This window comes from Macaca mulatta, chromosome 10 (genome assembly GCF_049350105.2).
Source record: "Macaca mulatta isolate MMU2019108-1 chromosome 10, T2T-MMU8v2.0, whole genome shotgun sequence".
In the NCBI taxonomy this organism is placed as follows: Eukaryota; Metazoa; Chordata; class Mammalia; order Primates; family Cercopithecidae; genus Macaca; species Macaca mulatta.
Genome location: NC_133415.1, coordinates 31352741 through 31491295, shown reverse-complemented (window position 1 = coordinate 31491295; position 138555 = coordinate 31352741). Strand labels below are relative to the sequence as shown.

Genomic DNA, 138555 nt, shown 5'->3' with positions numbered 1-138555 from the left:
AGCTCCTGCCTCAAGCCATTCTGCAGCCTCAGCCTCCCAAAGTGCTGGGATTACAGGTGTGAGTCACTGCATCCGGGCTGTTGCAGTATTTGATGTTACCATGTATTACAGTAGTGACCCCTTATTCAGTTTCACTTTCCTCAGCTTGTTATCCTTGGTCAACTGCGGGTAGAAAATAGGTGAGTATTAAATATGTTAAAGGAAAGAGCATATCCGGCCAGGCACGGTGGCTCACACCTGTTACCCCCCAGCACTTTGGGAGGCCGAGGCGGGCGGATCACCTGAGGTCGGGAGTTCAAGACCAGCCTGACCAACTAAAAATACAAAATTGGCCAGGCGTGGTGGCACATACCTATAATCCCAGCTACTAGGGAGGCTGAGGCAAGAGAATCGCTTGAACCTGGGAAGCAGAGGTTGCAGTGAGCCGAGATCGTGCCATTGCACTCCAGCCTGGGCAACAACAGTGAAACTCCGTCTCAAAAAAAAAAAAAGGGAAAGAGCATATCCACATAACTTTTATAACATATTGTTATAACTGTCCTATTTTATCATTTCCTCACTATGCTTAATTCATGAATTAAATTTTAGTACAGACACGTATGTATAGAAAAAACATCACATATAGGGTTCAGCACTACCTATGGTTCCAGGCCTCCGATGGAGGTTTTGGAACATACCCCCACAGGTAAAGAGAGACTACTTTACACATCACTGTTCTACTTACTGTATTAGAAAAGCAAATTTTTTTTAAAAAGGCTGAGCACAGTGGCTCACGCTTGTAATCCCAGTACTTTGGGAGGCCAAGGTGGGTGGATACCTGAGGTCAGGAGTTCAAGACCAGCCTGGCCAACATGGTGAAACCCCATCTCTACTAAAAATACAAAAAATTAGCCAGGCATGGTGACGGGTGCCTGTAATCTCAGCAACTTGGGAGGCTGAAGCAGGAGAAAGGCTTTACCCCAGGGGAGGGTCGGGGGATGGAGGCTGCAGTGAGCCGAGATCGTGCCATTGCACTCCAGCCTGGGCAACAACAGCGAAACTGTCTTTAAAAAAAAAAAAAAAAAAAGGGCCGGACACAGTGGCTCACGCCTGTAATCCTAGCACTTTGGGAGGCCAAGGTGGGTGGATCACCGAGATCAGCCTGGCCAACAAGGTGAAATACAAAAATTAGCCAAATGTGTTGGTGCGCACCTCTAATCCCAGCTATTGGTGAGGCTGAGGCAGCAGAATCACTTGATCCTAGGGAAGCGGAGATTGCAGTGAGCTGAGATCATGCCATTGCACTCCAGCCTGGGCAACAAGAGCAAAACTTCCTCTCAAAACAAAAAAAAAAAAAAAAAAAAAAATAGACCGAGCACTGTGGCTCACGCTTGTAATTCCAGCACTTTGGGAGGCTGAGGCGGGCGGATCACGAGGTCAGGAGATCAAGACCATCCTGGCTAACACAGATGTCTCTACTAAAAATACAAAAAATTAGCCAGGTGTGGTGGCGGGCCTGTAGTCCCCGCCCTTGTAGTCCTGTAGTCCTAACTCAGGAGGCTGAGGCAGGAGAACGGCGTGAACCTGGGAGGCGGAGCTTGCAGTGAACCGAGATCATGCCACTGCACTCCAGCCTGGGCGAGAGAGAGAGACAGACTCCATCTCAAAAAATATATAAATAAATAAATTAAAATTTTAAAAAATACAAAAATTAGCTGGGCGTGGTAACAGGTGCCTGTAATCCCAGCTACTCAGGAGGCTGAGGCAGGAGAATCCCTTGAACCCAGGAGGCAGAGGTTGCAGTGAGGTGAGATCGCACCACTGCACTCCAGCCTAGGTGATAGAGTGAGACTATCTCAACAACAACAACAAAAAAAAAAAAAAAAAAAAAAAAAGGGCCGCATGGTGGTTCACACTTGCAATCTCAGCACTCTGGGAGGCCAAGGCGGGCAGATCACGAGGTCAAGAATCCACACCGGCCGGGCATGGTGGCTCAAGCCTGTAATCCCAGCACTTTGGAAGGCCGAGACGGGTGGATCACGAGGTCAGGAGATCGAGACCATCCTGGCTAACACCGTCAAACCCGGTCTCTACTAAAAAAAAAAATACAAAAAACTAGCTGGGCGAGGTGGCGGGCGCCTGTAGTCCCAGCTACTCGGGAGGCTGAGGCAGGAGAATGGCATGAATCTGGGAGGCGGAGCTTGCAGTGAGCTGAGATCCGGCCACTGCACTCCAGCCTGGGCGACAGAGCCAGACTCCATCTCAAAAAAAAAAAAAAAAAAGAATCCACCTGGCCAACAGGTGAAACCCCATCTCTACTAAAAAAATATATATATACGGCCGGGCGCGGTGGCTCAAGCCTGTAATCCCAGCACTTTGGGAGGCCGAGGCGGGCAGATCACAAGGTCAGGAGATCGAGACCACAGTGAAACCCCGTCTCTACTAAAAATACAAAAAATTAGCCGGGCGCGGTGGCGGGCGCCTGTAGTCCCAGCTACTCAGGAGGCTGAGGCAGGAGAATGGCGGGAACCCGGGAGGCGGAGCTTGCAGTGAGCCGAGATCGCGCCATTGCACTCCAGCCTGGGCAACAGCGTGAGACTCCGTCTCAAAAAAAAAAAAAAAAAATATATATATATATATATATATATACACACATATACAAAAACTAGCTGGGTGTGGTGGCGCACACCTGTAGCTACTCGGGAGGCTGAGGCAGGGGAATCACTTGAACCCAGGTGATTCAAGTGATTGGAGGTGGGGATTGCAGTGAGCAGAGATAATGCCACTGCACTATAGCTTGGCGACACAGCAAGACTCCATCTCAAAAAAACAAAAAAAAAAAGGAGAGCGTTGCTTCACACTTTTATAAATCTCTTTAATGTCTGGTCTAACAGAAGTAGCTGGATTCTATCTCCTGCATTCAGTCTGTTAGGATATGTGGTTTTGATTAAAGTCTTTAAAGAAATTTGGCCGGGCGCAGTGGCTCAAGCCTGTAATCCCAGCACTTTGGGAGGCCGAGACGGGCGGATCACGAGGTCAGGAGATCGAGACCATCCTGGCTAACGCAGTGAAACCCCGTCTCTACTAAAAACTACAAAAAATAGCCGGGCGAGGTGGCGGGCGCCTGTAGTCCCAGCTACTCGGGAGGCTGAGGCAGGAGAATGGCGTGAACCCGGGAGGCGGAGCTTGCAGTGAGCTGAGATCCGGCCATTGCACTCCAGCCCGGGCGACAGCGCGAGACTCCCTCTCAAAAAAAAAAAAAAAAAAAAAGAAATTTGGCCTTACACAGAAAAAAGGAAGGAGTATTTTAATAACTTTTTCAGAAAACCATGTGTCTATTCTTCATTGATATTACACTAAAGCTTGACAAACGAGTTTCTTAAAAGTTGCTATTGGCCAGGCGCAGTGGCTCCCACCTGTAATCCCACACTTTTGGGGGCCGAGGCAGGCGGATCACCTGAGGTCAGGAGTTTGAGACCAGCCTGGCTAATGTGGTGAAACCATGTCTCTACTAAAAATACAACAATTAGCCAGGTGTGGTGGCAGATGCCTGTAATCCCAGCTACTCGGGAGGCTGAGGCAGAACTGCGCCACTGTACTCCAGCCTGGGCAACAGAGCGAGACTCCGTTTCAAGGAAAAAACAAAAGTTGCTATGTAGGCCAGGTGCGGTGGCTCACGTCTGTAATCCCAGCACTTTGGGAGGCCAAGGCAGGCGATTACAAGGTCAGGAGCTCGAGACCAGCCTGCCCAATATGGAGAAGCCCAGTCTCTACTAAAAATACAAAAATTAGCCAGGCATGGTGGCACGAACCTATAATCTCAGCTACTTCGGAGGGTGAGGCAGTAGAATTGCTTGAACCCAGGAAGCAGAGGTTGTAGTGAGCCAACATTGTGCCACTGCACTCCAGCCTGGGCAAGAGAGACTCCATCTCAAAAAAAACAAAGTTGCTATGTAGGCTGGACACAGTGGCTCAACACCTGTAATCCCAACACTTTAGGAGGTCATGGTAGGAGGATTGGCTGAGCCTAGGAGTTCAAGATCAGGGAGACCCCACCTCTAAAAAAAAAAAAAATTAGCTGGGTGTGGGCATGACTGTGGTCCTAACTACTCGGGAGGCTTATGCAGGAGGATCATTTGAGCCCAGAAGGTGAGGCTGCACTAAGCCGTGATTACATCATCACTGCACTCCAGCCTAGGCAACCTAACACCAAAAAAACCAGAAAAAACAAAAAAAAATTTTTAAAGCCTCATGCCGGGCATGGTGGCTAATGCCTGTAATCCCAGCACTTTGGGAGGCCAGGGAAGGCGGATCACCTGAGATCAGAAGTTCAAGACCAGTCTGGCCAAGAAGGCGAAACCCAGACTCTATTAAAAATAGAAAAAATTAACCAGGCATGGTGGTGGGTGCCTGTAATCCCGGCTACTCGGGAGGCTGAGGCACGAGCATGACTTGAACGCGGGAGGTGGAGGTTGCAGCGAACTGAGATCATACCACTGCACTCCAGCCTAGGCAACAGCGAGACTCCATCTCAAAAAATGCCTCATGTATCCTTCCTATTTCATCACATAGAAAAGTAAAAAGATGTGTAATTAAAGGTCTAGATTTAATACTCAGTCATCTGTACTGCCTCCCCTGGACATGTGTAGAACTGGTGGGTCTCAGCCCCCAGTGCTGGCTGACAGTGGGGAACACAACTCTGGCAGTGCAAGTGTCCACCCAGGGCAGGGGCCAGGGACTTTTTTTTTTTTTTTTGAGATGGGAGTCTCGCTCTGTCACCCAGGCTGGAGTGCAGTGGCAAAATCTTGGCTCACTGCAATCTCTGCCTCCCAGGTTCAAGTCATTCTCCTGCCTCAGCCTCCTGTGTAGCTGGGACTACAGGCATGTGCCACCACACATGGCTAATTTTTGTTTTTAGGAGAGGAAGGGTTTCACCATATTGGCCAGGCAGGTCTGGAACTCCCGTCCTCAGATGATCCACCTGCCTTGGCCTTCCAAAGTGCTGGGACTACAGGCGTGAGCACCCCATCCGACCTCGTAACTTTTAAATATACTGAAAAAGGTATTGGGGATCCCCAGGGTCTGCAAACAACTTTGAGTCTAACAACTCATTTATAGGCAAGGAGAATGAGGCCTGGAGAGGTTAAGAGACTGGCCCACAGAGGAAGCAGGAGTCATCTTTCCACAAAACTGAAGTTCCCCAAAAGCTGAAATCTTGGACAAGGGGCCTACTGCCAAACCTGAGAGTAACAAATTTCAGCAAATAAAAGGAAGTGACATTTCCAATGGCATCCTCAAATACTCCAAGAGGCAGTGCTGGCAGAATCCATCAATAGGCCTCCAGAGGCCTGCTACTAAGCCAGCAACGCTGCTGAGCGCGGCACTGCCCCTGCAAGCAGAGGGGGTCGGTGGGGGAGGGGTGCTACCAGGAAGCAAGATGTGCATGCTGCCTGCTGGGGGCATGAAGTCAAAGTCCCCTCCTGCCCAAAGCAGCTAAGCCAGCCCTGCTGCCTTATCAGCATCAACACATGCCTGGAATGTGAGACTTTGGCAACAACCCTCTCCCTTCCGCCAGCACGGGGCTGACGCCTGGTCCCTGGGATCTGGTTCACAGTCAGAGGACAACCACCTTGAAGCACCAGAACCCGCACCCCCAGTCCATCTACCAGAAGACAACCTACCAAGAGTCGCCCAGAGGAGCTACCCTGCCTGCGTCCCCACACCACCAAGGGCACCTCGTTTGTCCACACTCAAAGAATCTCAAGAGCTCAGCTCTGGTCCCTGCAACGTCCAGACCATCCCCCACATGGCTCTCCTGGAGGTGTTCGGCAAAGGCACAGGATGCCGTGGGGCAGAAGATTCCCACATACCAGACAGTAAGGAGCTGCGTGTGACTGGAAAGATGAGGACGACCCAGAGAATGCTCTCTGGCCCCTGGTCCTTGGGGAGGAGCAGGGGACCTGCAGGGGACCACCTTCCCACTCTGGGAGCCAGACTCCCTGGCTTTGTCAAGAGCAGCCATCCCACTACCCCATTCAAAATGAAAATCTCAGCTGCCCTCCAGCCCAAGCACTGCGCAGAGTAAGGAGTCCTCACTCACAAATGTGTCCGAGGCTTTCACACACTTCACCTGGAGCTCCTCCACTCACTCTCTAGACATATGACTCTCTTTAACTTCTCTGAGCCACTTGTACAACGAGGACTGACAAAATGATGAGGACCACACTGGTGTGTTCTGATAACTGAATCGGGTGTAAAATGCCCACTGCCAGGCTGAGCCCAGGAACGAGCCCAGGATGAGTGCTTACCTCTTCACCACTACCTTCCTGGCCTTGTGTCAGAACTCCGTGGGGACCATCCTCCTCCCATCTTCCAAGCCAAGTTTCCTGGTACCAGCCAGACAGAAACTATAACAGTAGCTGCTTCCACAAAGGGGAAGGGCCATGGGGTTCCGGAGAGGGCTGCAGTGAAGGGGCACAAGACCTAGGGCAGGAATCCATCCCCAGATCACTCACTCAGAACAGGACTACCTAGGCCCAGCTACCAAGATGTGCACCACCCCTTCCTTCTCAGCTCCTTTTCCTATCTCCTCTACTGCCCCTGGCCAGGTTGCTGTCCCTTCTCTAAAGGGCAAGACTTCCTACCCAGGATGCTGATCAGAACCACACCCAGGGGCCTTACCTGTCCCCTCACATGATAGGCTGCTCCTAGCTGGCAGGAGCTGTCTTATAGCCTCTCTCCCTCAAATACAAACAAAACCCCAGAACAATCCATTGTTCTGTTCCAACAAAGGGGGCCAGGCCCAGCCAGGCCCTACCTAAAGCTCTGCCTCCTGTCCTGTCCCCTCCACCTTCAGTCCCATCCCACTCTTCCCTCACTGCCCCTATTAGTGGCCTCATATACCTTCCTCATATAACACAGCCCAGGAAACCAACCTCAGGGACAAATCTCTTCTCTTCCAGGGAGAACGAGGCAGAGGTCCCAGGAGTCCCAGGGGCTCCCATTATTGGCCACATCTGCTCAACCCAAACTGCACTATGTGAGGCCCCACCAAACTACATACAGGCCAACAAGAGCCCAAGAATGCAGCCAGGAAAGCAGGCCAGGCAGACTCCAAAAGCCCATGCTACAGGGTTAGTAGGACCCACCTCCAGAGGACCTCCCAGGAGAAGCCCCCATTGCACAAGGTCTAGGTTCTTCCTGCTGTTCACCCTTTGTGCCCAGTAACTACCCAAGAATCGGCATGACTGATTCTACCAATTCATTCACTGGATAACTGCTGACCCCGCCAGGTCCTCAGAGTAAAGCAGTTAGTGAGCACCGCAGGTAAAAGCGCCGGCTGCTCGGGCTACTCATCCTTCCGCCTGTGGATTCTATTATCAACAAAGATGCATCACCTGCTAGAGAAGCAGTTCTCAAACTCTGCTGCACACCAGGTTCACTTCAAAAGCTTCAGGAAAAGCTAGTGCCTTGGGCCCACCCCAGAGACAGGTATAGCCCAAGGTGAGAACCAGGGCACCAGCAGGCAGGCCTCTGCCAGGCAGCATGAGCAACAGCAAGTGCTGGGTGAATGTGCAGCCTGCACTCATCACCCAGAAAAGCCCCACTGTGTCCACACAAGGACAAGTCACCAAAGTCCCAGGCCCCACACTCCCTTCTCCCTTACTTTGTGAATGAGAGGTCACCAACAGCTTACCATCTCCCGAGTGCTGCGGCCTCACCTCCCGCACTGCAGCAGGGGTGAGGGCTGCAAAGGCCATGCAACAGATCCTCCCCCTCAAAGGGGCTCAGGCCTCAGTGTGGTAATGGGAGCGGCCCCTTCCCACACTTGCCAGAGAGAACCCACCCACCCAGAGGAATGAAGCCGAAGCCCAAGCCGCAGGGCAACAGCCCAGGACGGCAGGGGACAAGTCTGTACAGCAGCCACACCCCTGCCAGAGCCAGGAGCTCTTCCATTTCCACAGCAGGCCAGCTCTCATCTGGAAGCACCCACCTAACCAAACCCAATCCCTGCCTTCTTTTAGTCACACTGGGAACTGCCACGGGAAGGCTGGGGACTCCACACACTCCCTCCTCACCACACCCCGTGTATGATCACCCCTAAACAGAGAACATGCACCTAAGATCCTACGATGCGCCGCCCACCTCACAAAAAACAGCTGCCTCTAGGTTAGAGGGACCTGGCTGACCCATCCCTGTTCCCTCTCACCATCAGAAGAACCCCCAAGTCCCCCTGTTCTAACACCGAGGCTGCACTCCCACTCTCCACCCACTAACATTACCACAAAAAGAAGAAAAGGAAAGGAAAGGAAAGGAAAGGAAAGGAAAGGAAAGGAAAGGAAAGGAAAGGAAAGGAAAGGAAAGGAAAAGAAAAAGGAAAATAGAATAGTCAGAAGGAGGGCCTCCCCAAAGCCTGGCCACCTTCCCGAGGGTCCCAAGCAGTTTCTTACGGTCCCTCTCCCCACTCAGTGCTGCCACACCCCTCTCAGGCAGTCTGGCCCTTCCCTCCTGAACTGTGGCGGGCTGCAACCAGCTCCCAGCCTTCCCTCCCTTATCAAGCTCACTGGGGGCCCACACACAGCTCCTACCCCCACCAGCTTTTCTTGCTTTGCCACTCCCAGCTAAAACTGGGCTCAAGGCAAGCAAGCCTGCAGTCCCTCAGTCCCTCGGGGCCCAGTCCCTCCTCAGAGCCCTCCCCCAGCCCAGGTCCCTAACCCTTAGGGCAAGGCCCCTCCCAGCAGGAAGGGAACCCTGGCGGTGCCAGGCAGAGTCAAACTGGAAGGGCTGGTTCAGAAGCCCCTAAATGGGAGCCAGGACCTCTCTTAGGGAGGGGGCTTTCAGCCCCACTCCTCCCTAGTGGGATCTCAAATCTCTCCAGACACCACACTATATGGGCCTCCACAGGCGGTGGAATCAACGGCACTTACCCTCCAGCCCCCAAGCAAGCTACTGAACTTCCAAAAGCAGCTCCTTCACTCCTCTAGAGGAGACCAGACCGCGTGCTGAACTGCAAGCGCCTCTATCACCCCACCCAGGCAAGTCTGTGAGCGCCAGAAAGCAGGGGCCAACACGATTTGGTCTAAACCAAGGGGTCCAGGCACTGAGTTTGTGCTCAGAAAATGTGGCGGAATGAATAAAAAGCTCGAAAAAGAGCCGCATACATGCCTGGCTGGCAGTGGGGTCTCCCAAGCGGGCTTCCCAACTCACACAGTATCTGTGAGTCCACGTCCTCAGTGCTCTCCAGCTGTCTCCCCTGCCACCCTCTACCCTACCACTGCCTTTTAAAACCCAGCAGCAGTCACTTCCTGGTTAAAACCCCTCCCCTCCAGGCCAACCCAACCCACATGGCATCCAGGGCTCTCAGCCAGCCCACAGCGGGCTCCTCCCACACCACCGCTATGCCCTCTGCGCTCCGCTAGATGCCAGCCCTTATCACCCCATCTTATAATCATTTGTTGAGTGTCTAACTTCCCTAGGCTGAGCTCCAGAAAACAGTGATACATGAATGTAAACTCAAGTTCTGTTCCCATTGTAGAAATGAGGCAGGAGAGTCAATCACTGCCCAAGGTCACAACGGAAGTAAATGGCAGAGCCAGCAATGCACTACAGACTTTGCGACCAAGTCCAGTTCCCCTCTCACTGCCCCACAGGAGTCCCTCCTCGGCCAGGCTCAGAGGAGACAAGAGGGGAGGAACTTAATTTGTTCTTTCTTCCCGTGGTGAAAGCTGCCTCCCAGGCCAGCAAGAGCAGCCCAGGAAGAAGCACCCCACTCTCCCAGGGATCAGGTACTGGGGGCAGCAGGCAAGACAAGGTATGGGGTGGGGCTGACTGCTCAAGGCCAACAGACCAAGCAATAAGGTTGGAACCACAAGTCCCCTGGGTAAACTGAACTTTATTCCTTCCTCACGGCTCTCTCTCTCCAGAACTGCCCCGCCAGCTCTTCTCCAGGGGCTAGCTGCTGATTAAATGGCACTTCCCCCACCCCTCAGATCTGACCCCACAAACAATAAGGACTCGAGGAAGGCAGCAGGCTATCAGCTCAATAATGCAAAATCCTGTTGCTCCTCGTCCACAACAGCTGACTTCAAGTGGACGGGAGGCTGCGCTTATTAACAAAATGAGAAATCTGATCTACGGAAAGAAAACACTACGTGAGGATTAATCCAGGACTGCAGCTTGTGAAGAAGGCTGGGCTGCTGGCCAAGACCGAGGATCGAGGATGGGATCGTGCCTACCTGTCCCCAGAGCAGGTATCATGCAGCACAACAGGACTCATCAGGACTCATCACCCCTGCCCCACCTGCGCCTTCTCTTCTCCTTCCAGCAACTTCACAATCATTTCGGTTTTGCTTTAATTAAAGGCCTGACTCCCTCGGGCTTCTTCTTCCTCTACACAGAGCCAGCAACCAGAGGGAGATTTTTCTTTTCAGGAATCGGTCGTAAAACCTCAGTGACTAATCTACAAGTTCCAACAACTGGCAGAAAAACACCGCAGGGAGAGGTTGCTGGGCACACAGCAGCACTCAGAGCCAACTGGCCAGAAAAGCTGGGCTACAGGCACTCTACAACCTCCCTCCCCCAACCCGACACTGGCCTGCCGACCCACCTGAGAGCTCTGACCTCCGAAGGGAGGCAGCTGGGGAGCCTCTTCCCAGCCTTCCAAGTCTATTGCTTGTCCTGTGGGACCTAGAGATCTTCACAATCTCAATGGCACAAGACGGAACGTTCACTTCCAGGCAACAATTCTGGGCCACAGGACTCAGTTCAGCCCCCAAGCATCAGACTCCCAGCCCTGTTCTTGGTGTTCAGAACTCACTAAACCAGCAGTCTCGCCACACAGTTTTGTCTCCAGAGGCCAGCTCATCTGTTTTTCAGACTACTACAGCAACCCTGCTCCACCAAGCATGCACACTCTCCTTGCCACAGGGCTCCAGACCAACCACATGGCCTGTGCTCCTGAAAATGTCTGCTTGAAGGCCCAGGGAGTCCAGACACTGGCAGATGAGAATGGAGGGAAAGAAGCAAAGCCAGAAACCAGGAAGCAATAAATGCTAGACCCAGAAAGGCCTTAGGTTTGAGTGACCCAGCTCCATCCCTCCATCCTGGATCCTTAGAGGACAGCCTTGAGTTCACCCTAGGAGCTCCCAAGGCCCCTCCACTACCTGCCAGCTCTCCGACAGCACAAGAGACACAGCAATCCCCACATCAGTCAACAACCCACCGCCACAGGATTCCTATGGGCAAGGCTCTGCCCCTCCCCCCAGCACATATGTCAGAGGGGTGGCTTCCCTGGGTTACACCCCTCCTGCTGCTGGGGGAGTGGGGGGTCGGGAACATAGCTTTCCAGATGTGCTTGGCAACTCCTACTAGAAAAGACTAGGGGTGCAGGGGATAGAAGACATGGATAAATAACTTTAACACCGCTCCAACCCATCCGGCTCAGCATTGGGCTCCCTTACACAGGCAGTCCCAGGCAGTTCTGGGTGGGGCCGTTGGGAGCATTATCTGGCCTCATTCCCTCCTCTCCGCAAGTCACTGCCCCCCAGGGAGAGGCATTTCCCCCCCACCACGCACACACCCAGGCCTGTGTGAATATGAACCATCTTGGAAGATAAACAGAGAGTGACAAGCTGGGGCCCCTCAGCCCCCTCCCTCAGCCAGCCGGTCCCTTCCCCCTGCCAGCCGACCCCCTCCCCCAAGCCCATCTCTCTTCCTGCCAAGCGGCTGCCTACAGGAGAGATCTGGGGGCAGGGCAGCGAGCCCACCAGGCGCAGAGCCTGGCCCTCTGGGAGCGGCCCCTCCAGGCCCGCCCCTGCCCCTGCCCCTGCCGTGGCCAGTCTTCCCGCGGGGAGGAGGCAAGAAGAGAGGAGACCGCAGACAGTGCAAGACCGCAGTTCTGGAAATCGCAAAATCCTCCAGCGAGGGGGCGGCCGCGGGCGCAGGGCCGTTTGCATAATGGGAGCCCTCCCGCCTGTCAGGCAGCGCAGCTCGCCCGACGCTGTTCGGATTAGATTGCTAATGAAAAGGCACAAAGAGCCGGCGCCCGCTCGCCCGCCGACCCCCGCTCCGCAGACCCGCGCCTCCTGGGCCTGGCGCGGCCCCGTGGGCTTTGTGCCCCGGGTGCCCCACCGCCCGCGCCCCTCTGGGCATCTGGCCCACAAAGCCCGGGCCTGCCAGGGGTCCCGCGTGCGCCCCCGCCCAGGCCCGCCAGACGCGAGCGCGTCCCCCACGCGCGCAGTCCCACGTCGCCCGGGCGCGCGCGCCCACGCCCCTCTCTCCGGGGACGCGCCCGGCCCGCGGCCCCCGCCCGCGCCCCGCGCCCCCCGCCCCCCAAGGCCGCCCCTCACCTCGTGTGCGTCGGCGGCGGCGCTCCGCCCGCCGGCCGGCCGGCCCTACCAGCGGCCCTTGTCCTCAGCGCCCGGCTCGCGCCGCACGCGTCCGCCCCGTCCGTCTGCCGCCGGCTCGGCTCGGCTCCCCGCCCAGCGCGCCCCGAGCGCCGCTCACAGCCGCCCGCCCAGCGCCATCTTGGAAGCTTGTGACGTCGGCGCCGCCCGCTCACCCCTGACCCACATCTGAATGGGCGAGCAGCGGGGCGGGGCCAGGGGGCGCTAGGGGGCGGGGCCTGCGAACCGGGGCGGGGCCTCCGGGGGCGGGGCCGGCGCCGGCGCCGGCAAGCGGTCCGAGTACTAGGCGGGGCGGGCTGCGGGGGTCCGGCGCCGTGGGGGAGGGGAGCGCGAGAGGAGCCGGGGACCCAGACCCCGGACATCTAACTGGATCCCGACCTCAAGCGCCAGGACAGGACCGCGACCTCACCCCCGAAGTACCCGGACCGCATACCCGCCCCCGGGACAGGGACGCTGGCCCCCCCCTCCACAGGCTGACGCCCACCCCCTCAAACTCAGATGGACTTACTCCCTTTTAGCCCTACCCTGACCCCTAGGAGCCCCGAATTAGGGACCTCTGTCGGCCTACGCGTCTCCTCCCCGACTCCCTTGCGACCCCTACTCGACGCTCCCTGCGGTTGCGCGAGGCTCAAAGGCGTAGCCAGCAGTGACTGCAAGCTCGGGGGTCTGGGCTCCTGGGGAGGCCCGGGCTGGTTGGGTGCAAAAGAGAAGGGGCGCCCCTTCCCTGACCCCAGCGCCCCTCCGGCCCGCGCGCGCGCACCCCCGCGTGCCTTACCTGCTCCGAAGGCGCGGAGGACCCAGCGAGCTGCGCTCAGCCAGCCCCTTCCGGTGGCCGCAGCCCCTCGCAGGCCCCAGGGGTCAAGCGCCTGCCCGAGCCGGCCCACCAGGACCCGGGCTCCCGGCCGCCATGCAGATGGCCTTCCCAGGGGCTGGGCTGGCCTGAGCCGCCACTGCTTCTCTAGGGAGCTACTTAATGGACCTCTCTCTACTTTGAACACCAAACAAAGGAACACACCACTATCGAGGTCGCCCAAGTCCAAGAGGAGCACAGGTCTGCCTTACAGGCAAGTTGTGCTCCAGCTCCAGTCAAGATTAAAAGCCAGTTCCAATAACCCTTTGCCAAGCTGATTATGCAACCTTTCTTTCCTAATCGACGTATAGGTTTAGTGTCATGCTAACAACATTTCTTAGACTTCACAAAATTCTTAGTTCACCTGGAAAACTAAATAGTCGAAAACAGCTATCGTTTTCCCCCCTTGGAAACAAAAGCAGGCATGAAGGTAGACTTGCCCTAACAGATGTCAAAAAGAAATTGTAAAGCTACCGCAAGCATTTCAGTGTGGTACAGAACAAGAAATAGAATAGAAAGCCTAGAAACATCCTAGAAATGGTAAGAACACAATAGATGAAAAAGGAAATATCAAACATCTGTGAAGAAAAAAGAGATATCAAACATCCTTGAAGAAGAAAAGGAATATTCCACAAATAGAGCCCAGCAGAGGACTCACTATTTGAAGGAACGACTGAAAAAAAAATAGTCAACCATTCTGCTAACCCAAGACATATAAATTAAAACTATAAGAAGCTGGGTTTTCTACTAAACAAATTAAAAATCAGTTTCAAATGATAACCTTCAAACACAGGGTCTGGTAGGTAATCACTCTTATCAGTCTTATACTGTTGGAAGCACATAAATCGCCTCAAAATTCCTGGACATGAGTTTGGCGGTGTAAGCCAAAAGTTTTTTTGTTTGTTTGTTTTGTTTTGTTTCTTGACGCTCGGAGTCTCACTCCGTTGCCCAGGCTGGAGTGTAGCCGCAAACTCCTGGGATCAGGTGATCCTCCTGCCTCTCAAAATGCTGGAATTACAGGCTAAGCCAACTCACCTGGCCCCAAAAATATTTTAAAATAATTATACCCTCTCAGACCAGTATTCCAGGATTCTGTTCTGGGGAAATTAACCACATTTACAGACCACGTACTTATTATCTGTCTCTCTACCCATAAGTAAGTTTGTACCTGTAAGTTTGGAACCCGTGCCTAGGAGCACACCTGAGACAACAGGCATTCAACGGTCCCTTGTTTCGTCTGCATTTGAAAACTAATGTGGCCGCCTCATGCCTGTAATTCTAGCATTTTCGGAGGCCAAGGCCAGACTTTGAGACCACCCTGGGCAACATGGTGAAACCCCGTCTCTACTAAAAATACAAAAATTAGCCGGATGTCATGGTGCATGCGCGTAGTCCCAACTACTACATGAGACACGAGAATCACTTGAATCTGGGAGGCTGAGGTTGCAGTGAGCTGAGATCATGCCATGACACTCCAGCCTGGGCAACAGAGGGAGACTCGGTCTCAAAAAACAGTGCAAAAGATAACTAATATACAATAATTTTTTTTTTTTTTTTTGAGACGGAGTCTCGCTCTGTCACCCAGGCTGGAGTGCAGTGGCCGGATTTCAGCTCACTGCAAGCTCCGCCTCCCGGGTTCACGCCATTCTCCTGCCTCAGCCTCCGGAGTAGCTGGGACTACAGGCGCCCGCCACCTTGCCCGGCTAGTTTTTTGTATTTTTTAGTAGAGACGGGGTTTCACCGGGTTAGCCAGGATGGTCTCGATCTCCTGACCTTGTGATCCGCCCGTCTCGGCCTCCCAAAGTGCTGGGATTACAGGCTTGAGCCACCGCGCCCGGCCACAATAATATTTTTTAAGTGTCATGTATAATAATGAAAGAAAGCATAAACAAATTTCTCATAATGGGGTTAAATAATCCACATAATGGAATGTGGATTAGGCCAGGAGTAATGGCTCATGCCTATAATCCCAGCATTTTGGGAGGCTGAGGCGGGCGGATTACCCGAGGCTGGGAGTTCAAGACCAGCCTGACCAATATGGAGAAACCCCATCCCTACTAAAAATACAAAAAGTTAGCTGGGCATGATTGAGCATGCCTGTAATCCCAGCTACTCAGGAGACTGAGGCAGGAGAATCGCTTGAACCCGGGAGGCGGAGGTTGCGGTAAGCCAAGATCGCACCATTGCACTCCAGCCTGGGCAACAAAAGCAAAACTCTGTCGCAAAAAAAAAAAAAAAAGAATTAGCCGGGCATGGTGTCACATGCCTGTAGTCCCAGCCACTCAGCAGGCTAAGGCACAGCACGAGAAGTGCTTGAACACGGGAGGCAGAGGTTGCAGTGAGCCGAGGTGGCGCTGCTGCACTCCAGCCTGGGCGACAGAGTGGGACTCCATTAAAAGTAAATAAATAAGGCCGGGAGCAGTGACTCACGCCTGTAATCCCAGCACTTTGGGAGGCCCAGGTGGGTGGATCACGAGGTCAGGAGTTCAACACCAGCCTGGCCAAGATGGTGAAACCCCATTTCTACTAAAAAAACAAAATTTAGCCAGGCATGGTGACGGGCACCTGTAATCCCAGCTACTCGGGAGGCTGAGGCAGACGATTGCTTGAACCCAGGAGGTGGAGGTTGCAGTGAGCCCAGATCACACCACTACACTCCAACGTGGGCGACAAAGACTCAGTTTCAGAAATTAATTAATTAATTTATTAAATTTAATAAATAGGACAGGCACGATGGCTCACTCCTGTAATTCTAGCACTTTGGGAGGCTGAGGCGGGTGGATCACCCAAGGTCAGGAGTTTGAGACCAGCCTGGCCAACATGGTAAAACCCTGTCTGTACTAAAAATACAAAATTAGCCTGGCACAGTGGCGCAGGCCTGTAATCCCAGCTACTTGGGAGGCTGAGGCAGGAGAATTGCTTGAACTCCAGAGGCAGACGTTGCAGTGAGCTGAGATCCTGCCATTGCACTTCAGCCTGGGTGACAAGAGTAAAACTCTGTCTCCAAAAATAATAATGATAATAATAAATAAATCCGTACTTTTTTTTTTTTTTTTTTTTTTTTTTGAGACAGAGTCTCGCTTAGTCGCCCAGGCTGGAGTGCAGTGGCGCGATCTCGGCTCACTGCAAGCTCCGCCTCCCGGGTTCACGCCATTCTCCTGCCTCAGCCTCCCGAGTAGCTGGGACTACAGGCGCCCACCACCACGCCCGGCTAATTTTTTGCATTTTTAGTAGAGACGGGGTTTCACAGTGTTAGCCAGGATGGTCTCGATCTCCTGACCTTGTGATCCGCCCGCCTCGGCCTCCCAAAGTGCTGGGATTACAAGCGTGAGCCACCGCGCCCGGCAAATCCGTACATTTTTTAATTAAAAAATAAAATCTTTTTTTTTTTTTTTTTGAGACAGAGTCTTACTCTGCCGTCCAGGCTGGAGTGCAGTGGCATCATCTCGGCTCACTGAAACCTCTGCCTCTTGGGTTCAAGCAATTCTCTGCCTCAGTCTCCTGAGTAGCTGGGATTACAGGCACCCACCACCACGCCCGGCTAATTTTTGTATTTTTAGTGGAGATGGGGTTTCACCATCTTGGCAAGGCTGGTCTGGAACTCCTGACCTCATGATCCACCAGCCTTGACCTCCCAAAGTGCTGGGATTACAGGTGTGAGCCACCGTGACCAGCCAAAAGTAATTAAAAAAAAAAAAAAAAGAGGCCAGGTGCAGTGACTCACACCTATAATCCCGACACTTTGGAAGACTGAGGCAGGAGGATCACTTGAGGTCAGGAGTTCGATACCAGCCCGGCCAACATGGTGAAACCCCATGTCTACTAAAAATACACATAAAAATATTAGCCAGTCATGGTGGTGCGCCCCTGTAGTCCCAGCTACTCGGGGGACTGACGCAGCAGGATCACTTGAACCCAGGAGGTGGAAGTTTCAGTGAGCCAAAATCGCGCCACTGCACACTGCAGCCTGGGCAACAGAGCTAGACCCTGTCTTAAAAAAAATTGTATTTTTTATACAAAATTTAGCCAGGCGTGGTGGTGGGCGCCTGTAGTCCCAGCTACTCGGGAGGCTGAGGCAGGAGAAGGGTGTGAACCTGGGAGGCAGAGCTTGCAGTGAGCTGAGATCCTGCCACTGCATTCCAGCCTGGGCGACAGAGTGAGACTCTGTCTCAAAAAAAAAATTGTAGTTTTTAAATGCATGCAAAAATATTGATATATGGAAAAGTAACTGAAGAAAATAAATCAAAAATATTTACAGACGTTCTCCCTGGAAGTTGGGAATTTTTTTTCTATACATGTATACTTTAGTGTGTTATTTTTATTTTATGAAAGTAACATTTCTTTTCTTTTCTTTTTTTTTTTTTGAGACCAAAACCTCAAGTTTTGAGACCAAAACCTCGAACTCCTGACCTCAAGTGATCCACCCGCCTCGGCCTCCCTAAATGCTGGGATTACAGGTGTGAGCCACTGCACCCAGCCTACAGTGTGGTGCTATTAAAAAATATTTTTGGCCAGGCACAGTGGCTCACGCCTGTAATCCCAGCACTTTGGGAGGCTGAGGCAGACAGATCATGAGGTCAGGAGATCAAAACTATCCTGGCTAACATGGTGAAATCCCGTCTCTACTAAAAAAATACAAAAAATTAGCCGGGCGTGGTGGTGGGCGCCTGTAGTCCCAGCTACTCGGGAGGCTGAGGCAGGAGAACGGCGTGAACCCGGGAGGCAGAGCTTGCAGTGAGCCGAGATCGCACCACTGCACTCCAGCCTGGGCGACAAAGTGAGACTCTGTCTCAAAAAATATATATATATATATTTATATTTTATATATATTATATTTATATATATATATTATATTTTATATATATGTGTGTGTGTGTTTAGGCTGGGCACAGTGGCTCACACCTCTAATCCCAGCACTTTGGGAGGCCGAGGCAAGTGGATCACTTGAGGCCAGCAGTTTGAGACCAGCCTGGTTATCATGAAGAAACCCCATCTCTACTAAAATATTAGCCAGGCACGGTGTCACATACCTATAATCCCAGCTACTAGGGAGTCTGCGGTGGGAGAATCACTTGAACTAGGGAGGCAGAGGTTGCGGTGAGTTGAGATCGTGCCACTGCACCCCAGGCTGGGCAACACAGCAACACCTCGTCTTAAAGAAATAGAAAGAAAGAACGAACGAATGAAAGAAAGAAAGAAAAAATAAATAGCAGATTTCAAAAAGTTGTTCTCCCTGGCAGCAACCCGGTAAAGCTACATCTGGGCGGAAGGTAATATGGAAATATAAAAACTACAGATTAACAGGGATGGGAGGACCTGCCAGAAATGGGTTCATTTTGTGTCCTGACTCCCTCTGGATTCTCTGTGTGTCTAGTCCAGGATCTAACCACTATGATCTGCTTTCCTCATCCATTTGGGAATCAGGGCACCACTGCCTTGGGAGGCTTGAATGACATGAGGTTAAGCAGGCAGAGCACGGAACTCAGTCTGGTGAGCCCTGGTGTGGTGACTATGATTCTTCTGTCATATAGGAAGGATCAATTAGAGCTGATTTGTTATTTTATCATTTTTTTTTTTTTTTTTTTTTTTTTTTGAGACGGAGTCTCGCTCTGTCACCCAGGCTGGAGTGCAGTGGCCGGATCTCAGCTCACTGCAAGCTCCGCCTCCCGGGTTCACGCCATTCTCCTGCCTCAGCCTCCCGAGTAGCGGGGACTACAGGCGCCTGCCACCTCGCCCGGCTAAGTTTTTGTATTTTTAGTAGAGACGGGGTTTCACTGTGTTAGCCAGGATGGTCTCGATCTCCTGACCTCGTGATCCGCCCGTCTCGGCCTCCCAAAGTGCTGGGATTACAGGCTTGAGCCACCGCGCCCGGCGTTATTTTATCATTATCTGTTTTCAATAAAAACAGAAAGAAAACAATTATAAAAAATATCCCCAAACAGTAAATTTCAGCTTTTTATCATGACAGCTAGGTTTAGCACTTAACAGTATTCCCAAATTTGAATTTCAGAAAAACAACCAGTAAATCTTTTTTTTTTTTTTTTTTTTTTTTTTTTGAGACGGAGTCTCGCTCTGTCACCCGGGCTGGAGTGCAGTGGCCGGATCTCAGCTCACTGCAAGCTCCGCCTCCCGGGTTCACGCCATTCTCCTGCCTCAGCCTCCCGAGTAGCTGGGACTACAGGCGCCCGCCACCTCGCCCGGCTAGCTTTTTGTATTTTTTAGTAGAGACGGGGTTTCACCGTGTTAGCCAGGATGGTCTCGATCTCCTGACCTTGTGATCCGCCCGTCTCAGCCTCCCAAAGTGCTGGGATTACAGGCTTGAGCCACCGCGCCCAGCTCAGTAATTCTTTAGTATAAGTATGTCCCATACAATATGACTTCTCATCTTCCCATATCCCAAACTCAAGACACCTTATATACACCATGATTTCTCCTGCCGTCTCTGGGCATTCACACCAGGGCTCCTCCTGTCCAGGTCACCCTTCTCCCTTCTCCCACCTGTGCCTGGTGAACGACTCAGTTCAGACATCTCTTATAGGAAGTCTCCTGTGATCCCAGGCACTGTATCACCCTGATACAGTGCTGAAATACTGCTAAGCAGTTGGCATGAGGGCAGGAAGACTTGGTCTTGTTCACTCTTGTACCCAGCTTATACATGGCACCAAGTAGGTTCTCAATTAAAAGTCAAATGAGGGGCCAGGCTCGGTGGCTCACTCCTGTAATCCTACCACTTTGGGAGGCCGAGGCGGGTAGATCACCTGAGGTTGGGAGTTCGAGACCAGCCTGGCCAGCATGGTGAAGCCCCATCTCTACTAAAAGTGCAAAAATTAGCCAGTCGTGGTGGCAGGTGCCTGTAATTCCAGCTACTGGGGAAGCTGAGGCAGGAGAATCACTTGAACCCGGGAGGGAGAGGTTGTAGTGAGCCAAGATTCTGTCACTGCACTCCAGCCTAGGCAACAGAGCGAGACTCCATCTCAAAAAAAAAAAAAAAAAAAAAAGTCAAATGAGATCGAGCACAGTGGTTCATGCCTGTAATCCCAGCACTTTGGGAGACTGAGGCAGGAGGATCACCTGATGTCAGGAGTTCAAGACCAGTCTGGCCAACATGTGAAATCTGGTTTCTACTAAAAATACAAAATATTAGCCGGGTATGGTGACGCATGCCTGTAATCCCAGCTATTTGGGAAGCCAAGGCAGGAGAATCACTTGAACCCGGGAGGCGGAGGTAGCAGTGAGGTGAGATCACGCCACTGCACTCCAGCCTGGGCTACAGAGCAAGACTCTGTCTCAAAAAAAAAAGAAAAAAGTCAAATGAGGTCACTCATGGTAGCTGGCGCCTATAATCCCAGCACTCTGGGAAGTCAAGGCAGGAGGATTGCTTGAGTCCAGGAGTTTGATACCAGCCTGGGCAACATAGTGACATCTCATCTCTACAAAAAATTTTTAAAATTAGCCGGGCGTGGTGGCACTCATCTATAGTCCTAACTACTTGGGAGGCTGAGGTAAGAGGATTGCTTGAGCCCAAGAATTCGAGGTTGCAGTGAGCTATACTTGAGCCATTGTACCATAACTGGGCAACAGCCAGACGCTGTTTCAAAAAAAAAAAAAAATTGGCCAGGCGAGATGGCTCAAGCCTGTAATCCCAGCACTTTGGGAGGCCGAGACGGGCGGATCATGAGGTCAGGAGATCGAGACCATCCTGGCTAATACAGTGAAACCCCGTCTCTACTAAAAAACACAAAAAAACTAGCCAGGTGAGGTGGCGGGTGCCTGTAGTCCCAGCTACTCGGGAGGCTGTGGCAGGAGAATGGCGTGAACCTGGGAGGCGGAGCTTGCAGTGAGCTGAGATCCGGCCACTGCACTCCAGCCTGGGCGACAGAGCGAGACTCCGTCTCAAAAAAAAAAAAAATTAGCCAGGCATGTGGCATACACCTATAGTTCCAGCTACTCAGGAGGCTGAGGCAGGAGGACCATTTGAGCCCAGGAAATTGATGCTGCACTAAGCCAAGGTCACACCACTGCACTCCAGCCTGGGAGACTGCGTGAGACCTTGACTCTAAAAAAAATAATAATAATAATGAAAATGAAAGTCAAATGAATGAGGCCAGGGGTGGTGGCTCATGCCTGTAATCCTAGCACTTTGGAAGGCTGAGGTGGTTGAGTCAGCTGAGCCCTGGAGTTACGGACCAGCCTGGGCAACATGGCGAAACCCTGTCTCTAAAAATACAAAAAAGAAAAAAACCAGGCGTTGTGGTGCGTGCTTGAAGTCCCAGCTACTCAGGAGGCTGAGGTGGGAGAATAGCTTGAGCCCAGGAGGTCAAGGCTTTAGTGAGCTGAGATTGCATCACTGCGGCCTAGCCATGATGACAGGGCAAGACCCAGTCTTTAAAAAAAAGGAAAAAAAAAAGTCTAGTGAATGAATTTCCTCCCAATTCCCCCTTCCTTCCTGTCACAATGCATCCTGCTGGTGCTTCAGAGCCATATAAACTCATTCGTTCATTTTTAGATTCATTCGTGTCACAGGGAATGCCATGCAGGCAGCATACACAGGTCCCGTAACCAGGAGGTAGAATCTCTCTTATATAAGAGCAACAGTCCCACTCAAATTCTGGTTGCTGATTTTGGCTCCCAACACTGAGTTTTCACTCTGTGTGGACAAAGCACTTTCCTCACTTGCACTAGCTGTTTCTCAACACCACCTAGGAGGGGGTGTTCGTACTACCCCACTTTACAGATGAGAAACCAAGGTTAGAGAGGTAAAGTCACCTGCCCAAGGTCCCTAGCTAAGCTCAGACTCCAGCCTCTCAGACTGACATGAGCTCAGTTCACCCTCTTAGGAACACTATGTGACGAATGCATCCCCAGCAAGCATATTCCCTATAGCAAAGGCCAGGCCTGTGATGGGTGCCCCCCTCCTCACCACACTCCTTCCTGTCAAGCCACCACTCCTCCACCCCTAGCAGAGTCATTCACCTTGAGCCCAAGGGAGGCCCCTCATGGGACTGTCATTCAACCAACAGATGCTGACAGCATTGATGAGGTGGACACTGGGCTAGTGAACAGCACAGATGTGTTCCCTGGCCTCAGAAGCCCAGAGACTCAGGAGAAGATGATGGAATACTCACAAGGTTGCTGGGGCTGGGCAAAAAGGTGCAGGCTGCTTTGCCAGGTCATAAAAGGGGAACTGACTTCCCTGGTCTGAGGAACCAAGCAAGGGTCCGTGCCCTTGCCATGCCCTCTGCCTGCCATGCCGTGCTGTTCTTCAGTGCCTGCTCTAAGGTCACTCCTGGTGTGGTTTTCTCTGGCTGCCTTTTTTTTTTTTTTTTTTTGGGGGGGGAGACAGAAACTCTGTCACCTAGGCTGGAGTGCAGTGACACCATCTCGGCTCACAGCCACCTCCACCTCCTGGGTTCAAGCGATTCTCCTGCCTCAGCCTCCGAGTAGCTGGGACTACAGGTATGCACTACTACGCCCAGCTAATTTTTGCATTTTTAGTAGAGATGGGGTTTCACCATGTTGGTTGGCCATGATGGCCTCCATCTCTTGACCTCAGGATCCACCCCCCTCAGCCTCCCAAAGTACTGGGATTACAGGCATGAGCCACTGCACCCGGCCCTTTTTTAATTTCTTAATTTTTATTTATTTATTTTTTTTGAGACAGAGTCTCGCTCTGTCACCCAGGCTGGAGTGCAGTGGCGCGATCTCTGCTTACTGCAAGCTCCGCCTCCCGGGTTCGGCCATTCTCCTGCCTCGGCCTCCGGAGTAGCTGGGACTACAGGCGCCCGCCACGACCCGGGCTAATTTTTTAGTATTTTTAGTAGAGACGGGGTTTCACTGTGGTCTCTATCTCCTGACCTCGTGATCTGCCCGCCTCGGCCTCCCAAAGTGCTGGGATTACAGGCGTGAGCCACCGCGCCTGACTTTTTTATTTTTTATTTTTATTTTTTATGGAGACAGAGTCTCGTTCTGTTTCCCAGGCTGGAGTGCAGTGGCACTACCTCGGCTCACTGCCAGCTCCGCCTCCCAGGTTCATGCCATTCTTCTGCCTCAGCCTCCCGAGTAGCTGGGACTACAGGCACCCGCCACCACGCCTGGCTGATTTCTTGTATTTTTCCTAGAGATGGAGTTTCACCCTGTTAGCCAGGATGATCTCGATCTCCTGGTCTCGTGATCCGCCCGCCTTGGCCTCCCAAAGTGCTGGGATTAAAGGCTTGAGCCACCGCGCCCGGCCTCTTTCTTTCTTTTTTTTTTTTTTTTGAGACAGAGTCTCACTCTGTCGCCCCCAGGCTGGAGTGCAGTGGCGCAATCTCGGCTCACTGCAGACTCCGCCTCCTGGGTTCAAGCCATTCTCTGCCTCAGCCTCCCGAGTAGCTGGGATTACAGGCGCCCACCACAATGCCTGGCTCATTTTTGTATTTTTAGTAGAGGCAGGGTTTCACCATCTTGGCCAGGCTGGTCTTGAACTCTTGACCTCATGATCCACTGGCCTCAGCCTCCCAAAGTGTTGGGATTACAGGCGTGAGCCACTGTGCCTGGCCTGGCTCCACTTTCTTAGGGAGCTTTGCTTGCCCTCTGCTTGAGGTAGTTTGTGAATTAATTGCTCTGTCTCCCCCAGGTCCTGGGTCTCCTGCTCGTGATCAATCTGTCACGTGCCGTTTGATCTCGGAGTTGTCTCCACCATTAGACTGGCAGGGTCTGTTTTCTGGGGTCTGTGTGTAGGATACAATGGCCCCAGGATGGGTAAAGGAGGGGACCCAGTTGTTCTTCCGTGATGGGTGGAGAAAAGGGCCAGCAGGCCTGTTTCTCGGTGAAGCCCATGGGGAGACAGTCAAACCAGGAACCAAATCCAGCCAGGCGTGGTGGCTCAAGACTGTAATCCCAACACTTTGGGAGGCCGAGGTGGGCAGATCACCTGAGTTCGGGAGTTGGAGACCAGCCTGACCAATATGATGAAACCCTGTTTCTACTAACAAAAAAAAAAAAAAAATTAACCTGGCGTGGTGGCACATGCCTGTAATCCCAGCTACTCGGGAGGCTGAGGCAGGAGAATTGTTTGAAACCGGGAGGTGGAGGTTACAGTGAACCGAGATTGCTCCATTGCACTCCAGCCTGGGTGACAGAGCAAGACTCAGTCTCAAAATAAAAAAGAAAAGCTGAGCGTGGTGGCTCACGCCTGTAATCCTACCACTTTGGGAGGCCAAGGTGGGCAGATCACGAGATCAAGAGGTGGAGACCATCCTGGACAACATGGTGAAACACTGTCTCTACTAAAAAATTAGCTAGGCATGGTGGTGCACACCTGTAGTCCCAGCTACTCGGGAGGCTGAGGCAGAAGAATCACTGGAACCCGGGAGGCAGAGGTTGCAGTGAGCCGAGACTGTGCCACTACACTCCAGTGTGGCAACAGAGTGAGACTTGGTCTCAAAAAAAATAAACAAATAATAATAAAAAATAAAAATAAAAAAAAATCCTGGCTGTGCCACTAACCGGCCAGATGCCCTAGAACTGACTGCTATGGACCTCAGTTTCATACCTGTGGAATGGAACTCAGAGCCATATCTGCTTCACTGGGTTGTGCAAATGTGAGGTAGTTATAGGATGGAGCAGACAGAAGGTCGGCACAGCCTCAGTGGTTGGAGGAGTGGGGGTCAAGTGGACAGAGAGGGTACCCGAGGGCCAGACGTAGAGGCAAGGTGAAGCAATGCTTCATTTCCCTGCTGAGGTTCCTCTCTAGCAGTTTGGAGGTGGGGCAGGAGTGGAGAAAACACATCCCCTCCTCAATGTGGGCTGAGAAACAGGGTTCTTGAGGCACCAAGAACCTCTTTGGGGCTCTGGCTTGTCTCCTGTAGTCAAAGGGATGGGCTGTGTGCAATGACTCACACCTGTAATCCCAACACTTTGGGAGACAGAGTCAGGAGGCCAGACCAGCCTAGGCAACACAGCAAGACCCTGTCTCTACAAAAAACTTCTAAAAAAATTAGCCAGGCGCAGTGGTGGCACCTGTAGTCCCAGCTACTTGGGAGGCTGAGGTGGGATGATTGCTTGAGCCTGGAGAGGTTGAGGCTGAAGTGAGCTATGATGGCACCACTGCACTCCAGTGTGGGCAACAGAGTGAGACTCTGTGTCTAAAATAAAAAGAGGGCCTGGTGTGGTGGCTCACGCCTGTAATCCCAGCACTTTAGGAGGCCGAGACAGGCAGATCACTCAAGGTCGAGAGTTCAAGACCAGCCTGGCCAATATGGTGAAACCCTGTCTCTACAAAAGTGCAAAAATTAGTCGGGGCGTGGTGTTGGGCGCCTGTAATCCCAGCTACTCGGGAGGCTGAGGTGGTAGAATTGCTTGAACGCAGGAGGTGGAGGTTGCAGCGAGCTGAGATCACACCATTGCACTCCAGCCTGGGCAATAAGAGCGAAACTCCGTCTCAAGATAAATAAATAAATAAATAAATAAAATAAAAAGAGAATGGGAGTGGACCAAGGCCTAATGGCATGGAATTTCCAAATTCTAGCTCCCTAGTTTTCTTTGGGGAGCCTTCCTCCATCACCAGGGCCCAACAGGGCCTCAGATGGCAGGGGGTAGGGGGGCAACACATATCCCTCATGGCCAAGATGCTAGGAAGCCCCTGAGTTGGGGCAACAGCCTCTGGTCACAGTCACGAGGGAGGTTGGGTGCAGCAGCGCTTATCTCGCCTGACCTTGTGGAGACTGACCACTCCCTCCTTCCGGAAAATGTTGCCCCCTGCCCTCTCCACGGCCTCCTCCTTCTTACATCCCCTGGTCCTGGTTGGGGCCTCAGCACCCAATTCTACTCCTTGACCCACCACCCTGGGGTACTTTTGCCAGGCCCCAGCCCACAGCCATCTGCCAAACGCCTCACCCTGGAGTCCCTGCGGCATCTCTGACTCAGCAGGTCTGTGCCTGCCCCTGCTGTTCCCCCCACCCAGTGGCTCTGCAGAGCACCCTGTTGCCCAAGCCCTGAGTGCTGGCCACTCCCAGGGCCTCGCCCTCCCCCACCACCAGCACCACCAATTTGAATTCCTATCTCTCTCTGGCCTCCTCCCTAGACCCAGGCCCTGCCCCAGGGTGGGGGAAGGAATCCTACAGATAAGGGCATTGGTCAAAGGGACACACCTGGGTTCAGGCCCTCAGCTCTGCCCCCAACCTGCTAAATGATCATGACAAATGACCACACCTCTCTCCAAATCTGAGTTATTCCCTATGTAAAAGGGACGAATAATGAAACCATCTGGGTACATTGTGCTGAGCAATATGTGAGCTCAGGAAAGGTCAGTTTTCTAGGGGAAGTATGGCCGCTGAGAGCCCCAGTCCAATGCTTCTCATTCACACGCTGGTTGGTGCCTTTCCTAAGTTGGAAATGGGTTGGTCCACAAATCCCGATGCCTGGTCCACACCAGGTCCACGTGCCTGCATTCAGGGTGCAGGGTGGAGTAAGACAGTCTGAAGGGAAAGGTAGCAGGATGAATGAGTAATTCCTGGGTGCGTTTTGGGATTATGCCTAAGGGCTGTCCAACCATGTGGGAGGGGAAGCTAAATCCTGTAAGGGAGGGGAGAATGGGGGAACACTGCCTGCAAGAAGTGGTGGAGGGTGCTTTGGAAGGACACCTGGGGGAGTGAGTTGGCTGTAGGCACAGGGCAGCTGGAAGGCCAATTTTAGGGAAGAGGAAATTGAGGCTGAAAGTCAAAAAACAAAGGAACTGCCTGAGGTCTCTCAACTGAGAAGTGACTGGGCCAGGGTTCAGATTCAGCCCCCACTCCATTCTCAGGCTGGGCAGGAAGGTACCTCGCCCTCAGGAGGGCGCCTTCGACCCAAAGCACCCTGACCAAGAGGCTGTGCACTGTGGTGACCCTAAGACTGAGGCCCAGGTCCTGGAGTTCCACCAAGGTAGGTACAGCCAGCCAGGTAGTGACAGGAGGATTTACTGGGGCTTCTGGGGACCCTGTGAGAGGGCAAAAAGAGGGCACATAAGCCTGTAGATATCAGATATAGATAGTGAGGGCTAGCGCTTTATGGGGAGGGTGGATGGGCCCTGTGGGCCAGGGATGTTTAGGAGATCTTCCAAACAGAGCATTCCAGCCTGGGGGAACAGACCCATTATAGACCCCACCCACCACCTAAAACAGGGACAGGTGGGCTGAGCCTGGAGGCTGGCAGGACCTGTGGGGCCGGCTGGGGTGTCAGCAGTGCCACCGTGTGTGGAACCCTCTGTGCCTAGGTTCCTGGAGCCGGCTCCACCTGGCAATGTGCACGGTTTCACAAGACGAGAGTTGGCCCATCGTGTTCCACCTCAGATGGAACACCTGACCTCCTGCACACCCCACCCAGCCTCCAAATTCAACCACCCCAGGAGTGAGACAGGGAGAGGAGGGTGTGACCAGAAGGTGGAATGAGCTTAAAATAGGCTGCAGAGATAGCTCTGAGCTTTAAAAAAAAAATCATATCTTTCATATCACGTTCTTGTGAAATCTTCTCCAGATTTTTTACGATGACTCTGAAACTGATCAGTTAGCCTCATGCTTTCAAAATCCATAGCAGCAGCAAGCGAGAGGGGGCAGGTCAGCGAGAGGTGGAGGGGGCAGATGGGCCCGAGGTGCCTGGGCAGGGGTAGATGGGGCCAGGACAGGCTTAGTGACCCTTGCACCAGAACGCTCCGGACGCCGCCCCTTCGCCCACTCGTTAGGCTCCTCTGCCTTCAGGCTGGCTGGGCTGCCCATCCCCCCTCGGTCCCCTCCTGGGCAGGTCTGGACTGGACAGGTTTTGGGCCTCCAGGTCCTGCAGTCAGTCAGGAAAGGGGCCTGGTGCAGGCCACAGCCAGGCATCCACCTCCTTCCCAGCCCACCCCTATCCCCCAGCAGCCTGCCAACCTTGCTAGACCTGTGTGGCCTTCCCTTCTGATGAAAGTCTCCAGATTCTCAGGGCTCTGTAGGGGGAGCCAAGCCAGGGCTTAGAACCATGCTCCCTTGCCCCCACCCGCGACCTGTGCCCTCATCTGCTTTCTTTTTTTTTCTTTTTTTCTTTTTTTGAGACAGAGTATCGCTCTGTCACCCAGGCTGGAGTGCAGTGGTGCGATCTTGGCTCACTGCAACCTCCGCCTCCAGGGTTCAAGCAATTCTCCTGCTTCAGCCTCCTGAGTAGCTGGGACTATAGGCGAGTGCCACCACGCCCAGCTAATTTTTTGTATTTTTAGTAGAGACAGGGTTTCACCATATTGGCCAGGATGGTCTCAATCTCCTGACCTTGTGATCCACCCACCTCGGCCTCCCCAAATGCTAAGATTACAGGTGTGAGCCACTGCGCCCGGCCTCTTTTAAATTTTTTTTGTAGAGACAGAGTCTTGCTATGTTGCCGAGGCTTGTCTCGAACTCCTGGTCTCAAGTAATCCTCCTCCCTCTGCCTCCCCCATAGCTGGGATTGCAGGCACAAGCCATGCCGCCCAGCTTCTCATCAGCTGTCTGGGTCTTTCTCTGGGTTCTGACACCAGGCCAAGTGTTCTGCACACCTGACCTGCTCAAAACAAAACCAGTTCTGCCACAGTCTGGGAAAATGAGGCTCAGAGAGGCCTTGCAGCTGTCCGTGAGCAGGCTGGCATTTGGATCCAGTGACTGGGTTCTGGAGCCCAGTGACTCTGTGGCCCTGCCTCTCCAGCCTTATGCTTCTTTAAAACTGCCCATGGCCTCTGAAGTTGAGGATTTAGGGGAGCAGGGCTGCCAGAGGGGTGAAGGAGACCTTTCTGTGGGTGGGCATCAGAATAACCGGGCCTGACACTAGTCACTGCCCCCCTGGAAGGACAGCCCCTCTCGGTATGTGGGGAGTGGGCTGCCTAGGGTGCTCTGGGGAGAAGGGAGGGAGAGAATGGGGCTGGTTGGGTAGGGTGTGGATTCCAGGCCTGCTCAGTCAAAAAGATACAGTATTTCCTGTTCCCCCTTACACTGGGCAGGCAGGTGTGGCCCAGGCAGCTCTGCCAGGTGTGCAGTCCCTGGGGGAATGACCCTTAAGCATATCTCGGCTGCCCCCTGGTGGCGGCATGAGGTCCTCCTCCCAGGACCTGTAACCCTCCCAGAGGAGGAGATCTACACCAGCTGATGGGTTGGCACCTGTCCCCACTCCCTTTCTTCTTTCCTGTGCCACTGCTCCCAGAGTTGCCCAAAACACACGATCGACCAGGTGCAGTGGCTTGCACAAAACTCTGTCTCTACGGAAAATACAAAAATTAGCCAGGCATGGTGGCTCATGCCTACAGTCCCAGCTACTTGGGAGGTTGAGGTGGGAGGATCAACAGCCCAGGAAGTCAAGGCTGCAGTGAGCTGTGGTTGCGCCACTGTACTCCATACTCCAGCCTCGGTGACAGAGTGAGACCTCGTCTTAAAAAAAATAAATCATGGCCGGGCGCGGTGGCTCAAGCCTGTAATCCCAGCACTTTGGGAGGCCGAGATGGGCGGATCACGAGGTCGGGAGATCGAGACCATCCTGGTTAACACGGTGAAACCCCGTCTCTACTAAAAAATACAAAAAACTAGCCGGGCGAGGTGGCGGGCGCCTGTAGTCCCAGCTACTCGGGAGGCTGAGGCAGGAGAATGGCGTGAACCCGGGAGGCGGAGCTTGCAGTGAGCTGAGATCCGGCCACTGCACTCCAGCCTGGGTGACAGCGCGAGACTCCGTCTCAAAAAAAAAAAAAAAAATTAAAAATAAAAAAATAAATCAATTAATTAATTAAAACCTAGGTAACATGCTTGGGGGTGATGAGGGTTGTGGAGGAAAATAAAATAGGTGGGGGCTGGAGTGAAGAATGGGGGTGCCCCTTCATAACTCTGACAAAGACTACAACGCAGCTGTCAGAAAAAAAGCTGATTTGAGGCAATGGTCAGGGAAAGTTGTGAAATTAAGTAAAAAGTGATAGAACAGGCTAGGTGGGAAGTGGTGGCTAACACCTATAATCCTAGTGCTGTGAAAGGCCAAGCAGGAGGATCACTTGAGGCCAGGTGTTTGAGATCAGCCTGGGCAACATAGCAAGACCTTGTCTTTACAAAAAATGTAAAAATTAGCTGAGGGCTAGGCGCAGTGGCTGATGCCTGTAGGGAGGCCAAGGTAGGTGGATTGCTTGAGCCCAGGAATTTGAGACCAGCTTGGGCAACATGACAAAATTCTATCTCTACAAAAAAAAAAATGCAAAAACATTGCTGGCTGTGGTGGCTTACGCCTATAATCCTAGCACTTTGGGTGGCTGAGATGGGTGGATTACCTGAGGTCAGGAGTTTGAGACCACCCTGGCCAACATGGTGAAACCCCATCTCTACTAAAAATACAAAAATTAGCTGGGTGTGGTGGTGCATGTTTGTAATCTCGCTACTCGGGAGGCTGAGGCAGGAAAATTGCTTGAGCCCAGGAGACAGAGGTTGCAGTGAGCCTAGATCGTGCTACTGCACTCCAGCCTGTCTGACAGAGCAAGACGCTATCTCAAAAAAAAAAAAAAACTTGCTAGACTGGTGACATGCACCTGTAGTCCCAGCTACTCAGGAGGCTGAGGTGGGAGGATCACTTGAGCCCAGGAAGTTGAGGCTATGATCGTGCTACTGCATTCCAGCCTGGGTGACAGCCAGATTCTGTCTCAAAAAACAAAACAGACAGGGCACAGTGGCTCACCTTGGCCTTCCAAAGCGCTAGGATTACAGGTCTGCACAACCATGCCTGGCCTGACAGCGCATGAATTAAAGTTTCTATTCTCTTGCTAGTCTTTCATTGCTTCCCTAGTGTGTGGGAACCATACTTGTCCCCGCTTCTCTGTCAGAGAGCAGCCTGCCAACCTCCAAGCCTGTTGTCCCTCACCCAAGAGGTCCCAGGCTGTCCCCTCTGCAGAAGCAGCTGTCTTGTGGCTTGCTGTGCTCAGACTCCATTTCTAGGCTGTGGGCTCACAGGGATCTAGTGCTTTGAAAAAATGTAAAGAAGAGCAGCAGTATTATTCACAGTAGCTAAAAGGTAGAAACAACTGAAGTATCCATTGACCGATGAATGGATAAACAAAATGCGTTACATAACACACAATGGACTATTATTCAGTCTTAAAAAGGACGGAGGCCAGGTGTGGTGGCTCACCCCTATAATCCCAGCACTTTGGGAGGCTGAGGCAGGTGAATTACTTGAAGCCAGGAGTTGGAAACCAGCATAGACAGCATGGGGGAACCCCCTCTCTACTAAAAATACAAAGATTAGCCAGGTGTGGTAGCACATGCCTATAATCCCAGCTACTCTGGAGGCCAAGGCATGAGAATCGCTTGAATCCAGGAGGTGGAGGTTCATTGAGCCTAGATCATGCCACTGCACTCCAGCCTGGGTGACAGAGTGAGACGCTGTCTCAAAAAAAAAAAAAAAAAAAAAAGATGGGGTGGAAGAAGGGAAGAAAATTGGCCAGGCACACTCTGGTAGGGGATGGTTAGATGAAGACAGACAGACAATAGAAAAACCTAGATAAAGACCTGGCGCAATGGCTCATGCCTGTAATCCCAGTACTTTGGGAGGCTGAGGCAGAAGGAACTCTTGAGGCCAGAAGTTTGAGAGCAGCCTGGTAAATATAGTGAGACCCCCGTCTCCTAAAAAATATTAATTGGCCGGGGCCGGGCACGGTGGCTCAAGCCTGTAATCCCAGCACTTTGGGAGGCCGAGACGGGCGGATCACGAGGTCAGGAGATCGAGACCATCCTGGCTAACACGGTGAAACCCCGTCTCTACTAAAAATACAAAAAAAAAATAAGCCGGGCGAGGTGGCGGGCGCCTGTAGTCCCAGCTGCTCGGGAGGCTGAGGCAGGAGAATTGCGCGAACCCGGGAGGCGGAGCTTGCAGTGAGCGGAGATCTGGCCACTGCACTCCAGCCTGGGCGACAGAGCCATACTCCGTCTCAAAAAAAAAAAAAAAAAAAAAAAAAAAAAATTAATTGGCCGGGCGCAGTGGCTCACACCTGTAATCCCAGCACTTTGGGAGGCCGAGGCAAGCAGATCACCTGAGGCCAGGAGTTCGATACCAGTCTGGCCAACATGGAGAAACCCCATCTCTACTAAAAATACAAAATTAGCTGGGCATGGTGGTGCGTGCCTGTAATCCCAGCTACTCAGGAGGCTGAGGCAGGAGAATTGCTTGAACCTGGAAGGTGAGGTTGCAGTGAGCTGAGATTGTGCCATTGCACTCCAGCCTGGGCAGCAAGAGTGAAACTCCGTCTCAAAAAAAAATAAAAATAAAAAAGGAATAGGCCGGGTGCAGTGGCTCATGCCTGTAATCCCAGCACTTTGGGAGGCCAAGGCGGGTGGATCACTTGAGGTGAGAGGTTTGAGACCAGCCTGGCCAACATGGTGAAACCCCATCTCCACTAAAAAAATTAGCCGAGGCCGGGCGCGGTGGCTCAAGCCTGTAATCCCAGCACTTTGGGAGGCCGAGACGGGCGGATCACGAGGTCGGGAGATCGAGACCATCCTGGCTGACACGGTGAAACCCCGTCTCTACTAAAAAAAATACAAAAACTTAGCCGGGCGAGGTGGCGGGCGCCTGTAGTCCCAGCTACTCGGGAGGCTGAGGCAGGAGAATGGCGTAAACCCGGGAGGCGGAGCTTGCAGTGAGCCAAGATCCGGCCAGTGCACTCCAGCCTGGGCGACAGAGCGAGACTCCGTCTCAAAAAAAAAAAAAAAAAAAATTAGCCAAGCATGGTGGCAGGCACCTGTAATCCCAGCTACTCAGGAGGCTGAGGCAGGAGAATGGCTTGAACCTGGGAGGCAGAGGTTGCAGTGAGCCGAGATTGCCCCACTATACTCCAGCCTGGGCAACAGAGTGAAACTCTGTCTCAAAAAATGAATAAATAAATAAATAAAACTTGTAAAAAGTAACAAGAAGAAGAAAAAATATGAAAATAAAAAGAAAAAAAGAAAAAAATAATAGGCCAGGCACGGTGGCTCATGCCTATAATCCCAGCACTTTGAGAGGCCAAGGTGGGCAGATCATGATGTCAGGAGTTAGAGACCAACCTGGCCAACATAGTGAAACCCTGTCTCTACTAAAAATAGAGAAAAATTAGCCGTGAGTGGTGGCAGGCACCAGTAATCCCAGCTACTCGGGAGGCTGAGGCAGGAGAATCACTTGAACCTGTGAGACAGAGGTTGCAGTGAGTCAAGATCATACCATTTTCCAGCCCAGGTGACAGTGCAAGACTCCATTAAAAAATAAAATAAAATAAATATTAATAATAATTTTAAACAATATAAAAATATGCTTTTTTTTTTTTTTTTTTTTGAGACGGAGTCTCGCTCTGTCGCCCAGGCTGGAGTGCAGTGGCCAGATCTCAGCTCACTGCAAGCTCCGCCTCCTGGGTTTACGCCATTCTCCTGCCTCACCCTCCCAAGTAGCTGGGACTACAGGCGCCCACCACCTCGCCCGGCTAGTTTTTTGTATTTTTTTAGTAGAGACGGGGTTTCACCGTGTTAGCCAGGATGGTCTCGATCTCCTGACCTTGTGATCTGCCCGTCTCGGCCTCCCAAAGTGCTGGGATTACAGGCTTGAGCCACCGCGCCCGGCCTGCTTTTTTTTTTTTTTTTTTTTGAGACAAAGTCTTGCTCTGTTGCCCAGGATGGAGTGCAGTGGCATGATCTCAGCTCACTGCAACCTCCGCCTCCTGGGTTCAAGTGATTCTTCTGCCTCAGCCTCCCAAGCAGCTGGGACTACAGGCACACACCACCACGCCCGGCTAATTTTTGTATTTTTAGTAGAGACGGGGTTTCACCATATAGGCTAGGCTGGTCTCGAACTCCAACCTTGTGATCCACCCGCCTTGGCCTCCCAAAGTGCTGGGATTACAGGCATGAGCCACCACACCTGGCCAAAAAATATGTTTTTTAAAATAATAGAGATGAGGCCGGGTGTGGTGGCTCACACCTGTAATCTCAGCACTTTGGGAGGCTGAGGTGGATGGATCACTTGAGGTCAGGAGTTCGAGACCAGTCTGGGCAACATGGTGAAACCCCATCTCTACTGAAAATACAAAACTTAGCTGGGCGTGGTGACACATGCCTCTAGTCCCAGCTACTCGAGAGGCTGAGGCAAGAGAATCGCTTGAACCCAGGAGGCAGAGACTGCAGTGAGCCAAGATTGCGCCACTGCACTCCAGCCTGGGAGACAAAACAAGACCCTGTCTCAAAAAATAAAATAGAATAAAATAAAATAAAATAAAATAAAATAAAATAAAAGAGATGAAGACCAGGTGCACTGGCTCATGCCTGTAATCCCAACACTTTGGGAGGCTGAGGCAAGTAGATCACCTGAGGTCAGGAGTTAGAGAGCATCCTGGCCAACATGGTGAATCCCTGCCTGTACTAGAAATACAAAAAAATTAGCCAGGCCTTATGGCGGGCAGCCGATAATCCTGGCTACTCAGGAGGCTGAGGCAGGAGAATCACTTGAACCTGGGAGACGGGTGTTGCAGTGAGCCAAGATGGTGCCATTGCACTCCAGCCTGGGTGACAGAGCAAGACTCTGTCTCAAAATAATAATAATAGAGATGAGGTTTCGCCATGTTACCCAGGCTGGTCTCCAACTCCTCGGCTATAGCGATCCGTCCACCTTGGCCTTCCAAAGTGCTAGAACTACAGGCTTGCGCCACCACCCTGGCCTTAAACAATTACTCATGAAAGGATGGAAATTCTGACACATACTACAACATGGATGAAGCTAAAGGACATTATGCCAAGGGAAGGAAGCCAAGGACCTGCCAATCAAGGTCGCAGGCCATCAAGGGCTCCAGTGAACAAGAAGGATTGAGCAGGTCTCTGGGCTGAGCAGTGGGGGCTCTGCTTTGGTGAGAGTGTGGCACGGGTGGAGGCAGCCTTGGAGTGCAGGCGCCGTGGAGCAACTGGACACTCTGTTGAACGAAGTACAAGGTGGTAGGTTTTTGCTTTTTCTTTTTCCTAAGACGGAGTCTTATTCTGTCTCCCAGGCTGGAGTGCAGTGGCACGATCTTGACTCACTGCAACCTCTGCCTCCCAGGTTCAAGCAATTCTCTGCCTCAGCCTCCTAAGTGGCTGGGATTACAGGCGCGAGCCACCATGCCCAGCTAAATTTTTTTTGTATTTTTGGTAGAGACGGGGTTTTACCATCTTGGCCAGGCTGGTCTTGAACTCCTGACATCATGATCCACCCGCCTCGGCCTCCCAAAGTGCTGGGATTTTTTTTTTTTTTTTTTTTTTTTTTTGAGATGGAGTCTCGCTCTACCGCCCAGGCTGGAGTGCAATGGCCGGATCTCAGCTCACTGCAAGCTCCGCCTCCCGGGTTCACGCCATTCTCCTGCCTCAGCCTCCCGAGTAGTTGGGACTACAGGCGCCTGCCACCGCGCCCGGCTAGTTTTTTGTATTTTTTAGTAGAGACGGGGTTTCACCGTGTTAGCCAGGATGGTCTCGATCTCCTGACCTCGTGATCCGCCCGTCTCGGCCTCCCAAAGTGCTGGGATTACAGGCTTGAGCCACCGCGCCCGGCCTCAAAGTGCTGGGATTACAGGCGTGAGCCACTGCGCTCAGCCACAAGGTAGTGGTCTTTCTCAAGGACACTGGGGCAACCCCATTGCATCTTCACCAACACCCTGGTATAGATCCTTCAGCTGCAGTTTACCCTGCATACAACATGTGCAATGATCCCTAGCTAGGCAAGGCATTCAGAACTATTCCATAGGCCGGGTGCAGTGGCTCCAAACTGTAATCCCAGAAATTTGGGAGCAAGGCGAGGCGGGTAGATCATCTGAGGTCAGGAGTTCAAGACCAGTCTGGCCAACATAGCAAAACCCTGTCTCTACTAAAATACAAAAAATTAGCTGGGTGTGGTGGTGCATGCCTGCAATCCCAGCTACTCGGGAGGCTGAGACATGAGAATCACTTGCACCAGGAGGCGGAGGTTGCAATGAGCCGAAATCACACTACTGCATTCCAGCCTGGGTGACAGAGTGAGACTCTGTCTCAAAAAAAAATTAGCCAGACATGGCCACGTGCGGTGGCTCACGCCTGTAATCCCAGCACTTTGGGAGGCTGAGGCAAGCGGATCACAAGGTCAGGAGATCGAGACCATCCTGGCTAATATGGTGAAACCCTGCCTCTACTAAAAATACAAAAAATTAGCCAGGCATGGTGGCGGGTGCCTGTAGTCCCAGCTACTTGGGAGACTGAGGCAGGAGAATGGTGTGAACCTGGGAGGCGGAGCTTGCAGTGAGCCGAGATGGTGCCACTGCACTCTAGCCGGGGCAACAGAGCAAGACTCCGTTTCAAAAAAAAAAAAAATTAGCCGAGCATGGTAGCATGCATCTGTAATCCCAGCTACTCGGGAGGCTGAGGAAGGAGAATTGCTTGAACCCAGGAGGTTGCAGTGAGCCAAGATTGAACCACTGCACCCCAGCCTGAGTGACAGAGTGAGACTCCATCTCAAAAAAAAAAAAAAAAAAAAATCGACTATTCCATGGGAGGCAAAGGCAGGATGGTTTCAGGCCAGGAGTTGGAACCAAACTAGGCAACATGGTGAGAACTCCTCATCTCTACACACACACACACACACACACACACACACACACACACAAATTAGCTGGGTGTGGTGGTGCGTGCTTCCAGATACTCAGGAGGCTGACGTGGGAGGATGGTTTGAGCTCTGGAGGTTGAGGCTGCAGTGAGCTATGATCATGCCATGACAGAATGGGGACCAGGTGGAAGAACTGAAAAAGTTGGGGATCCACCCCACCCTTTCAGATGGAAAGAAACACCAAGACTCAAAATGAGGGTGCCCAGGTCCTCACTGAGCAGAGACTCATTGCTAAAAAAAAGCCTTACCTATTTGAGTTTTCACTAGTAAGCTAACAACTGCTACTACTGATCTTTATGGTTCGTAAGCAGTTGGTAATTTTAGTTTGTCTGGGTTTCAGCCAAGGATATTCTATTGTAAACTTAATTATGACAACTGCACTGTAATAATTCAATGTCCTATTATGATATTGCTATAGACAAAATTTGCCTTTACATTGTCATTTATTTTGTTTTATTTTTCTTTTGAGACAGGGTCTCACTCTGTTACCCAGGCTGGAGTGCAGTGGCTCGATCTTGGCTCACTGAAACCACTGCTTCCCAGGCTCAAGCAATTCTTGCACCTCCACTTCCCAAGTAGTTGGGACCACAGGTGTGAACCACTATACCAGGCCAATTTTTGTATTTTTAGTAGATACAGGGTTTCGCCATGTTGCCCAGGCTGGTCTTGAATTCCTGTGCTCAAGCGATCCATTTGCCTCGCCTCCCAAAGTGCTGAGATTACAACTATGAGGCACTGATATTTATTCTTTCTTTTCTTTTTTGTTTGAGACAGGGTCTCACTCTGTTGCCCAGGCTGGAGTGCATTGGCGCGATCTCGGCTCACTGCAAGCTTCACCTCCCAGGTTCAAGCGTTTCTCCTGCCTCAGCCTCCCAAGTAGCTGGGACTATAGGCGTGTACCACCATGCCCAACTAATTTTTTTTTTTTGAGATGGAGTCTTGCTCTGTCACCAGGCTGGAGTACAGTGGTGCAGTCTTGGCTCACTGCAACTTCCGCCTCCAGGGTTCAAGCAGTTCTCTGCCTCAGCCTCCCAAGTAGCTGGGATTACAGGCACCTGCCACCACACCCAGGTAATTTTTGTATTTTTAGTAGAGATGGGGTTTCACCATGTTAATCAGGCTGGTCTCGAACTCCTGACCTCGTGATCCACCCGCTTTGGCCTCCCGAAGTGCTGGCATTACAGGCGTGAGCCACCGCGACTGGCCTACTTTTTTAAATTAAATTTTAAAAATTAACTTTATTTTTAATGTTATTTTTTATTTATTTTTGAGATGCAGTCTTGCTCTGTCGCCCAGGCTGGAGTGCAGTGGTACTATCTTGGCTCACTGCAACCTCTGCCTCCAGGGTTCAAGTGATTCTCCTGCCTCAGCCTCCCGAGTAGCTGGGGCTACAGGTGTGTGCCACCAAGCCTGGCTAATGTTTTTGGATTTTCTTTTTTTTTTTGAGACGGAGTCTCGCTATCTCTGAGGCTGGAGTGCAGTGGCTGGATTTTGGCTCACTGCAAGCTCCGCATCCTGGGTTGACGCCATTCTCCTGCCTTAGCCTCCCGAGTAGCTGGGACTACAGGCACCCGCCACTATGCCCAGCTAATTTTTTGTATTTTTAGTAGAGACGGGGTTTCTTTTTTTTTTTTTTTTTTTTGAGACGGAGTCTTGCTCTGTCGCCCAAGCTAGAGTGCAGTGGCGCGATCCTGGCTCACTGCAAGCTCCGCCTCCCGGGTTCACGCCATTCTCCTGCCCCAGCCTCCCGAGTAGCTGGGACTACAGGTGCCCGCCACCTCGCCCGGCTCATTTTTTGTATTTTTAGTAGAGACAGGGTTTCACCATGGTCTCGATCTCCTGACCTTGTGATTCGCCTGCCTCGGCCTCCCAAAGTGCTGGGATTACAGGCGTGAGCCACCGCGCCCGGCCTAGAGACGGGGTTTCACCGTGTTAGCCAGGATGGTCTCGATCTCCTGACCTCATGATCCGCCCACCTTGGCTTCCCAAAGTGCTGGGATTACAGGCGTGAGCCACCGTACCCAGCCAATTTTTTTGTACTTTTAGTAGAGACAGGGTTTCACTGTATTAGTCAGGCTGGTCTTCGACTCCTGACCTTGTGATCTGCCCGCCTCAGCCTCCCAGAGTGCTGGGATTACAGGTGTGAGCCATGGCACCCTGCCTTATTTATTTATTTATTTATTTATATTTATTTATTTTGAGACAGAGTCTCGCTCTGTTGCCCAGGCTGGAGTGCAGTGGTGCGGTCTCAGCTCACTGCAAGCTCCGCCTCCCAGGTTCATGCCCTTCTCCTGTCTCAGCCTCCCCAGTAGCTGGGACTACAAGTGCCCACCACCACGCCCAGTTAATTTTTTTGTATTTTTTTTAGTGGAGATGGGGTTTCACTGTGTTAGCCAGGATAGCCTTGATCTCCTGACCTCATGATCCACCCGCCTCGGCCTCCCAAAGTGCTGAGATTACAGGCATGAGCAACCGCACTGGGCCCAGCCTATTTATTTATTTTTAAAGAGTTGGGGTCTCACTATGTTGCCTAGACTGTAGTGCTGTGGTGCTATCTTGGCTCACTGCTGCAAGTGATTCTCCTGCCTCAGCCTTCTGAGTATCTGGGACTATAGGGATGCACCACCACGTCCGGCTAATTTTTGTATTTTTAGTAGAGATGGGGTTTCGCCATGTTTCCCAGGCTGGTCTCAAACTCCTAACCTCAGGTGATCCACCCGCCTCGGCCTCCCAAAGTGCCGGGATTACAGGCATGAGCCACCGCGCCCAGCCATCTGGTGTGTTCTTTGAGGATAAGGCAGCAGTAAGTGTGTTGGGTTGAGACAGCCCTCAGGCCTGTGCCTTCCCTATCCCCACCTTTAACCGCAGGGACCGTGTGGTAGAACCCAGTGGCGCCAGTTCATGAACTTTCCATGGAACCAGTTGGTAGCTCTGGTCCTTCTGCCCCAAGGTGCTTCTGGTCATTTCTGATGACACCGAAGAAGTCAGTGTCCTTTCCTTATTTTCTCTCTCTCTTTTTTTTTTTTGTACCTGGGTATTCTGGAAGTGTCTTTCCTCTGACAGTGTTGCTGGACGTGGGGAAGCGAAAGGGTATGAAAGAGAAGGAGAGAAGGATAAAGACCACCCCTCATTCCCGCCCTCCCAGAGGGGCAGCCTGGGAAGTCTATGGAGGAGGTGACTTTGAGCCATGATGTGACCTTAGATGAGGAGCCCCTCTGAGCCTTAGGAGGCTCTTCTGCAAAATGGGACAAATAAAGAAATGTCACCGGGCGCGGTGGCTCACGCCTGTAATCCCAGCACTTTGGGAGGCCGAGGCAGGTGGATCACCTGAGGTCGGGAGTTTGAGACCAGCCTGACCAACATGGAGAAACCCCATCTCTACTAAAAATACAAAATTCGCCGGGCGTAGTGGCACATGCGTATAATCCCAGCTACTACGGAGGCTGAGGCAGGAGAATTGCTTGAACCTGGGAGGCAGAGGTTGTGGTGGTGAGCTGAGATCGTGCCATTGCACTCCAGCCTGGGCAACAAGAGTGAAACTCTATCTCCAAAAAAAAAAAAAAAAGAAAAAGAAATGTTCACTGTGTGCAGTGGCTCAGGCCTGTAATGCCAGCACATCGGGAGGCCAAGGCAGGAGAACCACTTGAACGCAGGAGTTCCAGATCAGCCTGGGCAACATAGCGGGACCCCATCTCTGCCAAAAAATTAAAAAATTAGCCAGGCACCAGGTGTGGTGGCTCAGGCCTGTAATCCCAGCACTTTGGGAGGCTGAGGCAGGTGGATTCTTGAGCCCAGGAGTTTCAGACCAGCCTGGGCAACATAGTAAGACCCCTGTCTCTACACACACACCAAATTTGCCAGGCGTGGTAGTGCACATCTGTGGTCCCAGCTACTTGGGAGGCTGAGGTGAGAGAATCATTTGAGTCCTGAAGCTCAAGACTGCAAGTGAGCTGTGATTGTGCCACTGCCCTCCAGCCTGGGCAACAGACGAAGACTCTGCCTCAAAAAAAGGAAAAGAGCCGGGTGTGGTGGCTCACACCTATAATCCCAGCACTTTGGGAGGCTAAGGTGGACAGATCACGAGGTCAGGAGACTGAGATCATCCTGGCTAACATGGTGAAACCCCGTCTCTACTAAAAATACAAAAAATTAGCCAGGCGTGGTGGCGGGCACCTGTAGTCCCAGCTATTCCGGAGGCTGAGGCAGGAGAATGGCATGAAGCCAGGAGGCTGAGCTTGTAGTGAACTGAGATTGTGCCACTGCACTCCAGCCTGGGTGACAGAGCGAGACTCCATCTCAAACAAAAAAAAAAAAAAGGAAAAGAAGGCTGGATGTGGTGGCTCATGCTTGTAATCCCAGCACTTTGGGAGGCCGAGGCGGGCGGATCACGAGGTCAGGAGTTCAAGACCAGTCTGACCAACATAGTGAAACCCTGTCTCTACTAAAAATACAAAAAATTAGCCGGGTGTAGTGGTGTGCACCTGTAACCCCAGATACTCAGGAGGCTAAGGCAGGAGACTCGTGTGAACCTGGGAGGCAGAGGTTGCAGTGAGCCAAGATGGTGCCATTGCACTCCAGCCCGGGCAACAGTGCAAGACTCTGTCTCCAAAGAAAAAAAAAAAAGAAAAAGAAATGCCATCCCAAGGTGGTCCTTCACAGGAAGGGACTCAGAAAAGCAGTGAGCTGGCCGGGCGCGGTGGCTCACGCCTGTAATCCCAGCACTTTGGGAGGCCGAGGCGGGTGGATCACGAGGTCAGGAGGTCGAGACCATCTTGGCAAACACGGTGAAACCCCGTCTCTGCTAAAAATACAAAAAAAAATTAGCCAGGCGTGGTGGTGGGCGCCTGTAGTCCCAGCTTCTCGGGAGGCTGAGGCAGGAGAATGGCGTGTACCCGGGAGGCGGCAGAGCTCGCAGTGAGCGGAGATCGCACCACTGCACTCCAGCCTGGGTGACAGAGTGAGACTCCATCTCAAAAAAAAAAAAAAAAGAAAAGAAAAAGAAAAGAAAAGCAGTGAGCTACAATAGCTATCTGAAGCTGGGAGACACTACTGACTACTCACTCTTCGCAAAGGGCTCAGCAGCACACAGTCTCCCTGTGGGGATGCCCTCGGGGAAGATGTGGCCCAGAGTAGTCTTTTAGGCCCTGCTCCTCAGTCCTGGCTCTTAATAGGACCCTCAGCAGTCAAACTAGCACAGCCCGAGCCAGGCTGACCTTAAAAAGTAAGAATTCAGGGCCTAGGGACCTTGAGCAAAGCAGAGAAGTTAGCGTCAGATGAGGTGCAGCAGGTATGGTAGAATAAGGTGTTCTCAGGTCCCCAGTGCAGCCCCCAGATAAGACTGCAGTATTTTCCTTATATGATCTGGTCCCACCGTGGGCAGCGCTGCATGCCCAGAGCCTGAGAGGATTATGAAAACATGGCAAGGGAAGTGAGGCCAGGGAACCCAGCATGGGGGCGTGAGGAGCAGGGGACGGTGGGTGGGGCTAGAGGACAGAGAGTTTAGGGAGGCCTCTGCTGCTGTGACTGTGAGCCCCAGCCAATGATGATGTGGCCACTGCACAATCTGAGTTCTGGGAACCACGTGGTGGAGTGTGTTCTGGGAATAGACTGCAGCAAGGAAAAAAAAAAAAAAGCAGAAGGGTGCACCCTCCCTTCCCTGGCCAGGAAAACATTTCTGTAGCCCTTGCAGACCCACTGCACGGTAGTGAGAGGGAGGAAAGCCAGGCTCATGTTTTCCTTGGTTGTGCTTCAACTTCTAAAATATGTTTTTACTATGAACATTTTATTTTTTTTTTTTTTTATTTTTTTTTTTTTTGAGACGGAGTCTCGCTCTGTCACCCAGGCTGGAGTGCAATGGCCGGATCTCAGCTCACTGCAAGCTCCGCCTCCCGGGTTCACGCCATTCTCCTGCCTCAGCCTCCCAAGTAGCTGGGACTACAGGCGCCTGCCACCTCGCCCGGCTAAGTTTTTTTTGTATTTTTAGTAGAGACGGGGTTTCACCGTGTTAGCCAGGATGGTCTCGATCTCCTGACCTCGTGATCCACCCGTCTCGGCCTCCCAAAGTGCTGGGATTACAGGCTTGAGCCACCGCGCCCGGCACTATGAACATTTTAATGAGGGGTTGGACATAAGACAGAAAAATAACATTCTGATAGCTTGTTTGGAGGTCCTAGCAGGGGAGCGCAGCTACTCTTTTTTTTTTTTTTTTGAGACAGAGTCTGGCTCTGTTGCCCAGGCTGGAGTGCAGTGGCCGGATCTCAGCTCACTGCAAGCCCCGCCTCCCAGGTTCACGCCATTCTCCTGCCTCAGCCTCCCGAGTAGCTGGGAGTACAGGCGCCCGCCACCTCGCCCGGCTAATTTTTTTTTTGTATTTTAGTAGAGACGGGGTTTCACCGTGTTTGCCAGGATGGTCTCGATCTCCTGACCTCGTGATCTGCCCATCTCGGCCTCCCAAAGTGCTGGGATTACAGGCTTGAGCCACCGCGCCCGGCCGAGCGCAGCTACTCTTATACCTTTGACTGAAGACCGATCCTCCTCTATCGGGGATGGTCATCCTCTTCCACTGAGTGCACAGCTTCTGGAGGGACACACATGGAGCAGTGAGGGAGGAAGGGGATACCCGCCCAGTCAGCCAGATCAGCCGAATCAACCCTGGTGATCAATGGGGTGACAGATGTCGCAGCCAGATCACCCTCACATCCCAAAAATAACATTCAGATTGCATTTTTTTTTTTTTTAAGATATAGACTTTTCTTGAGACTTTCATACATACAAGGCAATGGATAGACAACCTTAACCTCCTAGAGAAAACACACATTGGCCACAGAAAAAAGGCACTTCTCCATATACCTACCATAGTTATCAGCAACTTTTGAAATGGTCTCTCAAACTCTCAGGGGTTGGCTTGTTTTGCTCGCTTTTGCAAATAACTCAGGCTTAAGTCCTGCTACTTTCAGAGCCTAGGGAACACTTAAGGACTACCATCAGTTTAAGGACTACCATCAGTTTAACATGGTGGCACTTGGAGCACATGCTACTTATGGTGGTGAGGAGGGGTGCTGGTGTGAGGGTCTGCAAGATTGCCTCTTCTCTGGCAGGGTGTGAGCAGCCAGAGACCACTACCTGGGCAAGGATGATTGCTCAGTGTCCATGGAGGGACATGTGATCCAGCAGGTGGGCAGGGACCAGGCCTCTGTGGCCGCCCAACTCTCCATAATAGAATCCTTGATCATCCATAGGCCCAAAAACCATGACCACATCTCCTGCCCTCAGCGCCAGCCTGCCCTTCGCCTGGCCCCCTGTTTGCCCATCCATGGGATCATAGTCCAGAGCTGCTATCATGGTCTTTGGAGTCCACAGTGGGGGCCTCTTGGAGTTCCCTTGGAGCACCAGGGAAGAACCCTGGGGGATGGTGAGCCCCTGAAAGTCCTCAAGGTGGGCCACAGAAGGCAGGTGCCCTTGGGCCGGCAAATGCCGCGTCCTGTCAGTCTGCTCTGTGCCCACCTCCATCTCAGCCACTAGGTGCCCAGGGATATTGCTCACTTGCCTGTTGCGCTCGCTGAGATAGAAGCCGTGGGTGTCCTGAGAGCCCCACACTCTTAGCAACTGCCTTTTCTGGAAGACCAGCTCCTCCTCTGCAGCCTTGGGGTTGGCAGACATCACCAGGGGGCTGTAATCAGAGAGGGCCACAAAGACCCTGGCTGAAGTGTTGGCCCCTGTCCCCAGCTGTTGGGGGCCACCCCTGGGCATCTCGATGACTTTGGCAGATGGAGCTGGACACGGTGCTGAGCTGGGCTTGTGGAGCTGGCACTCTCTCTTGGCCCCCAGAGCCTGTCCTTGCCTGCTCTGGGGCTTGGGCTCCCTCCTCTCCTCTTGCCTCTCTGTGCCCCACGGATCCAAGCACAGTGCCTCCTGCTCCTCCTCCAAAATGTTATGGAAGTCAGATGCATACTGTTGGCTGGCGCCCAGCTGGGGAGGTGTGAACCCTTGGGCATCTTGCTTTTGTCGAAGTATCCTCTCAAGGGCAGCCTTTTCCTGACACGGTTCTTTCCTGGACCCACACTTGGTGTGTAGTTGGATGAATCCTGAAGCAGGGCTTTTGCTGGTGCCCATGTGCTGGTAGCAATTTTCCTTCTCCCCAGGCTGGTCACTGAGCAAAGGTGGTCTGTGATGCTGGGGACTCTTCTGAAAGAGCAGGTCCTTTCTACAGCCCTTCCAGGCCTCTGCAAGCTCCTCGGCTTGGCTGCCAGTCCCTGAACTCAGATATTCTCCTTCTGAGCCCAGGTTGGACACTGGGGATTGCCTCCTTGGTGGTTCTTCAAAGAATGCTTCTAGGAACTTGTCCTGGGGCTCCCCACAGCTTCCAGGGTTGTGGGGGCTGGCCTTGGCATTCAGAGGAGCCAGTGCCAGCTTCTGGGGGCAGACGGGGAAGGTGACTCTGTAGGTGGATGGGTCGCCACAAGTGTAGCTGAAGGGTGGAGTCTCTGGCCATTGGTGACACATGAAGCAGTCCTCGGGGATCTGAGCTGGCACCGAATCCAGGGACTCACCACAGAGTGACATGGTTCTCACTGAGACCTTCTGCCACGTTAGGGGCACCTGTAGCTGGGAGAATTCCAATAGAGTGCTCCCAGCAGTGGCATCGGTGACCTCACAAACCTTAAGCCCATCTGCATACACAGCATAACCGGTGACCTGGACTCCATTGGAGGACCCAGCTGAGTCAATGGTCACAGGGAGCCAGCTGACCACTAGGACGCCTGGCGAGGCATGGCGCTCCACCAGCACATCCAGTGGCGGGTGGGGAGGTCCTGCCAAGAGTGTGTCAAAGGTGATGGTGGAGGACATAGTTCCCCAATACACCTGCAGCAAGTCCCATGGCAGCCGCACCTCCACCCGCGCCCGGTAGTGCATGCCAGGGCACAGGCCCTGGAAGGTGTAGCAGCTCACACCCGCTGGGGTCAGGGCATGCTCTCGGTCATCAAGATACACCACGTGGGGGTGGCGGTGGCTGCTGTAGACCCAGGTGATCTTGGCCGATGTGGCTGTGACATTCTGCAGGTGTAGCTGCATCGGAGCCATACGGAGCACCCCTTTGGTCCCCAGAAGGGATCTGGAAAGGCCCTGCTTCCCCATGCTCTGCAGCAAGCCCAGCTGGCAGGCTTCCATCTTGGTATCCAGGATCTCTGTTGCTACTTCTGTCTTGGAGCCCACCCTTACCATCTGGTATAGCCCTCTGTCCACCACTCCCTGGGCTTCCCCAGGTAATAAGCTGTCTTCCTCCAGAGCTTCATCCTGCCCAGCTGGGAGTTGATGGGGGCGTAGGTCAGGGGATTTTGCAGGCAGGCAGCCTGAGATGTAGCTGTCTGGAATCTGCTCCACCAAGTTGGAGGGCACCAGCCCCCGCCGGCCATCCTCAAGCTCCCCCTCATAGAATCCATCTTCATCCATGTCCCCAAAGATATATATGTAGTCCCCAGCTGTGAGGGGCAGCTCACCCTCGGGGTGATCATTGGGCCCCTCGAATGGGTCATAGTTATACTGAGCCATAAAGATCTTGAGCTTGGGGGCAGCAGGAGCTGCTGAGCCCCCCACTTCCAGGGCCAGGGACACGCTGTCAGGCTCCAGGTCATCCACCTCACTGGCTGTGTCCCTATCCAGAGTAGGGCAGGATGGCACGGTGGCCCACATCGACCCCTCAGAGGAGGAGTTTGACTGGGAGCTGGTTTTCTTGGACACAGGTTGGCTGGCAGGGACTGTCTCTGAAACTTGGGGGACACTGGCTGGCTCCCCAAGGGCAACTGGGCTCTCCTCGAGGGAGACTTCCCTTTTCTCATGTATGTCTCTGTTGGGCTGTGACACTGTGTAGTCTTCAGGCAGTGCCTGGAACTTGGGCCTTCTGCTACCCTTAACTTGGGACTCCGGCATTTGACTGGTCTCCCAGGGCTGTTCGGGAGGGTGAACAGGCTGACACTGGAGCGCCTGTATCTCCTTCTGGGAAGCATGAACGTCACACAGGGCCTTCTGCGGGTCGCATTGCAGCTGCTGCTGCCTGTCCTGCCCGCGCGCCGCCTGCTGCAGCAGCTGTTCGGCCATCAAGCCGGCGGCATCACGCTCTTGACACGGGCCGCGCACTTCGCTATTCTCAGCCTTCCGCACCCAGTCTGTCTTGGCCTGCAGCCGCCCATTCTCCTCCGCCAGCCAGGCGTTTTTGAGCAGCGCCGCCTGCAGCTGTGTCTCGGCCTCCTCGCCGCGTCGCCGCGCCGCCGCCGCCTGCGCGCCCAGCTCCTCGCACTCGCGCCGCCGCTGGTCCAGCTCGCTCTCCAGCGCCAGCATCTGCCGTCGCACCTCCTCGCAGGTTGTGCTCTGGCCGCCCGCCTCGGGCCTGGCGCCACCGTTGCCCTGCTGAAGCGTCAACTGCCTCTGCAGGCGCAGCACTTCCCGCTGGGACTCGCGCTGCAAGCGGTCTAAGTCTCTGACGTTGAGCCACTGGGTGCAGGGGCCTCCCCTTCCAGTATGCGGGTCGCTGCAGGGGCCCGAGGCGACACGCGCCTGCAGGAGGTGGCACTCCTGCCGCAGCTCTTCGATCTGCTTGTCCTTGGCCAGCAGCGCGCTCGCCTGCTCCGACAGGTCCTGGGCGCGCTGGCGGGCAAAGGCTTGGCATAGCTCCAGGCCGGCGCAACTCTCGCCGGGCACAGGCGCGCTCACCGCCCGAAGGTTGGTCTCCTCCAGCTTGCGGGCGCGGTCAGCTAGGCGCCGCGCGAGCCCGGTCAGCTCTGCGCGCTTTACCTTGAGCCGCTTCACCTTCTCGTCTGCCTGGTAGGGGCAGCCTGCACGCCGCAGCTGCTTGTTCTCCTCTTGCAGGGTAGAACAGCGGCGCGCCAGCACCCGCAACGCCTTGGCCAGCAGCCAGTTCAGCTTTATCAGCTCTTGGTGGCCCAGGCCCGGGGGTGAGGGAGTCAGGACTTTGCAGGGCTGGCTCTCAGAGCCTTCTCCTCCCTGCGGGTTGCTGAGTTTCCTGTGGACTGATGGTGGTAGTGGTGGCAGGAGTGGCGATGGTGGCGGCCGGAGTGGCGATGGTGGCGGCGGGAGACTCTGGGAGCCAGGGATGGAGGTGTATGGTGAGGAGGACCGCTCCTCGGATTTGGAGGCCTTGGGGAGACTCCGGGTGCTGTCAAGCGAGCGGGAACGTGCTGGTGCAAAGCAATCAAGGGAGCTGGCGCGCGTCGAGAGCAGTCCGTCTAGGGAGCTGGAGCACGCAGAGGACACCAAGTCAGGCGGGCGGGAGTGGACACCGACGTCGGCACTCAGGCTGTCTAGAGATCCGAGTTGACAGGCGGGTTTAGGGGCGTGGCAAGAGCCGCTCGAGGTCTGGGGCAGCGGCTCTTCCAAGGAATGCACAGCTTGGGGGTCCGCGGGTTCCGACAAACTGGGGTTCCTGCGGAAGTGCTCCAGGATGTACTTGAGGAAGAGCTGGCGCTCCACCTCCAGCGCCGCCTGCAGATAGCGGATGCGCGCCGCCTGCTCGCCGTCAGTCTGCCAGCGAAGCTGCCCCAACACTTCCTGCAGGCGACAGCGGCACTGCCCCGCGGAGACCTCGGACGCCCCCGGGCGGCTACAGTGGCCGCGGTTCACCAGCTCCTCGGCCAGCTGGCGCTGCAGTTCCCGGGCTTGGCGCACCACGCCATCGCGCTCACGGTGCAACAGCTGCTGCAGCTGCCGCTGCTCGGCCTCCTTCCAGCGCAGCAGCTGCCGGATCTCGGCCTCGCGTTCCCGCTGCATCTCCTCTTGCAGCTGCCGCAGCTCCCGGCCGCGCTGTGCCTCCCACTTGGAGCGCAGATGGTCAGCCAGCTGCCGCCGCTCCCTCTCGGCCTCCTCCCGCAGCTGGCGCGCCTGAGCAGCGAAGCGCCGGCGTTCCGCCCGCCAGCCCGCCCGCTCCGCCTCCAGCTCGGCCCGTAGCTTTTCCAGCTCCCGCCTCTGGTTCTCCAACACTGTCGCTGCCGGGCTGGAGCAGCCCAGCTTCTTGGGCGACGCGCCCAAGGGGCTGGGCGAGTCCTTGGCCATTGCGGCCGCGGCCCGGCTGGACTCCAGACTTCGCCTGGCCGACCGCAGCTCGCCAACGGCCGCCGCCCCGGCAGCGGCCAACCGCCCGGCGTGCCCCTTCCGGCGCCCCCTGGGGGTCTCCGCGCGCCCCTTCCGTCTCTTGGAGTGTTCCCCCGCCTCCTGCCACGGATGTCTGGCCCACGTGCCTCTCCACCTGGCAAGGCCAGGGCTGCACTGCCACACCCCTGCTCAAACTGGCCCATGTCCCTTCCAGGATGCACGAGGGCTTTTCTGGTCCCTACACTTTTCCTGCTTCTAGCACCAAGTTCCTTGTGACCCTCCCTAGGCACCCTCCCAGGCACTGTGCAGTCCCAAGCAGGCTGAGGTGCCCTGAGGGAAGTCTGGGCTGCTGCTCCTGGACTTGGAGAAAGGGGCAGGGTGTGTGTGTCAAGGCCACCCAAGGGGTGTGGGCATACCTGGTCGTGGGTTCAGGTGGTGTATTTGGGTCAGGTGGCTGGAAAATGCAGTAGGATATGCCTCAACTTGGCTAGACCTGGACTCCCCAGGACACTTCAGCCCCCATAACAGCCCTGATCACCCAACTGGTCATCCACCTTTTGGGGAAAGGATGTGCCTGATACCCATTTGTGTTACTGTGCAGAGTCGGCTCAGAGGAGGTATAAACGAAAAGACCCTCCCCAGCAAGGTGGCATAGGGACCCAGGGCCAGATAGGCATGAGGGGCACTGCCCAAACTGGCCATCTGGCCTGCCTACCTCCCACATCCAGGTACCACCTGGTGACAAACGCTGGAGTCCCAGTGTCTGGGCTACTCATTGGCACTTTAGGTAGAGGCCTCAGGATGGGCCAGGAGTGAGAGTGAGGCTTCAGCAGAAATGCTGGAGGCATCCTGAGCCACAGAAGACACACACACACACACACACACACACACACACACACACAAAATGAGCTGCAGAAGAAACATACAGACACACACACACACAATGAGCTGCAGAAGAAACATACACACACACACACACACACTGCCTGTCTCTGACTGGTGGCCACCTGTGTGGCTTGGAAGCTAAGGAGCCCTGCTTCAGTCTGGCTCCTCTTTGCCCTTCCTGCCTGTTCCTGGTGCCAAGTGGCTTTTGGGAAACATGGATGGACACCTGATATCTGGCCATCTGCATCGAGACATTGGTTTTTAAATTATTATTATTATTATTTATTTTTGAGACAGATCCTCACTCTGTCACCCAGGCTGGAGTACAGTGGTGCAATCTCGGTTCACTGCAACTTCTGCCTTCCAGGTTCAAGTGATTCTCCTGCCTCAGCCTCCCAAGTAGCTGGGATAACAGGCTCGTGCCACCATGCCCAGATAATTTTTTGTACTTTTTAGTAGAGACAGGGTTTCAGCATGTTGGCCAGGATGGTCTTGAAATTCTGACCTCAAGTGATCTACCTGCCTGGGCCTCTCAAAGTGCTGGGATTACAGGTGTCAGCCACTGAACCCGATGAGACCTTGATATTGAAGTCACATCAGAGGCCCCTTTACTTCTCGGTCTGTCGTGTCTCCCTGTCCCCAGGAAGCACCTGGGACCTCTTGCAACTGCTGTGTTCACTCAGCTTATGACTCTCTGGCTCCACTCCTTCACAACACTCAAGTTTTTCAAATCAAGTTCCCCTGAACCCACAGAAAATGCCTTTAGGCAGTGTCAAGTAACAAGAACATCGGGAATTATGGCTCCAAATGTTCTTTTTTCTTTTCTTTTTTTCTTTTTTTTTTTGAGATGGAGTCTCGCTCTGTTACCAGGCTGGCATGCAGTGGTACGATTTCAGCTCACTGCCACCTCCGACTCCCTGGTTCAAGTGATTCTCCTGCCTCAGCCTCCTGAGTAGCTGGGACTACAGGCATGTGCCACCACGCCCAGGTAATTTTTGTATTTTTTTTTTTTTTTTTTGAGACGGAGTCTCGCTCTGTCACCCAGGGTGGAGTGCAGTGGCCGGATCTCAGCTCACTGCAAGCTCCGCCTCCTGGGTTCACGCCATTCTCCTGCCTCAGCCTCCCAAGGAGCTGGGACTACAGGCGCCCGCCACCTCGCCCGGCTAATTTTTTGTATTTTTTTAGGAGAGACGGGGTTTCACCGTGTTAGCCAGCATGGTCTCGATCTCCTGACCTCGTGATCCTCCCGTCTCGGCCTCCCAAAGTGCTGGGATTACAGGCTTGCGCCACCGCGCCCGGCCGGTAATTTTTGTATTTTTAATAGAGACAGGGTTTCATCATGTTGGCCAGGATGGTCTCGATCTCCTGACCTTGTGATCCTCCTGCCTTGGCCTCCCAAAATGCTGGGATTACAGGCGTAAGCCACCATGCCCAGCTCAGATGTTCTTTTTGAGAGGTGAAGCAGATGTAGTGTGTGTGTGAGAAGGAGAGGAGGTGAGATGCAGGGATGCCCTCAGCCTTGAACTGGTGCTGGGCTCCTGGAAGTGGTAGCCACAGGGAGAACTATCTTCAGAGAATCATCATCACAGCCCTGTTTCACCGAAGAGAACCTGAGGCTCAGTGGGAGCCACTGGCTTGCCAGGGCACATGAGCAACTGAGGCAGAGCTGGTGGGTGGGGCTCCACAGCCTGGATGCCCTGCTGCAGTCTCTGGTAGGGCCTTAACTGTCAGGTCAGGAGGGCAGGCTGGGCCAGGCATGGTGGAACAGGCCTGTAATCCCAGCCCTTTGGGTGACCAGGGTGGGAGGATCACTTGAGCCCAGGAGCTCAAGACCTGCCTGAGGCCGGGCGCGGTGGCTCAAGCCTGTAATCCCAGCACTTTGGGAGGCCGAGGCGGGTGGATCACGAGGTCAGGAGATCGAGACTATCCTGGCTAACATGGTGAAACCCCGTCTCTACTAAAAATACAAAAAACTAGCCGGGCGTGGTGGCGGGCGCCTGTAGTCTCAGCTACTTGGGAGGCTGAGGCGGGAGAATGGCGTGAACCCGGGAGGCGGAGCTTGCAGTGAGCCGAGATCACGCCACTGCACTCCAGCCTGGGAGACACAGCGAGACTCCGTCTCAAAAAAAAAAAAAAAAAAAAAAAAGACCTGCCTGAGCATCATAGAGAGACCCCGTCTCTACAAAAAAATAATTAGCTGGGTGTGCTGGTGCATGCCTGTAGTGCCAGCTACCCAGGAGGCTGAGATGGGAGGGTCACTTGAGCCTGGGAGTTTGAGACTAGCCTGGGCAAGAGAGTGAGCGAGACCCAGTCTATAGTTCCAGCTGAGGTGAAATGATTGCTTGAGCCTGCAAGGTGAGGTCAAGGCTACAATGAGCCGTGATGGCACCACTGCACTCCAGCCTGGGCAACAGAGCAAGACTGTCTCAAAAAAAAAAAAAAAAAAAAAAGTGCTGGGCGTGGTGGCTCACTTCTGTAATCCCAGCACTTTGGGAGGCCGAGGCGGGCAGATCACAACATCAGGAGATTAAGATCATCCTGGCTAACATGGTGAAACTCTGTCTCCACTAAAAAATACAAAAATATGGCCGGGCGCGGTGGCTCAAGCCTGTAATCCCAGCTCTTTGGGAGGCCGAGATGGGTGGATCACAAGGTCAGGAGATCGAGACCATCCTGGCTAACACGGTGAAACCCCGTCTCTACTAAAAAATACAAAAAGCTAGCCGGGCGAGGTGGCCGGCGCCTGTAGTCCCAGCTACTCAGGAGGCTGAGGCAGGAGAATGGCACGAACCCGGGAGGCGGGGCTTGCAGTGAGCTGAGATCCCACCACTGCACTCCAGCCTAGGCGACAGAATGAGATTCCATCTCAAAAAAAAAAAAAGAGAAAGAAAGAAGGAAAGAAAGAAAGAAAGAAGAAAGAAAGAAAAGGAGCCGGTCAAAATTCCTGTGCTAATCAGCAGTAGGATCGTGCTTGTATGAATAGCCACTGCGCTTCAGCCTGGGCAACATAGTGATGAGATGCTATCCCTAAAAAAAACACACATAAGGCCGGGCGCGGTGGCTCACGCCTGTAATCCCAGCACTTTGGGAGGCCGAGACGGGCGGATCACGAGGTCAGGAGATCGAGACCATCCTGGCTAACACGGTGAAACCCCGTCTCTACTAAAAAAATACAAAAAACTAGCCGGGCGAGGTGGCGGGCGCCTATAGTCCCAGCTACTCGGGAGGCTGAGGCAGGAGAATGGCGTGAACCCGGGAGGCGGAGCTTGCAGTGAGCTGAGATCCGGCCACTGCACTCCAGCCTGGGCGACAGAGCGAGACTCCGTCTCAAAGAAAAAAAAAAAAAAAAAAAAAAAAACACACATAAACTGGGTGCAGTGGCTCACACTTGTAATCCCAGCATTTTGAGAAGTCAAGGCAGGAAGCTTATGTGAAACCAGGAGATTGAGACCAGCCTGGGTAACAAAGAGAGACCCTCATTTCTACAATTTTTTTTTTTTTTTTTTTTTTGAGACGATGTCTTGCTCTGTTCTGCAGCCTGGAGTGCAGTGGCATGATCTCAGCTCACTGTAACCTCTGCCTCCCGGGTTCAAGTGATTCTCCTGCCTCAGCCTCCCTAGTAGCTGGGATTACAGGTGTGTGCCACAACACCAGGCTAATTTTTGTATTTTTAGTAGACATAGATTTCACCATGTTGACCAGGCTGGTCTTGAACTCCTGACCTCAAGTAAAGTCATCTGCCTGACTCGGCCTCCCAAAGTGCTAGGATTACAGGCACGAGCCACCAGGCCCGGCTGCCAATTTTTTTTTTTTTTTTTGAGACGGACTGTGCCCGGCCCCAGCTGACAATTTTAAAAACATTTTTGGGCCAGGCGCGGTGGCTCATGCCTGTAATCCCAGCACTTTGGGAGGCTGAGGCAGCGGATCACGAGGTCAGGAGATCAAGGCCATCCTGGCTAACACAGTAAAACCCCATCTCTACAAAAATACAACAAATTTTTTTTGTAGGCTGGGCGCGGTGACTCATGCCTATAATCCCAGCACTTTGGGAGGCCAAGGCAGGTGGATCACTTGAGATCAGGAGTTCAAGACCAGCCTAGCCAACATGGTGAAACCATGTCTCTATTCAAAATACAAAAATTAGCCGGGCATGGTAGTGTGAGCCTGTAATCCCAGCTACTCAGGAGGCTGAAGCAGTAGAATCGCTTGAACCCAGGAGGCAGAGGCAGAGGTTACAGTGGGCTGAGATGACGTCATTGCACTCCATCTCAAAGAGAAATTTAAAAAAATGTGGCCCAGCATGGTGGCTTAAGCCTGTATTCCCAGCACTTTGGGAGGCGAAGATGGGTGGATTGCTTGAGCTCCAAAGTTTGAGACCAGCCTGGGCAACATGACACCCCTCTACAAAAACCACAAAAATTAACTGGGCATGGTAGTATATGCCTATAGTCCTAGATACTTGGGAGGCTAGGTGGGAAGATTGCTTGAGCCTGGGACGCCAAGACTGAAGTGAGCCATGAGTAAGCCACCACAGTCCTGCTTGGAAGATATAGTGACACCCTGTTTCTAAAATAAACAAAAAAAGTCAGGCATGGTGGCATGTGCCTGTAGCCCCAGCTACTTGGGAGGCTGAAGCGGAGGATAGTTTCAGCTCAAGAATTCAAAGCTGCAGTGAGCAATGATCATGCCACTGCACTCCAGCCTGGGCTACAGAGAGAGACTCCATCTCTAAAAAAAAAAGTAAAATAAAATAAATTTTAAAATTGTTTTATTATTTATTTTTTGGAGACAGGGTCTTGCTCTGTCATCCAGGCTGGAGTGCAGTGGCGTGATCTCGGCATACTGCAACGTTTGCCTCCCAGACTCAAGCAATCCTCCCACTTCAGCCTCCCGTGTAGCTGTGACTACAGGCTAACACCACCATGCCCGGCTAATTTCTCTTTTCCCCTCCCCTCCCCTCCCCTCCCCTCCCCTCTCCTCCCCTCCCCTCCCCTCCCCTCCCCTCTCCTCCCCTCCCCTCCCCTCCCCTCCCCTCCCCTCCCCTCTCCTCCCCTCCCCTCCTCTCCCCTCCCCTTCCCTCCCCTTCCCTTCCCTCTCTTTATATATTTTTTGTAGAGATAGAGTCTTACCATGTTGCTTAGGCTGGTCTTAAACTCCTGACCTCAAACAATCCACCTGCCTCGGCCTCCCGAAGTACTGAGATTATAGGCAAAAGCCACCACACCTGGCCAATAAAAAAAAATTTAACAGGCCAGGTGCAGTGGCTCACGCCTGTAATCCCAGCGGGGAGGCCGAGGTGGGCGGATCATGAGGTCAGGAGTTCGAGACCAGCCTGGTCAATATGGTGAAACCCTGTCTCTACCAAAAATACAAAAATTAGCTGGGCATGCTGGCAGGTGCCTGTAATCCCAGCTATTCAGGAGGCTGAAGCAGAATTGCTTGAACCCAGGAGGCGGAGGTTGCAGTGAGCAGAGATCACACCATTGCACTCTAGCCTGGGCAACAGAGCGAGAGTCCGACTCAAAAAAAAGAAAAAAAAATTAACGACAGGCCTGGTGTGATGGCTCATGCCTGTAATCCCAGCACTTTGGGAGGCTGAGACAGGCAGATCACTTGAGCTCAGGAGTTCAAGACCAGCCTGGGCAACATGGCAAGGCTGCATCTGTATTAAAAAAAAAAAAAAAAAAAATATATATATATATATATATATATATAAATTTAGCCAGACATGGTGGTGCACGCCTATAGTCCCAGCTATTTGGGAGGCTGAGATGGAAGGATAGCTTGAGCCTGGGAAGCAGAGGTTACAGTGGACTGAGATTGTGCCACTGCACTCCCACCTGGACGAAAGAGCCAGACTCTGTTTCAAACAACCAAAAAAACAAAAAACCCAACCCCCAAAATAAAAACAATAATAAAAAATAAAAAAAAATACAACATAGAAATACCATAGGCCTGTTGGGAGGAGACCTGCAGGAAGTGGATGGGGAGACACTGCCCCTACTTGCTTCAGTGGGTAGATCTACTCTTAAGTGTCATTTGGCTGGGTGCGGTGGCTCAAGCCTGTAATCTCAGCACTTTGGGAGGCCGAGACGGGCGGATCATGAGGTCAGGAGATCGAGACCATCCTGGCTAACCCAGTGAAACCCCGTCTCTACTAAAAAATACAAAAAACTAGCCGGGCAAGGTGGCGGGCGCCTGTAGTCCCAGCTACTCAGGAGGCTGAGGCAGGAGAATGGCGTAAACCTGGGAGGCAGAGCTTGCAGTGAGCTGAGATCCAGCCACTGCACTGCAACCTGGGCGACAGAACGAGACTCTGTCTCCAAAAAAAAAAAAAAAAAAAAAAAAAAAAAAAAAAAAAAGTGTCTTTTATCAGATTCGAAGAAGCACTTTGGTTTAATAAAAGGTTATGCTCCTTGAAATACGTTTGAGAGGCCGGGCGCGGTGGCTCAAGCCTGTAATCCCAGCACTTTGGGAGGCCGAGGTGGGCGGATCACAAGGTCAGGAGATCGAGACCACAGTGAAACCCCGTCTCTACTAAAAATACAAAAAATTAGCCGGGCGCGGTGGTGGGCGCCTGTAGTCCCAGCTACTCAGGAGGCTGAGGCAGGAGAATGGCGGGAACCCGGGAGGCGGAGCTTGCAGTGAGCCGAGATTGCGCCACTGCACTCCAGCCTGGGCAACAGCGTGAGACTCCGTCTCAAAAAAAAAAAAAAAAAAAAAAAGAAATACGTTTGAGAACCCCTGGGTTAGAAGACCTCTTGCCTATTATGTGCTCACACACACACACACACACGACACACACACCCGCCATCCCAATACGTCATGAGTTCTCTGACCTGGAGAGAAGGGGTTATGTCCCCTTTACATCTCAGTTAGCCCCATAGCGCCAGCCCTGTATTCCACTTTCCCTCTCTCTACAGCCCCAGTCTATGACTTTTGGGCCATAGAATCTGGGTTCCTGGGCAACCTGGTTCACATCCTTCTCCTGCCGGCCTAGCCTGGCTCCATTTCTGTTCGGTTACCAAAGCCCCAAGCTTTGTAGAGCCTGCCTGGCCTTGAGGAGGCGAATGGGCTCCATCCGAGAGCATGCAGGAGTGTTTAAGCTTCCCATCCCCCATTGCTACAGTAGCTCCCCCAGCTTTTCATTCCATATCCTTTATTTTTATTTATTAAAAACTTAAAATTTTTTTTTTTTTTTTTTGTAGAGACAGGGTCTCCCTATGTTGCCTGGGCTGGTCTCAAACTCGTAATCTCGAGTGAGTCTCCCACCTCAACCTCCCAAAGTGCTGGAATTACAGGCATGAGCCACCATCCCCAGCGGCATATTTTTTATTTTTGTTTCTATGTGTTTTCTGTCTGTTCTTTGCTGTCTCCTCCATGTCTAGAACAGTGCCTGGCACACGATAGGTGCTCAGTAAATACATCACTGAAGAAGACAGAGGCAGACAGGCCAGATGTGGCTGCTACCCTCAGGGAATTGACAGTCCATGATCTATGAGAATGAGCTGCAGACTGGGAAGCAGGTGTCCCAGCATGAGCTCACCATACTCCTGCCCTCTCCTGGTCCAGCTTTCTCACATATTAAATGAAAGCGAAGCTGGACATGGTGGCCCACGCCTGCAATCTCAGCACTTTGGGAGGCTGAGGTGAGTGGATCACTTGAGATCAGGAGATTGAGACCAGCCTGGCTAACATGGTGAAATCTCTACTAAAAAATACAAAACATAGCTGGGCGTGGTGGCAGGTGCCTGTAATCCCAGCTACTCCAGCGGCTGAGGCAGGATAATTGCTTTAACCTGGGAAGTGGAGGTTACAGTGAGCTGAGGTTGTGCCACTGCACTACCGCCTGGGTGACGGAGCAAGACTGTCTCAAAACAAACAAACAAACAAACAAACAAACAGTAAATGAAAGTGATGGATTACCTGAATGGTTTTCAAACTGGGTTCCTCAGGGCTCAGTCTGGGGGAGGATGCAAAGGTCAAATACAAATAACAATGGAATGTAGTAACATTGGTGCTTGGGCAAGTGCTCTGGGTGAGGAATGTGGCGCTGAGGGGGAGAAGAGCCACATCAGAGCAGGATTCCTGGATGAGGCAAGGAGGAAACACAGGGACTGAGAGCTGAAGGAGAGGGAGTGAGGGCTGCCAGAAGAGCTGAGAGGCGATTTCGGGCAGTGGGAACTGGAGCTGCAAACCCCCAGCCTCCTGCAGTCTGGCTGTCTGTACCGGCCCTCACTCATGCCCACCACCCTCAGGGCAGGCACATCCCTTCTTGCACTGATATTTGCCCATCCTATTATGACCCTCATTTGAGGGTGCAGGGAGGACTGGAGCTCAGAGAGGGAGGGTCACCTGGCCAGACTCTAACCAGCTGAGTTCCAGTGGAGTTCCTTCCATCCCCCAGCACTGGGTGGGGCTGGATACCTGGAGAGGTATCGTGGTGCTCTTCCTGGGCTCTGCAGCCTGCCCGGCTGGTCCACATCTTCCTGGGCCAGGAGGGCAGCATTGTGCCAGCTTCTAGCTCTCTGGCAGGGGCCCCCTGGCCTGCTGGGCTGGCCTACTGCCTTGGTGGCCCTGGCTCAGCTCCCCAGCTCATGTGCCTCTGCAGCAAGTGGTCAGCCCCTTCCCATCTGCACTTTACAAGCCTCATCCCTGAATCCCCCCTATAGCCATGGAGCCTAGCACTATCCTCTCCAGAGAAGGAAACTGCCCAGGGTCACACAGGGACTTATGTGCAGGTCTGTGTGACCTGAGTCTGGGCTCTGAACTGGTGCTTGCAGGGTCTTACCCGCTGGCTCTGGCAGCCTGAGTGTTACTGTAATCCCTGAGCCTTTGGACAAGCAGGCACTGCTTCCTGAGATCCCCATTGCTGCTGGCAGTGTCTCTGTTTCCCAATTCCACACTGCTACCAGGACAGACATATCTTCTGTCTTCTAGCATCTGCATTTCTCTTCCCTTTGGATCTATTTTTTTTTTTTTTTTTTGAGATGGAGTCTCGTTCTGTCATCCAGGCTGGAGTGCAGTAGAGCGATCTTGGCTCACTGTAACCTCTGTCTCCTGGATTCAAGCGATTCTTCTGCCTCAGCCTCCCAAGTAGCTGGGATTACAGGCGTGTGCCACCACGCCTGGCTAATTTTTGTATTTTTGGCAGTGGCGGGGTTTCACCACATTGGCCAGGCTGGTCTCAAACTCCTGACCTCAGGCAATCCGCCCACCTTGGCCTCCCAAAGTGCTGAGATTACAGGCATGAGCCACCAATCCCAGCCTGGATCTATTTCAATCACCCTCCTTCCTCTGCAGTCTGAAGCTTGAGGCTTTGCCCACTTCCCAAAGGCACCAGTAGCAATGACCATTTGTTCTGTCATTTGGCCATAGCTCTAGGTCAGAGGACTGTCCTTCATCAAATGTTTATTAAGCATCCAATCTGGCCAGGGGATTACAAGGGCTAGTAATGTGCTAATTTCTTCATTCACCAAGCGCAGAGAACGGAGTAGAAGGAAGGTGGAAAGGAGAAGGAAGGAAGGAAAAGCGAGAGGAAGGAGGATAGAAAGGAAGGAAGGTGGGAGGGAGAAAGGAAAGAAAGAGGGAGTCTAAGGTTATCTAAGCCCCTCAGGACTTGGTCTGGTCCTCACAGTCCAAGAACAGACTTGGGCTTCAGCCTCTGACCAGTCAGATGACTGAGAAGTTGAGGAACAGCTTGAGCCTCAGTTTTTTCCTCTGTAAATGGGGTTGATAGCAGTTCTGACCCAGAGGGCTATAGCAATTCTGACCCAGAGAGCCCCCCAACAGAGGGCTGTTGGGGAAGTCACAGAGATGCTGGGTGTTGCCTTTGCACTCAAAAGTGTCCAGGCCAGCTGTGGTGGCTCACACCTGTAATCCCAGTACTTTGGGAGGCTGAGGTGGGAGAATCTCTTGAGTCCATGAGTTAGAGACCAGCCTGGGCAATATGGAGACAATCTGTCTCTACAATTTTTTTTTTTTTTCCAAAAAGTAGCCAGGCATGGAGGTGTGCACCTGTAGTTCTGGGAGTCTGAAGTGGGAGGATAACTTCAGTACAGGAGGTTGAGGCTGCACTGAGCCATGATCACACCACTGTACTCCAGCCTGGGTGACAGAGCCAGACTCTATCTCAAAAAAAAAAAAAAAAAAAAAATTCAAAAGGGTCCAGTATGCATCTTACTGTCAGCTTACCCAAGGGAGCATGATAAATTGAGTCCCTGACATGTGGACATGGGGAGTATAGGGGGAGGGAATGGCAAAGGCACCACAGGCAGAAGGACCAGCCTGGGCATGGTGGGGGGCGTGATGTGGCACAGCACTGATTGTGGGAAGCAAGGGATGTGGGAGATGAGGCTTCAGGTTGTCAGAGGGAAGTTGAGGCAGAGCCTCACCTGCATACTCTAGACAGGGTCCAACTCCTGATACCCAGCTTCCTAGCCCAGTGATGGGCCACTTCTCTCAGGGCCACAGTTTTCTCTCCTATCAAATAGAACATCTCAGCACTGCTCTGTGGTGCCAGTGAAGGGTATAAGTGTCCGGTGCCCAGCTGGCCATTTCCTGCCCCAGCAGAGGCATTTGCTTTTCCTTGTCCTCTTGCCTACTGGGAATTCCTTCCATCCCCGGTTCCTCCACCAGCTTCTGTGAGGCCCCTCCTATGAGCCCCCACACCTCACTAAACCCTCAACACCCTCTGGTGTTTTCCTTGGTGCCTCCTCAGGATGCTGCGAGCTCCTTGGGGGCAGGTGGTGCCTGTGTATCTCTCTTTTTTTTTTTTTTTTTTTGAGACGGAGTCTCGCTCTGTCGCCCAGGCTGGAGTGCAGTGGCACAATCTCAGCTCATTGCAAGCTCTGCCTCCCGGGTTAATGCCATTCTCCTGCCTCAGCCTCGGGAGTAGCTGGTACTATAGAGGCCCGTCACCGCGTCCGGCTTTTTTTTTTTTTGTATTTTTAGTAGAGACGGGTTTTATTGTGGTCTCAATCTCCTGACCTCGTGATCCACCCGCCTATGCCTCCCAAAGTGCTGAGATTACAGGTGTGAGCCACCGTGCACGGTCCTGAGTATCTCTTTTTCTGGACCTGGGCCCAAGGCCTAATAGATGAGTGCCCAGGACTCCATGCTGACTGGAGGAAGGAACAGCATGTGGTCAATGTGAGCAGAAGGGCCGGTAGTCCAGGAGGAAAAAGCAGTCACTTCTTTTTAAAAAAATTTATTACGTTTTTTTTTATTTTGAGATGGAGTCTCACTCTGTCACCCAGGTTGAAGTGCAATGGCATGATCTTGGTTCACTGCAACCTCCACCTCCTGGGTTTGAGCGATTCTCCCACCTCAGCCTCCCAAGTAGCTGGGACTATAGGTGCGTGCCACCACACCCGGCTAATTTTTGTATTTTTAGTAGAGACAGGGTTTCACTATGTTGGCCAGGCTGGTCTTGAACTCCTGACCTTGTGATCTGCCTGCCTTGGCTTCCCAAAGTGCTGGGATTACAGGCATGAGCCACTGCGCCTGGCCTATTTATTTTTGTAGATATGGTGGTCTTGCTATGTTGCCCAGGCCAGTCTCGAATTCCTGGCCTCAAGTAATCCTCCCGCTTCAGCCTCCTAAATTGCTGGGATTATAGGTGTGAGACTGTGCCCAGCCAAAAGAGTCCACTTCTTTTTTTCTTTTCTTTTCTTTCTTTCTTATTTATTTATTTATTTTTTTGAGACATGGTCTTACTCTTTCACTCAGGCTTGAGTGCAGTGGCACAATCATGGCCCACTGCGGCGTCAATGGCGTCAATCTCACAGGCTCAAGTGATCCTCTCACCCCAGCCTCCCAAATAGCTAGAATTACTTGGCCATCACACCTGGCTAATTTTTTTCATTTTTATTTTTTGTAGAGCTGGGGTCTCCCTGTGTTGCCCAGGCTGGTCTCAAACTCTTGGGCTCAAGCAATCCTCCTGCCCTGGCCTTCCCAAGTGCTAGGGTTACAGGCATGAGTCACCATGAGGTTACTTCTGATGGGAGGTTTGGGGAGATGGCACAGAAAGGATAGGTGTGTATGAACAGGGTTTGGCTGAGTGGAGGGGATTGGGTATGACTAGAAGTCACGCCTACTAGAGGGAGGAATGAAGGTTTTAGAACGAGAGAGGGGCCCCAAAGGCCAGGCCGCCCTTCCACTGGGACTGGGTACGTTTCCTGAGTGCTTGTTTAGCAAAAGCACTTTGCAGCTCAGCGGCTTGGCTCCCCACTTGCAAAGTGCAAGAGAGTCATCTTGCAGGCAGCGGTGAGGATGTAAGAAGATGCCATGGTAAAGGCTAGTCCTTGACATTGAACCTCTGATGATCCCACTCTCTATTCTCAGCTTAGCACATCGGGTCGAAGGTATGAATTGTGCTTCCTCATCTGGCTTGGAATTTCTCAGAGTAAGGGTCCCTTTCCTCTGTAATTCTCCACAGAGGAAAGCAGTTCTCAATAAAGCTATGTTTTTCTTTTGTCCTGGGCTCAGTAAGGGCAGGCCCGGTGCTCACAGTAGACCCCAGAGTCAGTCCCAGGCTTCCAAGTCCACCATGACCCTAGGGAGCTGATGGGGTCCCTCATACATACGCTGAATGTGTATTGAACTTCCAGTGTACTGGCCTTGGGGGAGGTAAAAGGCAGGCAGAATGGCTGCTCACATGAGGCTTGTCATCTAGTTTCTCCCTCCTTTCCTGTGTCAAGCCTGGGCTCCCAAGATGAGTGTGAGGCCAGCCTTATTCCAGGATATATTATTTCCAGTTCCCTTTCCTTCTCTCCTTTCAGGGGAAACCCACTGTTCTTTTTTTTTTTTTTTTTTTGAGACGGAGTCTCGCTGTGTCTCCCAGGCTGGAGTGCAGTGGCGTGATCTCGGCTCACTGCAAGCTCCGCCTCCCGGGTTCATGCCATTCTCCCACCTCAGCCTCCCGAGTAGCTGAGACTACAGGCGCCCGCCACCACGCCCGGCTAGTTTTTTGTATTTTTAGTAGAGATGGGGTTTCACCGTGTTAGCCAGGATAGTCTCGATCTCCTGACCTCGTGATCCACCTGCCTCGGCCTCCCAAAGTGCTGGGATTACAGGCTTGAGCCACCGCGCCCGGCCGAAACCCACTGTTCTTATAAATGGAGAAAAATGTCCAAGCCCAGTGACTCACACCTATAATCCCAGCACTTTGGGAGGCCAAGGTGGGTGGATTGCTTGAGGTCAGCAGTTTGAGACCAGCCTGGCCAAAAATGCTAAAACCCTGTCTCTACCGAAAATACAAAAATTAGCTGGGCATGGTGGCAGGTGCCTGTAATCTATGCTACTCAAGAGGCTGAGGCAGGAGAATCACTTGAACCTGGGATTCAGAGGGTGCAGTGAGCTGAGATCATGCCATTGCACTCCACTCTGGGTGACAGAGTGAAACTGTGTCTCAAAAAAAAAAAAAAAAAAAAAAGAGAACTCCTTAAGAAGGTCTGAGTATATTCTGAAGCTATGTTCTTCTCTCTTCTTTGCTCCCTGAGGTCCAAATCAGTGTCACCTCTTTGCCTGAACGATTGCAACAGGTTTCCAAGTGGCCCCCTGCTCCCCTTCTTATCCTCTTACCCACCTCCATTCCCCATTCCCCATTCCAATCAGAGTACTTTTTTTTTTTTTTTTTTTTTAAAGACGGAATCTCTGTCGCCCAGGCTGGAGTGCAGTGGCGTGGTCTCGGCTCACTGCAACCTCTGCCTCCCAGGTTCAAGCAATTCTCCTGCCTCAGCCTCCTGAGTAGCTGAGATTACAGACGCCCGCCACCACGCCCGGCTAATTTTTTGTATTTTTAGTAGAGCCAGGGTTTCACCACGTTGGCCAGGCTGGTCTGGAACTGCTGACCTCGTGATCCACCCGCCTCGGTCTCCCAAAGTGCTGGGATTACAGGCGTGAGCCACCGCGCCCGGCCAACTATTTTATGCAATCAATATTTATTATTTGCCTACTACGTGCCAGGCACTGGTTGTAACTGTCATCTGATTGGACGATCCGTAAACGCTGCGGCTCAGCCTGTGCGGTTCACTTGTGTTCCTCCACGCGCCTCCGAGCACGCTGGGAAGCATACAGTAGGTGCTCTGCTCCGCTCCTGTGCCCCGCCCCGCGGCCCCTCCCCCGCTCCAGGAAGTGCGGGGGCTCCAGCCGCCCGGCCGGCCGCGATGCATTCTGGGGAAGGAGCAGCACCAAATCCAAGATGGCGGCCAGCAGGAGGCTGATGAAGGTAAAAGCCATTCTCTGGCCTCGGTCGGGCGTGGGGCGGCGTCCCAGGCTCCGGACCCCCGAGGCAGGCAGCGGCCTCTCAGGGCGCTGCCGTCTGGCCTCCTGCCCTACACGGCCTCGTCGGTTCCCTGGGCCGCGCGCAGGCTCAAGGAGCTAACGGGGCTGGCCTAGGCCGCAGCCTGGGCGGGAGCGCCAGGCCGCGCTGGGAGCCACTGTTGGCCCCTCAGCCCGGCCCGGGGCGTTCACGCCACCCTCCGCCCGGAGCGTGGCCGCGTCCCGCTGTCGCGGAGGCCGCGGTCCGACGCGAGGGCGTCGTTAATGTGAGAGCCCGGTTGGGAGGCTCCAAACTGAGCGCCTTCGGGGAAGGCCCGAGCGCCGGAGCCCCTGCCCGGAGCCCGTGCAGCGGAACCGCCCCGCCCTGGGCCTCAGCGAGCCGGGCTTGCAGCTCCGCTTGGCCCAGCCGCAGCTCGGAACTCTGGAAGGCTCGGGCTAGGAGAGCGGGGAGGAGGCCAGGCGGCCAAAGTTAGGTCAGTTTGTTGGTGGGTCGTTTGGAATTGCGCTGGGTCCTAGCAAACTGTCGCCTTGTGACTGCAGAGTCACACAGCGGGCAAGTTCCAACTCCAGGAAGGCCTGAGGTCGGCCCCCATCGCGGCGCGGTTCTCCTTCCCTCTCCTCCACTCAGTCATCTCGATCTCCCTTCCCTGATAAAGCAAAATGCCATTTTTTGGGGGGTAACGGTTGGTTTCAGTCGTTCGAATCAAAACGGGCCAAAGTTTATAATAATAACTTGGTACTTTGGATCTTGAATGCAGCAGGGTGCTTTCTTGCTACTTGGCACCTTTTAGTGAGGAACACATTAGCTAAATTGGCTTAGTTCTTTTGCCAGTGGATTTGCCAACGTCCTCCGGAGTCCCCTCCGCCAGCATCTGTGAGTCGGCGGCTGGCTAGTGCAGCCGGCCTGCAACGGGCCGGAAATTAAAAAAAGGCCCCGGAGCCGGTTTCCTGAGGGGAGATAAAGAGCTGGGGTTCGTTCTGGGCAGAGCAGTGTTTGGTAGAACTAGACATTGAACTTGGAGCCACAGTCTCTGAGCCCTCCCTGCCTCCCTGGGAACGTTTCCTTTCTTTTGTTCCCTAAGGGCTAGAGAGGACATTAACTTTATAAAACTGGAGTGGAAGTGGGCACAAAAGAAAACTCAGAGGACTTCTGACTTCTCATCTCTTAAGCTAGTGACACCACCATTCACCAGATAAGGGGTCGGTTAATGGCTTTCTTTCCTACCCTACTCCCAGGTGCAGTCGTCCTTCAACCCTTGTGGATTTAAATTTAGAAAGTTTTCTGGAGTGCAGGCCGGGCGCGGTGGCTCACGCCTGTAATCCCAGCACTCTGGGAGGCCGAGGCGGGCGGATCACTTGAGGTCAGGAGTTCAAGACCAGCCCGGCCAACATGGTGAACTGCTGTCTCTACTAAAAATATAAAAATTAGCTGGGCGTGGTCGCATTCGCCTGTAATCTCAGCTACCCGGGAGGCTGAAGTGGGAGAATCGTTTGAACCTGGCAGGTGGAGGTTGCAGTGAGCCAAGTTTGCGCCACTGCACTCCAGCCAGGGCGACAGAGTGAGACTCCATCTCAAAAACAAACAAAAAAAAAGATTTCTGAAGTGCATGACTTGCTTTCTAATGTTACTGAAATTACTCTGAATCTGTATCCTCATCTCTCGGGTGCCCTCCGGAGTGCTCTCCTCCCCAGACTACCCCTTACGGACACCAGAGTTCTTTTAAGGCAGATAACTCAATTCTTTTCACTCCTGTTAAAAATGTCTATGGTCTTATTGTCCTCAGCAGTTAATCCTAACCTCTTACTTGGCATGCAAGACCTTTCTGAGACTGACGGAAAGCAATCAGTTGAGCCTCACCTCCTGCCCTTTGGTTTCCCACCATTCTTGCACCTAATCGCAGTAGCTACTATTTTTCCAGCTTTTACTTCGTGCTTTATATGCATGATCATGTTTAATCCTTCCTGTGAAGTAGACATTGTGATTTCCATTTTGTCGATGAGAAAAGATTATTTGGCTTGCCCTGGGTTACCTAGCTAGGGAGAGTGAGCTGTGATCGAACTGGGTTCTTTCTCCAAAGCAAAGTCTCCTGCTCTTACTTGCCCTCTGGTGTCTCTTTGCACGTGTCGTTTGCTCTGCCCCAAAAAAGTTGCCTTCTCCTCACTTCTCCCTTCCAGAGAAGTCCCAGGTTCAACTCCAATGCCAACTGCTCTGTGAGCCCCTGCTTCACATCCCCCTTCAGAATGAGTTGTTTCCTCCTCTGTGTGACCACAGCACTTTATGTTTCTCTTTGAGCACTTGTCACAATCTCTTTGTGTTACAGACTTGTCTTTCCTGTACTGGGTTCTGAGATCCCGAAGGGCAGGGATCTTGACCTAATTCATCCTGGAAGCCCCCTAGCCTATCCCAGTTGACCCAGTTTGGAATCCCCAGGCTCTCAGGGGTCTAAGAGGGGACTTATTACGGGTTTAAAATTATTACTCTGTTTCTAAAAAAATAGACCTTGGAAAAGAATTTGTAACATTAACTGAGTATTTATTAAATATTAGGTTATTTACATAAGTTATCTTTTCAACACTCCAAGTTAGTGTATTGTCGTTTTTATGTTTTTACAAATGAGGACATTGTGAGGTTAACTAGGTTAAGGGAGTTACCTAAGGTAGAATCGTAGAATGTGGTGGGGAGGGAGAAGACACTGACTCTTCCTGTCTTTAGGACCCAAATTCCATGCCTCTTGTCAGGCTGGCTGTCTTACTCAAAGGCTGCATGGAGCGGTGTGTTGTTTCTTAAGTTGAGGATGGAAAGGCTTTCAGTTCACTAGGGGAACGCCAGTTATGTAATGCTGATCATTGGCTGTGAGAGTCAATGTTTAAGACTGGGTAGTTGTTTTTTTTTTTTTTTAAAGAAGAAAAATTATTGATACAAGTTCATCAACAGTCTTTTCAGTACATGGGGTGGAAATAAAGTGATTTTCGTTGGTGAAAAATTGGGACTTAGTGCATAGAACAGTGCCTTAGGCATAGCAATCTAGCAAATGTTGAATGATCAAATTAATTACATCTTTTTTTTTTTTTTTTGAGACGGGGTCTCGCTCAGTAGCCCAGGCTGGAGTGCAGTGGCCAGATCTCAGCTCACTGCAAGCTCCGCCTCCCGGGTTCACGCCATTCTCTGGCCTCAGCCTCCCGAGTAGCTGGGACTACAGGCGCCTGCCACCTCGCCCAGCTAGTTTTTTGTATTTCTTAGTAGAGACGGGGTTTCACCGTGTTAGACAGGATGGTCTCGATCTCCTGACCTCGTGATCCACCCGTCTCGGCCTCCCGAAGTGCTGGGATTATAGGCTTGAGCCACCGCGCCCGGCCAAATTAATTATATCTTTTTTTTTTTTTTTTTTTTTTTGAGACGGGGTCTCGCTGTGTCACCCAGGCTGGAGTGCAGTGGCCGGATCTCAGCTCACTGCAAGCTCCGCCTCCCGGGTTCACGCCATTCTCCTGCCTCAGCCTCCCGAGTAGCTGGGACTACAGGCGCCCGCCACCTCGCCCGGCTAGTTTTTTGTATTTTTTAGTAGAGACGGGGTTTCACCGTGTTAGCCAGGATGGTCTCGATCTCCTGACCTTGTGATCCACCCGTCTCGGCCTCCCAAAGTGCTGGGATTACAGGCTTGAGCCACCGTGCCCGGCCATCAAATTAATTATATCTTAAAGAACTTTAGATTTCTGTTAAAAATGTTTTCTAGGACATTCCACAGCAAAGATTTCTTTGTAACAATGGACTGCAGATAGTGTAAAACACATTATTAAAAGTAGAGTGATTTGCATATACTACACTGAGAAGTTATTTTAGGCAAAGTGAGTATGATAAAGTCTTTTATTTCAAAAGCATTTGCCAAGAGGATTAACCTCTTTTAGAACCCTTTTTAGGAATTATAGTGTTAATAAAACATTAAGTACATTTTAATTTGCAAGCAGCTAATTTAGCATTGTTGGCCACAACCAGATTGTAACCATTGCTTCAATCAGGATGGGGAAATTGCTACAAAAGCCAAAAGTGAAACCTTTATGTGTGGCTTAGGCAACTGATTGGCATCTGATCATTTCTTTGCAGCTTCACACTGCACACACTTCCCCCAAGGGCCCATTGAGTAGCTTCCCAGAAGGGCTTTTCTCAGAAGGGAAATCTGTGGATTTAGAGGGGTGTGTGTGTAACATCTTATTACTTATCATGATGTAACTGTTGAGTTAAGGAGTTTCGCTCTTGTTACCCAGGCTGGAGTGCAATGGCATGATCTCTGTGCACTACAACCTCTGCCTCTCAGGTTCAAGTGATTCTCCTGCCTCAGCCTCCCAAGTAGCTGGGACTATAGGTGTGCACCACCATTCCCTGCTAATTTTGTATTAGAGAGGGGGTTTCACCATGTTGGCCAGACTGGTCTCGAACTCCTAACCTCAGGTGATCTGCCTGCCAAGGCCTCCCGAAGTGCTGGGATTATAGGTGTGAGCCACTGTGCCCGGCCTAATGCTATTTAAAAATGTTCACTCAGAACTTCATATTGTTATTCTTTCTCTCAGTCCATAGTCATAGTAGGAGGAGCCTATAAAAGTTCATTCCTTGGGTTTCGTTGTATTAAGCAGTGAGGTAGTTTGCTTTTGAGTATAGGTTTAGATTCTGAGGTTGGGTAATTAAGAAGATAGAGCAATGAGTGTGTCTAGTAGTTGTGTCACATGTGTCAGGAGTTGAGGGGAGTTTTATATGTGATGTTATGCCAGTGTAAATGTCCTGAATCCACTGAGGCTTTGTGAATTGAGAAAAACGTTGCATCTTTTAGTCTAAATTCATGCATTCCAGTAAGTTGGGACTGTTTCAGCCTCCCTTAATGATATTCTTTGTAAATGTTTGGGACAGGTGATGGGAAGGAGTATACTCAATTATTGCAACATTTGGGGCCTTTTAAGGTATTTACTAGAAAACTCTGAGACAGGCCAGGCGCGGTGGCTCACGACTGTAATCCCAGCACTTTGGGAGGCCCAGGCGGGCGGATCGTGAGGTCAGGCGTTCCAGACCAGCCTGGCCAACATAGTGAAACCCCGTCTCTACTAAAAATACAAAAAATTAGCTGGGCGTGGTGGCGGGTGGCTGTAATCCCAGCTACTGTGGAGGCTGAGGCAGGAGAATTGCTTGAACCCAGGAGGTGGAAGTTGCAGTGAGCCAAGATTGTGCCATTGCACTCCAGTGCGAGACTCTGTCTCAAAAAGAAAAAAACAAAAAACAAAACAAAAAAACACCCTGAGACAAAAACTCTTGTCTCAGGGTACTGGGGCCTTTTCTGATCCTGTTAAAACTCTAAATTAGGAGACTGTTGCTTTAAAATTTTATTATAAGAGAACACTTGAAAGTATTCTCATTTTATTGGAACATTTATTACGTTTAAGATATTTCTATATTCTTTGCTACAGCAGTAAATGTGAGAGCCCCACTTCTTTGCAGCTTCACACTGCACACACTTCACACTGCACACACTTCACACTGCACACACTGTGCCCATTAGAGAGCCACGGAGACGTTCCTCCTGAGTCTGGACTCCAGCCACTTCCAGAGTTTTCCTGGGAACGGCGCATAGATCTGTAGGCATCTTAAGTCTTAGCTCCTCCTGTGACTCTCTCCCTCTGGCCCTATGTGTCTCCTCCTGTCCCACCTTACTTAGTTAATAAGGAAAAAACGCCAGCTGACCCCTTCTACGCTCTTCCTCCCTTGTCTGGTCACCTGGCAGATTCTGCTGAACTATGCCTTCAGTCTCTGTTCTCTGCCTGTCTTCTCTCCATCCCCACTCCTACTCCCACTGCCACTGCCTCAGTTCAGGCCATCCCTGTTTATGGTAGACACCTGCATCGAGTTCCTTAATGGTTCGTCTGAACTCCTTACTGGTCAGCACACCCTCTGTCCCACACTATTCCTAACCAGCAGTGCATCAGAGTAGTGTGTGGTGTGTTGTGCAGTAGAATACACATGACCAGGCCCCGCTGACAGAGATTGGAGCAGAATTTAGTAGGGTGAGGATGAGGCTGGGACTCTGGATTACAAGTGCACATTCCTTGTTCCTTCAAGGTCTTGTCTTACCAGTCTTGTCTCTCCCCACTTACCCGTTGAGTCCCCTAAACACAGCATGCTTTGCACACTCTGGATCTCGTGATTGGCATCCCTGTCTCTTCTCTGTACCGGGTTAACTTCTTGACCTTTGAGACTCAGCTCAAGAGGCAATTCCTCTGCCCTTGCGGAGCTCAGCAAAGGAGAAAAATGGTGTGTACCTGGAACAAAGAAATCCTGGGCTGGTCACTGTGTGTTGGATGTCTGCCACCTTAATAATGGCTTGCAGGGGAGGGAAACACCCCCTCTGACACTGAGGAAGAGGTCGAACTTGGCCTGACCCTTTAAGCCCGAGTAGGGTTTCAGCAGTTGAAGAAGAGGGACCAGGTGACCAGTGAGGTTGAGTCTCTCTCATCCCTCAGGAGGGCTCTGGGCAGTGCCTATGGGAAATGCCATGAGGAGCACTTTGGGAGGCCGAGGCAGGCAGATCACGAGGTCAGGAGATCAAAACCATCCTGGCTAACACGGTGAAACCCCGTCTCTACTAAAAATACAAAAAAAATTAGCCGGGCGCGGTTGTGGGCGCCTGTAGTCCCAGCTACTGGGGAGGCTGAGGCAGGAGAATGGCGTGAACCCGGGAGGCAGAGCTTGTAGTGAGCCGAGATCGCGCCACTGCACTCCAGCCTGGGCGGCAGAGCGAGACTCCGTCTAAAAAAATAAATAAAATAAAAATAAAATAAAATAAGTTTACTTGGCTGGGCATGGTGGCTCACACCTGAATCCCAACACTTTGGGAGGTCAAGGCGGGTGGATCGATTGAGGAGACCAGCCTAGGAAACATGGTGAAACCCCGTCTCTGCTAAAAAAAAAAAATATAAAACTCTTGGGAGGCCGAGACGGGCGGATCACAAGGTCAGGAGATCGAGAGCATCCTAACATCCTTTAGTAGAGATGGGGTTTCACCTAACACAGTGAAACCCCATCTCTACTAAAAAATACAAAAAACTAGCCGGGTGAGGTGGTGGGCACCTGTAGTCCCAGCTACTCGGAAGGCTGAGGCAGGAGAATGGCGTAAACCCGGGAGGCGGGGCTTGCAGTGAGCTGAGATCCAGTCACTGCACTCCAGCCTGGGTGACAGAGTGAGACTCTGTCTCAAAAAAAAAAAAAAAAAAAAAAAAAAAATATATATATATATATATATAAAACTCAGCCGAGTGTGGTGGTGCCTTCCTGTAATCCTAGCTACTCCGGAGACTGAGGAGGCTGAGGCAGGAGAATCACTTGAATCCGGGAGGCGGAGGTTGCAGTGAGCCAAGATGGTGATGCTGTGCTCCAGCCTGGGTGATAGAGCGAGACTCTCAAAAAAAAAAAAAAAAAAAAAAAGTAAAAAAAGAAAAGTTTACTTTTCCGAACAAAATTGGGAAAAATTTTTTTTTTTTTTTTTTTTTTTTGGAAACGGAGTCTCTATCACCCAGGCTGGAGCGCAGTGGCGCCATCTCGGCTCACTGTAATCTCTGCCTCCCAGGTTCAAGTGATTCTCTTGCCTCAGCCTCCCAAGTAGCTGGAACTATAAGCATGTGTCACCATACCCAGCTGATTTTTGTATTTTTAGTAGAGACGGGGTTTCGCCGTTTCCCAGGCTGGTCTTGAACTCCTGCCCTCAGGTGATCCCCCTCAGCCTCCCAAAGTGCTGGGATTACAGGCATGAGCCACTGTGCCCGGCTTAAAATTGAATAGCTCTTGAACTCAAAATTTGTCTTCCTAATATCTCAGAAATTTACCTGGCGTATTGTATACATCTAGTGTAGTGTGACAGTCACCGTGTCCAAAGATGAACATAGGTGCTATGGAAGGGTCCCACAGGCACTGAATTGGGGCAGGGTTGGAGGTTTGAAAGCAACTCTTTTTTTTTTTTTTTTTTTTTTTTTTTGAGGTGGAGTCTTGCTCTTTCACCCAGACTGGAGTACAATGCATAATCACGGTTCACTGCAACCTCCGCCTCCCGGGTTCAAGCAATTCTCCTGCTTCAGCCTCCTGAGTAGCTGGAATTACAGGCGCGTGCCACTACGCCTGGCTAATTTTTGTATTTTTAGTAGAGATGGGGTTTTGCCATGTTGGTTAGGCTGGTCTCAAACTCCTGACCTCATGTTCCACCCACCTCGGCCTCCTAAAGTTCTAGGATTACAGGTGTGAGCCACCGCGTCTGGCCGAAAGCCACTCTTGATTGAGAAGTTGATGTCTCAGATGTCATATCGTTGCTTCTTGTCTTCTTTTCTTTTCCCTTTTTTTTTTTTTTTGACACGGAGTCTCGCTCTGTCGCCCAGGCTGGAGTGCAGTGGCACGATCTTGGCTCACTGCAAGCTCCATCCCCCGGGTTCACGCCATTCTCCTGCCTCAGCCTCCCATGTAGCTGGGACCACAGGCACCCGCCACCATGCCTGGCTAATTTTTTTTTTTTTTGTATTTTTAGTAGAGACGGGGTTTCACTGTGTTAGCCAGGATGGTCTCGATCTCCTGACCTCGTGAACCGCCCGTCTTGGCCTCCCAAAGTGCTGGGATTACAGGCGTGAGCCACGGCGCCCGGCCTTTTTTTTTTTTTTTTTTTTTTTTTTTGAGACACGGTCTCACTCTGTCACCCAGGCTGGAGTACAGTGGCACGATCTTGGCTCACTGCAACCTTCACCTCTGGATTCGAGCAATTCTCCCTGCCTCAGCCTCCAGAGTAGCTGGAATTACAGGCGTGTGTCACCACACCTGGCTAATTTTTTTTTTTTTTTTTTTTTTTGAGATGGAGTCTTGCGTAGTGGCGCAATCTTGGCTCACTGCAAGCTCCACTTCCCGGGTTCACGCCATTCTTGTGCCTCATCCTCTCAAGTAGCTGGAACTACAGGCCACCACGCCCGACTAATCTTTTGTATTTTTAGTAGAGACGGGGTTTCACCATGTTAGCCAGGATGGTCTCGATCTCTGATCCGCCCGCCTTGGCCTCCCAAAGTGCTGGGATTACAGGCGTGAGCCACCGCGCCCAGCCTAATTTTTGTATTTTTTAGTAGAGGTGGGTTTCACTGTATTGGCCCAGCTGGTCGTGAACTCCTAACCTCAGGTGATCCACCTGCCTCAGCCTCCCAAATAGCTGGGATTACAGGTGTGAGCTACTGTTCCCAGCCGTTGTCTTTCTTTTTTTTTTTTTTTTTTTTTTGAGACGGAGTCTCGCTTTGTCGCCCAGGCTGGAGTGCAGTGGCCGGATCTCAGCTCACTGCAAGCTCCGCCTCGCGGGTTTACGCCATTCTCCTGCCTCAGCCTCCCGAGTAGCTGGGACTACAGGCGCCCACCACCTCGCCCGGCTAGTTTTTTGTATTTTTAGTAGAGACGGGGTTTCACCATATTAGCCAGGATGGTCTCGATCTCCTGACCTCGTGATCCGCCCGTCTCGACCTCCCAAAGTGCTGGGATTACAGGCTTGAGCCACCGCGCCCGGCCTTTTTTTTTTTTTTTTTGAGACGGAGTGTCGCTCTGTCGCCCAGGCTGGAGTGCAGTGGCCGCATCTCAGCTCACTGCAAGCTCCGCCTCCCGGGTCTACGCCATTCTCCTGCCTCAGCCTCCCGAGTAGCTGGGACTACAGGCGCCCGCCACCTCACCCGGCTAGTTTTTTTTGTATTTTTTAGTAGAGACGGGGTTTCACCGTATTAGCCAGGCTGGTCTCGATCTCCTGACCTTGTGATCCGCCCGTCTCGGCCTCCCAAAGTGCTGGGATTACAGGCTTGAGCCACCGCGCCCGGCCCCAGCCGTTGTCTTTCAACCTTGAAGCAGAAAGTTAAGAAAGTTGCTTCTGGTGGCTGTGTAGTTTCTCCTTCTGACCCTTGCCGCACATACACTCTAGAATTCCAGAGCTGTGTGAGGGACCTTGGAAAGCAGACACCAGTGGCCTCAGTTTACAGATTAGGAGGCTGAAGCGAGTGGTAGAGCCAGGCCCACCGTCAAGGTCCCCTGCTCTCCGGGCCTTGCTCCTGCTTTTTAGATGGTTGCTTTTGGTTTTGAGGAAGGGACAAGATGGAGAGGAAGAGGGTTCATTTCAGATCCGGTGGCTGTTTGGGTTTTGTTTGTTTTGATTTTTAACACTTCCAGGACTGTGTTGATGATAGTTTTCTGTATTTCATTTTCTTGTCAGATTTTGCCCCCACTTTCCTAGCATAGGTAGGTGGAGCGGGGAACATTCTCTTTTGACAGCCCCTACCCCAGCAGGCACATCTGCAACCAAAGCAGGTGCTAATGTCAAAGGGCTCATGGGCTAATGTCAGGGCTCATGTGGTGCTCCATCTTTCTTTTTTTTTTGAGACGGAGTCTGGCTCTGTCACCCAGGCTGGAGTGCAGTGGCGCGATCTCGGCTCACTGCAAGCTCCGCCTCCCGGGTTTACGCCATTCTCCTGCCTCAGCCTCCCGAGTAGCTGGGACTACAGGCGCCCGCCACCTCGCCCGGCTAGTTTTTTGTATTTTTTTAGTAGAGACGGGGTTTCACCGTGTTAGCCAGGATGGTCTCGATCTCCTGACCTCGTGATCCGCCCGTCTCGGCCTCCCAAAGTGCTGGGATTACAGGCTTGAGCCACCGCGCCCAGCCTGTGCTCCATCTTTCTAAGAGGTGACCCACCTGCTCACAGTGAGGGAGAGGGTATGACTCAGAGGTTGAATAGCCTCTGAACCCATCTGAGGTGGCTTGTAAAAAATAGTGTTTCACACCAGCACACCTCTCATTAAGAACAGTCAGCAGCCGGGCGCGGTGGCTCATACCTGTAATCCCAGCACTTTGGGAGGCTGAGGCGGGCGGATCACAAGGTCAAGAGATCAAGACCATCCTGGATAACATGATGAAACCCCGTCTCTACTAAAAATACAAAAAAAATTAGCCGGGCGTGGTGATGAGCACCTGTAGTCCCAGCTACTTGGGAGGCTGAGGCAGGGGAATGGCGTGAACCCGGGAGGCAGAGCTTTTAGTGAGCCGAGATCATGCCACTGCACTCCAGCCTGGGCAAGACTCTGTCTCAAAAAAAAGAACAGTCAGCATAAGAAAATCTAAGCTTCCTGAAGGATTCTCCTCAAGTTTTACACAGGCAGTTCCCGTCGTGCCCCTTTGTCCTGTGTCAGGCTTTGTGTGGTTGAATCTGTTGTGGACAGACTTCAGGAGGTCGGTGTCTCACCCCTCAAGGAGCTATCAGTCTGTTAGTGGGGTGCTGGACTCTGGAGTATGTAATGGAGGTCAGGAATGCCAGGCACACCCATGTACAGATGGACACAGAAACACCTTCCAGGAATGAGGCCTGGCAGCCAGAAGCTGGTGTCAAGGCCTGCTGAGTTGGAGCCTTGGCCACGCTTCCCCCATGCTTACTGTGGAGGTTGTGGGCAGTGCGTTCCTCTAAGCCTCTGTTGAGTGTTTTCTTTGTCATGTCCTGTTAGAATGACCACCTGGGAAGGAGTGTGTTGTAACCTCTGAGAAGCACTGTGCTGTGATAGAGTAACAGAGTTCAGATGTAGATTTCTGCCTTTGACTCCTTAGTGTTGTGCCTTTGAGCCTCAGTGCCCTGATTTGTACAGTGGATGATGAGATGACTTCATAAAGTTGTGATCATAGCCAAGTGTATTATTTGTTTATTTATTTATTTGAGATGGAGTTTCACTCTTGTAATCTAGGCTGGAGTGCAATGGCGTGATCTTGGCTCACTGCAACCTCCGCCTCCCAGGTTCAAGCAATTCTCCTGCCTCAGCCTCCCGAGTAGCTGGGATTCCAGGTGCCCACCACCACACCTGGCTAATTTTTGTATTTTTAGTAGAGACAGGGTTTCACCATGTTGGCCAGGATGGTCTTGAACTTCTGACCTCAGATGATTCACCTTCCTCGGCCTCCCAAAGTGCTGGGATTACAGGTGTGAGCCACCGTGCGCAGCCCCAGATGTAATTAGTTATGATGATAACTAAATGTAAGATAGCTATCATACTGCTGACCTACAGAAGTGATGATGTCTTGGCATGGGTCCTGCCCCCTTAGCTAAATATTAGGTGAAATGAGAGAATTGCATTAGAAGGCCATGAGGCTTATGTTTGGATTTTCAGTATATTGGATTACATTTAAGTCATGATTTAGTGGCCAGGCACGGTGGCTCATGCTTATAATCTCAGCACTTAGGAAGGCTGAGGCGAGAGGATCACTTGAGCCTAGGAGTTTGAGACCAGTCTGCCCAACGGAGTGAGACCCTGTCTCTACAAAAAAATAAAAAGATTAGTTGGGCACATTGGCACATGCCTGTAGTCGCAGCTTCTCAGAAGGCTGAGGTGGGAGGATCGCTTGGGATCTGTAGGTTGAAACTGCAGTGAGCCATGATCATGCCACTGCACTCCAGCCTCGGCAACAAAGCGAGACCCTGTCTCAGGGAAAAAAAAAAAGTCATGATTTTAGTGTCATTGCCAACAGTTGCCTTATGCAAGCTTGGAAAGTTTGCATTTCTGTTACAAGTATTTACTTTGATAGACCAGTTATGCTGGAATTTGGAAGATTTAAGGCAGGTTTATGTAACTCTCCTCAGATATCCAGCTCCATCTGCCAGGTTTTGTTTTGCCTGGGCAGTAGGAGCCTAGAAATATTCCTTGCACAACAACACAGGCACATAATGACTAGCTGTGCAGGACTAGGGAAAATACTGAATATGTTCATGTTTTTGTTGATGTAAATATTGGTCAGTACTATTCCAGAGCAAGCTAAACCCTCCTGGGATCCCACAGAGTAAACAGGAGCACTTGCTCTGTCAGTTTCCAATGGGAGCATTAACTCACTGCTTAGGGTGGCTAAGATGGTCAAAAAAGCAGTTTCAGTGCTGGCTCTAGTCCTGGGCCTGCTCTGTACAAGTTCTTTGACTTGGACCTCTCTGAGCCTTGGCTTTACTGTCTGTGAAATGGGGCTAATGTGCTCTACTTGCCCATCTCAGGGCTGTTAACTGTAAACAGTGCAGAATGGCCTCATAATTGACCGCTTCCTCTCGTGCCATGGCTGCCCCTTTCCCAGCATCTCTCTGTTTTCTGTTCTTTGTTGGAATTACTCTTTTCTTCTCTTTCTTTTTCTTTTCTTTGAGATAGACTCTCTCTCTCTATTGCCCAGACTGGAGTGCAGTGGCGCGATCTCGGCTTACTGCATCCTCTACCTCCTGGGTTCAAGCAATTCTCCTGCCTCAGCCTCCCGAGTGGCTGGGACTACAGACATGCGCCACCATGCCTGGCAATTTTTTTTGTATTTTTAGTAGAGACGGGGTTTCACCATGTTGTTCAGGCTGGTCTCAAACTCCTGACCTTGTGATCCGCCCACCTGAGCCTCCCAAAATGCTGGGATTACAGGTGTGAGCCATCGTATCTGACCTAGTTTTTGTATTTTTAGTAGAGACAGGGTTTCACCATGTTGGCCAGGCTGGTCTTGAACTCCTGACCTCATATGATCTGCCTGCCTGAGCCTCCCAAAGTGCTGGGATTGCAGACATGAGCCACCGTGCCTGGCCTCTTTTCTTCAAGAGACAGGGTCTTGCACTGTTGCCCAGGCTGAAGTGTAGTGGCATGATCATAGCTCATTATAACCTTGAATTCCTGGGCTCAAAGGATCCTCCTGCCTCAGCCTCTTAGGTAGCTGGGACTACAGGTGTGTGCTACCATGCTGGCTAATTTTTTTTTTTTTTTTTGAGATGGAGTCTCCCTGTCACCCAGGCTGGAGTGCAGTGATGTGATCTTGGCTTACTGCAACCTCTGCCTCCCAGGTTCAAGCAATTCTCCCACCTCCGTCTCCCAAGTAGCTGTAAGACTATAGGTGAACACTACCATGCACAGCTAATTTTTGTGTTTTTTGGTAGAGATGGGGTTTTGCCATGTTTTCCAGGCTAGTCTCGAACCTCTGGGCTCAAGCAGTCCACCTGCCTTGGCTTCCCAAAGTGCTGGGATTATAGGCGTGAGCCACCATGACTGGCCATTTTGTTATTCTAATTTTGTTATTCTCAACATAGCAAGATGGGATCTTGCTATGTTGCCTAGGCTGGTCTTGAACTCCTGGCCTCAAGCGCTCCTCCTACCTTGACTTCCCAAAATGCTGGGATTATAGGTGTGAGCCACTGTGCTGGCCAGTGTTCACTTAAAGGAAAAAAAAAATTCGGACTGGGCGCGGTGGCTCACGCTTGTAATCCCAGCACTTTGGGAGGCCAAGGTGGGCGGATCACCTGAGGTCAGGAGTTCGAGACCAGCCTGACCAACATGAAGAAACCCCGACTCTACTAAAAGTACAAAATTAGCCGGGTGTGGTGGTGCATGCCTGTAATCCCAGCTACTCGGGAGTCTGAGACAGGAGAATCACTTGAACCCGGGAGGTAGGGGTTGCGGTGAGCCGAGATCACACCATTGTATTCTAGCCTGGGCAACAAGAGTGAAACTGTCTCCAAAAAAAATAAAATAAAATTCAGACCAAGCTGTGCCCAGTAGCTCACGCCTATAATCCCAGCACTTTGGGAGGCCGAGGCAGATAAATCACCTGAGGTCAGGAGTTTGAGACCAGCCTGGCCAACATGGCAAAACCCCATCTCTACTGAAAAAAAAAAATGCAAGAAAAAATTAACCAGGCATGGTGGCGCCTGCCTGTAGTCCCAGCTACTTGGGAGGCTGAGGCAGGAGAATCGCTTGAACCTGGGAGGTGGAGGTTGCAGTGAGCTGAGATCACACCACTGCACTCCAGCCTGGGTGACGGAGCGAGACTTCATCTCAAAACAAACAAACAAACAAACAAACAAAAGGTTCAGAACAATGTCTGGGTTTCGGTGCCTGTAGACTTGTAGTCAGAGGTTTTTTTCCATGTGCTTAGCTCAGTGGGAGGTTTTAGTCCTTTTAGGAGCTTGTTTCTAGCTGTAGAAACGACACTGCATTCATCAAGGCCCCAGTTTTTTCCTTGCCAAGAGACTGAGTGATATGAATGTGGTGGTTTTTTTTTTTTGTTTTTTTTGTTTTTTTTGCGATGGAGTCTCACTGTGTCACCTAGGCTGGAGTGCAATGGTACGATCTCGGCTCACTGTAACCTCCGCTTCCCGGGTTCAAGCTATTCTCCTACCTCAGCCTCCCGAGTAGCTGGGATTACAGGCATGCACCAGGACTCCTGGCTAATTTTTGTAGTTTTTTTGTTTTTTTGTACAGAGTTTCACTCTTGTTGCCCAGCCTGGAGTGCAATGGTGCCATCTCGGCTCACCGCAACCTCTGCCTCTGCCTCCCGGGTTCAAGTGATTCTCCTGCCTCAGCCACCCGAGTAGCTGGGATTACAGGCGCGCGTCACCACGCCCAGTTAATTTTTTTATTTTTAGTGGACGAGGTTTCACCATGTTGGCCAGGCTGCTGTCGAACTCCTGACCTCAGGTTCCACCTGCCTCAGCCTCCCAAAGTGCTGGGATTACAGGTGTGAGCCACTGCGCCCCACCCTCAATATGGTGATTCTTAAGCAGAGCAGGGGTTACACATCACAGTCATCTGGGAGCACTCCCCACACAGAGGTACCCATCTTGTACTGGGGGATGATGCAATAAGCAAGTCCTAGATGGTGCCTAGGCACATCAGCTCTCCTTCCTTCTCCCCTATACCCCTCTGACCCCTTCCGCTACCTCTCTGTATTTTAAACAGCCCCCAGGGGCTTGGCCAGGCACCCTGGCTGGAAAGTTCTGGCCCTGATGATGACTGCCCTGAGTTGGTAAACACTCCAGCTAAGCTGGCTTCCTTTCTGCTTCCCTAACGCCCCTGCTGGTTTCTGCCCTCCATGTCTCTGCATACACATTTCCCACACATGGACACCTGTTCTCTAGCAGTTCTGTCTTCCCCCGTCTTTCAAGGCCCGTCTCAGAGCCTGTCTTCCATAAAGCTGTTCCCTCCACTGGTGTCTGCTAGACTTCCTCACTGTGACCTAAAGGTTCCTAGAGCAGCGTTTCTCAGTTCTTTTAACCCACCCTCAACAGCCAAGAAAAGTTGCCTTAAGCTTTACTTTCCTTTAAGGATATTACAGGCCTTTTGCCATTTAACAGATATAAAATGACACAGTAGTATGGAATATGCTTGTTTACATTGCACCAGTGTCCTTGCATTGAAACTTTTTGCCCATAGCACTGCACTGACATCTGAAGCATCCCTGACTGTCCCCCCTGGTTATTGCTCTGCACGTCTGTTCACCTGCTCCTGGCACTGACTTCAGAGGAGGCTCAAGAGAGTGTATAGTACGGTCCTGCCCAGTGCAGGTGGCTCCTTTCTGACATCCCCGGCCACTGGCAGCCCTGTCTGCCCCACCCATTTGAGTATCTATAGTGACATGATGACTGCTGCCCCAAGTCAGGGGGGTTGGACCACGCGGAGGTGGCATTTAAGAGTTTGGCACTGAGTCAAAAGCTGCCTGTGATAGTGAATACTTGCCCCAATTCTTTCTTTTTTACTCCTGTAGAAAGTTGAATCCTTTATAGGTAAACTTTTTAAATTAATTTGTTTTTCTTTTGAGGCGGAGTTTCACTCTTGTTGCCCAGGCTGGAGTGCAATGGTACGATCTTGGCTCATCGCAACCTCCTGCCTTCTGGGTTCAAGCGATTCTCCTGCCTCAGCCTCCTGAATAGCTGGAATTACAAGTGTGCGCCACCATGCCCGGCTAATTTTGTATTTTTAGTAGAGATGGGGTTTCTCCATGTTGGTCAGACTGGTCTCAAACTCCCGACCTCAGGTGATCCGCCCGCCTCAGCCTCCCAAAGTGCTGGGATTATAGGCATGAGCCACCGTGCCTGGCCTAAATTTTGTTTTTTTTTTTTTTTTTTTTTTTTTTTTTGAGACAGAGTCTTGCTCTGTCACCCAGGCTGGAGTGCAGTGGCGTGATCTCAGCTCACTGCAACCTCCACCTCCCGGGTTCAAGCGATTCTTCTGCCTTAGCCTCCCGAATAGCTGAGACTACAGGCGTGCACCACCATACCTGGCTAATTTTTGTATTTTTAGTAGAGATGGGGTTTCACCATATTGACCAGGCTGGTATCGCACTCCTGACTTTGTGATCTGCACACTTTGGCCTCCCAAAGTGCTGGGATTACAGGCATGAGCCACCGTGCCTGGCCTAAATTTTTTTTTTTTTTTTTTTTTTTGAGACAGAGTCTTGCTCAGTCGCCCAGGCTGGAGTGCAGTGGTGCGATCTTGGCTCACTGCAAGCTCCGCCTCCCAGGTTCACACCATTCTCCTGCCTCAGCCTCCCGAATATCTGGGACTACAGGCGCCCACCACTACGCCCAGCTAATTTTTTTTGTTTGTATTTTTAGTAGACACGGGGTTTCACCGTGTTAGCCAGGATGGTCTTGATCTCCTGACCTCGTGATCCGCCCGTCTCGGCCTCCCAAAGTGCTGGGATTACAGGCATGAGCCACAGTGCCCGGCCCTGGCCTAAATTTTATTTTATTTTATTTTAATTTTTTGAGGCAAGGTCTCGCTCTGTCACCCAGACTGGAGTGCAGTGGCATGATCATGGCTTACTGCTTCCTGGATATCCTGGGCTCAGGCAGTCTTTCCGCTTCATTTTTGATTTTTTTGTAGAGATGAGGTCTTACTGTGTTTCCCAGGCTGATCTTCAACTCCTGACCTCAAGTGATTTTCCTGCTTCGGCATCCCAAAGTGCTGGGATTACAGGAGCACTTTGGGAGGTCAAGGTGGGCAGATCATTTGAGGTTAGGAGTTGGAGACCAGCCTGGCCAACATGGCAAAACCCCATCTCTACTAAAAGTACAAAAATGAGCTGGGCGTGGTGGTGCATGCCTGTAGGCCCAGCTACTCAGGAGGTTGAGGCATAAGAATCGCTTGAGCCTGGGAAGTGGAGGTTGGAGTGAGCTGAGATCACGCCTCTACACTCCAGCCTGGAGAGCGAGACTCCATCTCAAACAAACAAAAAACAACAAAATGTGAAACTACTGGCATAAGCCACTTCATCTAGCCAGCAGGTGAACTTTTTAACATTTGAAGACAGATGTGTGTCATCTTCACATCTCTTTAGGCCATAGGTTCCTGGTTCTTTTGATTGTTCCTGGTAGGACATGGTCCTTGCTGTTCTTGTCCTGAGCAGCCCTTATTTGATGTGGTCTTCTAAAGTACGATGTCCAGAACTGGACACAGCATTTGGCTCTGAATAGTTTAGGGTAGCCTGGACGTTAAACACGGCACAAACGATTGGTTAGCTAAACCAGTCAGTTTTTCACGCTGCTGCTAAGGTTCATGCCTTGTACTAGGTGAAAAATTAAGTGTTTGGAACCAAGTCCAGGTCTTCACTGGATCTCTAAAATATTTCATTCTGTGGCTTGGGGTGTTGTTTTGCTATCAAGGACCCTTACAGGTTTAGTCTTTAAGCCTATACTCGTTCCTTCCCTGATATGTGGTATCTGACTACATCTCTCTCAGCCCACTTCTCACCAGGGTGACTTCAGGCCACCAGTTCTAAAGCCATTCGATTCTCCTCAGCTCTTCTTGATCCAGCCTTTCTTTATTTTGTACAGAAACATTGTAGTGGCTGTTGAGAGAAAGGAGCATCACTTTTAGCCAGGGCTTGGGGAGCTCCTTAGAGGAATGGGCATTTGAGAGAGGCTTTCAGTGATGAGCATGTTGGGGATGTGGGGCTGGTGATAGGCAGGACAGTTGGGGACATCCTTCCAGCAGACATCCTGGGGAAAGACATAGAGGGGGGAAATCACCAGGCTGACTTGGTAGGATTCTGCACACTGCTCATTTGGGTTGCACCAAAGAGCTTTAGTTGGAAATATTGGATGGCAGGATTCCTACATATTTTGCAGGGGGAAGAGTCGTCTGGTGCTGTTGGATTTCTTTTCTTTTCTTGTTTCTTTTTCTTTTTTTTTTTTTTTTTTTTTTGAGACGGAGTCTCACTCTGTTGCCCAGGCTGGAGTGCAGTGGCCAGATCTCAGCTCACTGCAAGCTCCGCCTCCCGGGTTTACGGCATTCTCCTGCCTCAGCCTCCAGAGTAGCTGGGACAACAGGCGCCCGCCACCTCGCCCGGCTAGTTTTTTGTATTTTTTTTAGTAGAGACGGGGTTTCACCATGTTAGCCAGGATGGTCTCGATCTCCTGACCTCGTGATCCACCGGTCTCGGCCTCCCAAAGTGCTGGGATTACAGGCTTGAGCCACCGCGCCCGGCCTTCTTTTTCTTTTTTGAGACAGGGTCTTGCTCTGTTGACTAGGCTGAAGTATAGTGGCGCCATCATGGCTCACTGTAGCCTCAACCTTTTGGGCTCAACTGGTCATCCCAAGTCAGCCTCCTGAGTAGCTGGGACCACAGGCATACATCACCACACCTGGCTAAGTTTTTAATTTTTGTAGAGATAGGGTCTTGCTATATTGCCCAGGCTTGTCTTGAGCTCCTGAGCTTAAGTGATCCTCCTGCCTTGACCTCCCAGTGTTGGGATTACAGATGTGAGCTACCGCCCCTGGCTCTTGGCCTAGATTTATTTTATTTATTTTATTTTTTTGAGACGGAGTCTCACTCTTTTGCCCAGGCTGGAGTGCAGTGGCATGATCTTGGCTCACTGCAACCTCCACCTCCCAGATTCAAGCGATTCTCCTGCCTCAGCCTCCCGAGTAGCTGGGACTACAGGTGTGCGCCACCATGCCCAGCTAATTTTTGTATTTTTAGTAGAGACAGGGTTTCACCATGTTGACCAGGCTGGTCTCGAATTCCTGACCTCAAGTAATCTGCCTGCCTCGGCCTCCCACAGTGTTGGGATTACAGGCTTGAGCCACTGCGCTTGGCCTTTTTTTTTTTGAGACGGAGTCTCGCTCTGTCACCCAGGCTCAAGTGCAGTGGCGAGATCGCAGCTCACCACAACGTCCACCTCCTGGGTTCCAGTGATTCTCCATCCTCCCCCTCCCAAGTAGCTGGGAATACAGGAACCCGCCACCATGCCTGGCTAATTTTTGTATTTTTAATAGAGACGGGGTTTTACCATGTTGGCCAGCCTGCTCTCGAACTCCTGTCCACAAGTGATCCACCGCCTTACTTCCCAAAGCGTTGGGATTACAGGCGTGAGCCACTGTGCCGGCCTTTTTTTTTTTTTTTTTTTTTTTGAGACGGAGTCTCACTCTGTTGCCCAGGCTGCAATGGTGCCATCTTGGTTCACTGCAAGCACCGCCTCCTGGATTCAAGTGATTTTCCTGCCTTAGCTTCTTGAGTAGCTGGGACTACAGGTGCGTGCCATCACACCTGGCTAATTTTTTGTATTTTTAGTGGAGATGGGGTTTCACTGTGTTAGCCAGGATTGTCTCCATCTCCTGACCTCGTGATCCACCCACCTAAGCCTCCCAAAGTGCTGGGGTTACAGGCATGAACCACCGTGCCTGGCCTTTTTTTTTTTTTTTTAGACAGAGTCTCGCTCCGTCGCCCAGGCTGGAGTTGGAGTACAGTATGCAATCTTGGCTCACTGCAACCTCTGCCCCACTGGTTCAAGCGGTTCTCATGCCTCAGCCTCTCAAGTAGCTGGAACTACAGGCATGCACCCCTATGCCTAGCTAATTTTTGTGTTTGTAGTAGAGATGGGGTTTCACCATGTTGGCCAGGCTGGTCTCAAACTCCTGGCCTTATGTGATCCACCTGCTTTGGCCTCCCAAAGTGCTGGGATTACAGGCATGAACCACCATGCCTAGCCCTGGCATAGATGTCTTTTTTTTTTTTTTTTTTTTTGAGACAGAGTCTAGCTCTGTCACCGGGCTGGAGTGCAGTGGTGCGATCTCGGCTCACTGCAACCTCTGACTCCCTGGTTCAAGCTCTTCTGCCTCAGCCTCCCGAGTAACTGGGACTACAGGCATGTGCCACCATGTCCAGCTAATTTTTGTATTTTTAGTAGAGACGGGGTTTCACTATGTTGGCCAGGATGGTCTTGATCTCCTGACCTCATGATCCGCCCGCCTCGGACTCCCAAAGTACTGGAATTACAGGCGTGAGCCACCGTGCCCAGCCTAGATTTCTTGATGAATGGCTCCTGATGGGTTCTGGAACCTGGCCTTGTGTGAGGATCATCTGGGGAGATTTTGAACGGTTTTCTAGGCTTCATTGTAGACCCCAAAAAGAAGCAAAAGAGAAACTTTGTTAACTGCTTTGCCAAGACGCAGGTGTGTACATCTGAGCCGTGTGACTGAGCACTGGCTGTACACAGCAGTCTCCTGGTCTCCCATCTCCTCTCAGGACTTAGGTCGGTGGCCTTCTGCTGGGGCCCAGGGCCCATCTCTCCTGTTAATGCTTGCAGAGCTGTTAAGTAACCATCCCTCTCTGCCATGCTCCACACTTCGTCCTGGAGTGGGCATCGAGCTCTCTGGACTTGAGTTTGGGGTGTGGATGTTTTCCATTTTCAGGAGCTGGGTGGCACCCCTGGGCTCTTTCAGTTTCCCTCTATACACTGAAGTCTACTTGGGCTCAGAAGTGGACCTCATTCTAAGAAGCATTGCTCTCTTTCTCCTGCACCACCTGCCCTGGTTGGGAAGCCTGCTGTCCCCATCAAGAGAAGGAACATGTGAGCTGCCTGGCGCTTTCCCTTGAACTCTTCTCTCTCCATTTGTCAGCACTGCACCATCAGCCCTGAGCAGCTGATTTGGGCTGCTTCTTGCTCTGAGCAGAACTGAAACAAACCTTTGTGGGAGTGTTGTTTGTAAGCGTCTGTCATTCTTGGCTTTGGTCTTCCTAACTGTTCTAGAGCTGGGCTGCTCTTGTGGTTTTTATCAGGTCCTTTCTTCTGTCATTTGTAACATCCTTTTGAATTCCACTTCTTGGAGTTTACATTGGTTTCCTTCAATTCCTTCCCTAATTCTTCACTATCAGGACCATTCTCAGTTATCGGGGCACAGTTTTGCTTGAGGGTTTACAACCATCTTGAGGGTTTGAGTCATCTGGCCTTTTGAGTCTCATATATTCAGATGGAACTGATCTCTGAATGTTTCCGATTTTTCTTCTTTCTTCTTCTTCCTTTTTTTGTTTTTGGAGATAGGATCTCACTCCAGTTGCCCTGGCTGGAGTGCCGTGGTTGTAATCTTGGCTCACTGCGTAGCCCTGACTGCCAGGGCTCAGGTGATTCTCCCACTTTTCATCTCTCAGCTTCCCAAGTAGCTGGGACCACAGGCGCACACCACCATGCCTGGCTACTTTTTTTATTTTTTATTTTTATTTATTTATTTTTGAGACAGAGTCTTTCTCTGTCACTCAGGCTAGTGTGCAGTGGCGCAATCTTGACTCACTACAACCTCCGCCTCCCCGGTTCAAGCAGTTCTCTGCCTCAGCCTCCCGAGTAGCTGGGATTATAGGTGCCTGCCACCACGCCCAGCTAATCTTTTGTATTTTTAGTAGAGATGGGGTTTCACCATCTTGGCCAGGCTGGTCTTGAACTCCTGCCCTCGTGATCTACCTGCCTTGGCCTCCTAAAGTGTTGGGATTACAGGCGTGAGCCACCGCGCCCAGGCTGTATTTTTTTTAGTAGAGACAGTGTTTTGCCGTGTTGGCCAGGCTGGTCTCGAATTCCTGGGCTCAAGCAGTCCACCCGCCTTGACCTCCCAAAATGCTGGGATTATAGGCGTGAACCACTGTGCCCGGCCTGAATTTATCTTCTTGAAGTTGTTTTCCTCAGTGGAGGCATGATTGGCATTTTGGGCTAAATGGTTTCTGTCCACAGGGCTGATCTTGTGCAATGCAGGTCTTTTAGCATCCTGGCCGCTCATAGTGCCCGTGGTTCTCAGTGGAAGCTGTAGAGGACGTTGGGAAATTGGGGTGGGTTGGTCACAATGCCTGGCATCTGTCTCAGGGTAAGGAAGGGCCTGGGAGGCTCAAGTGCAGAGTCGTATCTGGATTCCTGCAACACGCTGTTGAGAAATTTTCTTCTATGGGATGCTCATCATTCTCTGAAGATGTCAGGGCCTGTTTGTTTGTTTGTTTGTTTGTCTGTTTCTCTCACTTCTACCTTATAATCAGTTCTTCCTTGTTGGTTAGAATTATGTAAAGGAGGTTGCCTCTTCTGTCTTTGGAGAGCTTAACTTGACGGCAAGGTAAGTTAGGAGTTTATCTGATAACCCTGCTTTGGATTCTCTGAGCTTCCCAACCCTGCTCTCATTAGCATCCTCAGGATTACCCGTTCTTCTTTCTGGCCAGGTGTGTGGCTCACTCCCATGGCAGTATTGCTTTTCTCTTTGTGGATCCCCTGGATCTCCTTGATCCCAAAGCACCAGTAAGTGTCCTTTCTGCACTCCTGCCTATAGTGCTCCTCACTGACTGCCTCCTCTCCTTTTTCTTGAGCAAGATACAGGTTTTCACTCTCATGTTACAGTTGAGTTCCATCTTGCCATATTTTTGTAATTCTTGTGGAATTTACTTTGTGTTTATCATCCATACTTTTTTTTTTTTTGGGAGATAGTTTCGCTCTTGTCGCCCAAGCTGGAGTGCAGTGGTACGATCTTGGTTCTCTGCAACCTCTGCCTCCCGGGTTTGAGCTATTCTCCTACCTCAACCTCCCAAGTAGCTGGGATTACAAGTGCCCGCCACCACGCCCGGCTGATTTTTGTATTTTTAGTAGAAATGGGGTTTCACCATGTTGGCCAGGCTTGTCTTGAACTCCTGACCTTGGGTGATCCACCCACCTTGGTCTCCCAAAGTCCTGGGATTACAGACATGAGCCAGCGCACCCAGCCATTGCCCATACTTTATACCGTTGGAGTGTGGATTTTTGAAACCATAAACTATTTACAGATGATTTTAAAATTTGTTTTCTCCCATAAATATTCACTGTTGTTTCTTCTTTTGTTAGTTGTCTAGTTTCAAAGTTCTATCTGGCATATTTTTTTCCTATCTGTATTTGGTTTAAAACATTTTGTTTGCTAGGACTCCAGCCTTAAGGGACATGCATGCTATATTCTGTCTTTAGCCAAGAATCTTAGTCAAGTGTCTTGAGCCAAGGTCAAAAAAGCCAAACATTGGAATTGTAGTTATAGAAAATCCTTCCCACCCCAGATTCTTTTTTCCTCCCAAAGCCCCAGCTTCCCATCTACCCACCAACCTGGTCATTAAGCACATGTTTGAGCACCACTGTGAGCTAGGCCCTGGCAGGACCGGGGCTTCCTGATCCCTGCCCTCGTTGAGTTTACATTCTCTTTGGAGAGTGGAAGGAGGTGGTAGTGTGGGTGTGAGATGTTTTCCCCTTCCTGAGTCTGCCCAGGCTTCATAATCCCCAGGGGAGCATTTCTGATGAGTGAGCAGGAGGACCAGGTAGCAGCTGGCGGGTTGGAGTGGTCCCTCAGGTTCCGTACCTCCTTATGCAGGGAAAGAGGGACCTCATGCAGGTGGAGAAGGGCCAGACCACTCCATTCCTCACTGCAGAAGGTTGCAGCCCATGCTGCTGACACCTCAGGGAGAAATAGATCCGTCATCTCTCCCAGCGGTGCCTCTTCTCACCACAGGCACAGCCTGTGAGAAATCCCTGTGTTCAAGATCCACCCACCCTTGCTGGACCAGAATTTCTGGGGCTCGGCCCAAGTCCAGGTGATCGTGGTGGGCAGATTAGGGTGACAGGCAGGAGCACCCTGTGCGGAGAAACTTGTGCCTGTTGCCTGCTATGAAGCACCAGTGTGTTCCACCTCTTCCGTGCGTTCATTCAGCGCGCACTCCCTCTCTGCTGCTCTGGGCCGGGCGCCCAGTACATCTTCCTACTCATAACCAGTAACCTGAACTCTGGTTCCCCCTTCCTTGCAAATTGTTTCCTTCCCTGCCTGTGTAGCCTCAGGGTGCCTTTTAAACTACCACTGTATGATGGAAGTATGAGCTTTTTGGGCTTGATGTGAGGGCTAATAGGGAGCCCCCATGCCACTTTGAGTTGAAGCACCATATAAGGAGGTTCTGGAGGGTGCTGGAGCTGGGCCAGAGGAAGCAGCCTGGCAAAGGAGGCAGGGCTTAGCTGGATGGTGCTCAGGCTGCAGAAGAGAAGGTGCCTGACAGGTGTGGAGGCAGCTGTTGTGCCACTGGATGGGAGGCCGGGCTGAGGCAGGTTAAGTGGCACTCGTGTGTCAACAGTGGAGGAATGTTGGCGAGGCTGGTGTGCTGGCGGGAGGACGTGCTGGCAGGAGGGCATGCTGGGTGGCTTGGGTTATAGCACCTGCCAGGCATTCACTGAGGTGTTGGAGGCAATGGGAAATGTCAGGCTGGCGCACAGTTGAAAAACAAGTGACAGTTCTGAAGACATCTCAGGCAGGACCCTGAAGTCGTGAAGTTGTGCTTTCTGGGTGAAGTGGCACTTGCTGCATTGACTGTTCATACACCAATAACCCCACATATTTGCAAGGGGTCCTGTTGCCCACAGCATGGCTTCCCCTTCCTTTTCTGCATTCTGGGTCTGTTTTGCAGCTGAGGAAACTGAGGCTCATTGAAGGTTTCCCGTCCCCACCCCACCCCCCACTCCCACCCCAGTCCCAGACTGGATGGTTCTCTTTGCTGTGTGCCCATGTTGAGGTGGAGTCCTTCTGAAATCACACTTACAGCATTGGGTAGAAAACTGGATATGTGTTTGTGTCTGGTTTGTTCCCAGTCCCCAGTTTTATTCATCTTTAGGTTCTCAGCATCTGATGCATAATCAGTGCTTAATGAATCTTGATTGGAAGGTATCAGGTGTACAGCACCTCAGTATAGCTCCTGCCACGTGTCTGCCCTATGCAGGGTGCTGAGGGATTTAAACAGGCATGATGACCAACCCAAAGAGGAGGTGGTACATCTGCAGAAGCACAGTTCCCCCTGTCGTGTTTAGGGGGTTCACTGAGGTGGGGACTTGTCTTGGTCTGGGGCATGGGTAGAGGCAACGACCTTGCAGAGGGGACCGCCATGGCAGCTCCATGCCTCCTTAACCACTCCAAGCACAGTTTAGTCCTCACTCTCCAATTTTGACATTGGCATTGTTGGCACTTGGTTTAATTTGAGGGCATCAGGAGGGATCTTAATATGTGGTGCTTTCCCCTATTTGACACCCCTTTATGCTTTGTCAATCAACAGGAGCTTGAAGAAATCCGCAAATGTGGGATGAAAAACTTCCGTAACATCCAGGTTGATGAAGCTAATTTATTGACTTGGCAAGGGCTTATTGTTCCTGTGAGTATTGAACACTTCCACTTCCTACCAGATTATTCTTTAAGGTGATGTGTGTGCTGTTGGGCTTGTTTTTCTGCTCCTTAGTAGGCTCTTAGTCTAGGCAGCCAGCAGATGCACAGAAGTGGCTGTCGCTCTAGGGTGATAAGGTAGGGAGTGTAGCCTTGGGTCCTGAGTAGAGTCACATCTTGGCACTGGTTTTGTCAAATTCAGGGGCTCTTGAGCTTTGCAGATCTGTGGACACAGAGAAAAGGAGTGTGTCTGTGCTCCTGCTCTTTTCCTGGCTTCCCTGCGCCTGGCCTGATGGATCAGTAGGACCTTCTTCTCTGAGCTCCTTGGGAGGGGACAAGCATTGCCCTCTAGATATTTTGCTTTCTCTCTTGGTTTTGCATTCATGTCTCTAACCCTTTGGATACCTGTATTTCGGGCTTTATTCCTGGTCCCCTCCAACCTGTGCCTTCCATTTGTCTCAAGTCCCTTTTCCTAATTGCCCACATGTTCACCTCACCCCATGTCTTTTTCTGGGGCTTATGCCTCCAGAGTCTGCCCCCACAGCCCAGTTCCCCCGTCTCACAGACTTCTGCCTTCTGATGGGCTCAAGCCCCTCCTAACAATGGCCTTCCCTGGAACTTAGCACCCTCTTAGTGTCTACTCTTTTCTGCATCCTTTCATCCCCTCCCCTTCAAGAGGCTTATCTTATAATTAACTCCAGTTTGCAGTCCCCCTTCCTCTCCTGAAACCACATCACACCCAGCCCACGGGCTGCCCCCACTGTTGTCACACCTCTAGCTCGGTAGCACTGGCGTCATGGCCTTTGCTTGCCTCCTGAGCTTTTAGAGCATGGGCAGCGTTCCAGGCCCCAGTCCTGTGACCAGCCTGCCACTCTCTCCTGTCTTGCCACTCCTTAGCCTCCTCACTCTTAAACATGGCTCTTGTTAGTCTCCTGCTGTTCTCCTGTTCTGTTTTGTCTCTGGGGACCCTACTACTTTCAGCATCATAGATGATTATGCTGGACGTGAAGGATTCCCACACCTGTCTCCATTCCTGCCTTCTCCCCGGAAGCTGCACCATCTCTCCACCAGGCAGCCTCACTTGGTCGTTGTGTAGCCTTCCAGCTACCCCAGCTCACAGCCTTGTCCTGTGTGAGTGCCCTCCTTTCCTGTTCTTCCTCATCCACTCACCTTCTTTCTTCCTTTTCTTTCCCACTTTGCACATCTGAGCCTTAGGCCCTTGCCCTGTGCCTAACCCTGTCCTGTATGTAATTTTTTCTCATGGATGGATTGGCTACTTTGCCAAAGCAGAGCATGGAACATGCTTCCTCCTATAGATGCTTCTTGATGCTGGTTATAAGGTCATGCCTTTTTTTTTTTTTTAAGTCCCTGAATTTGATCAGCAGTTATTGGATTTGTAGTTTATTTCCATAATCATTTGGATAACTAAGGAAAGATATGCTTTGTAATGATTTAGTATGCTCAGAATGTTTAAATCTGGGAGCTTCCAGTCTGATTTTGAAGATGAGTCCTTTAGATTTCTTTAGGCTTGATGGTGTTAGGGCTCAGGGCAAAGGGTATGGGTGGCAGAGACACCTCTGCATGGAAGAGGTTGGCCTGTGAGTACAGCCCTTGCCTACTCTAGGGACCTGAAGATGGCCGGGACCATCTGACATCTTGTCCCCTTTCTAATTGAGATTGTGTAGCCTACCAAGCAAAGAAGTGAACAGTTAATCTGTGGCTCTTTGGAAAATGATAAAAATGAATGGAATGGTTTTAAGTGGTAAGGCTTGGGCAGTCTGGCCCTGAGAGTTTAGTGGCCTGAGAGCCTGCTAGCCGGCTCCAAGGGTAGACTGCTGCTGGGCATGTTCTGCCCCAACTCATGCAAAGGCCTCACTCTGGTTTCACGCTGGCAGGGGCTGTGGAGCAGTGGGCTAAGATCTTACTAGGCCAAAGGTGGAGGCTGGCTGGTAGAATCCCAGTGTGCTTGGACTGAGGCTCTGGGGAGCTATCCAGGCCAAAGTTTTGCCTTGGAGACAGTAAGCCACAGTCAGGGCTGCTCTTGTGCCTGTGTATACCACTTCTTCTCGGTCCTCTCCATTGCTTTCTTCCAGGGCCCTAGGTTTGTATGAGGAGTGTTTCAACAAAGTCTTCTTCCTTCTCCAGAGCAGTTAAGACATTCTTAACATCTGACATCCCCAAGGTCCACACTTGTACCCCAACCTGGGCCTTAGGTCTTCCTGCATTGGACGGGCTGGGCCAGCGTGGGAATCTACTATACAAATTCACCTGAGGTCTGCCCAGTTGGGATGAAAGCAGAGCCAGGTCGATGAAGGCATGGCAGCCCAGCCCTGGTCCTTAGTGGAAGGTGCTATCCTTGGGTAGCCACTTAGTGATTGCCCTGGTCGTAGTGCACAGAGGAGGGCAGGTGGGAGGGGAGGCTGGGGAGGTACTTCCTAGAGACTTCATTGTTGCCAACACAACTCAGGTCTATTCCCTTTAAACATTTGTTTTTCTGTAATTTTTTTTCATCGAAGATTCTAAGGTAACGTCTAAGGAAGAAAATATTACCCATAATCACATCATCAAGAAATTCAGTTACGTTTTGGGTATTGCCCTTTAGGAACTAGAGATATGGTGGTGAACCTTCTTGAAGCTTCTAGCCCAGTGAACGTGTTTACTCTTAACCTTCAGCATACTTCCACTCAGCCTTTTTTCATGCAGTTTTTTTTTTTTTTAATTGAGATGGAGCCTCGCTCTGTCGCCAGGCTGGAGTGCAGTGGCATGATCTCTGGTCACTGCAACCTCTGCCTCCCGGATTGAAGCGATTCTCCTGCCTCAGCTTCCCAAGTAGCTGGAACCACAGGTGTGTGCCAGCACACCCAGCTAATTTTTGTATTTTTAGTAAAGACGGGGTTTCACTATGTTGTCCAGGATGGTCTTGGTCTCTTGACCTTGTGATCCACCCACTTCGGTCTCCCAAAGTGCTGGGATTACAGGCATGAGCCACTGCGCCCGGCCTTCATGCAGCTTTTAATAGACCATTTCATAACTTCATAATAATGTTTTGTTGTTTTGAGGCAGAGTTTTGTGCTAATCACCCAGGCTAGGGTGCAGTGGTGCCATCATGGCCCATTGCAGCCTTGAATTTCTGGTCTCAAGAAATCCTCCTGAGTAGCCAGGAATACAGGTGTGTGCTACCACACCCAGCCAATTTCTTTTATTTTTTTTTTTTTGAGACAGAGTCTTGCTCTGTCGCCCAGGCTGGAGTGCAGTGGCATGATCTGGGCTCACTGCAAGCTCCCCCTCCCGGGTTCACGCCGTTCTCCTGCCTCAGCCTCTCTAGTAGCTGGGACTACAGGTGCCCGCCACCACGCCCGGCTAATTTTTTGTATTTTTTTAGTAGAGACAGGGCTTCACCGTGTTAGCCAGGATGGTCTCGATCTTCTGACCTCATGATCTGCCCGCCTTGGCCTCCCAAAGTACTGGGATTACAGGCGTGAGCCACTGCGCCCGGCCGCCAATTTCTTTTTATTTTATTCCATTTTATTTTATTTTTTGAGACAGTCTTACTCTGTCACCCAGTCTGGAATGCAGTGGTGTGATTTCGGTTCACTGCAACCTCAGCCTCCTGGGTTCAAGTGATTCTTATACATCAGCCTCCCGAGTAACTGGGATTGCAGGTGTGCACCACCATGCGCAGCTAATTTTTGTTTTTGAGACAGAGTCTTGCTCTGTTGCCCAGGGTGGGGAGTGCAGTGATACGATCTCAGTTCTCTGCAACCTCCATCTTCTGGGTTCAAGCAGTTTTGGCTAATTTTTGTACTTTCGTGACTGGGTTTCTCCATGTTGGCCAGGCTGGTCTCGAACTCCCGACCTCAAGTGATCCACCCGCCTCAGCCTCCCAAAGTGCTGGGATTACAGGCATAAGCCATTGGGCCCATTCTGTAACATCTTAAATTCCCACTGCAAAGGTTCCAGTTTGTCCATATCCTTCCTAACATTTGTTATTTTACTTTTTTTCTTCTTACGTTACAGCCATTCTAGTTGGTATGTAGTGCTGTCTCATTGTGGTTTTGATTCCATTTTCTTCATACTAAGGATGTGTGGGTTTTGTTTGTTTGTTGTTTGTTTGTTTGTTTGTTTTGAGACAGGGTCTCACTTTGTTGTCCAGGCCAGAGTGCAGTAGCACGGTCTCGTCTCACTGCAACCTCTGCCTTCTGGGTTCAAGTGATTCTCCCACCTCAGCCTCCCGATTAGCTGGGACTACAAGTGTGTACCACCACAGGCAGCTAATTTTTGTATTTTTTGGTAGAGACAGGGTTTTACCCTGTTGGCCAGGCTGGTCTCGAACTCCCGACCTCAAGTGATCCCCCCGCCTCAGCTTCCCAAAGTGCTGGGATTACAGGCGTGAGTCACCGTGCCCGGCCTGATGCACTAACATTTTAAATTTTTTAATTTAATTTTTATTTTTAGAGACAGGGTCTTGCTCTGTCATCCAGGCTGGAATGCAGTGGCTCAGTAATGGCTCACTGCAGCCCCAAACTCCTGAGTTCAAGCAGTCTTCCCAAGTAGCTGGCACTACAGGCACATGCTGTGACACCCAGCTAATTTTAATTTTTTTTTTTTCTGTAGAGATGGAGTCTTGCTGGGGCTACAGGCATGCACCACCATGCCCGGCTGATTTTTTTGTATTTTTAGTAGAGACGGGGTTTTGCTGTGTTGCCCAGGCTGGTCTTGAACTCGTGGCTTCTTTCACCGTTTTGCAGTTTTATTTGTAGTTAGACCTCTCACCTTCTTTCTGCAGGCTTATTTGCACAGCACGTTGCTCCTAAAATCCATGCCCTCCAGTTGCCTCATTCCTCCTCCTCTCTACACTGCCCCTCTGGCCTTTGTTGGGAGCTGCATCCTGTCTCCCTGGGCTCAGCTCTTGCCTGTTAATTGTCAGTTCTTTTCTGCTTCCTACTAATTGTGCTACTCTGCCTTCTCCCTCCGCTACTTCCATCTCCTGTAGCTGTAATAGTTTGTTTGTTTGTTTTTTTGAGATGTAGTCTCGCTCTCTTGCCCAGGCTGGAGTGCAGTGGCGCGATCTCAGCTCACTGCAAACTCCGCCTCCCGGGTTCATGCCATTCTGTCTCAGCCCCCCAGTAGCTGGGACTGCAGGCGCCCGCCACCACGCCCAGCTAATTTTTTTGTATTTTTAGTAGAGACGGGGTTTCACCGTGTTAGCCAGGATGGTCTTGATCTCCTGACCTTGTGATCCACCCACCTCAGCCTCCCAAAGTGCTGGGATTACAGGCGTGAGCCACCGCGCCTGGCCCTGTAGCTGTAATGGTTGAGACCTAATGAGGGCAGCCCTGTTTTCTGACAAAGAGCCACACATAAAAAATAATTTTGCCATCAACCTCAGGGCACACTGGAGTTGTTTTTGGGAGGAAGAGTATCCCCCTATGTTTATGGGCTGTTGAGCTCCTATCACAGCCAGACACAAGGCTCTGTGGACAGAGGCTGCAGAGAAGCTGCCCTCCTGGAATCCATGGTCTTTTAAGCACTGAGTGTGACTCCACCTGCAAGGCACTTAAGACCCAACAGAAGAGGGGCAGCAGTGGGTGGGAGGGTGACAACATCTGGACTGCATAGTGGAAGGCAGTGTGAGCAAAAACTACGAAAAAATATAGTCAATGTGAGGACATATGAGTAGTTTGCATAGATGTACAGAAATTAGGGGCTTTGGCCGGGCGCAGTGGTTCACGCCTGTAATCCCAGCACTTTGGGAGGCCGAGACGGGAGGATCACGAGGTCAGGAGATTGAGACCATCCTGGCTAACATGGTGAAACCCCGTCTCTACTAAAAATACAAAAAATTAGCCGGGTGCAGTGGCAGGCACCTGTAGTCCCAGCTACTTGGGAAGCTGAGGCAGGAGAATGGCATGAACCCGGGAGGCGGAGCTTGCAGTGAGCCAAGATTGCGCCACTGCACTCCAGCCTGGGCGACAGAGCAAGACTCCGTCTCAAAAAAAAAATAAAAGAAAAAGAAATTAAGGCCTTTGAGAGCACCATGTATGCACAGAGAACATTCTCAGGCTGGGCAGCAGGGGCCTGACAGCATCCTGGGGAATGGGATGTCTGGTGGGTTTTGGTTTGTTTGTTTGTTTTGTTTTTTTTCACTTCTGTTTTTGGCGTGAGGGCTGTATTTTTTCCATTCTTGGGAGAAAAGTGAATTATGTATGAGAAGTACTCATGGCTATTTGAGTTCAAAGGAAGGAAAGGTCTTTGTCAAATTCAGTTAATAGAGATTGTGATTTTAATTGTAGATATAATTCAGAAGGTAGTTTATGAACATTAGGAAGTCATGAAAGATTGGAAAACCAGTTCTAAAATACTTATTCCTGGCCGGGTGCGGTGGCTCATGCCTGTAATCCCAGCACTTTGGGAGGCCGAGGCAAGTGGATCACCTGAGGTCAGGAGTTTGAGACCAGCCTGGCCAACATGGCAAAACCCCATCTTTACTAAAAATACAAAAAAATTTAGCCGGGCCTGGTGGTGGGCACCTGTAAATCCCAGCAACTTGGGAGGCTCAGCCAGGAGAATCGCTTGAACCCGGGAGATGGAAGTTACAGTGAGCTGAGATTGCGCCATTGCGCTCCAGCCTGGGCAACAAGAGCAAAACTCCGTCTCAAAAAAAAAAAAAAGAAAAGTTATTCCTACTAATACGTACTTCCAAAGGGAATGTGATTGAACTCTTTAGTGTTGAAATATTTGTTGCCGGCCGGGTGTGGTGGCTTATGCCTGTAATCCCAGCACTTTGGGAGGCCAGGGGAGGCGGATCACTTGAGGTCAGGAGATTGAGACCAGCCTGGCCAACATGGTGAAACCGCATCTCTACTAAAAGTATAAACATTAGCTGGGTGTGGTGGTGGGCACCTGTAATCCCAGTTACTCGAGAGGCTGAGGCAGGAGAATCTCTTGAACCTGGGAGGCGGAGGCCGCAGTGGGCTGAGATCGCACCACTGCACTCCAGCCTGGGCGACAGAGTGAGACTCCATCTCAAAAAAAAAGAAAAAAAAAAAAGAAAGAAACGTTGGTTGCCAAAGAACTGTATTATGAAAAATCCCCAAAACCAAATTGTTGAAAACAGTACAAAGAAGTCATCTTCAGAAACCAATATTAGAACAAGAGGAATCTTATGTAGCAGATTTTGTGATTCAAATAACCAAAAAGCCTGTTTTCAGAAGAGGCAATAAATACTTAAAGACAAGGTGGGGTGCGATGGCTCAGGCCTGTAATCCCAGCACTTTGTGGGGCCAAGGACGGTGGATCACCCAAGGCCAGGAGTTTGCGACCAGCCTGGCCAACATGACGAAACCCCATCTCTACTAAAAATACAAAAAATTAGCTGGGTGTGGTGGCAGGTGCCTGTAATCCCAGCTACTTGGGAGGCTAAGGCAGGAGAATTGCTTGAACCCAGGAGGTGGAGGTTGCAGTGAGCTGAGATCGCGTCATGCACTCCAGCCTGGGTGACAAAGCGAGACTCTTTCAAAGAAAAATAAATAAAGACTTAAAGGCAATTTACAAAGTTAAGTTCTTATGACTTTCGAATGTAGAGTAAGGACATATTCCATATTTAGAAATTACGAGAACTTAACCTTCTAAACTTAACTCTTTTGGTTGTTTTTGTTTGTTTGTTTGTTTGAGACACAGTCTCTCTTGTCCCCCAGGCTGGAGTGCAGTGGTGTGATCTCAGCTCACTGCAACCTCCGTCTCCCGGGTTCAAGCGATTCTCCTGCCTCAGCTTCCTAAGTAGCTGGGATTACAGGCGTGTACCACTATGCCTGGCTAATGTTTTTGTATTTTTAGTAGATATGGGGTTTCACCATGTCGGTCAGACTGGTCTCGAACTCCTGACTTCAAGTGATCCACTCACTTCAGCATCCCAAAGTGCTGGAATTATAGGTATAAGCCACCATGCCTGACTTAACTCAGTTCTTGACAAGGTTCCAGAGTGGATCACGAAGGCTTGAGAGCATAGAAACCAGCCTGGGGCACTCCGAGCAGGCCAGGCCACGTCCCCTCGTTCTCTCTTAGTGGACTGGACTGTGTGGGGATAGGCAGCCCACAGGGCTGGTCTGAGTAGATATCCCTATGGCAGGGAAAGCTTGGGCTTTGTTAGTTCACTGGGTGAAAAAGGTTAGTCACAGGGAAAGGACGCTGCTGTGGAGTCACTACCACACTAGACAGAAGTGACAGCAGTGCACAGGACCCTTCAGTCTATCTGAAGCCTGGCATGAAGAGGAAGCATGCTAGTTAGATCCAAACTAGGATCCAACTCTTCAAGTCAGCCATGAGTCCTGTCTGTGGTGTCCTACAGCCAGGTGGGAACACATCACAGGGATGTGCCATGTAGCAGCAGTCCAAGTCAGACAACCAGAAGACACCTTGACTTCCTCTGTGGCTGCCAGAGAGCTGTATAGTTGTCTTCACTGCTTCACAGCAGTGACATGAAACCGTGACTTCTGTGGGATGAAGGACTCCAGGTCTTTACTTGGGAAGGGAAAACATGAAGTGGAATGGGGTTTTAGGATTCTTGAAGGGTTGCCATAGGAAAAGAAGATTGGATTTGACCACAGGGTTAGAGCTAGGACAGGTGGGTGAAAGACCCCAGATGGTTCGGTGCCATATGGCAAAGAGCTTCCTCTTAGTCTTGGCTGCCACAAAATGGCTTTGTGCCATGGGAGGTTGATGTCAAGAGCTGTGAAGGATCTGAGATTTTTACCTTACTTGCAGCCTAAAAAGGTGGCCTGCCAATTTATTGAATGTTGGTAGAAGACTTGAGAAAAAGGCCAGTTCCCCTCGTCCCTGCATCCCACAAAGGTGGTGAGGATGGACCCAGATGGATACCTGCAGATATGAGGGGTGGGTTCCGGAACAGGAAGGCTGAGTTTAGGAGAGGTCTCAGGCCAGTCACTCAATTGTACTTCACTTGCTCCATTTCCAAATGTGAGTGATGGCAGCACTGGCTTCCCAGGGCTGGTGTTAGGGGACCAGGACGGGTGGAGTATGGACTGGAGATGGGACGGGAAAGCACCTGGCATCTAAGTACTTGAGAAACTTTGGTCAGATTTTTAAAAATTGGCTTTCCCAGGTTGAAATGATCAACTCTTATTTACATGCATGCATATAATGACTAGAAGCAAATACAGGAAATTGTTAGCCAGGCTGTATATAAAAGAAAATCCACTTTAGGCCGGGCGCGGTGGCTCAAGCCTGTAATCCCAGCACTTTGGGAGGCCGAGACGGGCGGATCACGAGGTCAGGAGATCGAGACCATCCTGGCTGACACGGTGAAACCCCATCTCTACTTTAAAAAATACAAAAAACTAGCTGGGCGAGGTGGCGGCGCCTGTAGTCCCAGCTACTCGGGAGGCTGAGGCAGGAGAATGGCGTGAACCCGGGAGGCGGAGCTTGCAGTGAGCTGAGATCCGGCTACTGCACTCCAGCCTGGGCGGCAGAGCGAGACTCCGTCTCAAAAAAAAAAAAAAAAAAAAAAAAGAAAATCCACTTTAAAACAAGTATCTTTCTGTCTTTATAAATAGCAAGTGGGCCGGGCGTGGTGGCTCACACCTGTAATCCCAGCACTTTGGGAGGCTGAGGCAGGTGGATCACCTGAGGTCAGGAGTTCGAGACCAGCCTGGCCAACATGGTGAAACCCTGTCTCTAGTAAAAATACAAAAAATTAACTGGGAGTTGTGGTGCGGGCCTGTAGTCCCAGCTCTTTGGGAGGGTGAGGCAGGAGAATCGCTTGAACTCAGGAGGTGGAGGCTGCAGTGAGCTGAGATCGTGCCACTGCACTCCAGCCTGGGTGACAGAGCGAGACTCCATCTCAAAAAAAAAAAAAAAAAAAAGGTGGGCCAGTCACGGTGGCTCATGCCTATAATCCCAGCACTTTGGGAGGCCAAGGCGGGTGGATCACGAGGTCGGGAGATCAAGACCATCCTGGCTAACATAGTGAAACCCTGTCTCTAGTAAAAATACAAAAAATTAGCTGGGCGTGGTGACGGGCGCCTGTCGTCCCAATTACTCGGGAGGCTGAGGCAGGAGAGTGGCGTGAGAGGCAGAGCTTGCGGTGAGCTGACACCGCGCAACTGCACTCTAGCCTGGGCGACAGAGCAAGACTCTGTCTCAAAAAAAAAAAAAGACAAGTGGATAAAAAGTCTGCAAAGTCTGTCCTAGAATTTAGACATGGATTGAAAAGATGTCTTTTTGTTTGTTTGTTTTTTGAGACAGGTTCTCACTCTTGCCTAGGCTGGAGTGCAGTGGTGCAATCATAGCTCACTGCAGCCTCCAACTCCTGGGCTCAGGTGATACCTGGCCTTCCAAAGTGCTGGAGCTTCAGTTTGTGAACTAGTTCAGAGTGTGTAAAATTATCATAAGGAATTAATTTACTTCTCAAATGATTTCCTCAATACAGCAGTATGAGCTTAGGGAGCACAAGACATTCACATAAAGGCAGGCATAACAGAAAAACACTAGTCATGTTCAGTGAAGATAATGCTGAAATCAGCTGGGCATGGTGGCTCACTCCTGTAATTTCAGCACTTTGGGAGGCTGACATGGGTGGATTTTCTGAGCTCAGGAGTTTGAGACCAGCCTGGGCAATACGGTGAAACCCTGTCTCTACTAAAATACAAAAAGTTAGCTGGGTGTGGCAGCCTGCCCCTGTAATCCCAGCTACTTGGGAGGCTGAGACAGGAGAATCATTTGAACCCGGGAGGCGGAGGTTGCAGTGAGCCGAGATCCCGCCATTGCACTCCAGCCTGGGCAAAGAGTGAGACTCCATCTGTAAATAAACAAATAAATAGATAATGCTGAAATCTTTGGTTTATTTGACACTGAAATGTTGCAGCTTAAGTTGGAGGCAAATTTTCTGCAATGTTGTGTGATATTTATATTTTTTACAATAAAACCGTGATTCTTCATTAACATCCCTTATTATTTCTGAGCGGCCTTCCCAAAGGGCAAATTTAGCTCTAATGTTGAAATTCACTTGTAAAGCTTTAGACCTTTACCCGGAAGGTATTATCTCATGTTTTAATTTTTGCACACCTCTTTCACCAAAAATCTCTGGGACAGGCACATAATTTGTGTGACTTGTGCACACCTGAGCCACTCCTTTGACCATCCACAGAGCCCCAGACTAGGAAAGAGGCCCAGAGAAGTTCAGATGAGTTTGACCAAGTTCCCTGGGTGGTGAGAGGCCTGGCCTGCCTCACGTAACAACAGAACTGCTTCTTTTTTTTCTTCCTCTTTTTGGAAGAAAAAAGAGGTAGGATCTCACTCTGTTGCCTAGGCCGGAAGGCAGTGGCGTGACCATGGCTCACTATAGCCTTAACAACTAACAACTTAACACTACAGCCGCAAGCAGTCCTTCTACCTCAGCCTCCTGAGTGGCTGGGGCTACAGGTGTGCACCAGCAGCGTGCACAGCTAATTTTTAAAAAATTTTAGCAACAAAGTGAGATCCTGTCTTTACAAAAGGATTTGTTTTTGTTTTGTTTTGTTTTGTTTGAGACAACGCCTTGCTCTGTCGCCTAGGCAGGAGTGCAGTGGTGCGATCTTGGTTCAACCAGTTCTCATGCCTCAGCCTCCCAAGTAGATGGGATTACAGGTGCGTGCCACCACTCCCGGCTAATTTTTTGTGTTTTTAGTAGAGACGGGGTTTCACCGTGTTAGCCAGGATGGTCTCGATCTCCTGACCTCATGATCCACCCACCTCAGCCTTTTTTTAGTAGAGACGGGGTTTCTTTTTTTTTTCTTGTGTTTTTTTTTTTTTTTGAGATGGATTTTCACTTTTGTTGCCCAGGCTGGAGTGCAATGGGGCGATATCATCTCACCACAACCTCTGCCTCCCAGGTTCAAGTGATTCTCCTGCCTCAGCCTCCCAAGTAGCTGGGATTACAGGCATGCGCTACCACGCCTGGCTAATTTTTGTATTTTTAGTAGAGACGGGGTTTCACATGTTGGCCAGGCTTGTCTCAAACTCCTGGCCTCAAGTGATCTGCCTGCCTCAGCCTCCCAAGGTGCTGGGATTACAGGCCTGAGTCACTGCGCCCAGTCTGTTTTTGGCTTTTTTGAGATAGGGTCTCATTCTGTCACCCAGGCTAGAGTGTAGAGGTGCGATCATGGCTTACTGCAGCCTCAACCTCCTGGGCTTTTGTGATCCTCCTGCCTCAGCCTCCCAAAGTGTCAGGATTACAGGCATGAGCCACTGCACCCAGCCAAATCTGCTTCTCTTGAGCTTTGCCCATGTGTGAGGCATGTAGGACTTTATAGTCCTTATCTCTCATCATGAACTCTGGGTGCAGGCTGCTGCTACTCCCATTTTACAGATGTATGGGAACATTCTCAGACTCTTTAAGCTAGGAAGAGGCAGAGCCTGAGGCTAGACCTGCTAACTTGGGGCCAGATGGCCTCATTCATGCTTGACCCCAGCTTCTCGGACAGGACCTGGCCCACAGTGGGGAACAGGGGAGGTTGGTCAGTCCTGGACAATCAGTGAAGACCTTTAGCAGATTTCACCAACCAAAATTCATGCAGGAAAGCGTGTGTGTGTGTGTCTGTGTGTGTGTGTCTGTGTCTGTCTGTCTCAGGGTCTTACTCTGTTGCCCAGGCTGGAGTACAGTGGCACAATCTTGGCTCATTGCGACCTCTGCCTCCCAGGTTCAAGTGATTCTCCTGGCTCAGCCTCCTAAGTAGTTTGTACTACAGGTGTGCCAACACACCCAGCTAGGGAAAGCTATTTTTACGTGGCTCAAGCACTGTAAATGACAATGATGTTTACTTATTCCCCCCCACCACTACCATTTAATTCTCCTCTTGAAAACTAAAAACTGGCTGGGCATGGTGCATCATTCCTATAATCGCAGCACTCCAGCGCTTTGGGAGGCTGAGGCGGGAGGATCACTTGAGCTCAGGAGTTTGAGGCCAGCCTGGACAACATAGTGAGACCCCATCACTACAAGAAATAAAAAATTAGCTGAGTATAGTAGCATATGCCTGTAGTCCCAGCTACTTGGGAGGCCGAGGTGGGAGGATTGCTAGAGCCTGGCAAGTCAAGACTGCAGTGAACTGTGATTGCACCTCTGCACTCCAGCCTGGGTGACTCCCCACAGATAAATATGCTAACAGTGGTTTCAGCTGCTGGGGGGTGGTTCAGACCTGGATGCATGGCTTCAGTAGCCCTGGGGCCCCACTGTCTGCCTGCAGCCGTCTGTCTTACTCTATGCTATTCCTTCCTATTCCCTGCCATCTAGGCTTTAGTCCTCTCTGCTTGGGAGGCCTGTCCCGCTCCTCAGCCTTATGTCATCTTATCCATCCTTTAAGGCCCTTGCTCCATGCCTTCCCTCCCAGGGTAGGGCTTGAAGGTAGGAGAATGTGGAGAACTGGTGCACCAGCCTTGCTCCCCAGCAGAGGAGCTCTGTTTACTGGAGTGCCTACTTAGGCCAGGGCCTGAAGACATGGGGCTGAGGTGTAGGGCTGTCAAGATTGTTCCTGGGGCCAGGTGCAGTAAGTTCACTCCTGTAATCCCAACACTTTGGGAGGCCAAGGCGGGTGGATCACCTGAGGTCAGGAGTTCAAGACCAGGCTGGCCAACATGGTGAAATTCCCGTCTCTACTAAAAATAAAAATAAAAAAAATTAGTCGGGCAGGATAGTGGGTACCTATAATCTCAGCTACTTAGGAGGCTGAGGCGGGAGAATTGCATGAACCAGGGAGGTGGAGGTTGCAGTGAGCTGAGATCGTGCCTCTGCACTCCAGCCTGGGCGACAGAGCAAGACTCTGTCCAAAAAAAAAAAAAAAAAAAAAGATTGTTCTTGGGCCTCTGTGAAGCTTGGCTTCCTTTGGGTTAGGTGTGCCATGGCAGACCTGGGTGAGGGAAAAGGGAGTACAATGGGAAGGGCTTCCTCAGCTCTGGAGATAGGTAGGATTGGGGAGAGGCCAAAAGGTTCTTTGCTGGGTCATCTCAGGCTCGTGGGGCCATCAGAGTGTCCAGGCCCCAAAGGTGATTTTCCGGTGGTTCCAGGGGCAAGGAGCTAGGGCATGGTGCTGGCCCTGCCTGGTGATCACCTGTTGAGTGATCAGCTCAGGTCACCAGGGTCCAGCCATTGAGCTGACTACTGCTTCCACCCTGGGAAGATTGAACTGGCCAGGACTTGGCATCAAGGCCGTTATTTGGACTTCTAGTACTCACATTGTACTCTGGTTGGGTTGTAACTTACCTCTGGTACAACTCTACTTGTATCTTCAGAGAAGATCAAGGGATATTTGCAAAAACATTATCTGATAAAGGACTGTTGAAAGGACAAAGAAAACTGAAAAATCTGTAATAAGAAAACAACAATAAATAATACTGTGCACCTCTTACAATGACCAAAATCCAGAGCACTGCCAAATGCTGCTGAGGATGTAGAGCAACAGGAACTCTCGCTCTTTGCTGGTGGGAATGCGAAATGGTGCAGCCACTTTGGAAGACAAGTTAGGCAGTTTCTTTCATTTATTTATTCATAAAATCTTTTTTTTTTTTTTTTTGAGACGGAGTTTTGCTCTGTAGCCCGGGCTGGAGTGCAGTGGCCGGATCTCAGCTCACTGCAAGCTCTGCCTCCCGGGTTTTTACGCCATTCTCCTGCCTCAGCCTCTGGAGTAGCTGGGACTACAGGCGCCCGCCACCTTGCCCGACTAGTTTTTTTTTTTGTATTTTTAGTAGAGACGGGGTTTCACCGTGTTAGCCAGGATGGTCTCGATCTCCTGACCTCGTGATCCACCCGTCTCGGCCTCCCAAAGTGCTGGGATTACAGGCTTGAGCCACCGCGCCCGGCCATAAAATCTTTTTAACAAAGAAATTGAGTCTCACTCTTGCCCAAAATGGAGTGCAGAAGCTTGATCACAGCTCACTGCATTCTCAAACTCCTGGGCCTAAGAAGTCCACCCTTCTTAACCTCTCAAGTAGCTGAGACTACAGGCACACGCCACCATGCCAGGCTAATATATTTATTTTATTATTATTTTTTGAGGTGGAATCTCGCTCTGTCACCCAGGCTGGAGTGTAGTGGCGCAATCTCAGTTCACTGCAACCTCTGCCTCCAGGGTTTCAGCGATTCTCCTACCTCAGCCTCCTGAGTAGCTGGACTGCAGGCGGCACCACTGCGCTCTGCTAATTTTTTTATATTTTTAGTAGAGACAGGGTTTCACCATGTTGGCCATTCTGGTCTTGAACTCCTGACCTCAAGTGATCTACCCAGCTCAGCCTCCCAAAGTGCTGGGATTACAGGTGTGAGCCACTGAGCCTGGCCCAGGCTAATATATTTTATTTTTATTTTTATTTTATTTTTTGTAGAGATGGGGTCTTGTTATGTTGCACAAACTGGTCTTGAACTCCCGGCCTCAAGTGATCCTCCCTCCCTGACCTCCCAAAGTGCTTAGATTACAGACACGAGTCACTGCTCCTGGCCCAGTTTGGCAGTTTCTTACAAAACTAAACATACCTCTTACCATTCAATCTTGCAATTACATTCCTTAGTATTTAGCCAAATGAATTGAAAACTTGTATCCACACAGAACCTGCACACAGATGCTTATAACAGCTTTATTCATTAATTGCTAAGGTTTGAAAGCAACCCAGATGTCCTTCAGTGGGTTAATGGATAAATTGTAGTACATATAGACAAATGATATTTAACACTAAGAAGAAATGAGGCTGGGTGCAGTGGCTCACACCTGTAATCCTAGCACTTTGGGAGGCCGAGACAGGCAGATCTCTTGAGCCCAGGAGTTTGAGACCAGCCTGAACAACATAGCAAAACCCAGTCTCTACAAAAGTACAAAAAATTAGCTGGGCGTGGTGGTGCCTATTTGTAGTCTCAGCTACTTGGGAGGTTGAGGTGGGAGGACTGCTTGAGCCTGTGAAGTCAAGGTTGCAGTGAGCCAAGATCATGCCACTATACTCCAGTGGGCAACAGAGCAAGACCCTGTTAAAAATAAATAAGTAAGTATGAAGGGAAGAAAAACAAGTAACAGCTGGGCACAGTGGCTCATGCCTATAAACCCTGCACTTTGGGAGGCCGAGGTTGGCAAATCACTTGAGGTCAGAAGTTCAAGACCAGCCTGGCCAACATGGTGAAACCCCATCTCTACTAAAGATACAAAAATTAGCTGGGCATTGAGGTGGGTGCCTGTAATCCCAGCTACTTGGGAGGCTGAGGCAGGAGAATTGCTTGAACCCAGGAGGCGGAGGTTGTGGTGAGCCAAGATTGTGCCACTGCACTCCAGTCTGGGCAACAGACTCTCAAAATAAATATATAAATAAAAAGAACAAATAGCTTCTAACAACAAATTTATTTCTCAGTTATTGAGGCTGGGAAGTCTGAAGATCAAGGCTCCAGCAGATTCAGTGGCAACTGAGGGCCTGCTTTGTGGTTTATAGATGGTGCCTTCTCACTGTGTGTTTGTATGATGGAAAGGGCAAGGCAGTTCTTGGGGTCCTCTTTGATAAGGACACCAATCCCATCATGACCTAATCACTTCCCAGTGGCCCCAACTCCTAATACCATCACATTGGTGATTAGGTTTCAACATAAGATTTTTGGGGAGATACATTCAGACATAGCAGCTACATATTGCATGATTCCAGCTTGTCTGATAACCACATAAAACCTATAGAATATGCAACACCAAGTGTGAGCCCTAACATAAACTAGGGAATCTGAGAGGTCATGATGTGTTAAGGTAAAAGGTTCATTGATGGTAACAAATTTGCCCCTCTGGCGAGAGATGCTGATAGTGGGGAAGGCTGTGTGTATTTAGGGGCAGGGGGTATATAGGAACACTCTGTCCTTTCCTCTCAGTTTTGCTGTATACCTAAAGGTATTCTAAAAAGTAAAGTCTATTTTTTAAAAAAGTATAAAGAGACCAGGACATCAATCTCAAGCCTTTTCTCAGTTTAGGAGATATCTTGCTCTAGAAATACTAATGGGTGGCTAGGTTGTCCTGAAGGTGGCAGGGCTTCAGTTGATACTTGAATCCCTTGAAATAAATTGATTTTTCAGATAAACAATTGAAACATTCCTATCTTGGCCATAGGTTTATGAACCATGGTGTGTTCATTTTGATCTCTCTTTCCTTCCAGGACAACCCTCCATATGATAAGGGGGCCTTCAGAATCGAAATCAACTTTCCAGCAGAGTACCCATTCAAACCACCGAAGATCACATTTAAAACAAAGATCTATCACCCGAACATTGACGAAAAGGGGCAGGTCTGTCTGCCAGTAATTAGCGCTGAAAACTGGAAGCCAGCAACCAAAACCGACCAAGGTAAGACATGTGCCTGTGTCTTCCTTGGAGGGGGTCTTTGGGGGTGCTGCTCTGGGGTGGGGGGTTCTGATACCAGATCAGACAGAATCCAGAGAATCTTTCCTACCTTACCAGGTACACGCAAAATGTAGCTGAGGTCCTGTCAGGCCTTGTGGGAATGACTCATCTCAGCTGAACTTTTGACCTGTACAGGGATTGAGGAGGCCCTCCCAGTGCTCAACCCTGGGCTGCTGTCCACAGTGGGAACACACATGGACAGACAAGCCCAGCGGCTTGCTGCTGGTGCAGAGGGGTTCAGGCCCTGGTTTCTGGAAGGGATGAAGGACTGTGGGGCTGCCTACAAGGGGAAGGGAGAGTGGGATTTAAGGTGGCCTTACACAGTAGTTAGTGCCTGAACTCAGACTCCATGGAGGAAAGGAGGTTGGAGAGGGCCTTCCAGGCTATAGGAAGGGGGTGAGCTAGAGCCTAGTGGCTCAAGGGGTGATGTGAGCGGAGGGACAGAGGCAGATGTAAGGGCAGTATTCCCAGATGAAGGCACATGGTTGGCTTTAGTGGGCCTGGGATTCCCTGGAGTTGGATGTGGCTGTGCGTGGTGCATGTGTCTGTGTGTGGCTGTGTGAACATACACATGCTCATTCTTCTGGGAAGAGTATTCGAGTCAGTATTGTGGTTGTCCTCACTTTTGTCCCCTAGAAGTGACTAGAGTTTGTTATGGACTGTGTCTAGTTTTCATTTAATTCCAGACTTTCTTTGGAAGCCCTCATCTCATATTGTGGTGGCTTTCTTTTAGTGTAAAGTCTGTTTAGATTAGAGTGGGCAAAGCTGGCACCTGAGAGGCTGCAAGTGGAGGGTTTCTTTGGGTGGTACTGCTCTCGGGTGGGGGCTCATGGGTCCTTTCTAATGCCAGCTCCGACAGAGTGCAGAGAACTCCTGCCTTGCCAGGTGCACGCAAAGTATGGCTGAGGTCCCACCAGTCCCATGGCAATAACTCAGTTGAACTTTTGACCTGCACAGGGATTGAGGAGGTCCTGTGTTTCAGTGACTGAGAAAAGCCCTGGAAGGTGGCGTGGAAAGCCTTTCACAAGAAAAGTTGAGCCTCACTTGTTGGAAATAATCACCATGAAAGGTGCCCATTAGACTCCCACACTGAGTAGAAGAAAGGAGTGGGTGCTAAACATTCGGTCAGGGCAGAACAGTCTCTAGTGGGCTTGGTCCTTGTTTGTGTACAAGTTGATGTTTATAAAAGCTTGACACAGTTCTTCTCAGTGCACATGGCCTGGTCTTGTTGTGTCATGTCGTGTCGTGTCGTGTCGTGTCCTGTCTTTTTTTGAGACAGAGTCACCTAGGCTGGAGTGTAGTGGTGCCATCCCAGCTCACTGCAACCTCCGCCTCTTGGGTTCAAGCAATTCTCCTGCCTGAGGCTTCCGAGTAGCTGGGATTACAGGCGCCCGCCACCATGCCTGGCTAATTTTTGTATTTGTAGTACAGACAGGGTTTCATCATGTTGGCCAGGCTGGTCTTGAACTCCTGACCTTAGGTGATCAACCGGCCTCAGCCTCCCAAAGTGCTGGGATTACAGGCATGAGCCACCATGTCCGGCCGACCTGGTTTTTTTTTTTGTTTTTTTTTTTTTGTTTTTTTTTTTTTTTTTGAGACGGAGTCTCGCTCTGTCGCCCAGGCTGGAGTGCAGTGGCGCGATCTCAGCTCACTGCAAGCTCCGCCTCCCGGGTTCACGTCATTCTCCTGCCTCAGCCTCCCGAGTAGCTGGGACTACAGGCGCTGCCACCACGCCCGGCTAGTTTTTTGTATTTTTAGTAGAGACGGGGTTTCACCATGTTAGCCAGAATGGTCTCGATCTCCTGACCTCGTGATCCGCCAGCCTTGGCCTCCCAAAGTGCTGGGATTACAGGCGTGAGCCACCGCGCCCGGCGACCTGATTTTTTTTTAATACAGATTCCTAGCACTGTTGAAAACCTATAACTGCATTTGATCAAGAGTGTTCAATAATTCCTGGAGTCCTTGCTGAGTCATGTCTGTTAAACTACCGTGCCTGGGGAGTGGCAGTCCTTCTAGGCCAGGCTGCCTAGGAAAGCCCTGCACCTCAAGTTCTGGCCACAAAGAGTTCTGGGACTCCTTCCTTACCTGTAGACTGAGAGGGTGGAGCTAGGGCCAGGGAGGCTCTCAGGAGATAGATGCACGCGCTTTGCCGCCTCTCATGGGGCTGCTGTGTAGAAGGCCGTGGCAGGATTATTCACTTTTTACCTTCCTCTCCAGGTGCATTGCCAAAATGCTGTGCTTTTTCACACTGTGGCTGCTTTTTTTTCCCCCCCCTAAAGGGCCAAATAACTTAGGGGCAGCTTTTAATTTTTTTATAAAAAGTACTGTTGACTTGGGATTTTTAAGGTAAAAATTTTGGTACAGGAGCTTTTCTGTGTGCCACGATGGACAGAGCCAGAATTGCTATTTTGTGATTTGGAACAGTTGAGGATTCCTTCCTAGAACATTATTATGTAGATTGTTTCTGGCATGGCCTTGATTCATCCTCACATGCATCAAGAATGTTCCTGGCACTTGATGGCCACATTCCCATGTTTGTTATCTATTACTACATTATAACCCCTATCAAAACTTTGTGGCTTAAAGTAACACCAGTTTATTAGTTTTTACTCTGGAGGTTGGCTGGGTTTTTACTCTGGAGGTTCTACAGCTGACCATTCGTTCCTGGGGTCACTCATGCAGCTGTATTGAGCTGAGAACTCAATTTGACTGGGAAGTGCTGGTAGGCATCGTGCACATGTGTGGAAATGGCATTAGCTAAGGCACTTTGGTTCTCTTTGTGTTCTCGTATTTTCCACAAGGCTAGATTGAACGCTTTCAGAGCATGGTGGTGTCAGGGTTCCAGGGTGAAGGTACAGAACTGGTACAGTGTCGCTTCTGCAGATTCTTTTGGTCAGACAAGTCCAGATTTAATGAGAGGGAAAATAGACTTCAGCTCTTGATGGGAGGAGCATGCAGGATGGGAGACAGGATGGCAGAGGTGGGACAGGCAGGCAAGGATGCTGAGTCCCCTTGCTGCCTCCTCAGACCCACTTGGGCCTGCTTTTCCCAAATGGCAGCTCTTCTGGACATGCCATTCCTTCTCCCACCTGCCTGATTCTTCATATGTTGGGTGTCCCTGTTTTTCTGGTGCTATTTCCTGACTGCTGTTCAGCTGCCACTGTCCTGCAAACCCTGCCCTTTCAAATGCCTCACCATTCCTTCATTTGTTTCCTAAATATGGTAAGTGAAAGTGCCACTTGAGGCCGGGCACAGTGGCTCACTCCTGTAATCCCAGCATTTTGGGAGACTGATGCAGGCAGATTGCTTGAGCCAAAGAGTTTGAGACCAGCCTGAGCAACACGGTGAAACCCTGTCTGTACCAAAAAAAAAAAAAGGAAGGAAAGAAAGAAAGAGAAAGCCAATTGTGCCACCCTCCTGCTGTAATCTTCCAGTGCTCTTCCTTTGTCCCCAGAGCACCTGCTCATGATTTTTGTCTCCTGCCCTTGTCCTTAGAAACTTCGACATTCCCAATTATGGCTTCTTCCAGATCCAGCCTTGAAGTTCTTTGACCTCCTCAATTCACAACCTCTAGCTAACTTTAGCCATCTACAAGTACAGAAAAGTAAGCATAATGGAAGAAATAGTAATATGAAAAGATGCTCATATGACCCAGCAGTTCCACTCTTAGCTATATCTACCCAAGAGAAATGAAAACATATGCTCAATAAAAACTTGTACACAGATGTTCATAGCACCATTATTCACAATGAACAGGAAGTGGAAAGAGCCCAAATGTCCATCAGTTGGTGAGTGAATAAACAAAATGTGAGCCAGGAGCGGTGGCTCACGCCTGTAATCCCAGCACTTTGGGAGGCTGAGGTGGGTGGATCACCTGAGGTCAGGAGTTCAAGACCAGCTTGGCCAACATGGTGAAACCCTGTCTCTACTAAAAATACAAAAAATTAGCTGGGCGTGGTGGCGAGCACCTGCAATCCTAGCTACTTGGGAGGCTAAAGCAGGAGAATCGCTTGAACCTGGGAGGTGGAGGTTGCAGTGAGCCAAGATTGCGCCACTGCACTCCAGCCTGGGCAACAAGAACCAAACTCCCTCTCAAAACAAAACCAAGCAACAACAAAAAAGTAGTGTATCTCTACAATGAAATCTTATTTAGCCATAAAAAGCAATGAAGTACTGTCTTATGGTACATAAATGTTGAAAATATGCTAAATGAAAGAACCATCCATGGAAGGCCACATATTGTATGATTCCATTTGTGGTTGAGCCTCATTGTTCATAGAGTCTGTGTTTGTGAATTTGCCTACTCCACTAAAGTTTTTTGTAGCCCCAAAATCAATATTCTCGGCACTTCTGGTCTATCACAGATGTGCGCATGTGCAGAGCAGCAAAAAATTTGAAGTACCCAGTGCACGTGTTACAGGCTCACGCCTGTAATCCCAGCACTTTGGGAGGACGAGGCAGGCAGATCAAGACCATCCTGGGTAACACGGTGAAACCCCATCTTTACTAAAAATACAAAAAATTACCAGGTGTGGTGGTGGATGCCTGTAGTCCCAGCTACTCGGGAGGCTGAGGCAGGAGAATCACTTGAACCCAGGAGGGGGAGGTAGCAGTGAGTTGAGATTGCGCCACTGCACTCCAGCCTGGGTGACAGAGGCAGACTCCATCTCTGCTTCTCAATTAAAAAAAAAAAAAAAAAAAAAAAATTAAGACTTGATCAAATTAGTGAAAGTGAAACTTTAGAAAATAATGAAATAGACAAATGGCATCTTTTGAGAAATAGGTCTTTTATTTTTAATTTTTATTTTTTAATTTTTTTTGCGATAGGGTCTCGCTCTTGCTCAGGCTGAGTATAGTGGCACAATCACAGCTCACTACAGCCTCAATATTGTGGGCTTGAGCAATCATCCCACCTCAGCCTCCCAAGGAGCTGGGAGTACAGGCATGTACCACCATGCCCAGCTAATTTTATTTTTTAATTTTGTAGAGGCCAGGTCTTGCTGTGTTGCCCAGGCTGGTCTCAAACTCCTGGCCTCAAGTGATCCTTCCTCCTTGGCCTCCCAAAAGTGCTGGGAATACAGGTATGAGCCACCAACCTCTGCATTAGTCACCAAGGTGATGATAGTGAGAAGTAGAGAGCCTAAGTATTCATATCAGAGAGTGAGGTGAAAATGAGCGTGCCCCTGACAAAGTACTCAGCCTGTCCTTAGCCCAGCAAGGTTTCTAAAATGCTAATACAGTGGTAATTCTCCTGTTAGAGAGCCATTTCTAATCATGGGAAAAGAAAGGGAGCCACCTGTTTGTGCTCTTAGGCGACTGTTGTTCAGTTTCCAACCCTGAAGTCAAGAACAGCCAGGAAAAGGGAGCAGTCTCACACCGAGGGTGGCGTGCACTGAATACACTGTGGCCAGTGAGCCAAGGGTGGGCTTCGTTTATTAATTAAATAAATGTTTATTAAATCAAAATACACCTCCAGGGCCTGCTGCCTCTAGGTGGCTTGTACAGGGAGGTGATACCATCTACCCCTGAGGAGGCTTGGAGACTAAATTAGAGGCCACCCTGGCTTGCAGAGAGCTTTCCAGGCCCCTTGCCCCTGCTTGCTGTTGACAGTCCACCCTCCTTGCCCAACCATCCCCTAGCCCCAACAAATGTGGAACCTGTCAGCCTTGCATGCGCCATGCCCTCCTCGCCTCTGCCCCACTGCTTCATCTCTACCCGCTGTGGTCACAGGAGCTCTCTCTTTTCCCTTCTCACCAGGCATGGTAAGAAGCAGAGGTTAGGCAGGTGGGCTTTGGATACCAGGCCAGGAGTACTTTGTGCTGTGGCCCTCACTATGTGCTGTTGAATGATTGTGCCTTTGCATATGACTCAGCCAGCATCAGCATTTTGTTTTATTTATTTATTATGTATTTATTTTTGAGACAGAGTCTTGCTCTGTCACGCAAGCTAGAGTGCAGTGGCACGATCTCGGCTCACTGCAACCGCCATCTCCTGGGTTCAGACGATTCTCCTGCCTCAGCCTCCCGAGTATCAGGGACTATAGACATGGGCCACTGTGCCTGGCTAATTTTTTGTATTTTTAGTAGAGACGGAGTTTCACCATGTTGGCCAGGCTGGTCTTGAGCTCCTAACCTCAGGTGATCTGCCTGGCTAGCATCAGCATTTTAGTCCATTTCTTGTAATGCTGAGTGAACGATACGAGCCCTCAATAAAGGAATTGTGGCATCAGCAGTTCGGAGAAGAGGGGCACCATTTTACAATGGGAAGGAACATTCTGAGGGTGCTGATCCTGACAGGGTTGGGGTCAGCTGTGGCAAAGTATGTGAGGAGGTGTGGGTAGCAGCTGCTTCTGATTCCCCACTATCCTTCCACCCTGGAGCACGTCTGGGCTATGGCACCTAGGGGGAGTACTGTCGCACCCATCAGAGCCATCAGTGTGACATCTGCCTGTGGTCTTGACAGTGTGATGCGATGGCGGTTGTCAGCTTCCCATTGGCTGGCCCCAGTGATCCTTTCTGGAGGGTGCAGAAACTCCTAAGGGTCTTCCAGAGTTGGGTCGTTGCACATTGATAAGTGCAGTGCTGCCACATACCCTTCTTTCTAGTGCCCACTCAGTCACCTTAACCAAAACTTCCCTGAGCCGAGCATGGTGCTGGGTGCTGGGCTGATGCAGGGAAGTTCTACCCAGTCCTGCCCCGAAGAAAGTGACCCTGTGTGTGTGTGTGTGTGTGTGTGAGAGTGAGCAGTTCAATGCTAGGCCTCCTATCTCCAGAGCACACAAGAGGACTGGATTAGCCAGGCATGGTGGTGCGCGACTCTAGTCCCAGCTACTCGGGGGACTGAGGCTGGAAGATTGCTTGAGGTCAACCCAGGAGGTTGACGCTGCAGTGGGCCAAGATGGTGCCACTGCATTCCAGCCTGGGTGACAGAGTGAGACCCTGTCCCTCCTCCCCAACCCCCTTCCAAGAAAAAAGGGCTGGGAGTGACTGAGGGCTAAGACTTCCCCAGGTGTCAGGTCAGGAAGGTTTCCTGGAGGCGGAAGCACATCACTGTGAACAATTATCCACCGTAGTGTTAGCTATTTGTTGTCCATCAATGTCTCCTAATCACAGAGGAAAGATGAGTTTTCTGGGGGTCAGAATTTTGGATAGATAGGCTGCTTTGGCTTAAAAGCACATTAGCTATAAACCAGTGGTAAAGCCAGAGTTTTGTTCCCGGGATTAGCTGCCTCTTGCCTGTGCCATTTCTGAGACTGTGTTAACCCCCCATGCCTTGTCCTTCTCTTGGCAGTAATCCAGTCCCTCATAGCACTGGTGAATGACCCCCAGCCCGAGCACCCGCTTCGGGCTGACCTAGCTGAAGAATACTCTAAGGACCGTAAAAAATTCTGTAAGAATGCTGAAGAGTTTACAAAGAAATATGGGGAAAAGCGACCTGTGGACTAAAATCTGCCACGATTGGTTCCAGCAAGTGTGAGCAGAGGCCCCGTGCAGTGCATTCAGACACCCCGCAAAGCAGGACTCTGTGGAAATTGACACGTGCCACCGCCTGGCGTTCGCTTGTGGCAGTTACTAACTTTCTACAGTTTTCTTAATCAAAAGTGGTCTAGGTAACCTGTAAAGAAAGGATTAAAAATTTAAGATGTTCTAGTTCTGCTCTCTTTGTTTTAAAAATCACTGCTTCAATCTATTCCAAAAGAATGGTGTTTCTTTTCTTGTCCAATTTTATCCAAAATCTTCAAGTTGCATTTAGCCCATAATGTTTAAAAAAAAGGAAAAAAAAGGTTGTGGTTCCCTTTCTTCCCTACCCTTGCCACTCCCACTTTCTGGCACTGAGTTTATTTTTCACTTACTTCCCCAGACCCGGGGCCCGCCTCCACAAAAGAGAAGAGACTGCCCTGGCGGTCCTGGTGGCTTTTCTTAGCACGTGTGGGACTGTTGCCCAGTGTGGGAGTTGGTTTAAATTCTCCTGACTCCAGTTTATAACATCCTTTTAAAAATTTTAAAAACAAACAGCCACACCCCTCCTCCAGTCCTTCTCCTCAGTTCTTGTGTGAATCTTCAGCTGATGTTACCACAGTAACATGAGTTAATTGGGCAAGCTCTGATGTCAGTGTGTGTAACTGACCTCTGGCCTGGCCTGCACAGACAAACCCTATAATCACAGGTCTGTGGTGGCCCCGAAATGGGGGGCCTGCTAGTCAGGAGGATGCTGTGCACACTGTGTGTGATGAATCTCGCCAGAAAGGCTCCTGATGTCCCAGGTTGGCACTTCTTCCTGCAGCCATTGTAGAAGATCTGCTGGTCCTTGCAGGCAAAGCTACAGCCAGAATGTCCGTTTGAAATTCCCAGCTCATCTGTCACCGAGTTTCATCTGAATGTGCCACGGAGCTTGCTCTCCACTTCCTCTGTGCAGCGGCCCCGCCACAGCCCTCCCTCGGCACACTTTGACCCTTTGTAGGATTGGAATTAGCAGGACTCGGCTATTTAAAGCACCAGTCTGGGGTCTCCTGGGCCCCTGCTGACCCCTTCCTCCAGAGCAGCTGGCCCAGCCCGGGAACAAGACGGACTTCCTCTCCCTTTGGACTCACAGCCTTTGCAGAGTCAAGCTCCACTTGAAGCTCACTCAGTAATATCCTTTCAATGTGTTTTATATTGTTTTGACTGCCTTTTTTTGTAGAAATAAAAATTGACCTTAGAATTTATCATCAGATAAACTTGTAAAGATTTGAATATTAATGTCTTTTCAAGGCAAATGGGATTGTCCCCAAACTAGTAGAGAATCCGTGTCACTCTGACACCCCAAGGAAGCCGACGATCCAAATGCCGTGTGTCACCAACCCCGCTTCTGCCACTGGTGGCTTCCCTTCTTGGCTTTTGGGGGGGGACTAGATCCTGTGGAGAAGATGACTTAAACTTTGCTTTTTGTTTTAATTTTAATTCTAGATCTTTCCGGTCTGATCTGTGCAGAAGTGGGGAGTGATGGGCAGGTTAGGTAGCCTAACATCATTCAGGCGCGTGGCCCCTGTGGTGTGTACATGAACTCAGCTTCTTTTGTCCTAGGTACGCCAAGGGCAGGTTTCTGGAGACTCGTGTGCCCAGGATGGCAAGGGCACCGGGCTGGCGTTTCCGTATATGTGTCTTCATTAGCAGAAAAATGATGATGGATTTTATTTCACTCACACTCCAATTTGTAATAAAATGCCAAATTCTGTCAGAAACTATCCAAACAAGCCACCATTTGTTCTTGTTGCTTCTCTGGATCCAGAAATGTTGCCATTCTTGGAAACTGTCCCATTGCTTCATATTTCTGCCAACGTAGCTCTGCCTGCCTGTCACCCCCTCACTGCGCTCTGCTCACCACGGGAGGATACCTGTGTGCCAGCAGCCCCTCAGGGACTCTCAGCCCTGGCACTGGCACCCCAGGGTTGGCCCCGTCAGCAGAGGCCTGGCTTTCGAGCCAGTGGGTGTCTCTCCTTCGGGCCTGGGCGACTTGCTCCTGCCAGCCATGCCCTCAGGGTAGGCTCTGAGCAAGCTGGTGAACAGCTTTGGCTGCTCCAAAACCAAAAAGCTGGGTCCTCTGGAGGAGGGGCGAGCTGTGGAGCAGCCACCCACTGCTGCCCCTAGCTCACTCAGGAATTCACACCCGCCTGGTTTCTTGAAGTGTGCCGGGTCCTTCCCTCTGCTCCCCACTCCCCACCACGGCAGAGAATAGGCTTTCTAAGATGCTGCGATCCCGTTCTGCTGCCCTTAATAAAAATGCTCTCAGACACTGGTTAGTCGTGTGGGTTTCTTCCTTCCTGGGAGCGGGCAGTGCCAGGGGCCTGTGCTCTTGGAGATGGGAGGGCTGGCTGGGGCCCAGGTCCTGGGGCTTCTGATCTCTCTCCCCATTCCCAGCCTCTCCAAAAGAGGTACATAGAGGTGTTCCTGCCTCCCTAGAGGGAAGGAGATGAGGTATAATCAACGAGAAAGCCAGAGACTCCAGACAGTCGGGGCCTGCAGAGGGCGCTCTTGGATGTCTTGTGAGGGGACGGGGAATAACGTGTGGGTGCATCACTTACATGTGGGAGTCATCCTGGAGCCCCCTGGGAGTGTTACGATCCGTGTTTTGAAGAGGCAAACCTGGGGTCCCAAGAGGTCACAGAATTAATAAGGCTGTGCCTGAGGGTGGAGCTGGACCATGTCCATGAATGGTGCCAGCCAGAAACACTATTTGAGTCCCCCAGTGCAGCCCGCTGCCAGGCGCTACAGCAGTGGTGCTGACTCAGCAAGGGCTCAGCCAGGCCCAGGACTTTTTTGGCCAGGCCTTCCCTGCCTGGAATTTGACACCTGCTGAGACCAGGCCTGCACTGTCAGCTGGATCTGCAGGTCTTGGGGAAGGAAGCTTCCTGGGGTGTCATTTTACTAGCCTTTAACATACCTAGCACTTTACCCTCTGAGCCTCAGGAGAGCCCTGTGGCATCCTTATCCCTGCTTTTAAAGACAACCAAGACCCCTGGCCTGTTTTTGTTCACATTCTGACGGCAGAGCCTGTTGCATTCCACCACTTGGCATGTTTCCTCCCACAGGGTCCCTCTGAGCCCAGAAACAGCCAGTTACCCCCCTCCCCAAAGCCAGAGACCTTTAAGCCCCTCTGTCAACTTCCTCTTTCCTGCAGCCACCAGCCACCAGTTTTGGCCTTGTTCACTATTAATTGTTCAGCTTGAAATAAGCATCCATTTCATCACTCCTGTACCTGCCGCAGCCTGACTTCTGTCACCTGCTGCCCCTTGCTGCTGCTCCTTTCATTTGGTGCCATCTAACCCAGCCCTAAAAGAAAGCCAGAGCTGGCCGGGCGCGGTGGCTCAAGCCTGTAATCCCAGCACTTTGGGAGGCCGAGACGGGCGGATCACGAGGTCAGGAGATCGAGACCATCCTGGCTAACACGGTGAAACCCCGTCTCTACTAAAAATACAAGAAAATTAGCTGGGCGAGGTGGCGGGCGCCTGTAGTCCCAGCTACTCGGGAGGCTGAGGCAGGAGAATGGCGTGAACCCGGGGAGGCGGAGCTTGCAGTGAGCCGAGATCGCGCCACTGCACTCCAGCCTGGGGCACAGGGCAAGACTCCGTCTCAAAAAAAAAAAAAAGCCAAAGCTGCTCTCTGCATTTCCCACCCTGTCCTGCCCACCTCTTCCTCCTCTCCCTGCTTCCTGGGTATGGCGTGGGGGAAGGGCACCAACCTGGAACAGAGGGGAGCTGAGGGTACCATTGCTCCCAGTGCAGTGCAGTGCTTGGCCCAGGCCATGCCTGGTAAGTGGCCATTTCCCAGATTATTGGAATGTGTTCTTGTTCACTGACGGTTCCTAGGGAACCCTGGAGGCCTCAGAGGATCAGAGTGGAAAGGACCACCGTGCAGAGGCCGTAACTGAGGCCCTTGGAAGGAAGTCACTTGCAGAGAGCATTCCCTACCCTGTGCTGGCCAGGTTCGGAAACCGCCCTGTGGCTGCACACGTTGCCGCGGGTTTCTCCTACATCTTCCTGTGTCACTGGATGGACTGTCCTTGTGTGTACCAGACTGGGAGCTCCTTGCAGACCAGGCCGTTTCAGCTCCAGCCCTGGCCTGGCACAGTGTGGACCCTCCAGACACGAATGCTGAGTGGGTGGGTAACAGTGAACCACTTGGCTAAGACATACCCCTGTTGCTGCCCCCACAACCTCCGTGGGCCACAAGTCACCACCCTAACAGGTCCTTACCACTTTCACCTCCTCGTGAGGAGGGCCTCATTATAATCAGGTGGGCCTGATTATCCTGTGAGTCTGTGGCCCCTCACTTCACTCTTTTTTTTTGAGCCAAGCTCACTCTGTCGCCCAGGCTAGAGTGCAGTGGCATGATCACTGCTCCCTGCAGCCTCTACCTCCCAGGCTCAATAGATCCTCCTATCTCTGCCTCCTGAGTAGATGGAACTACAGGCTCGTGTCACTACACCCGGCTAATTTTTGTATTTTTTATAGAGACAGGGTTTTGGCATGTTAGTTAGTCTGGTCTCGATCTGCTAGCCTCAAGCCTTCCCGACTCAGCCTCCCAAAGTGCTGGGATTACAGGCGTGAGCCACTATGCCCAGCCATTATTTTTTCTTTTTAAAATAACAGAAATGAGGTCTTACTGTGTTGTCCAAGCTGGTCTCGAACTCCAGAGCTCAAGTAATCCTCCCACTTCAGGCTCCCAAAGCGCTGGGATGATAGGTGTGAGCCACTGTGCCTGGCTTCACTTCACTCAAATGCTCATGGTCAGCAGGGCGCTGTGGCTGACGCCTGTAATTCCAACACTGAAGGAAAGGCCAAGGTGACCAGATCTCTTGATCCCAGGAGTTTGAGACCAGCATGGGCAACATGCCAAAACCCCATCTACAAAAAATAAAAAATGAACCAGACATGCCTGTGTTCCCAGCTCCTCGGGAGGCCAAGGTGGGATGATCAACTGAGCCTGGGGAGGTCGAGGACTGCAGTGATTGTGCTACTGTACTCCAGCCTGGGTGACAGGATGAGATCCTGTCTTTAAAAAAAAAGTTCATGGTCCCCAGCGCTGCTGTCAGCTCTTTGCTCATCCCTCCTTCCCTCCGTGGGTGACAGTAGCCACTCATCTAGCATCTGTGCAGACGCCCAGATCTCTCCTGCCCACCCACACCTCTCTCCTGAGCCTAGAGCTGCACAACCAGCTGCCTGCTCCTCTCAGAACACTTCCATAACAGAAGCCCCTCAAGGGAGCTGCGTCTGTGCCCCTGGCTAACTTCAGGCCACCCCTCTCCCAGCCCCAGCCAGGAGTGTGGCCAGATCTCAGTAGGCTGAGGCGAGGAGATGGAGGCTAGGCAGCAGGAGGAGCCACCGTACAGTGATTCCAGCTCACAAGCATGGGTGCAAGAAAGCAGGAAAAGGGCTGTGGATGGGAGAGTCCAAGTCTAGTGAAGGTCAAGATGGAAGACGAGTGTGGAGCCAGAAAAAGGGACTGAAGCTGCAGTCAAGGGGATGGGGCATGGGTGGGTAGAAGCAGGAAGGCGGAGAGACACCCCACACTCACCCTTCAGAAAGCCACACGACCCTCTAAGCTGCCTAGGCTGGGTGAGAGCTCTCTTGGCCACTGATTCCATGTTTGGCCCAGGCTAGGGCCTGGTGCACATTAAATAAATGAATGAGTAGTTTCAAAGCCCTGTTCTGCCACTCCTGCCTCTACCCCTGTAAAATGGGGAGATCGGTGCCTGCCTCATAGATGCTATTTCATGAAATGAGATAAGAACCACATGGTATTCCATCTGCCTTTCCATCCTCCGGAGTGGGGCAGAAGGACTCTGTGCTCCAGAGGACTCCCACTGCCTTCCCCATCTGCTCCTGCACCTCAGGAGCTTTCGCCCAAGCCACATGGGGCCCCAGTCCACAGGGCATCCCTACATTGCCAGGTCAAGTTAGGAACCTCGGTATCCCATTTCCTGGCAAGACTGCTCCTCCTAGAAAAATTTAAATGTATTCCCACGGGGTTGCAGGGTCTCCTCACGCCTATCCCCTAGAATGGCTTACATCTAAACAGATGACTTCTTTTTCTTTTTTTTCCGAGACGGAATTTCACTCTTGTTGCCCAAGCTGGAGTGCAATGGCGCAATCTCGGCTCACCATAACCTCCGCCTCCCGGGTTCAAGCGATTCTCCTGCCTCAGCCTCCTGAGTAGTTGGGATTATAGGCATGCACCACCAACGCCCAGCTAATTTTGTATTTTTAGTAGAGATGGGGTTTCTCCATGTTGGTCAGACTGGTCTCAAACTCCTGACCTCAGGTGATCCACCCGCCTCGGCCTCCCAACGTGCTGGGATTACAGGTGTGAGCCACCGCACTCGGCCTACAGGTGACTTCTAAAAATCAGTACTGAGATTATAGTATTATGCCTCTTCAAAAGCAGCCTGGTGAGGACAGTCTTCTCCCACTCCCACCCCCTAAAAAGGAATAAAGAAAACCGCAGCATGAACAAATGAACAAAACCAGAATGGAGAATGGGCCATTTCCTGGAGTGGTTTGAGCCAAGAGGGAGCTGCTCTTTGTCCCTGCTTGTTTCTGTCTCCTGGGCAGAGCTAATAAACCACCCAAGTTTGAAAGACACACGTTATTTTATTAATATAGCCATCTCTCCCCACTGCCCCAGTAGTGAAGGTGTTTGCACTGCAGCATGGAGGGGCACCAAATGCTCTGCGGGCCCTAGCCCGCTGCCACAGGATGGACCCGCCTGCAGCCAAGAAGGCTGCTCAAACTCTAGATACCATTTGGAGCCATGAGGACCTGGGCCCAGACGTGGCAGTGTCCTACCCAGGGAAGTCAACAGACCCTGCTCCAGGGACCGGTTCTGGGCTGGGCCAGGACTAAATCCTGGCTCCCCTTGCTTGGTAGTAAAGGGATTAGTGCTTGGTTGTCGGTAGCGGGTCAGAGTAGGGAGGGTTCCAGGAAGGGTTCCAGAGTGGCCTCACGGGGGACCTCCTCCCCTGGCCTCTTGGAGTCCAGGTCGTCGAGGGCGCAAAGCTGCACGCCATCCTGGGCAAGCCGGGTCCGCAGCGTGGGCGCGGTGAGGACGCGCAGCTCATGCAGCCGCTCCCAAGAGCAAGAGAAAGCGTCGGGGCCTTCACCGCAGCCGCCGGTGGGAGGCACACTGGGATAGCCGGGGTGCGCCATCAGCTCGGCTGTCAGCGTGTGGCCCGCTAGGGTACCTTCCAGGACCCGCGCCAGGGCCCCGGACACGCGGTGAGCGGACATGTGCCGGCCGCAAGTGCTCAGACCCACGAAGGCGTCTGTCCACCTGTAGTGGGCGGGGCATCAGCCGCGGGGCCAGGCCAGGCCATGACCAGGGCTAGGCTAGGGTAGGGTAGGATAGGGTAGGGACTGGGGGCGGGAGGGGGGAACTGGGGTGGCGGCAGCGATCGACGCCAGACTCGCTTCCGGGCTGAGAAACGGACACAGCTAGCCAGGTGAATAGTCAGTGCGGAGGGACTGAGGCAGCTATGGTAGGAGACAGGGCGGGAAGCCTCACCGGAGGCCGTGGCGGGAGAAGGGGCCCACGGCGGCCCGGGCGTCGCGCTCCACGGCGCAGGCGAAGGCGCGCGCGGGGGCCTCCAGCCAAGTGCAGCCACCCACACCGCGCTCCAGCGGCAGTCGCGTAAAGCGCACCCCATAGGCCTGCAGCGCCTCGGCGAACACCTGGCACACGCCTGCGGGCGGAGCGGGTCTAGGAGGAGCACGTCCCTTCACCTGGGGGCATCGAACTACCCCTACTTCCCCAGCCCCACCTGGGAGTAAACGCCCTCCAAACTGGGATCACCAACCACGCACCTGGGAGCACGTGCACGTGCTGGTGGCCATCCACGTGCGTGGGGGCCCTGCCCATCAGCTCCCGGAAGCAGCTTAGTTGGGCCTCGAGCTCCTCCCGCACCTAGAGGGCGAGCGAGAGACACCTTGAGCAACCGGGAGTAGCTGCCGAGGACACCCTCCTCGTGCTGCCGTGTGACCGCTCCAGTGTTTAAATGAAGAAGTCATCCACCGCCATCTCCTAATGACCTCACAGTACCCTCCGGGCGGAGCTCTGGGGGTCCTCGCGAGCATCCTCCTGCAGCTGCGGCTCCGCACCTGAGGCAAATCCACGTCTCCGGCCGCCACCGCCTCCCGGAATCCCATCTTGCCAAGGAAGAAGCCTTCGGGGCCGAGCAGCGACGAGGCGCCACGGCGGGCCGGACCCACTGGGCGGCCCTCGGACAGGTTGGCGTGGAGGCCCGTGGGGATGCTGTGCCTGAGGGCGGAGCGCGAGCTGGAGCACTGGCGGCCGCGGAGCAGCGCGCCCCAAGCCGATCGCCGCCCTGCTAGGGCCCTCCCCTCACCTGCGGGCTAGCTCCGCCGCGCTCTCCGTGGCCGCACCGTTGACCAGCAGGGACACGCTGGTCACGGCCCCGGCCAGAAAGGCCTCCACGATGCCCTCATCGCGTCGCGGGCAGTAACCAAAGTCGTCCGCGGTGACCACCAGGCGCACGCGAGGGCGGGACATGGCCGCCTGGGCCCACCGCTAGCGCTCCCAGGGGAGTGGGCCGGACAGCCCAGGCCCCGCCCCTGGACGCTGCCCATGCCCCGCCCCGACGCACACTCCCAGGTGCGGCTGCGCTTCGCCTTTGTTCTCGCCACCTAGCGGTCCGGCGTGCCCCTGCAAGGACCCGGCAACAGCTCCCGCGCTAACCAGACCAGTGCTGGATTCATTGCAATGCGGAACTTTCCTTGACTGCAAAAGTGATATTTAATATGAAAAATACCAAAAGGAAGTCGGGCGCAGTGGCTCACGCCTGTAATCCCAACACTTTGGGAGGCCGAGGCGGGTGGATCACGAGGTCAGGAGTTCAAGACCAACCTGGCCAACATGGGCAAACCCCGTCTCTACTCAAAATACAAAAATTAGCCGGGAGTGGTAGCACGCGCCTGTAATTCCAGCTACTCGGGAGGCTGAGGCAGGAGAAATGCTTGAACCCGGAAGGCGGAGGTTGTGGAGAGCCGAGATCACATGACTGCACTCTAGCATGGACGATAGAGCGAGACTCTATCTCAAAAAAAAAAAAAAAAAAGAAAGAAAGAAAGAAAAAAAGAAAAAGGAAAAATACCAAAAAAGAAAAAAAAAAAATCTCCTACCCTTCCCAGAGATTGCCATTGTAAACTTTCTGGGTTGTGTCCTTCCAGTGTTTTCTCTAAGCAAATAAACACACCCAACTCCCTTTCTCCCCAACCCACCTTTTTTGTGTGTTGTTTTGAGAACATAAAGATGATTACACCAATGTTATCACATTCTAGTAGTTTCTTAGATAGCAGTGTGAATGAAAATTTTCATATTATTAGCTATTCTTATTCTTTTTCAAATTGCCTATTGATCTTTTGCAGATTTTTATAAGAGCAGGCATTTTCTTTATTTATTTATTTATTTTTTCTTGAGCTCTAGACACTAAGAAAATGAAAGCAAGCATATACACTAATGGGTTTTTTTGAGAAAACATTATCTCCTGTTTCCATCTTGAGCTCTCTGCCAGGCTACAGCTTTTACATTAATAACTTCACTGTTTTTCTCTTTGGTCCAGAAAAGCTTTCCTTACCCATGACTGTATATGGTAGGCAGCCACAGTTTTCACTGCAACGTGGCAGTCTTGATTTTTCCCATGGTATTTGTGTCCAGACTATGAAATTGGTAATGTCATTCCTGTTTCACAGATTAGGAAACGGGGGGTCAGAGAGCGAAAGTGTGGTCCTGCCAGGAGTAGTGGAGATAAGACTGAACCTCACAGCTCAGGGCCTGCACCCAGACCTGCTTTGTCCTCTCTGTCCCTGACCTAGTGGGTAGCCAGAGCTGAGAGGACAGAGCAGAACTCGAGAGTAACAATATTTCATGAGGTATGTGAGGATTGAAAGCCTCATAGAGTCCTTCAACCATGCTCTTGGCATAACGACTGTTGTGTTTATAGTGACTGGTGAATTGTCAGACCTCAACCAACCACCATTCTCCACTGGAAGCTGATCTTGGAAAGGTCAGAGGTCCCGAGGGTGCGCAGATGGGAAGGAGGAGACTGACATTTATTGAGCACCTACTTGGTGCCAGACACTGAAAGTATTAAAGATTCAGGGTGACTTGCCTCAGTTCTGGCCCCAAAGGAGCACCATCTGGTAGACACATAAGTAGCAACATGGTATGGTGGAGTCTGGAATGGGGTTTACTGTGAATCGTGTACGGAGTGGCAGAATTCACAGTAAAAGCTTTTTGGAAGAAGTGACACTGTGGTGGGGTATTACTGAGCAAAAGAGAAAAGGAGGGAGGGAGAGGAGGTAAGAATATTCAAGGCTTCACTGGGATACGGGGTGTGTTGTAGGGAGATTGTATTGAATCCCATATTCCCATATTGGAAGAACACTCAAGCCCATTTAGAGTGCAGGACCAATGCTAAGAGAGGCTGAGTCACATTGGCAGGAAAGAGCAGAGCCAGGAACTGAAGCTAGGTCTGTGACTGAGAGCCAGCACTCTCTCCACTGCAGAGGGGAGAAGTCTCAAGGTAGAACCTGGGGCTGTGCACACCGCGGGAGGGGCAGAGGCCCCTGGAAAGGAACAGGAGCAGGAGGCCCAGGGCTGCGCAGCGACCAGGTAGGACACGAGGAAGGTGCTTGTATCACCGGTGGAAGACGTGGCTTTGGCTTTTAGACTCCCCTCGGGGCAGGAGCGGATCATAGAGCCTAGCCCCAGCTTCGGTGGTGGGTGGGGGTCCTCCCGGCAGCGGGGACGTAGACACCAACATCTTCACCCTGCGGCTCCCAGACGAGTGTGGGAGAGCAGAGTCCAGAGAATTGGAGGTTGGGCCAATGTGGGCCCCGCCCCCAACTATTGTGTCGGAGAGGGTAGTGGATGAGCTCCTCGGTAAGAACCAATGAGGATGTGGTATGCAAATAAGCAAGTGGAGGCCGCCAGTCGACTTCCTCGCACTGTATAGCTGCCCCAGTGAGGGCGCAGACTGTACTGGCCTGCGCGGAGCAAGGCGGTGTTTCTGGTGAGTCCGTTGATTCCGGGCTGGGGCGAAAGCCAGGTTGCCCAGGGTTTGGGAGTAGGGAGGGTTAAGCACACGCAGATCCAAAGATGATCGGAGACAGGATGGTCCTCGGCGATTCCATCCCGATGACTCTGGGAACTGCCTGCCTGCAGACGCATGAGGGCCATGGAGCAGAGGAAGGGCTGGATGCATGAAGGACACGGGGTGCGGGCAGCAAGGGAACCGCAGATTCCAGGGCCACAGATGTGTGGACCTATTGGAGACCCTCACGTTGTCTCCCCAGCCCGCGCAGAGAGGAATGCGCAGCTGAAGAGAGAGGTGGGCAGCAGGCTCGGTCACCTGCCAGGTGACCACATGGCCAGGTGCCGCCACCACTCGGGCTACGTGGCTGACGATGAGGCCAGCCACTCCATGTGCAGTGCACGAGTAAGTGTGCCCAGCAGGACCCCGACCCTTAAGGCCACAACATGTTCCCCGCCAACCCTGACACCCAAGACCACAGCCCCCATTTCTCATTGTCTATTGACCTGCTCTGTGGGCCTCTTAGCTGAGTCCTTATTGCCTTGACTTCTCCTATGACTCCCCTGCTTGCCCCTGTCACACTCAATTTCATTCCTTGTTTCCTTCTGACTTCCAGCGACCTGGAAGGTGCTTGGGTGAACTGGGACCCTAGAGTGGGAACTGGGAGTTGACTAGGTGCCTAGGGCTCAAGTTGGAGAAACAGCCCTGGGTAGCACAGGGCTCAAGACCTCAGCTATTGTCTGCACTCAAGACCTCAGGTGTTGTTTGCAGCCCTGCCATGGAGACAGGGATGGCCTGCTGCATGGACAGATGAGGAGCTGGAGGGAGACTCCAAGAGGTTCATGATTGCTCATCCTGCCATGTATCAGGGCAGAAGCAGGCTAAGTCCCTTAGCCAGGACTTGTGTGTGTGAAATGTAGGTGTTAGGAAAGCTTCAGGGCGACCCTGAATAGACCTCCACTTTGCAGATAAGGAAATTGGACCTCAAGAGGGGCCATCTTGCACACTGTCATCAGGCTGTAGGTGGCAGAGCCAGGGTCCAAATCCAGGGCCTCCAGACTTCAAAATGCAGCTCCTTCCACTACTCACTCTCACTCAGGTCCTAGTGTTACCCTAGGAAGACCCCAGGGAGCCCTTCACCTGTAGGGCACCCATGCCCACTGTGACATACCTGTCTGCTCAGGTGCAGCTACCCAAGAAGCCACTGGTTCCAGAGATGGGGCCAGCCTCCAAGCCGGGCCATGTGCCACACCCACCATCCACATGTGGCAGCTCAGCGCTCCAGAACCAACGCCGAAACAAGAGGCACCCTCAGCCCTTTAGCCACTTTCTGGATTTCCTGACTGAGAGCCATGTCCTGGACAGCCTGGAGACAGTGGTGGAGAAGGCGACTGAGCGCATGGCTGCCATGAAGACCGAGGCTGGGGTGCCGCTTGTGGAGGTGCAGGACCCAGTGGAGGTGCCAAGTGGTGGGCGGCGGGCACATGCCCGGCCCAGCCTCAGCACTGTACACCGGCACCGTGTACGGCCGACCCTCTGCACTGGACACCCCAACAACTACCCATCCAGCTCCAGCTCCATGTCCGACTCCCATAGCAGCCTCATGGCTGGCTGGCTGGGCTCCCACAGCCGGGACAGTGACCTAGGTGCCCAAGGTTTAGGCTCACTGCCACCTGTGAAGGACAAACTCCTGCTGGAGAAGAATCTCAAGCGGCTGCTACAGCTGGAGAAGAAAGGGGTGAGAGCCGGGGCCATGGCTGGGTGGGGTGGACTCCCACGGAGAGCCCAGGGCCAGGGTCAGCCCTGGCTTGGCTGCTCCTGAACACTTCTCAGAGTCACCCTCTTTCTGCAGAAAGGCCTCAGTCAGTCCTGCTCCAAGAGGGACTCCCTGCTGTGGGATTTGCTGGGCAGCCAGACCAGCTTTCAGTGGACCCAGGAGCAGCCCCTGTCCTGGTTCTCGGAGCTGCTGGGCTCAAGCTCTGGTGTGCCTGAAGCATCAGAGCCGAGGCCTGGAGAACAGGAGCCGATCTGCAAACGAGAGTTCAATAAAGAGATCAAGTCGTTACTGAGCCAGCTGGAGTCCCTCGACCTGCCTGGCTACTGTCCGCTCCGTGAGCCCCATCGCACACTGAACTTCCTGGCTGACCACCGCCTCTTCCCTGCCCTGCAGAGCGTCGTCAACCAGGCTGTGGATAAGCTCCGCGGCGCCCGCTGCCGCGACGGCCGTCCTCTGTTCCCCACCAGCTTGGAGCCCCCCTCAGAGCTGCAGGTTCAACGCAATCTGCCGCCGCTGGGCTCTGAGCCGGCTAAACCCACCAACAGCGGGCAGCCCCACCCCACAGTCTCCAGCCCCAAGACGCCTCAGAGAAAACACAAGGACAGAGGAGGCTCCCCCTCCATGTCTAGTGCCCAGGTGGCCACCAGATTCAAGCTCAAGGTGACACCCATGGAGAAGCCCGATGTCCCCAGCCCCTCACTCCACTCCAGGGAGAAGGAGCCTGACTCAGATCCCAAATTACAAAACCCACCTGTTTCCCTGAGCTCCAGACAGAGGGCCCAGCCCTGGCGGGGCCTGCACCTCACCCTGCCCGCGCCCGGGATAGTGGTGGAGGTGGCCTGCGGCCAGGGCCACCTCAGGGTTGTCACACCTCCACTTGCCTGCCCCTACCCCCGCTCTTCCTGCTACCTTCTCCCTGAGCTCTCCCCAGTTGCTTCCTCATCTCCCTCCTCACTGTGTCCAGAGGTGACCTCCTCGAAGGTAGGACCGGACATGAGTTTGCAGGAGAAAGGCTCCTTGACCCGCCACTCCTAGCAGCCACTATCACTGGCAGGTGCTCAAGGTCAAGGTTTCTTGCCCTGCACTGTGGAAACCTCCTGGGCAGGGGTCAAGCTGATGGGGGCCCGTGAATCCTGGCCTAGCTACTACCAGGTGTTGTCACAGATAAATAAAGGCTATTTATTTATGCTGGGTATTTTTGCTAACGTTTCTATGTGAATCTAGAGACGCTCCTATGTGGGAGTGGAGGGTCCCGTCCCTTGTGGACAGAAGCACTAGCCTGGCCGGGGCCTTGCCTCCTAGGTCTAGTTCCCTTGAATCCAGCTGCCTCCAGCAGGACTCTCCAGTCTCTGGACTTTGCCGAGGGAAAGTTGACCAGGCAGGATGTGCACAAGACGTAGGTGGCCTCACACTCGTGGATCTCCAGCATGGTCCCTCGACCCTTTCCTCGGCCATCAAGGCTCCTGCAGGCATCTCTCTGGGCAGGCCTGGGCGGAAGCCTGCCCAAACCCAGTTGTCAAAGCTCAGATTAACCTCACCCTGTGACAGTTCTCTGCCCTTGCCCCAGGCCCAACAGGTGTAGGAGGTGTGATGGTGAGGTGAGCATGAGAGTGGGCAGTTGAGTGCATCAGCATAGCAGATGTGGCAAAGCTGTACCCTTCGTGTGACAAGTGTGTTTGTCACACGAAGTGTACCCATTCATGTTTGCGATGGGCAGGGCTGGCAGGGCTCTGAGGAGGGCACAGTGGCTGGAAGGGGTGTCACAGAGGGATGGGGCTGGCAGATGTGACATGTGTTCCTTTCCCTCCCCGGCTGCTATGCAGAGCCCCCGCAGCAGTGGCAGGTTCACAAAGAAGAAGCCGCTGCCCTCCATCTCATCGAAGTCCAGCATGTCTCACTTCTCCAACCGCCTTTATGAGGAGCTCGCCGACTTCCTGACCCAGCAGGCAGCCTCCCTGCTCATCCGCAAGTATGAGTTTGAAAAGGACCTCAGTAAGCAGCTGGGCTTCTTCTCCTTTCCTGTCACCCAAGTGCTCAGGGACCTTTCCCTGGGCTTAAAGAAGGTGAAAGGCTCCCGCATCCAGCTGTCCTCGGAGACCCACCGGAGCTGCCTGCTGCGTAAACTGGAGGAGGCCAAAAGGGCCCGGCAGACCTCCCGGCTCAGCACCCCCCACCGCAGCACAGAGACACCCTCTGTGCAGCAGGAACCGGCCACCCACACTGCCCAGGACCAGGCCACAGAGCCCTGCCGCTCCATTTACACTAACTTGCCAGCCAGCCGGCAGCTCAGCCCATTGGAGCCCAAGCTCTCAGTGTCCGCTGGCACCGGCATGGGTTCCAGTCTCCCCAAGTCCAAGGACACGGACAGTGAAGGCCATGATGAGGCCGAGGTTGAAGATGAAGATGAGGATGAGTACAAGGATGAGGACCAGGATGAGGACAAGGAGGAGGATGGAGTCCAGAGCCTCCCAGAACCTGGAGAGGAGGCCTCGGTCAGCCACTCTGTGGACGTGGGCCATAGTGACCCACCATGAAGTCCCCACTAGCCACTCGATTCCCTGCTCTGTCAGAGTTGCTGCCCATCACACCAGCCCCTGCCATGAGCAGAGTCACCACAGGCTGAATGCCCACGAGGAGCTCTGCTGAGACTCTCAGGGGAGCCAGCGAAAGAAATAGAAATAAAGCCTGTGTTGCTGGGACACAGGTTTGTTGTCCTGAGATTTCAGCCGCCATTTTATTTATTTACTTATTCGTTTACTTATATTTAAGATGAAGTCTTGGCTGGGCTCATGCCTGTAATCCCAACACTTTGAGAGGCTGACGTGGACAGATCACTTGAGGCCAGGAGTTGGAGACCAGCCTGGCCAACACGGTGAAACTCTGTCTCTACTAAATACAAAAATTAGCCAGGTGTGGTGGCAGGTACCTGTAATCCCAGCTACTTGGGAGGCTGAGGCGGGAGAATGGCTTTAACCTGGGGAAGCAGAGGTTGCAGTGAGCCGAGATTGCACCACTGCACTCCAGCCTGGGCAACAGAGTGAAACTGTGTCTAAAAAAAAAAAAAAAAAAAAAAAAGTCTTGCTGTGTCTTCCAGGCTGAAGTGCAGTGGCATGATCTTAGTTCATGGCAACCTCCACTTCCTGGCTTTAAACAATTCTGTCCCCTCAGCCTCCTGAGTTGCTGGGACTACAGACGCCCGCCACCATGCCCAGCTAATTTTTGTATTTTTAGTAGAGACGGGATTTCACCATGTTGGCCAGGGTGGTCTCGAATTCCTGACCTCAAGTGATCCACCAACCTCTGCATCCCAAAGTGCAGGGATTACAGGCATGAGCCACCACGCCTGGCCACTAATTTTTTATGTATTTTTAGTAGAGATGGGGTTTCACTATGTTGGACAGGCTGGTCTTGAACTCCTGACCTCAGTTGGTCTGCCTGCTTCAGCCTCCCAAAGTGCTGGCATTACACGCATGAACTACCGCACCCGGCTTTTATTTTTATTTTTATTTTTATTTTTTGAGACAGAGTCTCACTCTGTTGCCCAGGCTGGAGTGCCTTGGTGCGATCCTGGCTCACCACAACCTCTACCTCCCAGGTTCAAGGGATTCTCCTGCCTCAGCCTCCTGAGTAGCTGGGACTACAGGCGTGTGCCACCATGCCGGGCTAAATTTTTTTTTTTTTTTCTTTTTGAGACGGAGTCTTGCTCTGTCGCCCAGGCTGGAGTGCAGTGGCACGATCTCTGCTCACTGCAAGCTCCGCCTTCTGGGTTCATGCCATTCTCCTGCCTCAGCCTCCCAAGTGGCTGGGACTACAGGCGCCCGCCACCGTGCCCAGCTAATTTTTTTGTATTTTTAGTAGAGATGGGGTTTCACCGTGTTAGCCAGGATGGTCTCGATCTCCTGACCTTGTAATCCACCTGCCTCAGCCTCCCAAAGTGCTGGGATTACAGGCATGAGCCACTGCGCCCGGCCAATTTTGTATTTTTAGTAGAGACAGGGTTTCACTATATTGGCCAGGCTGGTCTCCAACTCCTGGGCTCAAGTGATCCTCCCGCCTTGGCCTGCCAAAGCACTGGGATTACCGGCATGAGCCACCATGCCCCGCCCAACACTGGAGTTTGGAGGCTCAGTGGGGCAGTGGTGTACACTGGAGTTGCTTATGTGACTGCTTTCAGCTGCTCACTGAACTGAGGCCAGAACATTCCAGGGTCCCTCTCTATGTGGCTTTTTACCACGCAGTAATCTGGCACTTCATTATCGCAAGGTGCATTGTCTAGCTTCCTAGAAGGATGAAGCCAGACCTGCCAGAGTTCTTATGGCCGGTGCTCAGAAGTCCCCAAACAGCACTTCTTCGGCATTCGATTGGTCAGAACAAGTTGCGCTACCTACCCAGATTCAAGGAAAGAGGAAATGAACTACGTATCTTTGGCTTACGGGGATGGGAGGAATTGTGAGTATTTGGAGACTAGTTACCACCCTTCCTCCTCTCCACAGCTGATTGTACCTTTAGCAGTCCTTGGGCCCAAGTTGAGCCAATCAGATTCTCTCTTGAGAACCTGAACCTTAAGACAAATTATGGTTAGTAGGTGGAGGGCATTGGAGAGGCCATAATCAGCCCTGAGGAGCTGCCCATAGGGTGAGCAGGGGAAGGCAGTCTGCAGCAGGAGGCTGGAGAAGGGAACAGCAAAGAGAGGCCATGAGGCTCCCCGTGAGAGTCAAGGGAGTGCTACATTGGCTTCCCCACTCTAGGTCTGGTATCTCAGCCTACTTAGAATCCTGTCTTGCTTGTCAGGAAGATCGCCTGCTGTGTCCTCACCCTCCTGTGGTCCTAAATGCAACTGGGAAATGGCTGGCAGCTTCTAGCAGGGAACTGGCATGATCTTTTGATCTATGCTTTTACCACTTTCTTTTGAGACGAAGTCTTACTTTATTGCCCAGGATGGAGGACAATGGTGTGATCTTGGCTCACTGCAACCTCTGCCTCCTGGGTTCAAGCGATTCTCCCACCTCAACCTTCTGAGCAGCTGGGATTACAGGCACATGAGACCACGCCTGGCTAATTTTTGCATTTTTAGCAGAGACAGGGTTTCGCCATGTTGGTCAGGCTGGTCTTGAAGTCCTGACCTCAGGTGATCTGCCTGCCTCATCTTCCCAAAGTGCTGGGGAGTCACCGTGCCCAGCTGCTTTTACCACTTTCCTGTGTAGAAAGAATGCTTTGGAGGGGCCAGCATCATAATGGAAGCAGCTAGACCTGTTAGGAGGCAGTGGTCAATATCTAAATGGGAGATGGAGGGGCTTGGGTTAGAACTGTGATGGGGACTCAGGAGAGATGCCTTGAAATGTGATTTGGAATGACAGCCATAAAGACACGTTGAGTGGGCTGGGCATGGTGGCTCACGCCTGTAATCTTTTTTTTTTTTTTTTTTCTGAGACGGAGTTTCGCTCTTGTCGCCTAGGCTGGAGTGCAATGGCATGATCTTGGTTCACCACAACCTCCACCTCCTAGGTTCAAGCGATTCTCCTACCTCAGCCTCCCAAGTAGCTGGGATTACAGGCATGCGCCACCATGCCCAGCCCACTCAACACGTCTTTATGGCTCTGATTTAGTAGAGATAGGGTTTCTCCATGTTGGCTGGGCTGGTCTTGAATTCCTGACCTCAGGTGATCTGCCCACCTCGGCCTCCCAAAGTGCTGGGATTGCAGGCGTGAGCCACCGGGCCCAGCCTATGCCTGTAATCTTAACACTTTGGAAGGCCGAGGCGGGTGGATAACCTGAGGTCAGGAGTTCAAGACCAGCCAGGCCAACATGGTGAAAACCCGTCTCTACTAAAAACACAAAAGTTAGCCGGGTGTGGTGGTACTGGGTACCTGCCTTAATCCCATTAGCTGGGTACATGCCTGTAATCCCAGCTATTCAGGGGACTGAGGCAGGATAATCGCTTGAACCCGGGAGGCAGAGGTTGCAGCAGTGAGCTGAGATTGCGCCACTGCACTCCAGCCTGAGCGACAGAGCAAGACTCTGTCTCAAAAAAAAGAAAAAAAAAAAAGGAAAAAAAAAGAGTTGTTAAATGAGGCACATGTGGAGACTCAAAAGTTAAAAAACTAACTAAATAAATAAAGGCTGGGAGTGATGGTGGTGGCTCACGCCTGTAATCCCAGCACTTTGGGAGGATGAGGCAGGTGGATCACCTGAGGTCAGAAGTTCGAGACCAGCCTGGTCAACATGGTGAAACTCTGTCTCTACTAAAAATACAAAAGAATTAGCTGGGCATGGTGATGCATGACTGTAATCCCAGATACTCAGGAGGCTGAGGCAGGAGAATCTCTTGAACCCGTGAGGCGGAGGTTGCAGTGAGCCGAGATCACGCCATTGCACTCCAGCCTGGGTAACAACAGCAAAACTCCATCTCAAAAGAAAAGAAAAAAAAAAAAGACTTGTTGAATGAGATGTGAGGAGCAACAAGGTAAAGAGATGAATGAAAGAAGAATCCCAAGTTTTGGGCCTGAATGGAGGTGCCATTTACTGAGACTCAGAGGCCTGGGGGAGGGGCAGTTTGAGGGCAGAGACCAGGAATTCTGCTTTGCATGTGTTGATTTTGAGGTGATGGCTGACATGTCCAAGAGTATATATCCGTTGCCTCTCAGATAGTACTTCAGATCTTCCACCCTAGACTGGAAACCCCTCAAGTGCAGTGACTACCAAATCCAGGGTAGACTGACCTTTAACTGTTTGGACACCTAAATGCTGAAAAGATCAAGGTGACTTATACTACATGTAACTCAAAATAAAAACAATATGAAACATGAAACCCCCAAAATAACATGTTGCTGTAATGAAAATCGCTTTACTCTGGATTTTCTGAATGCAAAATTCTGGACGATTTAATTAAATATGAACTTTTGTCTCTGCTTTGCCTGTGCTTCAACTACACCTTAGCCTCTTGAGCCCAGAGCTGTTTCCTCTGTGACCCCACAGGATCTGGAGTGAAGCCGCTGCAACAATGTCCCATGAATGAATAAACAGTGGTATAAGTTTTCCTCCCTTTGAAGGTTGAGCTGACAACACTCTGAGAAGGCGGCAAAAGGGAGACCTACTCATGGCCAGGAGACTGGGACACAGTCACCCAGGCTTGGTTCCCACAGCCCCTTGGTCTCCTTGGACTCTGGTTTCCTAAGACAGCTCTGGGGCTTTCTGGTGGGAAGCTGCCATTATTCTCGACGCCACAGCTCCCTGCTGCCCTCTCCTGCCCGATGACCCAGTGACCACAAGATTTAGCCACGAAAGGAGTCAAATGTATAAGTGGCCAGGGGAATTCAGAAACCCCAGGGTCTAGGGACTGTGGTGACCCAGTGTCAGAGAGGCGGCTAGGGCCGAATGACTGGGGGTTTCATTAATCTCGGGGTCCAGGGACTGAAGGACCAGACGATTCAGTGATTCTGGGATCTGTCGACTTTGTGACCACAAAATCTAGTGATCCAACAGCCTCAAGACCCTGCAGTTGTGGTCCCAGGTTCTGAGGGGAGAGACTAATTACTGAGTGCCCAGGAGTCCAGGATCAAGGGGCGTCGTGAACACGTGCCTGCAGGGTGCTAGGATCCTGAGCTGGTATCCAGGCACTCAGCGGCTGCGGGGCTCGGACTCGGCGTCCTCACCAAGCGCTCCCGCTCATTCTCCGCCGCTTGGCTACTCAGCCGCCCTTCCCTGGACACTCATTGGAAAGTCCTCGGAAGCGTGTACCAATCAAAACCCTCCTCGTGTCTCCAGTCCCCGCCCAGCTACTGCTCTAGCGAGACGGGGGCGGGCCCTCTCCTCAATGACCCAATGGCAGTGCAAGCGGAGTGCCGCGCGGGCCGACCATTGGCTGCCGCGAGCGGGCGCTGTCAGAACTGGATTGGGCCGCGGCGAGGACGGAAGCAGCCCTAGTGCCGGAGCGGCTGGAGCCGGGCCGGGGCGATGTGGAGCGCGGGCCGCGGCGGGTCTGCCGGGCCGGTGCTGTTGGGGCTGCTGCTGGCGCTCTTAGTGCCGGGCGGTAGTGCCGCCAAGACTGGCGCGGGGCTCGTGACCTGCGGGTCGGTGCTGAAGCTGCTCAATACGCACCACCGGGTGCGGCTGCACTCGCACGACATCAAATACGGATCCGGTGCGTGTGACCTGCGACTGAGAGAGCGCGGGGATCGGGGGCTTGGGGTTGGGAGTGTGGAGACAGGGTGGTCGTGGGGGTCTGTGGGCCATCTCGAAGCCGGGCGGCGGAGGCTCTAGAGTCGTTGGGGGGTCGAGGGGCGCAAGGCTTTGAGGGTGTCGAGGATATTGAGGGTGGGGACGGTCGTCGGGGAACTGCAGGCCCAAAGACTGAGGAGGGTGTCAGGCGGGGGCCGGGGCTGGGGGTGAGCCCCTTGGGGTCCCCTGGGAAATGTTATGGTCCCAGGGCGAGGGTCCGGGGTTCTGCGATTGACGGAGACCCTGGGTGAGTGGGGTGTCACTCCTCAGGCAGCGGCCAGCAATCGGTGACCGGCGTGGAGGCGTCGGACGACGCCAATAGCTACTGGCGGATCCGCGGCGGTTCGGAAGGCGGGTGCCCGCGTGGGTCCCCGGTGCGCTGCGGGCAGGCAGTGCGGCTCACGCATGTGCTTACAGGCAAGAACCTACACACGCACCACTTCCCGTCACCGCTGTCCAACAACCAGGTGAGCCCCTCCCGGAGCCCCCAGAGAGATTCCTGGCCTGTGTGAGGGGCCAGAGATCCTGGGTTCCAATCCGAGCCTCAGCTTCTTCGTGAAATGGAAATTTCACTTCAGAGATGGTTATTGAGCACCCCTTCGGGGGAAACAGAGTAACTCCGCCAAGATCCTGCCCCCAGGTGCTCCCGGCCCGGCAGGGAGACCGATGGGAGAGAGATCCGAAGAGATCCTCCTGGATAGCTCTTCCTCTGGGGGCAAGTGGGACCCAGGAGGAGAATCCACACAGCCTTGAGGGTGGGGAATAGGAAACTCCACTGGGGAGGAGGAACTCAGGCTGGGTCTGAAAGGATGATTAGGAGTCCTCCAAGCCACAAAGGGAAAAGAAGGACTTCCCAGGCCAGCAGAAGAGATTGCACCAATGCATGGAGGTCAGTGGAATTCAGGGGATTGGGATGGAACAGTGGGTGCCCTTGGAGAGTTGGTGGAAGAAAATGTTTGAGATAGATAGACAGCTTGACTGCTAGCCTGAGGGGCTGAAGGTAGGTCAGAGGGATTAGGACTGGGAGAATGTGGAGGAGGAGGCCTTAGCTCTGTGGGGACCAGTAGTCTCTGCACAGACAGATGCAATGGTGTGTGCACGTGTCTGAAGAGCCCATGCTGGGGAGGGAGTGCCAGAGGTTGCGCGGGCGGGTCATGGTGTCACCTTTTGCAGCTGTGGGAGCTGAGTCTCCAGGAAGGGCAGGGAAGGATCCTAGGCTCAGTGTAGGTACGAATGCCGCCTTCTGTGGTGACCACTGTCCCCTCACCCTCTGCACCTATAGGAGGTGAGTGCCTTTGGGGAAGACGGCGAGGGTGACGACCTGGACCTATGGACAGTGCGCTGCTCTGGACAGCACTGGGAGCGTGAGGCTGCTGTGCGCTTCCAGCACGTGGGCACCTCTGTGTTCCTGTCAGTCACGGGTGAGCAGTATGGAAGCCCCATCCGTGGGCAGCATGAGGTCCACGGCATGCCCAGTGCCAACACGCACAATACATGGAAGGCCATGGAAGGCATCTTCATCAAGCCTAGTGTGGAGCCCTCTGCAGGTCACGATGAACTCTGAGTGTGGGATGGATGAATGGGTGGATAGAAGGTGGGGTGTCTGCAGGGCCACTCTTGGCAGAGACTTTGGGTTTGTAGGGGTCCTCAAGTGCCTTTGTGATTAAAGAATGTTGGTCTATGATTGTGTTTCACTGTGAACCTGAGGATGACCAGGAGCTGCCAGCCCAGGCCCAGTTGATCATCTCTTCCTCAGTGTAAAACCTGTCTCCATCCCAGCGTGACTGCTGAACCTGTCCAAACCCTTTATTATTATTATTATTCTTGGTTTTTCGGGGGGTTTTGCTTTTTTTTTTCTTTTGAGGCGAACTCTCGCTCTTGTCCCCCAGGCTGGAGCGCAATGGTGCAATCTCAACTCACTGCAACCTCTGTCCCCCGGGTTCAAGTGATTCTCCTGCCTCAGCCTCCTGAGTAGCTGGGATTACAGGCATCTGCCACCATACCCGGTTAATTTTTGTATTTTTTTTTTTTAAGTAGAGACGGGGTTTCACCATGTTGGCCAGGCTGGTCTCGAACTTCCTACCTCAGGTGATATGCCCACCTCAGCCTCCCAAAGTGCTGGGATTACAGACATGAACCACCACGCACGGCCTGGGTTTTGCTTTTTTAGAGATGGTCTCACTCTGTTGCCCAGTCTAGAGTGCAGTGGCATGATCATGG

General features: G+C 51.7%; 6 protein-coding genes, 3 long non-coding RNA genes and 2 other non-coding genes across 28 annotated transcripts in view; 7 read left to right on the top strand and 4 right to left on the bottom strand.

Moving 5' to 3' along the window:
- LOC144331945 (uncharacterized) overlaps positions 1–7029 on the top strand; it is a 9287-nt gene extending 2258 nt beyond the window's left edge. Inside the window, exons 2-3 of the long non-coding RNA XR_013399565.1 lie at positions 3219–4255; positions 4994–7029. This is a non-coding gene — a long non-coding RNA (uncharacterized LOC144331945). The remainder of the gene's footprint in view (positions 1–3218; positions 4256–4993) is intronic.
- The window catches only part of HIC2 (HIC ZBTB transcriptional repressor 2), a 36140-nt gene extending 23624 nt beyond the window's left edge, over positions 1–12516 (bottom strand). For both annotated transcript variants that reach the window (XM_028827944.2, XM_077950717.1), the window contains exon 1: positions 12327–12516. The gene's annotated coding sequence lies outside the window, so the exon portion shown is untranslated. The remainder of the gene's footprint in view (positions 1–12326) is intronic.
- Positions 12517–42139: 29623 nt separating this feature from the next.
- On the top strand, positions 42140–42283 carry LOC114670677 (small Cajal body-specific RNA 17). The gene has a single exon (XR_003720373.2).
- Positions 42284–42367: 84 nt separating this feature from the next.
- Positions 42368–42450, top strand: LOC114670673 (small Cajal body-specific RNA 18). The gene has a single exon (XR_003720369.1).
- A 1113-nt stretch (positions 42451–43563) lies between these two features.
- LOC107000561 (RIMS-binding protein 3A) lies at positions 43564–50144 on the bottom strand. The gene has a single exon (XM_015149792.3). It carries the CDS (start codon positions 48895–48897, stop codon positions 43975–43977), a length of 4923 nt encoding a protein of 1640 aa, XP_015005278.3. The 5' UTR covers positions 48898–50144; the 3' UTR covers positions 43564–43974.
- A 13854-nt stretch (positions 50145–63998) lies between these two features.
- On the top strand, positions 63999–117530 carry UBE2L3 (ubiquitin conjugating enzyme E2 L3). Of its 12 annotated transcripts, none has more exons than NM_001193593.1 (4): positions 63999–64051; positions 90252–90347; positions 107513–107699; positions 115047–115373. In NM_001193593.1, the coding sequence occupies exons 1-4, from the start codon at positions 64025–64027 to the stop codon at positions 115199–115201; spliced, it is 465 nt and encodes a 154-aa protein (NP_001180522.1). In that variant the 5' UTR covers positions 63999–64024; the 3' UTR covers positions 115202–115373. The 12 variants fall into 12 exon arrangements, 3 of the variants coding, with proteins under 3 accessions (NP_001180522.1, XP_077804329.1, XP_015005236.1); XR_013398565.1 differs by lacking the exon at positions 115047–115373 and adding an exon at positions 112308–112460 and having other exon boundaries at positions 64007–64051; positions 107513–109119; XR_013398569.1 differs by lacking the exon at positions 115047–115373 and adding an exon at positions 112314–112460 and having other exon boundaries at positions 64007–64051; positions 107513–109127.
- Positions 90250–97413, bottom strand: LOC144331957 (uncharacterized). Its single transcript, XR_013399577.1, has 2 exons — positions 97139–97413; positions 90250–93303 (listed from the first exon to the last, which is right to left on the bottom strand). It is a non-coding gene; the product is annotated as an uncharacterized LOC144331957 (long non-coding RNA).
- On the top strand, positions 98519–104196 carry LOC144331954 (uncharacterized). Its single transcript, XR_013399574.1, has 3 exons — positions 98519–99552; positions 102068–102243; positions 103484–104196. It is a non-coding gene; the product is annotated as an uncharacterized LOC144331954 (long non-coding RNA).
- A 4334-nt stretch (positions 117531–121864) lies between the features above and the next one.
- YDJC (YdjC chitooligosaccharide deacetylase homolog) lies at positions 121865–123836 on the bottom strand. Of its 5 annotated transcripts, none has more exons than XM_028827942.2 (5): positions 123636–123836; positions 123388–123547; positions 123094–123193; positions 122795–122989; positions 121865–122416 (listed from the first exon to the last, which is right to left on the bottom strand). In XM_028827942.2, the coding sequence occupies exons 1-5, from the start codon at positions 123797–123799 to the stop codon at positions 122169–122171; spliced, it is 867 nt and encodes a 288-aa protein (XP_028683775.1). In that variant the 5' UTR covers positions 123800–123836; the 3' UTR covers positions 121865–122168. The 5 variants fall into 5 exon arrangements, with proteins under 5 accessions (XP_028683775.1, XP_001114556.3, XP_028683776.1 ...); XM_001114556.5 differs by having other exon boundaries at positions 121865–122563; positions 122795–122972; XM_028827943.2 differs by having other exon boundaries at positions 122795–122972.
- Positions 123837–126252: 2416 nt separating this feature from the next.
- On the top strand, positions 126253–130834 carry CCDC116 (coiled-coil domain containing 116). 2 transcript variants are annotated; one of them, XM_077950677.1, is made up of 5 exons: positions 126253–126320; positions 126613–126746; positions 127525–128079; positions 128194–128778; positions 129942–130834. In XM_077950677.1, exons 2-5 carry the CDS (start codon positions 126675–126677, stop codon positions 130650–130652), a joined length of 1923 nt encoding a protein of 640 aa, XP_077806803.1. In that variant the 5' UTR covers positions 126253–126320; positions 126613–126674; the 3' UTR covers positions 130653–130834. The 2 variants fall into 2 exon arrangements, with proteins under 2 accessions (XP_077806803.1, XP_015005280.2); XM_015149794.3 differs by lacking the exon at positions 126253–126320 and having other exon boundaries at positions 126385–126746.
- Positions 130835–136071: 5237 nt separating this feature from the next.
- SDF2L1 (stromal cell derived factor 2 like 1) lies at positions 136072–137899 on the top strand. The gene is given in 3 exon segments (NM_001145067.1): positions 136072–136258; positions 136606–136802; positions 137618–137899. Coding segments are annotated over 3 exon segments (666 nt in total).
- The last annotated feature ends 656 nt before the right edge of the window (positions 137900–138555 follow it).

Bases quoted from the DNA above. Each gene is read 5' to 3' on its own strand.
- LOC107000561 (XM_015149792.3), bottom strand. From the start codon at position 48,897: ATGGCCAAGGACTCGCCCAGCCCCTTGGGCGCGTCGCCCAAGAAGCTG.
- CCDC116 (XM_015149794.3), top strand. From the start codon at position 126,477: ATGAGGGCCATGGAGCAGAGGAAGGGCTGGATGCATGAAGGACACGGG. The intron at 128,080-128,193 runs GTGAGAGCCGGG...CTCTTTCTGCAG, and splicing joins TACAGCTGGAGAAGAAAGGG to AAAGGCCTCAGTCAGTCCTG. The intron at 128,779-129,941 runs GTGACACCCATG...GCTGCTATGCAG, and splicing joins CCACCAGATTCAAGCTCAAG to AGCCCCCGCAGCAGTGGCAG.
- UBE2L3 (XM_077948203.1), top strand. From the start codon at position 64,025: ATGGCGGCCAGCAGGAGGCTGATGAAG. The intron at 64,052-90,251 runs GTAAAAGCCATT...GTCAATCAACAG, and splicing joins CCAGCAGGAGGCTGATGAAG to GAGCTTGAAGAAATCCGCAA. The intron at 107,700-112,743 runs GTAAGACATGTG...TTAATTTTGTAG, and splicing joins AGCAACCAAAACCGACCAAG to AGGCCAGGTCTTGCTGTGTT.
- YDJC (XM_001114556.5), bottom strand. From the start codon at position 123,799: ATGTCCCGCCCTCGCGTGCGCCTGGTGGTCACCGCGGACGACTTTGGT. The intron at 123,548-123,635 runs GTGAGGGGAGGG...CTCCGCCCTCAG, and splicing joins GCGGCGGAGCTAGCCCGCAG to GCACAGCATCCCCACGGGCC. The intron at 122,564-122,794 runs GTGAGGCTTCCC...CGCCCACTACAG, and splicing joins TTCTCCCGCCACGGCCTCCG to GTGGACAGACGCCTTCGTGG.